Source organism: Salvia splendens, chromosome 7 (assembly GCF_004379255.2).
Source record: "Salvia splendens isolate huo1 chromosome 7, SspV2, whole genome shotgun sequence".
NCBI lineage: Eukaryota > Viridiplantae > Streptophyta > Magnoliopsida > Lamiales > Lamiaceae > Salvia > Salvia splendens.
Genome location: NC_056038.1, coordinates 14,375,413 through 14,505,141, shown reverse-complemented (window position 1 = coordinate 14,505,141; position 129,729 = coordinate 14,375,413). Strand labels below are relative to the sequence as shown.

The following is a 129,729-nucleotide window of genomic DNA, read 5'->3' as shown; positions in this document are numbered from 1 at the left end:
TGTTCGGAATGTTGCCAAGCATTCCGGAGAAACCGTGGCATTTTTCGTGAAGACGAAGCAATTGTTGGAAATCATTAGTGGTGGGTCTCTGAAGTATTCCGCACCGAAGGCTTCGTGAACTGTCATGCAAAAGTTTTTCAAGCATTCGCCTCCAGTAGTTTCCGCAACATGCAAGTACTCGTCGAACATATATGAGGTTTGCCCAGTAGCAAGTTGTCGGATTGTGGATGTACGCTTTTGCAATGTCGTAAGACCCTGTAGCGTCAACTCATTCTGGGAAGAACTCGTCACATGCCTTCAATGTATTTGCAATGCGCAGAAATAAGTATCAGCGCATGCGGAAACTGAGAGCTAAACTCAAATATATAAAAAGTCAACATTGTCATGCCAAGAGCCAACTAAGTGCCATCTATCAATTTTCTAGAAGCATGAAGGAAGAAGACAATTTTATTTTGAATTTGTATTGTAATATTCATAGTACGGTTTCTTGAAAAGTGGAACAAAACCTTATCTTTTGTTTTGCTACTTAAGTCGGTCAAGGTGAGTGAACCGACATAGTGAGTCTATAAATATGTACTGCCTATAGATATCTTAGTATGCATGAGAGAAAAGATTAAGCTTACAATATAGAAATTAAGTTCTCCACCACTTTGAGTGAATTCTCTATGCTCGTATTGCAATCTATAAGCAATTCCATCTCACTTTGTTTAACAAAGTGACATCAGAGCCGATGGCGAGCACTAGCATGGCGTCAGTGGGGCATATGTCACTGCCTCGTCTTACCAAGATGAACTATGACTATTGGAGCATTCAAATGCAAGCACTTCTTGGCGCGCAAGATGTGTGGGAGTTAGTCGTGACCGGTTACGAAGAACCGAGTCAAGCTGAAATCGAAGCCATGTCTGTGGCTCAGATAATGGCATGGAGGGAGAAGCGTATGAAAGACAAGACCACTTTGAAAAAATTGCCGGTGCCACGACATCCAAAGAGGCATGGGAGATATTGCAGAAAGTTTTCAAAGGCGCTGACCGAGTCAAACAAGTACTACTCCAAACCTTGCGAGGTGAATTGGAGGCCATGAAGATGAAAGAGACATAAGGAGTTTCTGATATATCACTCATGTCCAAACGGTGGTAAATCAACTCAAACACAACGGTGAAAATCTAACCGATGCCAGGGTCGTAGAAAAGATTCTACGATCATTAACCGAGGATTTTGAGAACGTGGTGTGTGAAATTGAAGAATAAAAAAATCTAGAGGAGATGACCGTTGATGATTTAGCTGGATCCCTGGAGGCACATGAACAAAGAAAGAAAAAGAAGAAACAAGAATCACTCGATGAGGCGTTGCAAGCCAAGGCGACAATCAATGAAGAAGCCATGTATGTGCAACACGATCACCAAGTAAAGGAAACTTTGGAGGTCGCGATGTTGGTTATGGAAAAGGCTATGAGAAAGAGAACAACCACGATGAAAGACGGCAACCAAATCAAGCTCAAAATTGGCGTGGTGGAGGAAGAGGTCGTGGTGGAAGAGGTGACCGAGGTCGTGGGAGAGGCAGCCGTTCATACCGTCCCAACGCTGATTGTTACATTTGCGGCAAACATGGACACTATGCAAGAGATTGTAGATCTCCGAGACAAGAATAAGAGAACATGAATCTCGTGGCTGAAGAGGGGGAAAAAGAAGATGGCGTCCTTATGATGGCATATGATGACACCGTTCCTGATATTGGTGCAGACACGGTGTGGTATCTTGACACCGGTGCCAGCAATCACATGTGTGGGCGCAAACATCTGTTCACGGAGACGGGAGAAATTAAAGATGGACATGTATCATTTGGTGATGCCTCAAAGATCGAAGTAAAAGGCTGAGGTAAAATCAATTTCTTGCATAATGGTGAAGAAAGTACTATTGAATATGTGTATTATGTGCCGAATATGAAAAGCAATATTTTGAGCATGGGACAATTAATGGAGAAGGGCTACTCAGTATTCATGAAAGATCAAGTGATGCAATTGAAGGATAAAAGAGGCTACTTAATTGCACGTGTCGAAATGGCCAAGAATCGAATGTACAAACTCAATTTGGGATCAGAAAACTTGCAAAAAATGGTATGGTCCATGGGCTACCTGATATAAATTACTCGAGATCATTCTGTGAAGGATGTGTACTCGGCAAACAAGCAAGAAGCTCGTTTCCTAAGAAGGCGGAATATCATGCGAAGAATATTCTCGAGATGATACATACAGACATATGTGGTCCAATCACACCCGAGTCATTTGGAGGAAAGAGGTATTTCATCACTTTTATCGACGACTGCACAAGGAAGACGTGGGTGTACTTTCTTAAAGGGAAATCTGAAGCATTCGAAACTTTCAAGAAGTACAAGATGATGGTTGAAAAGAGAACGGGCTACAATATTAAGGCGTTGCGGTCAGATAGAGGTGGTGAATACATGTCAACCGCCTTCACCAAATTCTGTGAAGAACAAGGAATAAAAAGATATCTAACAACTCCCTACTCACCTCAACAAAATGGTGTAGCAGAAAGGAAGAATCGAACCATTCTCGACATGGTTCGGTCAATGTTGAAAACCAAAAACATGCCAAAAGAATTCTGGGCGAAAGCAGTGCAATGTGCTGTGTATGTGCAGAATCGATGTCCTCATGCAAAGCTGATGGATCTGACACCTCAGGAAGCATGGAGCGGGATAAAACCGACAGTGTCACATCTCAAGATATTCGGTAGTATAGCCTATGCACATGTACCGAATCAAAGAAGAACCAAGTTAGATGATAAAAGCAAAAGTTATGTGTTCATTGGGTATGATGAAAAGACGAAGGGCTTCAGAATATTTGATCCAAATGAGAAGAAGGTAACTGTAAGCAGAGATGTGCATATAAATGAAAAAAGTATGTGCGATTGGAACAACAAAAATATGGTAGAAACAGAACCATCAACCTCTACACCAATGATCACGCGGACGAATCACTCAACAACAGAAGATGAAGAAGAGCCAAGGCAACCAAGAATGAGAAGTTTGCAAGATCTCTATGATACAATAGCTGAAGTACATCTAATATGTCTGCTAGCAGATTCTGAGGATATTATTTTTGAAGAAGCTGTGAGAAATAAAAGATGGCGAGCTGCAATGGATGAAGAAATTGTTGCTATTGAAAGAAATAACACTTGGGAACTGGTAGAATTATCGGAGAATCATCAACCGATAGGAGTTAAATGGGTATACAAAAAGAAAATGAATGCTGAAGGCAAGATTGAAAGATACAAGGCGAGACTCGTTGTAAAAGGGTATCGACAGAAGGCAGGGATCGATTATGATGAACTTTGCCCCAGTTGCAAGAATGGAGACAATAAGACTTCTCATATCACTTGCAGCTCAATACAAGTGGTCAATATATCAAATGGACGTGAAATCAGCATTTCTAAACGGAGTGCTTGAAAAGGAAGTATATGTGGAGCAACCACTCGGGTATATGAAAGTCGGAAAGGAGACAAAAGTGCTAAAATTAAAGAAGGCGCTCTACGAACTGAAACAAGCACCATGAGCATGGAATACCTGAATTGACACATATCTCAAGAAAAACAGGTTCGTCCAATGTCCATTTGAGCATGCACTTTATGTGAAAGAAAAAGAGGGTAACTTCTTATATGTTGCTTTATACGTTGATGATCTTATATTCATGGGGAATAATGAGACGATGGTAAAAGAATTCAAAGAAGTCATGGCTCGAGAATTCGAGATGACAGACTTGGGGTTGATGAAATACTTTCTTGGGCTGCAAGTTACACAAGATAAAACGGGAATATTTTTATCCCAAGAAGCATATGCGAAAAATATACTGAAGAAAAATAAGATGGGTGATTGCAACCCCGTATCAACACCAATGGAGCTCGGTGCAAAACTTTCCAAGTTTGAGGAAGGAGATCAGGTAGATGCCAACAAATACCAAAGCTTAGTTGGAAGCTTGAGATATCTGACATGTACAAGACCTGCCATTTTATATAGTGTCGGTGTAGTGAGTCGATTCATGGAAGAACCAAAGTACTCACATTGGAAGGCAATCAAGAGAATTCTGCGATACATCAAAGGAACAGAGACACACTGATTGTTTTATTCAGAGTCAAATGAGTACAAATTAATGGGCTACTCTGATAGTGATTGGTGCGGAGATGTAGATGACCGGAAAAGTACTTCAGGCTATGTGTTCTATCTGGGAGATACAACTTTTACTTGGGCCTCCAAGAAGCAACCAAGTGTGACATTGTCAACATGTGAAGCAGAGTATGTAGCAGCATCGTGGTGTGTTGGACATGCAATTTGGTTGAGAAATTTGTTACATGAGCTAAAACTCCAGCAACATGATGCAACAGAAATTCGAATCGATAATAAATCAGTAATTGAGTTAGCAAAGAATCCGGTGCATCACGAGAGAAGTAAACATATCGACGTTCGATTCCATTTTCTTTGAGAACATGTCAAGAATAAAGATATACGAATGAGTCATGTGGCGAGTCGTGATCAAGCAGCAGATATATTTACGAAGGCTTTACCAGCGGAATTGCTTATCAACAACAAGACGAAGATCGGGATGAAAGATGGAAGAGATTTGAGTTTAAGGGAGGAATTTGAGAGCTAAACTCAAATATATAAAAAGTCAACATTGTCATGCCAATAGCCAACTAAGTGCCATCTATCAATTTTCTAGAAGCATGAAGGAAGAAGACAATTTTATTTTGAATTTGTGTTGTAATAGTCATAGTATGGTTTCTTGAAAAGTGGAACAAAACCTCATCTTTTGTTTTGCTACTTAAGTCGGTCAAGGTGAGTGAACCGACATAGTGAGTCTATAAATATGTACTGCCTATAGATATCTTATTAAGTATGTATGAGAGAAAAGATTAAGATTACAATATAGAAATTAAGTTCTCCACCACTTTGAGTGAATTCTCTCTCTCCTCGTATTGCAATCTATAAGCAATTCCATCTCACTTTGTTTAACAGAAACGACGTTCAAAATATCCCCATCGTGGATGCTCGGAAAAATAATCCCAAACGAGCCTTTGGGCGACTTCCTCTAAATCATGATGGCGTAGCGTCAAGTTAGCAGCGACTAGGTTTCGTAATATTGTTGGTAATAATCTTGTTGTTTTCACTCCGCTTGCACAATCAACTTAGCAATTTTCTCAGGATCAACCATACTAGAATTAAGAACGCAAATGAGGAAATAGAGTTTTTTATGTAAAAAAATAAGTGATTAATGAGGTAATTGTAGGTGATATTGGGATGAAAACGGTAGCAATTGCGAAAATGGAAAACTATATATATATATTTTAAATTTTTTGAATTTTTGCTGAAATTTTTAAAAATATACTCTCACTCACTGGCCGGTGAGTGAGCGCCACGTGAGCGGGACACCCGATGAGACAAGCCATCCACAACGGTGACTCGACACCATCACGTACCGGCAAAACGAGCCAACACCACTTTTGACCAACTGTTATGAACACTTTTAGGGTATGTTTGAATTGACATTTATCAATACTTAAGAAAAAGAGTGTCATTTAACAACCCACTGTTTCTGGGCATGGACAATTCATATATTGTGTTTGGATTAGTTGTATATTATCTGCCATTAAGAATTTCTAGTGTTTGGTTTGTATTTTTCATCAACCTAATGTTACAAAGTTCCATTAATACCCTTTCTAACTTTGTTTATTCTCAATTTTGTCCTAACAAAACCCTAGCGATATAAGTTCTCCTTCCGTAAAAGTTACGTCCAGCGACGTGAATACTAGCAGTGGCGAATCTTCTATCACAATCGAGGATCAGTCAGGTATTCTCGTGTAGTATATGCTTCCATAGCATGGTTCTCATATCTGCTTCAGAATTGTTTTTCAGTAGCAAATTAATCCTTCCATTTTTTGTGATGTGTGTGGTTCTCAGATGGGTAAATGTGAGCTCATTTATTCAAAAATTCCCCCCTTTTAATGAGTTTCGATTAATATTGTTAATGCTAATATATGTCTTTGAAACTGTCTATTACGCTTTATACCTGGTATCAACTTGAAGGTTACTTTTTGTGAAGATTTTGTCATGATTTTATTGTTTTATTTTTTGTGGTGCAAAGTACTATGTCGACATCTTCAAAGCGGTTGAAGTTCAGCTTGGATGACACTAAGAACAAGCATAGTAAGTTCTCCCTTTTGTTTTGTTGTTTGCAAATCTGCCTTTTGTGCAATTTATTGTTGTTTCGAATGATGTCTTTTCGATTTTGTTGGCTGAAATTGTGACATGTGCAGTGATCAACCAGCACTGAGGACGGGAACGGAAGAACAAGACACACTGTACTAGGAGGAGTTGGTCTGACCGTGAGGAGCAGATTTTGTAGTAACTCTAAAAGATCTTGTGGTCTGCAGGTGGAAGTCGGACAACGGCTTTCGTACTGGATATCTTGGGAAGATTGAAGATGCCTTGAAAGCTCAATTTTCTTTAACCGACATAAAGGGCACAACCCTCATTTCGTTTCTAAAATGGCTGCAATGAGTGGAATAAGCTCTAACTCGAAAGGTGATTACAAAATCAAGTGTGACGACGAGCAGTGGGATCACATTGTCAAGGTTAATAATTCTCACTTTTGTTGTACACCCATTTACACATAAACTATTGCATGTATGTGAACCTCATCTTGCTGTTATTTGTGATAATAAGTTGGCTTGTTGTTGTCTTTCAGAATGATCCGATGGAATTACTACCCTCTGTGACAATTTATGGCGGAGTTTTGAGGCATTACGGATTAATGGAGAACAAATGGAATCACTACCCTCTGTGAATGCTAGCGGAAGCTCAAAGCGTTTGGGGGCCATGTTTTCTTCGTCAAGTGGAACGGTGGTATCAGAAATGACTAGGACTCCAAACGTCTCCTCCTTCTTCACTGACTGTGGATCGAACAACTGCGTCAATGGACGGAACTCTGAATCGCAGAAATAGTAGTAAGCTCCTGCGAGCTTGTTCTTCTACATACAACGAAATATGCAACATTATGAAATCAACAATATTATAATAATTTGGAATGAAAATTTATGTGTTTGTATGTTTATCTCCGTAAGTAAACATTACCTTAAAAAATTTACTTCAATAATTAAAGTATTGACCTCTAGGAGTTTCTTCCAACCGGGGCCAATCGTGTTGACAATGTTTGTGTTTGCATTCCACTGAACGCCTTTTGTGTCGAGCACCATACTGAAGGTCTGCTACCGTTGCTTGAAAGACTGAAATCTTTCATACAAATCACGCCAAGTGAATGGTACACCAACTTCCGACGATAGAACCCTTGCTACTTCCTCCAAAATATCGACAGGTATCACTATTCCAACCCATTTAGACCTCTTTTTTGGAGTCGCCTGTGATGGAAAGCATGAGCGGTCCACCTCGGCGCTCAAGTTTGATTTATAGAAGAAGGCCTCTTGACCCGGAATGTTGCTAGTCATGGCAGTAGTGAATGCAATGCTCACTCAGTTGATGCATGGTTCATGTATGTAGGCACTCTACTTTCGTTCATCTTTGCTCTAGCAATGCATCATTAAGTCAATTTTCCAATTTATTTTCCAAACCATTAACACACTAGTTGATCAGAGTAAAGCATTTTAGTAAAAAAAGTATCTCATACCTGAATTCAAGTATAAATATTGGAACAAAGTTTGACAGTACAACATATTAGAACGTCGCGATTTTAAAGTTCAACCAAGTAACCGTACTCATCAGAGAATGCACTTCAAGCCTCCACGTTCGTATGCTGCAATGAATACCCTTGAAGAGAAAGAGGTTAGGCACATTACCCATGAAGAGAAAGAGGTTAGGCACATACCCATACACATTGAGTTTGCCAATTGGTCTCTGAACATGTTCCAGTCCTCTGTCGCTTCCACGTAGTCAACGAATTCGACATTACCTGGATCGTGGTCCACACCTGTGGTGTCGACCATGGTCTCTAGAAGTTCGTCCAGAGGATCAACAATCATCTCACCGATTACATAGTTGTGCAGTAAGAAGCAAGCCATAACCAGACGTGTTTGGACCTTGATTGGGTAAAAGGATGCACTTCGGTGTATGCCCCATCTCATCTTCAAAACCGCGAAGGCACGTTCAATGACATTTCTGACCTTCGTGTGCCGCATATTAAACAACTCCACTGCATTACATGGTGTATCGGCTTGAGGTTCCCACTCTTTGAGATGGTGTATCAAACACCTCTGTACGGTGTGAGAAATCCTTCACTGTTGGCATAACCATTGTTGCAAAGATAGTAAGATCCTGTAAACAAAATTAAGAACAAATTTCATACAGCGTTAAAAAGTTATCAAAAAAACACTTTTAAGCAAATTACCTATGGACACGCGAAGTCCATTTGGGCGGTTGACAGCATCACGCAACACTCAAGCGTCTCCGGCTGAGCCTTCCCAACCAGGAAGCACGTACATGAAACGCATGTGTGATCACATGCAACTAGCATGTTTGTCGAAATTTGACCCTATCTATTTATAAATTTTGGTTTCTCAGAACTAGGAACAAGGACATTGATGTAAGTACCATCTAAGCCCCCAGGCAACCCTATAAAGAGGATATTAAAGAGTGAACATGTTACCTAGCAAATGATTTCATTGATGGAATAAGAAGATGAGAAACAAAAAAAGTATGCAGCTTAACATGTTATAAAAACATAATCACTACCTTAAAACTTTTCCACCTTCAATCGATACAGTCCTCTGGGCAAAAAAAAGTGTGTGCATTTTCAAGATTGCTCGGAGGACCTCATCTACGCAGTAGGAGACTGTTTGCCCTGCCCGCCAAAAGTCGAACCCCATGACACGGTTCTTTTTGTGATGGGCTAAGACTCCAAGGAAAATGGCAACCTGCTCTTCGACGTAGCCCGCATGTCACGAAGTGAACCAAGTTGCCAAATAAAATGCAAAGCCTCCCAAATGCATTTATATGTAGGAAAACGTGTGAAAATTGGAAAAGGCAAGGCCCTTTGGCCTTTCACTTTAAGTAACCCCCAAATTCTTTTATGTAGTGTCTTAATGCATGGATCTTTCATGTCTCCATCTCTAGCCTATATAAGGCATAGAGTTGTAGAGAGGAAGAACAAAAAAAAAACAAAACGTTCTATCTTCTCTCTAGCTCTCAAGCATTCTAGTTTGCTTTTTAGGAGCATTGTCTAACTCGGTTCTCGGAACTCCATCAAGTTCGCCGGTGCCTAGCGGGTTTGAGGTGCTTCTACACGCTAGGAGGAAGTCGTTTTATCTTTGGGGGCAATACGCCATTCCGTGAGCACTAGCCGGGGCGTAATTTATCTTGCGGAAAGAGGGCTTTCCTCGACTCGACTTATAAATTTGGTTTGCTTTATTTTCGTTGTAATTTTCATTCCTCTATTTGTTGCAAGTTTCCTTTCGATTGTAATAGTTAGAGTACCGCGTGTACACGGCTTGGGAATTTCTTCCCATTATTTCTAACAATCGCAAGACAAATTAGTATACTCTTCTAAGTCAGTATTATACCAATTGAAGTTGGAGGAAACATGAGCACCAAAGCTGGAATGAAGAAACGAACAGTCGCAATGTTCATTGGCTACGAAATGGTTAATTCCCTGAGATCAATTTTCTTGAGAATTGTGTTTATCATTTGTCAGTTGACAAGCAAGACCAATTTAGACTTGGTAGTAATAATTGGGATGCTTGTGGTGTTGAATATACCAATGCACATATGGTTCGATATAATTGTGTACTTATTGTTGGAGACGATATTGTGCAAATTATTTGAACGTGTTGTTATAAACAAAAAAGATCACGAGGTGGTCGCAATGGTCTCCGACGTGGACCATGGTAACAATCCAAATGAATGGTTTGTTGATACGGGTGCCACATGTCATGTGTGCTCCGAGAGAAGCGTTTTTTCTACCCACAAATCTGTTGGAGGTAGAAAAGTACGTATGGGAAACCAAGCCTCTTCTAAGGTGGTTGGTGTGGGTAATGTGTTCCTAAAATTAGGATCTGGAAAAGTTCTTACCCTTAGGGATGTACTGCATGTCCCAGACATCCGAAATAATTTGGTGTCAGGCTCACTTCTAGTAGATCATGGATTTTCACTAGAATTTGAGTGTGAAAAGGTTATATTGACCAAGTATGGAAAGTTTATAGGTGAAGGTCACCTAGTGAATGGGCTTTTTGAGCTGAATGTTACGGCCATTCACCGTGGAAAAGGATTAAGCAATAAGGAATATGACACATCCTCTTATTTGCTTGAGTGCTCTGATTTATGGCATTAAAGATTGGGACATGTAAATCTAAATGCTATAAAAAGATTAGTAAATCTTAATTTACTAAAAGTAGATAAGTTTAACTCACAAGAAAAATGTGAACTCTGTGTTGAAGCAAAAATGACCAAGCTGCCGTTCCATTCGGTAGAGCGAAGCACAAAACCTCTTGAATTGATCCATACAGACGTATGTGATTTGAAATTTGTGCAAACAAGAAGTGGTAAAAAGTACTTCATCACATTTATAGATGATTGCACAAGGTATTGTTACCTTTACTTATTAAGAAGTAAAGATTAGGCAATTGAAGCGTTTAAAGACTTCAAAAAAAAAGAAGCTGAAAATCAACTTAATTGTCGAATTAAATGTGTTCAAAGTGATAGAGGTGGTGAGTATGTAGCGCCATTTGCAGAATTATGCCATGCAAGTGGTATAATTCACCAAACCACAACTCCATATTCTCCTCAATCAAATGGTGTTGTTGAACGCAAAAATCGAACACTAAAAGAGATGATAAATGCTTTGTTGATTAATTCAGGATTACCCCAGAACATGTGGGGGAGGCTGTGTTAGCAACGAATCATATCCTGAACAAAATTCCACTAAAAAATAGGGATGTGACTCCTTATGAGTTGTGGAAAGGCAATAAACCTTCGTATTCATACCTCAAAGTGTGGGGGTGCTAAGCGAAGGTAGAAGTGCCTCCTCCGAAACAAGTTGCAATAGGCCCTAAAACAGTCGATTGCATCTTTATTGGCCATGCACTTAATAGTAGTGCATATCGTTTCCTAGTCCATAGGTCAGTTGTGCCTGGCGTGGATGAAGGAACAATAATTGAGTCAAGAAATGTTATATTCTTTGAGAATGTGTACCCTTGCAAGAAGCAGGAAGATCGTTCTAGTGAAAGAATGATGGATGAGTCCACTAGTTCTAATCCTCCAAAAAGGACGATGTCAAGTCCTGAGAATATAGAACCAAGACGTGGTAAAAGGGTTAAAGTTGCTAAGACATTTGGTCCCGACTTCATAACTTTTATGTTGGATGGCGAACCAAAGTCATTGGCGGAAGCTCTTTCTGGCCCAGACGCGGCGTGGTGGCAAGAAGCTATCAACAGTGAAATTGAATCCATCATGAGAAATAACACTTGGGTGTTAGTAGACTTGCCTGAAGGCTGTAAGCCTTTAGGGTGCAAGTGGATTCTGAAAAGGAAATATAAGCCCGATGGTACTATAGATAAGTACAAAGCTCGCCTAGTTGTCCAAGGCTTTAAGCAGGAAGAAGGGTATGACTTTTTTGATACCTATTCACCTGTTACAAGAATCACTTCCATTCGGGTGCTTCTAGCGATTGCTGTTTTGCACAATCTTGAGATTCACCAAATGGATGTAAAAATTGTGTTTCTGAATGGTGATCTGGAAGAAGAAATATATATGGAACAACCCGAAGGGTTTGTTGTGCCTGGGCAAGAGCGTAAAGTATGCAAACTGGTAAAGTCATTACATGGGTTGAAGCAAGCACCATTACAATGGCATTTAAAATTTGACAACGTGATGTTGGCAAATGGATTCACTATCAATGAGTGCGATAAGTGTGTTTACATTAAGAACACAGATAACGGTTTTGTTATTGTGTGTCTTTATGTAGATGATATGTTGATTACGGGCAGCAATAGTGCCATTATCAACGAAACAAAAAATATGTTGAAGAGAAATTTCGACATGAAAGATATGGGTTTAGCTGATGTGATTCTCGGAATCAAAATTAAAAGGAATCATGAGGGAATTGCTCTGATTCAATATTGAGAAAGTGCTAAAGAAATTTCACTCATTCGATTGTGAGCCAGCTAAGACTTCATTGGAACCCAACGTGCATTTGAGTAAGCACACGGGTGAGCCTATAGCTCAAGAAGAACATGCAAAGATCATAGGGAGTTTGATGTTTATCACAAACTGCACCCGACCAGATCTTGAGTGTACGGTGAATAAGCTGAGCCGATTTACGAGCAACCCAAGTAAGGAACATTGGAAAGCTCTGTGTAGGGTTTTGAGATACTTGAAGTATACTCTTAACTTTGGGCTGCAGTACACAAGATATCCCCAAGTACTTGAAGGGTACTGTGATGCAAATTGGATATCTGATTCAAAAGACTCGTTCTCGACGAGTGGTTATGTGTTCACTGTGGGGGTGGTGCTGTTTCGTGGAAGTCGACGAAACAAACGTGTATAGCTCGATCCACCATGGAATCTGAGTTTATCGCATTGGATAAAGCAGGGGAAGAAGCCGAGTGGCTCAGAAATTTCCTAGAATGTATTCCATGTTGGAAGAAGCCAGTGCCGACAGTAGTGATATACTGTGATAGCCAAGCAGCTATAGGGAGAGCACATAGTGGCTTATACAACGGTAAGTCTCGACATATTCGTCGGCGACATAATACCGTCAGACAATTGATCACAAGTGGTGTTATCACAGTTGACTATGTAAGGTCAGTTGATAACTTAGCGAATTCGTTAACAAAAGGTTTAAACCGTGATCAATTGCATAAATTGCTAAAAGGAATGGGACTGAAAACCACATCTTAAAAGATGATTATAGTGGTAACCCAACCATACGATTGGAGATCCCATGGGCTTGGTTCAATGGGAAAACGAAGCTATATGAATCTAGTTGTAACACTCGGAAGATTTTTTATCTTCGCCCATTCTTTAGAAAGCATTGAGTGTTGTAACCTGCATGTGGTAAGAGGCTAAGTTTTGACTTTTAATGATTCTTAGAAACCTCGAGGAGGTGGGTATTGCAGGATACCTAGAAAAGAATCACCTATGTAAGTAAAGAAGTGTGGGCCGCTTCAACATGTGAATCACTTATGAATCCAAAGTGGTGTTCCATGGCCAGTAAAGGACACAAACGTGAGAACTGATAAGTTTGTAAATAATATTGTGTCAATATTATTGTCTCGGTATACACCAAGGAGGAATGGTTCAAGGCATCACGTCCACCAGGCCGCCGGTATGCCCGATAGTGTTGACTATGGAAAGTTCAAAGCCCCAAGCTACTATTCCAAATGCAATATTGTTTCTCGAGAATTGAGCAAAGAGTCTGCATACATGCATACATGTCTAGTGTTGGTTTGAGCTTGCAGCGCTTTAACCAATGTGGGGGATTGTAGGAAAACGTGTGAAAATTGGAAAAGGCAAGGCCTTTGGCCTTTCACTTTGAGTAACCCCCAAATTCTTTTATGTAGTGTCTTAATGCATGGATCTTTCATGTCTCCATCTCTAGCCTATATAAGGCATATAGTTGTAGAGAGGAAGAACAAAAAAAAAACAAAACATTCTATCTTCTCTCTAGCTCTCAAGCATTCTAGTTTGCTTTTTAGGAGCATTGTCTAGCTCGGTTCTCGGAACTCCATCAAGTTCGCCGGTGCCTAGCGGGTTTGAGGTGCTTCTACACGCTAGGAGGAAGTCGTTTTATCTTTGCGGGCAATACGCCATTCCGTGAGCACTAGTCGGGGCGTAATTTGTCTTGCGGAAAGAGGGCTTTCCTCGACTCGACTTATAAATTTGGTTTGCTTTATTTTCGTTGTAATTTTCATTCCTCTATTTGTTGCAAGTTTCCTTTCGATTGTAATAGTTAGAGTACCGCCTGTACACGGCTTGGGAATTTCTTCCCATTATTTCTAACATTTGTATCCGTTCTTAGATTCAATAGGCAATCAGTGTCTGTGACGCCAACAATCTGTTCGTGTGACATACCTGCGAGGGTATCCAACCGAGAACACTATATGGAAGCACCAATTGAGTACGTTACCTAAACGACTAAGAATCGGTTGTATTATGCAAAGTCAGGCAATTAGATAATTTTTCATTATCTCCTCAAACATTTGCACAATAGTTGCATCCTTGTTGGCTGGCCTATCCATCTGCAATAACAACAATTCACGCCAAGGAAGCTGTAGAAAAAATATCAAGATATGTTTGAAACCCATTATTTTCATCAATGTAACTCCATGCTCAGAACATAAGCAAAGACTTCGACAAAGAGCAGTAGGAAGATTGAATCTAAATGCTCAAGAAAGAATATCAGGGTCCAAACATAAGCCAGTATTTCCATCGTATGACCAAAACATCAAGCAACTATGATAAATTGTATCCAATTATTTCAAAATTTACAGAAAAATTGAATAAAATATGATGAATATTAAGCATATTTCTTCTAAAGTAGAAAAAGTAAGATAGATAATAAAGTAGGAAAGATATAATAAAGTTAAAAAAATAAAGGTGTTGAAAATCAATCACTTCTGACGAAGCAACATAAAACAAAAAGTTGATCACTTCTAATGGGATGAAAGGATTATTTTTATTACTCACTCTATTTCAACTAAGATGACACACTTTCCGTTTTAGTTTGTCCCAACTAAGATGACACATTTCTATTTTTGGTAACTTTCTTTCTCTAATTAATACACCCAACCACTTTTTTCTCTTTCCAATTAAATATTTCACTTTCTTTCTCTCTCCATTTAATATTTTCACTCATTCTTGTTCTCTCCAATTAACCACATTAACAACAACTCCTAAAATCTCGTGACGACTAAGAAATGTGTCATCTTAGCCGGAACGGAGGGAGTACTATATACTCAAGAAAATAACATTATTTTATGATTATATTTACTAATTACAACATAGTTTATGGTATTTTATAGTATTTATTAGTATATGGAGTAATTACTTTAAATAAAAATATGATAGAAATAATTAATAAAAAAGTTTGGCACTAAAGGGGATCCCATGACCTTGTAAATTATAATGACCTTGTAAATTGTAAATGATAGCCACCCTAACAAGGTATATTATCAATTACTAACTCATCCCTTAATTGCTAACTACAACTAATTTAAGATTATATGATTTTAATATTAAAATGATAATAACAACTATCAATTTGGGGTTTAAGAACACAATATCAATATAGTGTATTAAATATATCAGAACGAAGACATGACAATGTCAATACAATTTCATATTGACATTGTACAAGCACTATATTGACATATTATGTACTCCCTCGGCTAAGATGACACATTTCTTGGTTGTCACGAGATTATATGAGTTATTGGTTAATGTGTTTAATTGGAGAGAGAAAAGGTGGGTACAAGTATTACTCCTCCGTCCCTTATAATTTGTCACCATTTGACCTGACACGGGTTTTAAGAACTGTAATAAAAAAGTGGGTTGAAAAAGTTAGTGGCATGTTGATCCTACTTTTATATATTAGTTTTATAATAAGATGTGAGAGGAAATGAGTTAGTGGAATGTGAGGTCCACTACAAAAAATGGTAAAAATTAAAGATGACAAATTTTTAGGGACAGACAAAAATGAAAATATTGACAAATTTTCAGGAACGGGATGAGTAAAATAGAGAGAGAAAGGAAGATGAATATTTTAATAGGAGTGAGAAAAAGTGGATGAGTGTATTAATTGGAGAGGGAAAGTTTCTAAAAAAAGAAATATGTCATCTTATTTGGGACAAACTAAAAAGGAAAAATGTGTCATCTTAAGTGAGACGGAAGGAGTAAGATGTATTGATATAAAGTTGCTTTATGAAATTTATGAACATTTACAAAAATTTTATCAAATTTTGATATCGAAACATATGCAAACTCGTTGGGATCCTTATAAAATTATCTTTAATTTGATATATGTTGCGCGATAAAATAATTTAAATCGAGGTAGTTATATGCATTTAAAGTTTTGATATATTTTTCAAAAAGTGAGTTATAGCTAATTTGATGTTAATTGATATTAATACTCTAATTAATATTTTTTGTGCATGATATTGATACTCGGGGTTGAATGATATTAACCCTTAACTTGAAGATCTAATGCCTATCATTTAATTATAGTTTGCAATTTAAAGATGAATTAGCAATATAACTCATCCCCATCGTAACAAACCTGATACGCTCGGATTTTGCACTATTTTAAGACCATTTTTTGGTTCGTTTTGAGTGTCATAGTTGCATATCATGTCCATTATTTGCATATTTTATCCATTTTGGTATTTTGACGTGTTTTGTGAGAAATGTGCAAAATTGAGTTGTAAAAGGGCAAAAAAAATGTCAAATCTGGAAGCTGGAACTGAAGCGCAACCCAGCGGCCCGCTGGACCCATGCCAGCGGTCACTGCAACGAGTCCAGAGAGTTCTGGAGCTGTCCAGCGGCCTGCTTGGCCTGGTCGCGCACAACATCCTGTGTTCAAACTCAATTTTCCAGTGATCCTGATGTCCGATCAGGGTGTTCTATATGTCATTCTCTTTGTCTTCAAAAAAGCTTCACGGTGGTACCTTGATCATCTCAATCGGAATTCTGTGGAGAAAGTTATGGTTGTTCTACCAAAGTCGCACAAAGCTGTCAAGTGCAGAATTTTAGGCGGAAAGAAGACGTTACATTGTGAAGCCAAATATTTTCCTTAACCTATGAGGCACGAAAATTCCATATTTACTATTGCATGGAGGACACTTTTTACCAAATTTAAATCCTCTTCAAGCCTATATATACCCCATAACCTAATTAATAATATTCACCCTTCCATAGCCTCCAAAAGGGGAGCCTTCATAGCTCTTCCTCCAACCCTAATACTTCATCTAGATCTTCTTTTTGCCAATTAATTCCATAGCATAAATTTGAAAGTTCTTCATAGTGCAAGGGGTTGAAGAAGGAAGCAAGAGATCATCAAAGAGCTACAAGGATTCAACCTTTGGGTTTTAGTTGCTTTAGCACTTATATTCATTTTGTTTTCCAAACAATCTATGTTTTTAGCTTATTCAATCATGTGTAATAAACTCATAGGATTCTAGGGATGTGTTAGTAACGACTTTGGTTATACAATTCCGTTTTCTATTTAATATCCGTTTTGTTTTTACTTCGTTTCTTCCCTAAGTTGTTGGATAATGCTTCATGTTTGAGTGACACATTCTGTGATGAATTAATATAACTTGCTACATAATCGTGAGAGGAGGTTGGCGAGTTAGATCCACTTAGTAGACACTACAATTAGCTTCCCTTAAAACGGCACTGTTAATTGAGAGTGATGACTTTTCAAGGGTCTTAGGAGCTTTAGGGAGTTACGGATCTAGGATTGACGCCCCTAGTGTTAGAAATCTACGCTTGTGCCGAATGGGCAAAACTTATGTGACTCGTTCTATCGAAGTAATAACTGTGGTAGGGTATTGTAGTAGGAATTTGTATAACCATAACTGTGAACGCACATCCTTGGAATTCCCTTATCTCTCATACTTTATCTTTGTGATTTAATTGCAATTATTTGTTTACTTGCTTTATTTATTTGTTTTATTTATTTTGTTTCAAATTCTTGAAAAAAAAACTTTCTGGAGCAAGGTCAGCGGTCCGCTGAGTTATTTTCAGCGGCCCGTCGAGAGAAGAACAGTGAGGACAGACCATCCACAGCGGTCCGCTGAACCGCAGTCAGCGACCGCTGAAGTGTGTCAGACGCGAGATTTTCACTTAAGGTATGTTTCCTCCTTCATTCTTTCATTCTTTTTCTTTCTAACCCTAGCATCCACTTCCTCTCTCTCTTTAAATTTTATTTCTCCACATTATTCACACACCCACACTTCATATTCACATCACTCTATTAAATTCTTTAGATTCTACCATGTTCTTGTGCTCAACTGTCGACCAACGCAAGGTATATTCTTTATGTAATTTCTGAGCTTTGATCTTGAACTCTGTCATTGAATGACTTTGTTGTTGGTAAGTATTTTGGTAGTTTAGATTGGAGTTTGATGGGGGATGATATACTTGTGATTTATTCGCGGTACAAAACCCGATTAGCCCGCACCTGATTAACCCGCAACCCGTTAGGGCCATACCCGAAAACCCGATAAAATTTCTATTATTCTATTTTTTACTCCTAATTCGACACTTCATTGATTAATTTTATAATATAGATAACTAAACAAAATAACTTTCAATTTTATATTAAATATACAAATTACATATAAATTAATATAATAGGAGTAATTGATAAATAAATTAAGAACTTCAAATTCACTAAAAGAATATTTAAATTTCTAAAACATGCATTAAAATTCCACAAAATATCACAAATATTAGCATTTGATCATGTTTAGGATTGAGTTTAAGCATATATCTCAAATATATCATAATTAAATGTTTTACATTGTATGAATATAACTAATTTTAATCATTATTTATTGGATTGATCGCATGTTAACATTATCAGCAACAACCCGATTAACCCGCTGGATTAGCCTGAAACCCGTGCTTTTAGGGTTAGGGTTGAACTTCTATAACCCGAAAGAAATCACAACCCGATTAGCCTATACCCAATTGACCCGCAACCCAAGTTGGGTTGGCCCAAAACCCGACGGGCCAGCCCTATTGGCATCCCTAAGGGCACCCGCAACGCGTGCCTTCGCGGTGCTGCGTTTCGTTCCGGAGGAACGAAACCGCGGAGACACGCGTTGCAGCCGCCCATTCCGTGCCCATGCCGTGCCGTGCGTCGTAGCCGCGAGACGCGGCACGACACGTCTCGCCACGCGCCGAGGCGACGTGGCGAGCTCCCAGCGCATGCGTGACGCCCACTCGCTGCCCCGCGAGTGGATTTCGTTACGGTAACGCAATAATTCATTTTTTTAAAAAAAATTCGAATTTAATTAACATTTTTTTAATTTTTTGCAACGGTAATGTTACCGTTTTTTTATCCGTTTTTAATTTTTTAAAATTTATTTACTCTATAAATACTCCTATTTCATACTCATTTCACTCACAACACACATCTATTCTTCTCAAATCCTCTCTATTTCCACCACAATTTTCATCTCAAATCAAATCTGTTTTTCTTCTCCCAAATTTAATCAAACGAATGGATCCTTTTGAACAAATGCGTCAAATAATGGAACAATCACTTGAAGAAGATCGACGACGGGAGGCGGAAGAAGCCTCACCGCCCCAACGACGCTCCCGTACGTACATCCATCAAAACCGGGAGGAAGCCGCCGCAAGGTTAGTACACGACTACTTCTGCGATAACCCGGTTTGGGGAGATACCTACTTCCGTCGCCGTTTCCGCATGGGGAAACCGCTATTTCTACACATCGCGAATACTTTGGCAGCCCGAGAAGAGTTCTTCCAGGAAGGGTTCGACGCGATCGGCCGTCCCAGCCACACGACGCTGCAGAAATGTACTGCAGCAATCCGCCAGCTTGCGATTGGACAAACGACGGATATGTTCGACGAATACCTCCACATCGGAGACACCACTGGGCGAATGTGCTTGCTCAAATTCTGCAAAGGCGTCCGGGCAGCCTTCACCGACGAATTTCTCCGGAGGCCAAGCACGACCGATTGTCAGTTTCTGCTCGACCTTCACGAAACAGTGCACGGATTCCCCGGGATGCTCGGCAGCGTCGATTGCATGCACTGGCAATGGAAGAATTGCCCAATGGCGTGGAAGGGATCCTACACGAGCGGCCACAAAGGCACCCACCCAACCGTTATACTCGAGGCCGTTGCTGACTACCGGCTTTGGATCTGGCACGCTTACTTCGGGGTCCCCGGGTCGAACAATGACGTAAACGTGCTCCATCAGTCCGACCTCTTTACCGAAGTTTTGGATGGTAAAGCGCCGGCCATCAACTTCGTCGCCAACAACCGGCTTTATAAAATGGGGTACTATCTCGCCGACGTCATCTACCCGAAATGGCCTACCTTCGTGAAGACGTGCAGTAGGCCTGCGAACCCAAAGCAGACTCTTTTTGCGCAGAAGCAGGAGGCTGCTCGCAAGGATGTTGAGAGGGCGTTCGGGGTTCTCCAAGCGCGCTTCAACATCATCAAAGCCCCGGCCCGTACGTGGTTCATGGAGAACATGGTCGACATCATGTATACGTGCATAATCTTGCCCAACATGATTGTCCAAGACGAAGGACCCGAGGCGGGAAATTGGTTCGACCCCGAATCCCCTGGAAGCTCAACCGCAAGTAGTCCGCCTTCGAAGTGGAGCGCATTCGTCTATACAAGAACGATTATCTATTCGTGCAAGGACACACGACTCTAACGCCCACACCCAACTCCAAGAGGATCTAATTGAGCACATTTGGACAAACTTTGGCGGATGAAATTATTAAATTGTGTACTTTTATTTTTTAGGAAATTATTAAATTATGTTTTTTTTACGAATTTTATGTTGTAAGTTTATTTTATTTAATGAAGTGTGTTTGTTTTAATTGAATTGGGTTGGAAATAAAAATAAAAAATGAAATTGAATGAATAGTAATTTAAGGAACGGATAAGAAACGGAGGGTTGCAGGTTCTGTTCCTTAGTTAAGGAATGAAGTAAAAAAGTACAATGGAGCCTGCAAATAGTAGTTTAAGGAACGATGGGGAAACAGCGTTGTGAGGCCATCCACAATAGGCGCCCAGCGACCGCCCAGCCGAGCGCCGGCGCTGGGCGGTTCGCTGGGCGGTCTATTGCAGTCGCCCAGCGGACGATTGGAGAGAGAAACCGCGCAGCGCTGGGCGGTTTCGTGGCGCTGGGCGGTGCGCTGGGCGATCCGCTCGGCGCTATTGCAGCGCCCGGATCGCCCAGCGCGATTTTTTTTTTAAATTCGAATTTTTGAAATTCGAATTTTTTAAAAAAAATCAAATATAAAAAAATATTATTTATTTATAAAAATTGTTTTCTATATATAAAAATCAATTTTTATAAATAAATTTATACTAGAAATTCGTAATAGCCCATATATATTTAATGGGCTTGCGAATTTATGAAACTCATTCTTGGTTGTCTCTCTTTTATAAAGACATCCTTGAATGTTTTATGTTCCACTTTCGATGGGGGACAAACTCATTCTTGGTTGCCTCTATTTTATAGAGACATCCTTGAATGTTTTATGTTCCACTTTCGATGTGGGACAAACTCATTCCAAGGATGTTTCTCTTTTATAGAGAGATATCCATGAATGTTTTATGTTCCACTTTCGATGTGAGACAAACTCATTCAAGGATGTTTCTCTTTTATAGAGAGATATCCTTGAATGTTTTATGTTCCACTTTCGATGTGGGACAATCTCATTCAAGGATGTTTCTCTTTTATAGAGAGATATCCTTGAATGTTTTATGTTCCACTTTCGATGTGGGACAAACTCATTCAAGGATGTTTCTCTTTTATAGAGAGATATCCTTGAATGTTTTATGTTCCACTTTCGATGTGGGACAAACTCATTCAAGGATGTTTCTCTTTTATAAAGAGATATCCTTGAATGTTTTATGTTCCACTTTCGATGTGGGACAATCTCATTCAAGGATGTTTCTCTTTTATAGAGAGATATCCTTGAATGTTTTATGTTCCACTTTCGATGTGGGACAATCTCATTCAAGGATTTTCTATAAATTTGTATTTTAAATTATGTCATTTTTATTTTTTTAAGATTTTAATTATGTCTTTTTTTATTTTTTAACTTTAAGTTGTAATGTTATTTTAAATTTTCATTTGTAAATTTAATTAATGTAATTTTTTTTAATTATGTAATTTTTTTTAATTATGTACTTTTTAAATTTTATTAATATTAGTGAATTTTCCCGTATATGTCTCGTAAATTAAATTTCGTATATTGCGTTATTGTTAATTATTGCATTTTGTATATATTTGTTAATAGTGATGTGGATAGTATGTGGCTAGGCTATGGCTGGGCTATTGCTGGGCTATTTGCTTATTTTGATGATGTGACAGGAGGATTTTTAGTGCTGATGATGTGACAGTGGCTAGGCTATGGCTGGGCTATTGCTGGGCTATTTCTATTGTGGATGGCCTGAATGGCCTTAAGTACGAGTAATGATTTACTTGCGGAATAGAGAGAAACTACAGGGAGATAGATCAGAGCGAATAACAAAAAACCTAAGGGGCGAAAGTATAAATACGAAAGATAGGCAGCGCTTGGAATGGGGATATGGAGTTGAGAGTCTGAGCACAGTGCTACTAGTTTCAGTTATGGCGGCTGCTGCAGCTCTCACTTCCGCCCCTTTCCTCCGCCGCTGCGGCTCATTTCTCCCAACCATCAGACTAATCAACAATCGCCACCGCATAATCCACACTGCTGCCAATAGGAGCCCTATCGCCAATGGCGAATCCGCACCATTATCACCATTGACACCATCATCTACCAGAAGAAAAATTGAACCTCAATTTTTGTGTTACTGCACGGGGACGGAAGCGGAGGCGGAGTCTGGGACGGGGACGGCGGAGGCCGAGAAAGACACCGTGAAGGAGGCGGCGAACACTCTGGATATACGGGTGGGGAGAATCATCAAGGCCTGGAGGCACGAGGAGGCGGATTCTCTGTTCGTGGAGGAGGTGGATGTCGGTGAGGCGGAACCAAGGACTATCTGCAGCGGCCTTGTCAAATACGTTCCTCTTGACCAGCTCCAGGTTTCCTTTATTTTTTCAATTCACAAAAAAATCAATTCGGAGAAATTGTGGTTGATTTATGTTATGTATGTGCAGGAGAGGAATGTAGTTGTTCTTGCTAACCTAAAGGCTAGAAATATGCGCGGTGTGAAGTCGTTTGGAATGCTGATGGCGGCTTCTGATGCGGCTCATGAAAATGTGGAGCTTCTTGTGCCTCCTGAGGGTGCAGTGCCCGGTGACCGAGTCTGGTTTGGTTCCATTGATGAAAAAGATAGCCTACCCGATGCTGCATCTCCTAACCAGGTACGCACCACCACTTTCTATGCAATATGATAGTTATGAGAAACAAATGAGTTTCTTGATTGTTCCATTGATTAGAGAGCATTTTGATGGGTGTATAGTAGTTATGATAATAATCTGATATCGTAGAATATGGATGCTAAACTATACTTGTGGTTTATTTAGGATATTTGGGACTTAATTTGGAAGTATAGAGAAGGAAAATGACTTATCAAACAAACTTAAGCTAGGGAGAGTAACTAAGGACTTACTCCTCCCTTTTGTTATCATGTTATGTTATGTTATGTTAAGTTAGACTCTCTCTCTTGTTGTTTGTCCTTTGAAGTGAAGTGAAGTGAAGTGAAGTGAAGTGAATTGGGTAGCTGTGTATTAATCTGGTTGGATGACTTGTTACTATGCAGATTCAAAAGAAAAAGATATGGGAAGAAATCCAGCCTCACCTAAAGACCGACGACTCCGGCTTTGCTATACTTGACACTAAACACTCTATGCGAACATCAGCTGGTCCTATCATCTCCCAATCTCTCAAGAATGCCAACATTTCATAGTCATCTTTGATCCCCCTGCCCGCGACCATTTGTTGTTCTTTTTTCTTCTTTTAGGATTTATGTCCTTAGTTATGTGTTCACATTTACTGAAATCTTCCGACAAGAGGTTGTATAATTTATGACTATAAATTTACTTTCTTGATTAATAATGCTAAAGTTGTCAAAATTTCATCTTAGTGTACTTTTTTGTTTGATATGCTATTGCTAACCACAAATTTTGTTGACCAATATAAAGAAGAAATGGATTAGTGTGGTGAAGCAAATCGCAAGATGAAGAATGGGCCACGTAGGCTACTGACTTTCTGGATAAGGTGAAAAGGTTGAATTGTCCCGCTTGTATAACCCTCCTCCGCCGCTGCTGCCATCGCCGCCGGGGATTCGCAAATGCACTGCAAGTTCACTACATATAGTGCTACAATTCATCAACATGGAGTATCATCTATATCAACATTGTCATCTCTTCTTCGGATTACATCTTATCCCTCCGCCAAAACTATCACCTTTTTCCATAAAAATTCTTTCCCTTTACACCGCCGGAGACTTGGCATAGTTCTTTGTAATACTATGGCGGTGGGGCGGAGGACGACCAAGCTCAACCCATCATCACCTCGTCACCTCCGGAAGTCAAACAACAAGATGATGGTGAGTTGCCAGAATTGCTGCAACTAGGCAATTCTGCCATTTTACCCCCCTGCTTTGTTGGGCTCTTCACCGGCGTCGCTATCATCCTTTTCAACTACACGGTAACTAATTCATCTTCTTCATTCAGCATTTTCTGTCTCAAAGAGTTATCTCATGACTGATTGTACCACAACCACAGTTTCCTCAATCACGAAAGTGGGGGTAGTTGTGTTATTAGTTTTAGACATGGCTGTGCAAGTTTTTCTTTGATGCTGTTTTCAAGATCATTCAAGTCCTGATAAGTAGAAACTCTTGCTTAGTAGGTACATGAAATACGCGACTTGAGCTAGGGCGAAATACCTGCTCAAGGTGCCACATGGTTAAGAGAGGAACCCATTGAAACCAAATGGGGACGAATAGTCTTAGTTCCTGCTGTTGGAGGTCTTATAGTTAGCTTATTGAACGTGATTCGAACTTCGTTAGAGGATTCCGCTGATGGAACTGCCACGTCGAACATCAAATCAGCACTGAAACCGATTCTGAAAACTGCAGCTGCTTGTGTTACCTTGGGAACGGGGAACTCGTTAGGACCGGAAGGCCCAAGTGTTGAGATTGGTGTCTCCATAGCCAAAGGAGTAGGCACTTTTTTGGATAGAGGAGCTAAAAGAAAACTTTCACTCAGAGCTGCAGGGTCAGCTGCCGGAATTGCTGCGGGTTTGTCCTCTTCCAGATTTATTGTCACTTATTTTTCCTTTGCTATTTGTTTATTCAATCATATAATTGTAATTGGTCTCATCAGACCTAAATCTGATTCTTTTATCACAAGTCCTACATCAACATTTTTTTTCTTTGAACTTATGAAAACTTCAAAGAAAAAAAATGTAGTTGTAGGATGCAAAATATGATGATAAAAATTGTGATTTCTGTGAAAGATTCTTTGGTTAATATATTGATTATGCAACTAACATTTACTGGTGGATAAAGGATTCAATGCTGCTGTTGGTGGTTGTTTTTTCGCGGTGGAATCAGTGTTGTGGCCTTCACCCGAAGAGTCATCCTTATCCTTAACAAACACAACTTCAATGGTCATTCTGAGTGCTGTTATAGCTTCTGTCATATCAGAAATCGGTTTGGGCTCTGAACCAGCTTTTGCTGTCCCACTCTACGACTTCCGTTCTCCAAGTGGTAATGTTAAGCTTCCTCATTTTACAAGAAAAGAAAGGCAAAAACTCTCTTTTCCAATTCTGTGGCTTAATCTATAACCTCCTCTTATTGTCAGTTCAGAACTGCCACTGTATCTTCTGTTGGGCGCATTATGTGGTGTGATTTCGGTTGGCTTATCAAAGTGCACATCTTTTATGCTGGATTTGTTTGATGAGATTGAAAGAGGTGTTGGGATACCCAGAGCATTGTTTCCCATACTTGGTGGTTTGACAGTTGGATTTATAGCCTTAGCATATCCGGAGATCCTTTACTGGGGATTCGAGAATGTTAACACGCTCTTAGAATCACAGCCATTCTCATTCAGCCTTTCTGCTCAACTCTTGGTGCAGTTGGTGGCTGTCAAAATAGTGACGACTTCCTTATGCAGAGCTTCTGGATTAGTAGGCGGTTACTATGCCCCCTCTCTATTCATCGGTGCAGCAACAGGAATGGCATATGGAAAAATTGTGGGTCATCTGGTTTCCATATCCAACCCAGTTTTTCATCTTTCAGTCCTGGAAGTCGCTTCTCCTCAAGCTTATGCACTGGTAATATTCACCATCCTCAGTAGCAAAATTCGTAATATGTATAATAATGATTATTTGTAATGCAGGTTGGCATGGCTGCTACTCTAGCCGGTGTTTGCCAGGTACCCCTTACTGCAGTTTTGCTTCTGTTTGAATTAACACAGGATTATCGTATTGTTCTGCCACTTTTGGGAGCTGTGGGATTCTCTGCATGGATTACATCCGACAAGACAAAGAAAAAGGTAACCGACAATTCCAGAGAATCAAAAGATGCTAAGGAGGTGAATGGGAATAGTATCTGCGAACTGGAGAGTTCGCTGTGTCTGAACAGTGACTCCGAAGAGGATGCAGGGAATTTAGCAGACGAAATCATGGTGTCGCAAGCCATGAGAAGGAGATATGTAACAACGATGATGAGCTCTTCTCTAACAGATGTAGTGTCACTGATGCTGGAAGAGAAGCAGTCTTGTGCATTTATAGTGGATAATGATGATTGTCTCCTTGGTCAGTTAACACTGATTGACATTCAACAATTCCTTGAATTATCTATGAAAAAAACCATCAGACCTCAGGTAAGCTAGCTCTTTCCGTTGATGAATCTGATTATATATGTATCTTAAGAAATGACACGGCAGGTTCCCAGAGTATCTGAAGTGTGTCTCTTACGGTGGAAGATGTGTGGTTTCGTGTACAACGACCCCAAACATGAGTGTCCTTACTGCTCTTAGCCTGATGAATAGGCAGGGAGTGAGCCAAGTGCCAGTTATCTTGGAGGATGGGGGTCGTCGTTTAGTCGGTGTGTTGGATAGAGAATCCATCAATCTTGCTTGCAGAGCATTTGCAATCCGGGATGGACTCAGCTGGTTTATGCTGGAGGACAAACTAAAGAATTGAGAGTGAGAATGTAGCTAATATTTTCTTGAGGTTTACTCAATCAAAGTAGGGATATTCATCATAGTTTAATTCAATCACCTCTTGAGTTTGTTCCCTTGATATTTGATATATAGTGCTGAATTTGACAAATAATGTAGAGCTCAATCCCAAATGGATTTGTAAGTAAAAAATGAGAAAATTACATTACTCAATTGAATTCTCTTCTACTGTGTGCACCAATGAGTAATTGTTTCAAGTATCTCTAAAGAGAGCAAATAAGCCTCCATGGACATAGTCATTATCAACCAAGCTGACCAAGTAGTGACTGTTCTTCACCTGCCAATGAATTGAACACAAAAAGGTTAACTAGTGTTGTTGAAGACACAATAAATCATCAAGTTGAGGTTACTGACCTCTTCAAGTAGTTTTCTAGAGGGATCAGATTCTGGGTAGAGATTGGCCCACCCTCTCGACCACAACTCAAAGGCTTCATCCTTCCACACCATAAAGGTTAGAGGATCGACAATGGTGGGTTGCACAATCTCCTTTGTAGGGAAAACTCCCCATGTGACTGCATTCACATCTGTGTTTTTCATATTTGAAATCCAGACACCTTCTCTGTTAACCGCCATGTAGCTGAGGCAGGAGAAGGCTTTGCATTTATTGATCAGCGCAGTCAAGCTTGCCGGAGAACAGAAAAACTCTAGGTATGCTTTCTGATACACATATCCACCTGCCTCTCCCCATCCTGTCCCAACAAACATCAACTTTGCCTAATAATGTCAACCATTGATAGACATTTCAACAAAATAAGAGCATGACATTACCAACATATGATGTTTCAGACTTTGCTCCATTAACAGCTGGTTGGCTGTTGATAGTGAGAAAGCCTTTCATGTTAATATTACCAAGCTGTTCGTTGATGATCTTGGTCTCCGGCTGAAGTCCATCTAGTTCTGACCACGGACTACTTCTGGTTTTCCCAAGGCAGAACTTTGCAAATTTCTGGTGCATTTTAATATCCATATATAAGGACTATAGTTTCATAACCATCAAACTTTTATGTAGAAATAAGGTACTATACCTCGTAAATATCTTCAAGATTTTTCAAAGGAACAACCCATTCTTCTAGAAATCTCTTCTCATGAGATCGTGGTCGCAAGAACTGTTAATCATAAATGCCGTATCCTCAGACAAAACAATGTGATATATTGAGATGTGATATAACAGTTGATGGTGCATGCCTGATAATCAGTCAGTGGTGCAAAAGATGGAGTTTGGAAATCTCCCCATCGACCATTTGGGTAGCGGTCCCAGGAAATTGACCTTCCGATGTAGCTTTTTGGACGATTAGCCCTACAATGTATACAGATTAGGTAACAATTAAGCTAGGGAAGAAACACAGGTGGCCAGGCTATTAAGGGAACCTTACGTACCAGAAAATAGGACGAACACTTTCTGTTGCACGAAAAACATTTGTTGGACGTCTCCAAGGCAAGGATCTCGGAAATTTGGACTCCTCAACCAGGCCAAGATTCTGGCAAGTGAAGCTTGTTGTCAAAAAAAAGATTATATGATAATATATAAATGATGAGATAAGGAAGGGGAGAGGCACCGTCAGTATTGCCAAAGCAGATTTCTCCATGTTTAAGGTGTAAAGATGTATAGCTCTCATCCCAGTAGCCAAAATCTTTCTGCACATATCAGTTGCAAGCTGAACACCATATGCCTTGACAGCTTCGTCATTGTCCTTGATCGGTTCCAATGCAGCCATAACCTCAGGGGGAATCTAGAGAGTAGCACAAGCATGTAAAGATAAGAAACAAGTATGTGTGTGTGTATACATATATAAATGGACCTTAGTTTTGCAGAAGCCGGTCATGCGGATGAAGGCCTTGTACGAGTTAATGGGCATGATCCCCGGTATAATAGGACACGTTATTCCAATCTGGCGACAGTCAGTCACGAACTTGAGGAAGATGTCAGTGTCATAGAAGAGCTGGGTTATGATGACTTCACCTCCAGCATCAATCTGTTAGATGAAATAGTCATGACATGATGAGTAGTGGGAAAGCGCTGTGTGTGTGTGTGTGTGTGTTTACCTTTTGCTTGAGATAAACAAGTTCATTCTGGTATGCCTCTGCTGTAACAAGTCCATTCTCCTGAATTACCTCAGGATGGCCCTCTGCGTATCATATTCATTTGATCATATCATTGATTATTGTTATTAATATGGCCATGTTTATTAGTACCTGGATAGCCAGCAACACAAATGCCAAAGTAATCCCCATACTTGGCACGGATATGCTTGACCTGAAGAGAGAGATGGAATGATTAGTATAGTAATATGACTATATGGAGATGAATTGAGGGAAATTGAAGGGAAGGGAAGGGAAGGTACGAGGTCGAGGGCGGAGGCGAAGCCGCCTTGGACCTGGACAAACTTGTCCTGGCCGTGAGGAGGGTCACCGCGGAGGGCGAGGACGTTGTGGATGCCATTGGAGTTGATGGTGGAGAGGGCGTGGTCGATGCTGCTGAGGGGCATGTTGGTGCAGGTGAGGTGCATCATGGTCTCGACGCAGACCATGTTCTGCATGCGGTTGGCGATCTCAAGGGAGAGATCGGCGGTGGTTCCTCCGGCGCCCCACGTGATGTCGCAGAAGGCCGGGCTGTAGGCAACCATCCGCTCAATGCGATCGAACAGATTGTCCACTCCATCCTCCGTCTTCGGGGGAAAGAACTCGAACGAGAACATCACGCCGCTTTCGCTCCGGATCTTGTCTATCACCTTCATCTTCACAGCCAAATTATTCACACAACCTACTGAGATTCATCAATTATGCATCCAAACAAACTTGTCTATTTTTAACACCCATGCACCTACTCTTACTCTTACAAACTAACTAACTAACTAACCGCTATAAATTTCACAAATTATATATAGACTTCAACGCAAATTTCACTAATTGTTAAATAAGAAACCACAAGAAAATATTTTTACACTTCTGAATTAACATTTCTACAAATTAATAAAGTTATTTAAAGTGATTTTTTAGGATGGGCTTGTAATTGTAAAATAATTTGATTATTTCGACCTCATTACTGTTGTTTTTATTGGTGATCAAAATTCATGTAGGCTTATGTCAGTGAAACTATATTCAGTTTTTTCCTTTCCTTAATTCATTGTATAAGTGTTTTATGCACCCACTTTTATTGTAACGCCTCACTTTTTGAACTCTAATTTGTGAACCCTAAAGTACTGGTTTTAATGCTATTGTTTTGCGAAGATCCGTGATTTAATTGTGGTGAATTAATTGGTGTTGGACTGAGATTTGTGAAATAAATGACTGCGCGAATCTAATTAATTCCTGCCCGTGAGGAATATTTATTGGACTCAATTCCGTGTTGGATCCGATAAATTAAATAATTAATATAAAAGTCCAGTCCGTGATTAATAAATTGTGTACTGCACAATTTAAAATAAAATACAATGAGCTGTGAATTAAGCTAAACTAATTAAAATAAAAAAAATCTTTAATTCTAATCTTAATTAAAGATTTTACACAGATATTTCCTGCTCCGTGATGAGATATTCATCCTTCGTGATCTGCAAATAAATATTAAATAAATTCAAATTTATCCAACATATATAAAAAAAAAAGAAAGCAGATTTTAAAATTCTCTCCTTCCCCAAGTTGGAGAAAAAAACCGTTCCCCTCTCTCCCCAAATCTCTCTCACATCCAAACTATCCATCCCTCTATTTTAAATCTCCAGTTTAGTTATTTCTTTCCATTCTACCCGTTCTCTGCAAGCAAGAAAAACCAAGAATCATCCTTCAACTTCTACTTAAGGTAAACTAAATCCTATCGATTGTATCTAAACTTTCTCCTGCTTCAAAATCTAACATCAAATTGTGCTATTGGCAGTAACCAAAATCCTCCAGCTTCAAGAACCATTTTTTTTCTTCCTCAACAACCGTCTGCAATTGAAGGTAAACACCTCTCCCATCCAAATTTCAATTTCATTCTACTGCATCCATACACATTACACCCTACAATTACCACAATCTGCAATATACCTTGAATCGAAGCAAAATAATCTAAAGAAACAAATTTTAATCAAATAAAGAACTTACCTTCGGGGAGGAAATCGGGGCTGCGCGGTATTGATTCGGGTCGATTCGGGGCTGTTCGGAGTTGTTCGGGGTTGCGCGGTATCCGTTCGGGGTAAGTAGGGATGGCCCCGATTGAATGACGGCGACGGTGGTTTGCGGCACAGGCGAACGGTGCTGCGCCTCCTGCTGCGGCCTGACCGTGCGACGGCGGCTTCCGGCGGGGAGCACAGCAGCGCCTCCCGGCGGGGAGCACAGCAGCGCCTCCCGGCAGCGACAGCAGCAGCAGCGACCTTCCGGCGTCGAGCTTCTGCAATTTTGGGCGAGTGAGAAAGAAGAGGAGAGAAAGAAGAAGAGGGAGAGAGAGAGAACCGAGAGTGTGAATGTGAGGGGGAAGTACATTTTGATTTTGGGCCTCATTAATTAGAAATAAATGGTATGGGCCTTTTGGTTTTTTTTTGTTTTAGGCCTTGTTAATTGATTGAGGAAAAATAAGAATTAGCTTTCGGCCTTTTTAATTTAAATGGTAGGATTTGGTTAGTTGGGCTCCAATTTAATTTGTTGGGGCTTCCTAATTTAATTGGAGACATAAAGTGGGGGAAATAATTAAGTTTTGGGGCTTTTAAATAAATCTTTGGGCAGATAATTAATTGTGTCGAATTATCTAATTAATTTCGGAATATTTCAACGAACGAATAATTATATCCTAAGTCCGAAATAAATATAGTTCGAGGGGAAAATGCTTGCGATAATTTAGTTACTTTTATTAATTTTGGAGATTTTAATTCGATATCAAGAGGGAAATTACGAGGAGCCATCGGAGTGATTTTTGGCGTAAGCGGCCGAATAAGCGAAAAATTGAGAGAACAAGATAAAAGACTTCAAGTAGAGCGCATGCATTTTATTGATTTAATTGGAAAGTATGTTGATATATGTATTATTTAAATTCTAAAGGTGAGACTTCGCAAGGGAATCGAGATACCAAAGGGAAGGAAGTGTAGAGAATTATTCAATTGAGGTGGGCTTTCTTTTAAATAAGGACAACGTCCTAAATATTTTATCGATGGAAATGAAACTGTATTTATCATGCTATGATTTGATTTTTACGTGCCTATCTGATGTGGCTTTATGCCATTATTATATAAATCGAATTCGGGTCCTTGTAGGGCCGCAAACCCTACTTGGGCTAGTGTACACCTATGGTAGATCGTGTGCTAGCGTACGGTCTGGCCGGTCTAGTGGCTTGGTTTGTGGCCAAATATGGTAAACGTCTATGGGAAAATGACTGATCAGTCGATGTTTGAAATGGAAATGATTTTGAGTGCCTCGGGCATTTCTAAAGCTAAACCCCGATGGTTACTTGTGAATGGCATGATAAATTACTCTTTACTGAAAATGTTTTCGGCATGAGCCCATTGAGTATTTTTATAGTACTCAGCCCTGCATGTGTTTTCCTTATGTGCATGTTGAGCGGCGACGAGAGTACGGTGGTGTTGAGCAAGTCAATTGGTAAATGAACTGTTGTTTTTTAATTATGGGTGTCGTTGTGTCTTCACACATGACGTCACCCTTACTCTTGGTCGTTTCCGCTGTGACTTTTCGTTCATTCATGTTTTATTTGGGCCGACAACTTTAATTGCTAGGATAATGGATTTTCCGAATTTCTTGTTGGATAATATTAAACTCTTGGTTATTTAATTGGATATTAATAGTTGGTCCAACTTGTGTTGAAATCCTAATCTTTTCCGTCTGTTTATTAAATTCTTTTAATCACGATCGCCCGTATTTATCAACCCTAAAGGGCGGTCGTGACAGTTTGGTATCAGAGCCTCAGTTTCTTTCCGCTCTGGACCCAAGAGTTTTTTTGGAGTCAAAATCTATCCTTGCATTAATTGACTAAAGTGTTAAACATCGAAGGCTCAACACCACAACTCGTCACGCCCAACCACGAAAGAAGGGGTAAGAATATTTTGGCGACTTTTAAATGAATCCCAAAATTTTTGAAATTCGATGGAAAAAATGGTTCCTTACGAAAATGGCAATTTTGGGCCTATTGGAAATTTAAAGTAAATACTATAGCTTTTCGAAATTGTTGTGGTCATACGAGACGTGAGACACTATGGGAGTATGTGATTGAAGGTGTTGAATGTTATGGATATTGAAGTGTGAATATGAATCGCATGCCTAAGGTGAGGACTTGTTATTACATGTTCGAATTGCAAATTCAATTTAAAGAACATATATGTTGATTACTTGAACGGCGAAAATTCTAATGCATATTTTGTTGAAATTTTATGATTTTGGAACTAGGAAACGCAAAGTATGACGCGTGTGTAGTTGCAATTATGTGATTGTGATGGACATGAATTGCATGATTTTTTATGAAATGTGATTCCATGAACGATGGATTGATTGAGTTACTATTTTAAATATTAATATACACGGGATGGAATGCTATGGGAAGCAAAATGGTTTATATGGATAAACATGTTTGACTGCGCAATATATAAATAACGTTTTATGTGATGATAATTCATTATTGATGAAGTACGAGGTATTGTATAGAATCATTGTGAAAGTGAAATGTGGAATTTTGAACTTCGTTGCAAATGTAGAATCTATATGAAGCTTGAATTAAACAATGATCGAATATATGTATAAGTATGAGACTATGAACTATGTCTGGAAAACATAGAGTGCCTAAGAAGTATGCTAGGCCGAACGTGCTCGAACACAGTTGTAAACTGATAACTACAATATCACTTTCCTGAGTGATGGGATAAACGAAAACATGTACTTCGAACTAGACGGATTATTGTAATTGCCTATTGTCTTCCCTGGATGATAAGAACAAAACGAAAGGAAGTTTCTAACGAGATCAAGACAAGAAGAAATGTTAGGTGATGTATCCTTACAACGACGAGATTTTGTGCATTCAATCAAATAAAGTGAATGCAATAGTGCATAACATGTTAATGCGACGACGCGTTACAAATATGACAACACTTATGACACGTTAAGGCCGGGAGGGTTATTACCATGTTTTAATGAGAATGACCGCTATGGCGTGCCAAAAACAATATGAAGGTGTGATCTTCAAGGACAGTTAATTGCTGTAACGACACCAAGAATCTTGACTTCGAATCTAGAGTTTTCGAGAACACATTTATTATCTTCGGGAAATGACGGAGTGCTACCTTTGTAGCTAGAATGGATGAATTTAATCGACAGTACTTACTTGGATTCTCATAAACTTTTTTCTGTGAAGCTCCTTGACAATGGTATTCTTTTCGTGCATTTAAAACCTTTGATTGACCTGCAATTTGCAAGTGATGCATCACTGTTTCCTTTTAATGAAAGTAGTGACTCATTCTTGTTCCTCTTGAGTCATTTTCGGAGCCATTCTAATCAAGGGCAATTTCAATAGTGCTCCCCATGTTGAAACTCGTTCTGATCCAAGTAAGACTGTTAAATAGATTTCTAAATTCTTGATACAAGACTCTCAAGGAAGACAATGGCTCGATCTCTGCAAACACAATATGAGGAATAAGTTTCAAGAGACACATACAAAATGATACCCTAATAACATGAGTAGTCGAATATTTATACATCTATGCTTAGTTGTAGCAAGCTGAGAGAAGCCGTGTACATCAAATGATCACGTTTTGCGGCTCAGAATTTATGTAAGTGGTTGATCAAGGGATATACGGATAACAACTGCGAGTCGGAGGGTTAAGGTCGTCGCATAAGATCATTGTCGTACGATAGTAATGGAATGAAAATACGAGCACCCTGATAGATTATGATATACGAACGAAGGTCGTAGACGAGAGAAAATCGTCCAGCAAGTGGCGAAATTGAATCAATTAAAATGGGAAACAATCGAAAGGAGAAACGCGTGCAAGCACCACCATCTTCACCTCCTCCACTTAAGCCAGAATGGCATATTGAATAGGTTTTGCTAAAGCAAAATCCTCCTATCTTCGATGGGGTAGGAGAGCCAACAAAGGCCGAGACTTAGATACGCGCATTGGAGACCATCTTCAAATTCTTCAGGTGGACTAAGGGAGAGCGTTTGATTTGTGTAACCTACCAATTCACGGATTCGACCGACTTTTGGTGGGACAAGCAAAGGACCATGACCACTGAGCAAGTGGATACAATGACATGGGGGGACATTAAGACGTAGATATACAACAAGTATATCCCAAAAGTTATCAAAAGGCGAAGACGACAGAGTCTTACAATATCAAACAAGGGATACCAATAAGAAGATGGCTGAGAAGTTCCGTCGGGCTTAAGGCATGAGATACAAATGGCATTAGCCAGTCGTGGGAGGCTTACATATGCGGAGGCGTTGGCTCTCGCGCTAGATGTTGAGGCAGCTATGCCCAAGGAGAGGGTGACGGAGAACATTACACTGGCACTGCCTCCACCACATTATTCTCGAGAGAAGAGAAAGTGAGATGGGAATACGACCCACTATGAAAACAAGAGGTACCAGCCCACCCAAAACCGACCAAAGTATGGGGTAGACAAAATTTCTCTAACCAGAGGGGTGACTTCCCACCCAAACCACCACAATGCAATGTGTGCTCCAAGTACCATTTCGGAGAGTGTAGAATGCAGAACACTACCAAGTGCTTTAACTGTGGGGAAATGACCACTTCTCTAGAGAGTGTCCGATAAAGAATGACGGGATGGGGTCAAGGCAGAACAATCAAGGATTCCTTCATCAGTCGAGGGCAGCACCGGCACAACTAAGGATGAATCGTGATCAATCTCCGCGACAACAACAACCTCACCGTCCAAGACTTCCCTCCCAGGCTAGAGCATATGCATTGAGTTCTAAATCACCCAAGACTTAACAAGGGAGTCACGAGAACGGGAACTTGGCAGGTATGGGCGAACTTCTCGATACACCTATTGTCGTGTTATTTGATACGGGCGCATCGCATTCTTTCATATCAGAACTATGTATGGACACATTAAGTTTGCCTGTTAATGAATCAGAACATAAGATGATGGTGACCTTACCAGTGAGAGAGGTAATAGAGATTTCTCGAACATGCTCGAAAGTAGAAATTTTTGGGGGAACTTAAGCTAGTCGTGCACAACTTACGAGTCATGGCAATGGGGGGTATCGATTTAATATTGGGAATGGATTGGTTAACTGCGAATCTTGCTACTATTCGTTGTAAGGAGAAACAAATATCATTACAAGCCCCTGGAAAGGAACCAATTGTGTATCATGGAATCACGATGAACTGGAAAACATCTATCATCTCCGCACTCCAAGCCACTACGATGTTAAGAAAATGGCATCCTGCCTATCTGGTCTATCTACAAGGAGATGAGAAGGAAGAAAGGAAACTGGAGGACGTTGTTGTGGTACGAGAATTTGCAGATGTTTTTCCTGAAGCTTTACCTGGCCCACCGCCAGATCGACAATTGGAGTTCACAATCGACCTAGAGCTAGGGTCGGCACCGGTGTCTAAGGCCCCATATCGAATGGCGCCTAAAGAGTTGGAAGAACTCAAGATACAACTACAACAACTTATGGACTTGGGTTTCATTAGACCCAGTGTTTCACCGTGGGGCGCGCTTGTGCTTTTCGTGAAGAAGAAGGATGGATCGATGAGAATGTGTATCGATTATAGAGAGTTGAACAAGATGACTCTCAAGAACAAATATCCACTGCCGAGGATAGATGACCTATTCGATCAACTCCGAGAAGCCGGTGTGATCTCAAAGATGGACTTAAGGTCCGGATACCATCAATTGAGGGTCCAAAGAGAAGACATACCGAAGACCGCTTTTCGCACAAGATATGGTCACTATGAGTTGGTGGTAATGTCGTTTGGATTGACCAATGCACCTGCGGTATTCATGGATTTGATGAATCGAGTATTTCATCCATAGTGGGATAAATTCGTTTTGGTCTTCATAGATGATGTACTCGTCTACTCGAAGAATGAGAAGGAACACGAGGAACACATGCGAATCACTTTGGAGCCGTTGAGGAGTGAGAAACTATATGCCAAATTCAGCAAGTGTAAGTTTTGGCTTAAGTAAGTGAACTTCCTTGGTCACATAGTGTCGGCAGAAGGAATACGAGTGGATCCCGCCAAGGTTGAGGCGGTACAACAATTGAAAGCACCTTCAACACCAAGCGAGATTCGGAGTTTCCTAGGTTTGGGAGGATACTACCGAAGGTTTATAGAGGGATTCTCCAAGATAGCGAGACCCATGACCCAACAACTCAAGAAGGGAGTAAAAGTCAATTGGACCCTGGAGTGTGAGACAAGTTTTCAACTCTTGAAGGAGAAGCTAACTAGTGCACCGATTCTGGCCGTGCCGGAGCCTGGAGTGAACTATGTGGTATACACTGACGCTTCGAAGGTGGGACTTGGATGTGTGTTGATGCAAAACAAAAAAGTGATTACTTACGCGTCACGACAATTGAGGCCACACGAGTTGAACTATCCAACCCACGACTTGGAGTTAGCAGCGGTAGTACACGCCTTAAAGATTTGGAGACATCATCTCTACGGAGTTCGATGTGAGATCTTTACGGATCACAAAAGCCTGAAGTATTTCTTCGAGCAGAAAGATTTGAACATGCGGCAACGAAAATGGCTCGAGTTGGTGAAGGACTACGATTATGGCATCAATTACCACCCCGGCAAAGCAAATGTAGTGGCAGATGCTTTGAGCCGGAAGGACCATTCCCAACTGGCCTCTTTTCTCACCAAAGAGGAAAGCCTGATTCGCGAGTTCAGCAAGATGCGTTTGGAAGTGGTAAAGACACCTGAAACAGTGGATGCACGAATCGCCACTTTAGTTGTTGAACCTGATCTAAGGTCGAGGATTATTGAAGCACAACAGATGGATGCGAAATTGAAGGAAATTCGTGTAGGAGTGCGAACTGGCGAATCTGAGAATTTTAGTGAAGAAGGTGACAATGCCCTTACTTTCGAAGGAAGACTATGCATGCCGGGTAACGAGGAGCTCAAAAATGAGGTTATGAGTGAAGCACATGAGACTCTTTACACCGCCCACCCAGGAAGTACGAAAATGTATCAAGATCTGAAGAAGTCCTTTTGGTAGAATGGTATGAAGAGGGGCATAGCGTAATTTGTCAAGAAATGTTTAGTCTGCCAGCAAGTGAAGACTCTACATCAACGACCGTATGGGAAGTTACAACCACTAGAGATTCCTGAGTGGAAATGGGAGCACATCGCTATGGATTTCGTGACGGGTTTGCCAAGGACTCCGAAAGGGAACACCGCCATTTGAGTAATTATAGACCGACTCACCAAGAGTGCACACTTCATACCGATTCCCATAACCTATGGATCAAACAAGCTAGCTCAAATTTATATAAGGGAAATAGTGCGACTGCATGGAGTCCCAGTGACGATCACGTCTGACCGTGACCAGAAGTTCACTTCAAGATTTTGGATCAGCCTACAACGTGAGCTAGGAACCCGATTGAATTTTAGCACAGCGTTTCACCCGCAGACAGATGGGCAGTCCGAAAGAACGATCCAAACTCTCGAGGATATGTTGAGAACCGTGGTACTCTACCGAGGAGGAAGTTGGGAGGCAGCACTACCACTGATCGAGTTCGCCTATAACAACAGTTTTCAGGCAACGATAAACATCGCTGCTCTACCGGGACGAAGTTGGCGAGAGAAGAATACTTGACCCGATGCAGTTGAAGAGATGGTGGGAATCGTGCGGCAAATTCGTGAAAGGATAAAAGAAGCTCAAGACGGACAAAAATCATACGCGGATGTCCGACAAACTAATTTACAATTCCAAGCTGGCGACAAAGTTTTTCTGAAAGTATCCCCGTCAAAAGGGATAACACGATTTGGCGTCAATGGCAAATTGAAGCCGCGATTTATTAGGCCTTACGAAATTCTTGAAGGAGTAGGCCCCGTCGCATATCGATTGGCGCTGCCACCAAGCCTTGGAAATGTGCACAACGTTTTCCATGTGTCACAGTTACGGAAATACATGTTCGACCCAAAGCACGTGATCCGTTTTGAGGAAGTCGCGTTGAATCCAGACTTGAGCTATGAGGAGAGACCCCAATCCATTTTAGACCGAAAGATCCAGAATGTGAGGAATAAACCTGTTGCTTGTGTGAAAGTGCTATGGGAAAATCATGGGCATGAAGAAGCCACGTGGGAGAATGAGGATAAAATGATGGAATTGTACCCAGAACTCTTTACTTGAGGGTAGCAAATTTCGGGACGAAATTTCTGTTAAGGGTGGTAGGATGTAACGCCCCACTTTTTGAACCCTAATTTGTGAACCCTAAAGTACTGGTTTTAATGCTATTGTTTTGCGAAGATCCGTGATTTAATTGTGGTGAATTAATTGGTGTTGGACTAAGATTTGTGAAATAAATGACTGCGCGAATCTAATTAATTCCTGCCCGTGAGGAATATTTATTGGACTCAATTCCGTGTTGGATCCGATAAATTAAATAATTAATATAAAAGTCCAGTCCGGGATTAATAAATTGTGTACTGCACAATTTAAAATAAAATACAATGGGCTGTAAATTAAGCTAAACTAATTAAAATAAAAAAATCTTTAATTCTAATCTTAATTAAAGATTTTACACAGATATTTCCTGCTCCGTGATGAGATATTCATCCTCCGTGATCTGCAAATAAATATTAAATAAATTCAAATTTATCCAACATATATAAAAAAAAGAAAGCAGATTTTAAAATTCTCTCCTTCCCCACGTTGGAGAAAAAAACCGTTCCCCTCTCTCCCCAAATCTCTCTCACATCCAAACTACCCATCCCTCTATTTTAAATCTCCAATTTAGTTATTTCTTTCCAAGCAAGAAAAACCAAGAATTATCCTTCAACTTCTACTCAAGGTAAACTAAATCCTATCGATTGTATCTAAACTTTCTCCTGCTTCAAAATCTAACATCAAATTGTGCTATTGGCAGTAACCAAAATCCTCCAGCTTCAAGAACCATTTTTTTCTTCCTCAACAACCGTCTGCAATTGAAGGTAAACACCTCTCCCATCCAAATTTCAATTTCATTCTACTGCATCCATGCACATTACACCCTACAATTACCACAATGTGCAATATACCTTGAATCGAAGCAAAATAATCTAAAGAAACAAATTTTAATCAAATAAAGAACTTAGCTTCGGGGAGGAAATCGGGGCAGCGCGGTATTGATTCGGGTCGATTCGGGGCTGTTTGGAGTTGTTCGGGGTTGCGCGGTATCCGTTTGGGGTAAGTAGGGACGACCCCGATTGAATGACGGCGACGGTGGTTTGCGGCACGGGCGAACGGCGCTACGCCTCCTGCTGCGGCCTGACCGTGCGACGGCGGCTTTTGGCAGGGAGCACAGCAGCGCCTCCCGACAGCGACGGCAGCACCAGCGACCTTCCGGCGTCGAGCTTCTGCAATTTTGGGCGAGAGAGAAAGAAGAAGAGAGAAAGAAGAAGAGGGAGAGAGGGAGAGAGAACCGAGAGTGTGAATGTGAGGGGGAAGTACATTTTGATTTTGGGCCTCATTAATTAGAAATAAATGGTATGGGCCTTTTGTTTTTTTTTGTTTTGGGCCTTGTTAATTGATTGAGGAAAAATAAGAATTAGCTTTGGGCCTTTTTAATTTAAATGGTAGGATTTGGTTAGTTGGGCTCCTATTTAATTTGTTGGGGCTTCCTAATTTAATTGGAGACATAAAGTGGGGGAAATAATTAAGTTTTGGGGCTTTTAAATAAATCTTTGGGCCGATAATTAATTGTGTCGAATTATCTAATTAATTTCGGAATATTTCAACGAACGAATAATTATATCCTAAGTTCGAAATAAATATAGTTCGAGGGGAAAATGCTTGCGATAATTTAATTACTTTTATTAATTTTGGGGATTTTAATTCGATATCAAGAGGGAAATTACGAGGAGCCATCGGAGCGATTTTTGGCGTAAGCGGCCGAATAAGCGAAAAATTGAGAGAACAAGATAAAAGACTTCAAGTAGAGCGCATGCATTTTATTTATTTAATTGGAAAGTATGTTGATATATGTATTATTTAAATTCTAAAGGTGAGACTTCGCAAGGGAATCGAGATACCAAAGGGAAGGAAGTGTAGAGAATTATTCAATTGAGGTGGGCTTTCTTTTAAATAAGGACAACGTCCTAAATATTTTATCGATGGAAATGAAACTGTATTTATCATGCTATGATTTGATTTTTACGTGCTTATCTGATGTGGCTTTATGCCATTATTATATAAATCGAATTCGGGTCCTTGTAGGGCCGCAAACCCTACTTGGGCTAGTGTACACCTATGGTAGATCGTGTGCTAGCGTACGGGCTGGCCGGTCTAGTGGCTTGGTTTGTGGCCACATTCCAAGTCATGTATTGACAGATATGGTAAACGTCTATGGGAAAATGACTGATCAGTCGATGTTTGAAATGGAAATGATTTTGAATGCCTCGGGCATTTCTAAAGCTAAACCCCGATGGTTACTTGTGAATGTCATGATAAATTACTCTTTATTGAAAATGTTTTCGGCATGAGCCCATTGAGTATTTTTATAGTACTCAGCCCTGCATGTGTTTTCCTTATGTGCAGGTTGAGCGGCGACGAGAGTACGGTGGTGTTGAGCAAGTCAATTGGTAAATGAACTGTTGTTTTTGAATTATGGGTGTCGTTGTGTCTTCACACATGACGTCACCCTTACTCTTGGTCGTTTCCGCTGTGACTTTTCGTTCATTCATGTTTTATTTGGGCCGACAACTTTAATTGCTAGGATAATGGATTTTCCGAATTTCTTGTTGGATAATATTAAACTCTTGGTTATTTAATTGGATATTAATAGTTGGTCCAACTTGTGTTGAAATCCTAATCTTTTCCGTCTGTTTATTAAATTCTTTTAATCACGATCGCCCGTATTTATCAACCCTAAAGGGCGGTCGTGACATTTATACTAGTGTATTCTTACAGATGGAGGCTCATGACAAATTGGATAAAGAACAATTTGGAATGTAAAAAGATCACCAAAGATCTGCGAGCATGTTATCGAAGAAATATAGCAAGACCAGAATCACATATGCTCACAAGAAGACAAATGATGCTTACACAAATCCACCCTAAAAAAATGTCATCAAGTTCTAATTTTGATGCTTCCAAATTCCTCGAAGATGATGAATGGGGACAAAAATCGTTGAACAAAATCGGCAAATTGATCCAATGACAAATGATGTAGCTATTTGTGAAACATCTCTATCTTTACAACATACATACCATATGGCTAGAGCTACAATACGATGCATTGAAAGAAAATGTGAGAAGGGTCCCGATAATGTTTACGAGCATGCCGTGTTTTCGAGCAGTACATTGCTGAAGATGTAATCCATCACCCACAATTTTTTTTGGAACAAGGTATCGCATGCAAAAACCTTTGTTCGAAAAAAATAATGAACAAGCTCGCACCTCTTTTGCAAAAGCGTGACACCACTAGTCAACTTGCTATGTCTGTGATTCAGAATATGCTACATCGATGAGGGTTTTGGCCTACGGGACAACAACATACATGCACGGCAAATACTTGAGAATGAATACACAAGTCATTTGTATCAGGTTTGTTGAAGGTGTTATTTCTAACTTCAGTGATGAGTATCTGAGAAAGCCCACTGAAGAAGACATGAAAAGACTTCTACATATTGGAGAACAATGAGGATTTCCAGGCATGTTGGATAATATTGATGTATGCACAATGAATTAAAGAATTATCCCACTTCATTGGTTGGGCAATACGCAGGAAGAGGCAGGAAGCTGACAATAATATTGAAAGTAGTAGCATCCAAGACCTGTGGATCTAACATGCTTTTTTGGAACTGCAAGTATAGTAGACAACTAGACATCATATCATATACTCCCTGCGTCCCATATAAATAGGTCATTTGGGTTTGACACGGATTTTAATGTATAATTGGTAAAATAAGAGAGAAGAAGAAAAAATGGTTAAAATTGTATAGTGGATGGTGAAGTCCATAAATGATAAAGTAAAAGAGAAGAAGAAAAAGGTTATCATAAATGGATATGGACTATTTTGTATGAGACGAACGAAAAAGAAAATGTGTCATATTTCTATGAGACGGAGGGAGTATAAGACTTACAGCTAATATAGTGAGACTTACAAATGTTAAAGCATGTAAAATTCATTTTATTTTTTCTATCTGACTTGATGTCTTTAGACATGTCTCGAGAGTCGAGAGAGAGTGATCTCGTGCCAAAAAGATAAGATCATTTGACACATGCAAGTTTCTGTAAAGTTAGTTCTTCATCGGTATCGAAAGCAACCATAAACCCAATACCTTTTTTCCTTTAAATTTTCATGAACATATTCAATCCACATCTTGCAACTACAAATTTAATACTTATTTGACTGGATACGAGTTCACCACCATCCATGAACTGAATGGCCTAAGTAAAGTAAATTAAAATGTGTTCCTAATTGAATAGCCCTTTCAAGCTTTCTTCTGCTTTGGGGGTGGAGGAGGACATAGAAAACGGAAAACCCAGGCGGCCAGTATCGATCCGACGAAGGGACTGATCCAATACACAAGGAAATGCTCCCAAGTATTGTGCGCATTATTTACATAAGCCCACCCAAATGCCTGCACACATCAACCATGCATACTTAGTTCAAACTAAAAACACACTATCATAAGCCAGGACGAACAATCTATATCCATTTGTTCTATACATGCAAACTAAAGCTGCCAATGAAGACGTACAAAAACACACCATTATTACATTCAAAATAACATATGTGACATGTCAAAACAGGTTGCAACGTCGCACAGAATTCCAAAACTTCACACAGAAATCCAATCCCAACATATATACCAATTAGAATTTTATCAGAGAACCAGATGTTGGGTCGATTCTTGCTTTCACTTTTTGTGTTCAGTGAAAATCAGCAGAATAACACATTAAAGGAGTAAAGGGATGGACTGAAACAACTTGAATACGACATATTGAGCTTATATTCACAAATAGACTGTTTTAAACCAGAATTATCACATCCTTTAGGGAAGAAAGTCATCTATGACTATATTGAGGTGCACAAGATTAACACATACAATCACCATCAATGTTGCTCTTTATCCTAGAGAACTCAGGTGATAAAATTATTCAACAGTAGTAATGGGATCACACACAATTTACAAAATCATATCATTATAATTTTAAAGCGACAAACTTAAGCATCAGGTTTTCCATATGGTCGCTTTCTAAAACTCAAAATAAATATTCCATGAGGCCCATTTATTTTCTTGGCTATGTAGCTATGCATGAAATGTTATCTCCCACGAGCAAAAAGATCAAAACATGAAAAAGTTAAACAGGAACCAGATAATCACTCCTAAAAAAGCTTTCTGAGCTGAAGTGAAGAAGCTAGGAAACAGCACATATTTCGCTGTCTTACTCTTGGAACTATGACTGTATATCATCTCTACTATGACTCACCATTAAGTTCTGTGAATAAAAAGCTACTGATCAATATGCAAGACAACAAAAAAAACAAGACTATTGCAACTTGTTAAAAACAAGCGAGAGAGAGAGATGGCTTACATTAGCAGGATTCATGGAAGGTCCTGTATAAGTGGTACCTGCAACTACGAGAGACACAGTTGACATAGCAAGCATCCAGTTCTTGACAATCACGCTTTTAGGACCCTTAAGGATGATGAAGAGGACAGCCAAGGTCATTATGAAGGTCAAAACCCCTTCAGCAGTTGCTCCGGTGTTGGTGTCAACCTTGAGAGAAGGACCCCCGAGCATGTGCTTGTACTTAACCGGCATCACTTCTATAATCGCCACCGCACCACCCACTGCACCAGCTGCCTGTCCACACACCCAGTTGATATAGTAATGGAACAATAAACTACTCCCATATCCCATTAGTACTAAGTCATACTCCCTTCATTCTATAGTAATAGGGTCATTTTTCCATTTTGAGTGTTCCATAGTAGCAGAGTCATTTCCTTTTTTAGTAGTAAAAAGTAACACATTTTCTCATTCTTACTTTTCCTCTTTCTTACTTTATTATCTCTACTTTTTTTTAAATCCTACTTTATTATCTTTTTGTTTAACACATTTAGACAATTTTCTTAATATCCGAAAAAAATGTCTCCACTACTATGGAACGGAAGGAGTATTTTTTTTGAGCTGTCCTATTTCAGTTGAGCGGTAGTCTTTCATTATTTGACAAAGTCTAACACACTAAACCAATCTTACTTACCCAATCCTACTTTATTCTCTCACTAATTATCTAATTTATTCATATCGTAATGGGATGTGGGATGGAGTGAGTACAATTTTTCATATATTCAACCAACACTATTCATTCGATCAGTATCTAGAAGTGTGGCTTTCATTCAAAGTCAAAGTTAAATTTCGTTATTATCAAGGCAAAACACAAAATTGAGAATCTTAATTAATCAGACCTGAGCGGGGAAGCGGACGGCGGCGGAAATGAGAGAGTCAGCGCCGAGGCCGGCGGCGTAGAAGGCCGCGGTATCGGTGGGATTGAAGGAGGCGCCGCCGAGGAGATCGGCAATGAAGCCAAAAATGAAGAGGAGGAGGAAGATGAGAAAAGTGGTGATGAGAAGGGAGGGGAGGCCAGGGGCGACGCCGAGAGCAGAGGCGAGGACGTAGGTGACAGCGCCGAGGGAGGAGGCGCAGAAAATCCACATGAAGGTCACAAAGGCATCGGCGACGGCGGCCTTGACGAGGGCAGCAACCATCGCGACGGATGAATGAATGATTCGAGGATTTGGTGTGGGCTACCTGCTTCTATCACTATCACTATCACTATCACTATCACGTATGGAATGAATTGCACACCAACTTTTACTTATGAGATTCGATATTAGGAGTAACTTATTAACATACCACTTCTTTTTTTTAACTAGGGGATTTAATATAGGCCAAAGAGACAAAATATATAAATTCAGTAAATTTTGGTATATCCCACAGTTTTACAAATAATGAATTATATTATAAATTTGATAGTATTTTTTTAATTATCTCATATATTTATTATATTTGGAGGAAATTTGTGTGTGACGTAGAAACCGAAATCCATGATTTCTTTTGCAGATGTGTATATTACTCATAAAAGCTAGTATTAAATTTAGTTTGAAAAATGTAGAATACAAGAGCATGCTAAAGTATTTGGCTTCCAAATCATATATAATTACTCCAAAATCTAAATTATTAAGATAATTGACAAAAATTTTAAAGTTATTATAATAATTGACTTTTTTTTAAATTGCGGGATTAATCCAAAATTTTTGTAAACTTTATGATTTTTAGTTTTTACAACAATTTGCCCTTTAATATATTAGATTGTTGGTGAGAATTACTTAGTAAATACTCCCTCCGTCCCATACAAATAGGAATTTTAAGGACGTCACAAGTTTTAATGCAAAATTGGTAAAGTAGAGAGCTGTAGAAAGAAAAAGTGATTGAAGTTTTGTTACTAAAGAATGTGGCCTACCTTATAAGAGAAAAAAGAATTGCCAAAAATAGAAAAGAGCTATTTTTTTGAAATGGATCAAAATGGAAAAAAGAACTATTTTTATAAGGGGGAATAGTTCGTTGGCTTTTATTAATTTAGAAAAAAAAAGAAAGATGATTTTTAAAGACAAACAAGAATACAAGATTGTGTGGCACATGGGCAATGCCTTTAGTGCTTTTGACCTATCTCAAACTAAAATGTTGATCATTTCTTGCATTCAACCACATTATGAACTTCATTACCAACCGGTAATGTTTTAGTTGGGAATTGAATGTTAGTAATAAGTTTATAGGTGAACTCTTAGGTTAACTATTTTGGTCATTCCAAATTTAAGTTCCATTAACTCATCGGCGATCGACATCTGTCAGTATGTCTCAGGGTAACATAAATGTATTCTTCTGGGGTACATCAAGGTTTAGTCTTGGGTTCATATTTCGTCGAACTTTAAATGAAAGAGTACACGTACTCGAAGCTGACACAAGTGGGTATGTAAAGAATACCTAGGGGCGCGAGACAACTTTCTCTAAGGAACTTGGCAAAATAGCCCCGTAACTTCAGCAGAATGGGTGCCTCCTTAAAAAAGGGGTCAAAAACCAACATTTAGTAGCCCCTAAGTATGAACATAACTCCTTGTATTGTTATTCGACCATGCCTGATGTGAATCAAATTGTACATTTTTATTCCCCTAACTTTACATGATTTATATAGTTTGATGCTTGCAAAAGTATGTTTTGTGGTGTAGGAAGATGAATGAATGGTGAAATAAGGAATGAAACTCGATGGTGAAAAAGTTGTGCGAAAATTCCAGCAAGTACAAGAAATTGGCCACCCGGCCGGATGATTTTGTAATTGTAAAATTCTACCCGGCCGGGTAGCAGTTTGGAAAAGGAGACAGTTTGTTTCATGATGAAAAGAAAAAGAAAAGGGGGTGGAGAAGAAAAAAAACAAAAAGGGGGAGAGGAGAGAAGTGTTGAGGTGACGTTTTTTAATAGGGAGAGGGAGTTGACGGCTGGAGAAGAAAAGAGGAGGAAGAGAAGGAAGAAAATCCGACGATCCATCTCCATATCTCCATTCCACTCAACAAGAGCAAGCTTCCTATGGTTTTAATTATTATTATTATTACCATGTGCTTAGGCTAAGCTCTTTATGTTGCTCCAAGTTGTGATTTAGACTTGTATGACCGTATCTGCACCTTTGAATTCACGTTTTGACATCGTTGATGTGTTTAATATCAGATTCTATCACTTTAGAGGCCTCTATCGTTATAGATTTTTAATCCTTGTTTATTGTCTCTTTAACATGAACTTGGATGGACTAATCAATTGATGTGTTGTTGAATTTGAATTGTTCAGAGGATAATTTGACAATGGATTAGGTAAGTTCTTATAGTAGATGATATTTTATTCCCGCGCTTCCGCAGGAATTTAATATCGTTGAAAGTTAATTTATGGAACAAGTGTTCAGCTGACTGTGAATTATACGTCGCAAACATGTTCAATGCACGCGATTAGGTTGATTAATTAATCCCAAATATGTGCTTTCGATATAGGCGTAGAATGATTCAAGTCTAATGAGCAACTTGGAGTGACATCTTTCTCCATTTTCGTACCTTAGTTTGTAAATTTAGTTTATTAATTTTGTCAATTCTTGTTAAATAACCTACGTCTCCCTGTGGTTCGACACTCGAAGTACTACAGTCGACTCTGTACTCTTGCAGATAGATTGTAATATTAGAGCTATTTTATTAAACTTGTGTGTTAATAATCCATTAATATAAAAGCTCGAAAATTACACATCAATGCCCTGTTGACTCGAGTTTTATGCATCGCACCCAATCAATAATATTGACCACTTTCTACTTAAAAAAGTGTGCACAATTCCTAAACTAATTGCAAATCCCAAATGTTGAACTAATTTGCTATGATGTTATAGACATGAACACGATTCAAAAAACTCAAACAAACATTGTGTACATTGAGAATATAATTGAAACAATCATTTCCGCAATATGTCACTAAGTGATCATATCTTTGGTAGAAAATGGAATTGTCGAGTGGGCGAGGTCGATCTAGTCCGGCCCAGGCTCGCCATGTGCCTGACAGCATGGGGCTCAGCACAGCCCAAGTCCACCGATGAAGTGGGTTGGGGGCTCGGTTGCATAGAAGATTGTTTTTATTAATTTTTTTTACGTATTTTTAAATTTTATATTAAATCTTATAAATAAAATAGCTAAATTTAGAGGATTAAACTATATATATATATATATATATATATATATATATATATATATATATATATAGAGTTGTGATCAATGTCGAACCAATTTTAAAGACCGAACTAGAGACCAAATCTGGGCCATTAGATCTAGTTTTTTTGATGAGATGTGCTGCTGTGTAAATTTTTCGGTCTTCATTACAAGCTCATTTTACTTCATTGTATAGGTTTATTACTTCATTCCGTACGTAATACCTTGAAACTACAACATATTTTTACTTTCTTCCAGTATGTTTTGAAATGATTCAACATATGTTTCATTTGAATTCATTGACTTGAGTTTTTACTTTATTTATATTAAAAAATGCAATTTATTCAAGTGTGTTTATTACTTCATTCAGAAACGTTATTACTTCATTGGATAAGGTTTTTACTTCATTCCAGTAGGATTTCAAATGCTTCTACAGATACTTCATTCCAATAATTTATTACATCATTCCATGTGTTTATTACACCATATCAGCGTTGTGGTGGTGGTGATAGATATTGTAGAGAGAAAGAACGACACGCGATGGCGAAACCGCATTTACGTACTGTAATGAAGTAATAATCCTACTGGAATGAAGTAAAAACCTACTGGAATGAAATTAAATCTTCGTAACATGTTAGTATGACTTATTTGCCTTCGGATGAATTAAAATAGGCTCGTGATGATGGCAAAAATAATTGATAAATTTGTGTCTCTCATCCATAAAAAACTAGATCTAAAAACCCTAATTTGGTATGGTTCGGTAGTTCGGTCTTTAAGAGTGGATTTGTGAATAATGAGACTCTATATATATATATATATATATATATATATATATATATATATATATATATATAGGGGAACATTAATCTCCTTTTCATCTATTAGATCCTATTTTCTTCTTAATATTATCCGTTAGATCTAATGCATTAACGGATCAGATTGATTCTACAAATCTATATCCGTGTTGCATTATAGATGGTGGTTATATGCATTACAGGGGTAATGTAGACATTTGACGGAAACATGAACCGCCATATTTTGGTATATGCGAATTTTACGGGATTTGAAAACATCCGCCTCTTCTTCTTTCCTCATTCATTACGCACACAACCAAAACCACTCCATCCACTCCCTCCACTGCCGTAAACCCTAGTTTTCACTCCCTGCCGCAACGTTCGAAGAAATAGCAGCAGTGCACATTTCTGCGACAACAAGCTACCGGCGTTAAGAGCTGCTCCTAAACACCGACTCCTGTCGACAAGGTATGTTTCAAAAGTTTCGCGCGCGCCGATTATTTAATTTTTAGTTTATTGCTGAGTTGTATTTGGTATATGTTCGATTTTTGCGATTGAAACCATACGGATTTTGTAGATGTTTCTGGAAATTGTCGATTTTGTGTTCAGTGTGTTGTCGATTCTGTCCATTAATGACGATTTGGTTGATTATTCAGTTATATCTATGTTTTTTGTCGATTTGGATGAAGGAATTTAACTGATTTCGTTGGTGTGTATGTGTGCATTATGTAGGCAAGACTGTGCAGTATGTACAATGATGTATGCATTATGTTGATTAAAACATAATTAGTGTTTGTATTGGGCTGTAGACTCAGATTATTACAGAGGATTCAGTTTGATGAATAGATTGATAAGGCTGTAATGTGATTTTATCATGATCATTATTTGCTTTGTCTTATGCATTATAGAGCAAGTTTTATGCATTACTTGTTCTGACCGGTGCATTATTTGTTGTGGTATATGTATTAATCCTCATTACTCTCAGTTCATGTTGTCTTTTGAATATGCAGTGCATTATGTAGCTGTATACTGTCATAATTTGCAGTATATCATGCATTTTAGGGTCATCTGTAGGGTATTGTTTGTTTTAGATACTAAACTCAAAAAACAATTTTATGTGCATTATTTAAACTGGACTGGGCATTATGTACAATGATGTATGCATTATGTTCAGTATATTAAGCATTATTCATGGTATTATTTGTGGTTATTAGAAGATACGTATGTGCATTATTTGGTTTAGGTAGTGCATTATGTAATTGTTAATTGTCATTATCTGATTATATTATGCATTATTAGAGGTATTGTGTGTATGGGTTAATCAACGCAGTGAAGATTACATATGTGCATTATTTGGTTTAGACATTGCATTATGTAGTATGTAATTGTCATTATGTGCAGTATATTATGCATTATGAGAGATATTGTGTATATGGGTTAATCAACTCAGTGAAGATTACATATGTGCATTATTTGGTTTAGACAGTGCATTATGTAGTATCTAATTGTCATTATGTGCAGTATATTATGCATTATAAGAGATTTTGTGTATATGGGTTAATCACCTCAGTGAAGGTTACATATGAGCATTATTTGGTTTAGGCAGTGCATTATGTAGTATCTAATTGTCATTATGTGCAATACATTATGCATTATGAGAGATATTGTGTATATGGGTTAATCAACTCAGTGAAGGTTACATATGTACATTATTTGGTTTAGGCAGTGCATTATGTATTATCTAATTGTCATTATGTGCAGTACATTATGCATTATGAGAGATATTGTGTATATGGGTTAATCAACTCAGTGAAGGTTACATATGTGCATTATTTGGTTTAGGCAGTGCATTATGTAGCAGGTTATTGTCATTATTTGGAGTATATTAGGCATTATGAGATGTATTTTGTATATGGGTTAATCAACTCAGTGAAGATTCAAAGTGTGCATATCATGTTGTATTCTGTTTTAATGATAATTTTCTGATGTTTTATGTTGTTTGTTCCATATCAGAGAAGCGGCTAAGACTCGATATCGACGAAGCGATCGCCAATGTAATTCCGGTAGCACTTGCGAAAAGATTCAGGGATAGATTGGCCGAGGAGGCCCAAGTACGGCTGGAGATCAGGGTGAGCCGAAGAGCCGTAGAGGAAGAAAGGGCCCTCGTCTCTTACATAATATGTACATTATGTAAATCAGTCAAAATGAGTGCATATCCGCAATTATAACTAAACACTAGTTTTATAAATCCAACTAATGGTCTTTGTTAACGTTGTTATTAATGTGTACATACTAGACCCTAGCCCCTGAGCTTGTTAAACCCTTAGGGAAAACAAGAAACGTGCGCCAAACATCTAAACACGGCCCAACTTAAATTAAACGGGGCAGGATAAATGTGAATTACATATCTCAAAACATGCATTACAGAAACTAAACTACGCATTATACTATACAATATGTACATTATGTGTATCAGTAAAAAAAAACCAACGCGCTATAAATGTGCAACCCCAGATGAATTACTGCAGCTCGTGTATTTGGACAACGTTTTTTAGACTTAGAACATACTACACCCTAGCCCCTAGGCTTGTTAAACCCTTAGGGAAAACAAGAAACGTGAGCCAAACATTGAAACACGGCATAACTTAAATTAAACGGGTCAGGATAAATGTTCATTACATATCACAAATAATGCATTACAGAAACTAAACTACGCATTATACTATACAATATGTACATTATGTGTATCAGTAAAAAAATATGTACATTATGTAAATCAGGTATGTTTACAGATTAATAAATGTAATCGGGGGCGGGTCCGTCGCGGCGCTGGCAGCGATGCTCTCCCTGTCCGACCCCGAGAAGCGGCGGCAGATGCAGGCGGAGGAGGTGGGCGGCGCCGACAAGGAGGTGGTGAGGGAGTATTTTAACAACGCCGGGTTCCAGCGGTGGCGGAGGATTTACGGAGACGGCGACGACGTGAACAAGGTGCAGAGGGATATCAGGCTCGGCCACTCCCTGACTGTGGAAAAAGTGCAGAGATGGAGTAGTACGTGAATCACGTCTAGAGCGTGTGACATTAACAAATAACCACCAAGATCTTCAAATGAGGAAATCATGGAAGTTTCCATAACCACCAATTTAGAAATTGCCTATTTTGTCCTTTTCAGATTTTAATTGAATTAAATTTAATGATTAAAGCCAATAATTTAGGCCATCGGATGGAGGAAATAAACGGCTGAGATCAAGAAGGAAATAGGAGAAAATATGGAAAAAAGAACTGAATACAACCCTATATATATATATATATATATATATATATATATATATATATATTTACTTATAATGGGGGATGTAATCAAATGCAAATTCTAAATATGGCACAAACTTCAAACTAGGAATGATTTTAGAATTATATGAAATATTACATTAATAATTATTTTATTTTACATTCAAATTGATCACCGGTGAAGTAGGTCGGGATGCACTGGTCCTTGTACGACATATCGTTATGCATGTTATACCGGAAAAAAAATCTATTATACCCAGAATATTCAAAAAAAATAATTTTAGTGTGCAACTAATTCAAAAAGTCGAAAACAATTAAACTTCACCACAATCAAATCTTGTTCATACAGTCATTCTTTTTAAATTTTAGTATAAATATAGCCTAAATATATATATGGGGAACGTTAAGGTCCTACTACCTCCTCAGTATTAAGCATCAAACATATCACAACCCTTGGATCATGGATTGGATGGTTGTGATAAGCTACATATTAGACTAAAATGCTATATTATTAGTCAAGCTACATTATTACACTAAAATACTACATTATTTTCCTAAAATGGTACATTATTAGTTAAGTCATATTATTAGATAAATAATCTACATTATTAGATGGCACGTGACATTAATCTAACTGTTAGATCACAAGATCCAATGGATAACAAGTGTTTTTATTTTGAATAATATTTGCATGTTGAAAATGAATACATCACCCCTATATATATGTTTATATATGTAATAATCAATCGGTATACCGGTATACCACGGTATACCAAAGCGTCGGTATATATCGACGATTCGATATGCCTGTATATACCTGTATACCGAAGATTCGGTATGCTACAGTATACCGCGGTATAGGAAATCTAATACCGTTACCGTACCGAATCTTTCGGTACGGTATCATACCGTACCAAAAACTACGGTATACCGAAAAATCGTTATTTTCGGTATTTTTTCGATTCGGTAAGTCCGATATTTCGGTATAATTCTCCACCTCTACTTATACTTGACATTTTCAAGATCGTGTCATCATACCAATTTCAACAACATGCTTTATGTCAGATGGGAAGGAACACAAATTGAGTATCGCGCAGACGACCTCTGTCACTGCCAAAGCATCTGTTATCTCCAACATGCCCATGAGGTACTCGATGACGCATATTTAGGATTGGAATACACAATCCACGTAACAAACACATTCCTTGGTTTTGTCAAGAGCAGACAATGTCTTTATGGTTGTGGCAACTGTTGTTTGAATCTTTATACCCCTAACATGCGTAGCTTCAGCAATACATTCAATTCGATAAAACTTGTTTATAACCATCATCTTGACAATATTATTGTGGATGGCTGCCAATTAGACTCTCTCGCAATTCATCATGCCAGATGTCGGTTCTAGAAGCCACAATGATTTTATAGAGGCTATCGAATAGCTTTGGCACGTAAACACTAACAGACTCAACAAATTGCTTCCACAATTACGATTATCCTTTGTTAAGCGACGCAACCTCTCAAAAAATTCTCTTTTGTCTTCCAATGTTTTTGCTGCTAAGATCATTTCCATTGTAGATTGGAAATCAGACTCTTGGAACATGTAGTTGGGATTATATTCGTGTAGCTCAAGTGAAAGATTTTCGTACCAACGGTATATCATGATTTTGAGCACATGGTCTTGGGATTAGTATAGCTTGTAACCTTATCCTCTTCCTAGTTTTAGGACATTTATCATTATCATCTTCAATCCACTTTTGAATGGAGGTAAGATCTTATGTCTGCCAATACAAAGTGACTCAACATTTCAAACTCGATTATCATAAAAAACAACATTTGACAAATTCCTTAACAATCCACCTTTAATATAATCACATAAAGAAATTACAAATTATATTATGAAGTCATTTTAATGATTGATATTTTTGCCAAAGTTGTATTTCGACGCACACGCCAATTTCAATATAGAGAATATTTAATTTCAAAGGAAAAAACATAAAAGACTAAAATTCGTATATTTAGACAAAATATGAAGTAGTTCAAAAGAAAACTAGAAATTGGTCAGAAAAATCATAAAAATTTTATAAAAATCTGGTGTTTCCCACCACCTTTAAAAGTGGTCTTAAAAATCAATAACTTTTCAAATTGTGCGGATTTCCCACACTAAAGTTTCGGGCATAAATTTTACCTACCTTGAATACCGACACTAATTCTAGAGCATCCATATCATCATCAATTTCATCTTCCCCACAAGATGGAATGTAACTATGACTATTACATGTAGGTTTTTTGGTATTCCACATGGGAAAAATTTATGCCGTAAACTTTAGTGAGAGAAATCCACACAGTTTGATAAGTTACTGACTTTTATGACCATTTTTAAAGGTTACGAGAAATATAAGATTTTTTGTGAAAGTTCATGATTTTTGTGACCAATTTCCCAAAGAAAATTCATAAAATCCTACAAGTTCACGTATTTATGTGTAAATAGGTTTAAAAGAACTAAAGCGATACTGTGTGTGTAAATTTCAATTGATTACAGTAATATTTGCAAGACACGGTTTCCTATCTAGGATAATTAAATGGAGTATTAAGGGATGCTATTGCAAAAGCATTAATTTTGTTTTCAATTTCAAATAAATATTTTTGTTTTCGTAAGGTAAAACATTGCATGCTATTCATCCCAAATTCTTTAAGAATCCACATTCAATAAACCTAACAATTTAATAAAACATGACAAGAAAAATTCAAATAGAACCCAAGAAATAAATGACGAAGCAAAGAAATTATAAAACCACATTAGGAAAACAGAACAAGTAGACAAATATGATATTCTGATTCATCTTAAAATTGAACCTAAAGCGAGTTAACACAACATGAAAAATGCAATTTTTTTTAGTGAAATGAATATTTTATTTACTATTGCACATACACACACAATATTTCAGAAAGAATTTTGTAGGTTTTCACTAAATCACTATTTCCTTCTTTTTAACATTTTAAGAAATAATTTTTGATATTTAATTACTACTACTACTATTTCACATGCATACATAATCAAAAAAAATTATTCACATGCACACATAATCAGAATTTTTTTAATACTACTATTTCACCAATTGAACCTGGCCTTTTCAATTTCTTGCTATTTTTCTCGAAAATGATCGAGAGAAGGCCAATTTCATAGCTCTTCGTCTCTGGCATGGACAATAGTTCTTTCCTAGGTGGCGATCTAAGAAGCGAAGAATAAATGTGGTTTATGGTATACTTCTTCATAAGATATAATTACCCAAACATCAGTTGTGATGATTTATACTGATTTTGGAATTGGGTCCATCTACATTTTCCTAAGCAGGTATACCATAAATTTTATGGATCGTAGATTGCAACAGGAAGAGGGCTACTTAACGATGGTTGCAGCTTGGGGGTGTTCGGGAATTTGCGGGTGGTCACCGTAAATAGAGGATGAGAGTGTCCACAATGGTGGCCCTTGAAGGCCACAAAATGTGGCCCGGCCACCATTCGTGGCTCTCTTGTGGCCTTCACAATGGTAAAGGCCACGAAATGTATAAAAACAGTAGGGCCACGAAATGTATAAAAACCAATAGGGCCACGAAATGTGGCCCTCTCCAAAAAATAAAATTAATTTGTTTGCTTTTGTAATAATATTTTTTAATTTATGTCTAATAAATTTTATTAGTCTTTAAATTTATGATATTTATAAATTTAATTAAAATAAAATAATTTGGATTGTAAACAAAAAAAATTCACAACCTAAAAAAAATGTAACAATAATTTCGTTGTATTATATTAAAATAGGAAAATTATACAACGAAAGTGATCTAGTTTAAAAACACTTGGGGAAACCCAAATCACTCTACGGAGCTACTTCTACGGTTCCAGACCTCTTCAATCATATCAGCCTGCAGTGATGAATGCGATATTTGGCTCCGCATCGGTGTACCGCTGGATCAAGTATTCATTACTACGTGGTACACCCATCTGCAGGGGATCCATGGCAGTACCCGAGCTCGAACTAGCACCATCTTCCGGTGTCCACCACTCTGCAGCAAATCCTTCGTCATCTATTATCATATTGTGCAATATGATACATGCAGTCATGATGTCTGCGACATCATTTTCGTGCCATTGTCGAGCCGGACACCGTATAATTGCCCATCGCGCTTGGAGTACACCAAAAGCTCGCTCCACATCCTTCCTAGCACCCTCTTGTTTTTTCGCGAAGTAGGTTTGCTTCGGTCCAACGGGTTGTCGGATCGTCTTCACAAACACGGGCCAGCGAGGGTATATCCCATCGGCCAAATAGTACCCCCTGTTGTACTGAGTGCCGTTGGCCATGAATCTAACTTGCGGACCCTCACCCCGGCTCTCGTCATTGAACAGGTGGGACGATCGTAAAACGTTGATGTCGTTGTTCGATCCAGCGACCCCAAAATACACGTGCCAGATTCGCAAGCGGTAATCAGCAATTGCTTCAAGAATCATCGTCGGATGTCGGCCTTTGAAACCAGAAGTGAATTGCCCCTTCCAAGCCATCGGGCAGTTCCTCCACTCCCAGTGCATGCAATTGATGCTCCCCAACATCCCTGGAAAATGATGTACAGTCCCGTGCATATCCATCAGACGTTGGCAATCATCAGCCGATGGCTTCCGTAGATACTCCCCTTTGAAGATATCCTTAATGCCCCTGCAAAACTGCCTCAACGTCTGTAGGGCAGTCGTTTCGCCCATCTGTAGGTATTCGTCGAACATGTCAGCGGGCCCGGCATATGCAAGCTGTCTAATTGCCATGGTACACTTCTGGTATGTCGACAAGCGGGGTCGGCCGGAGGCATCATATCGCAAGTTGAAGCACCTGAACCGCTGCGCCAAACACGTCGCTATATGGACGAAGAGACGTTGCGACATTCTGAATCGCCGACGGAAAATTTCTGCCGGATAACGGGCGTTCTCGTTGAAGTAGTCCTCCATCAACCGACGGTCAGCCCCGGTATGATCACGGTCGAAAAATCGCCGATGATAGAATGACCGAGGGACTGCCGCCTCCGCCGCCGCCGCCTCAGCCGCGGCCTCCACCGCATCTTCCGCCTCGTCGGCTTCACGTTGCACCGCTGCAACAAGGTTTTGGAACTCCAGATCTACCGCTTGTTGGAATTGTTCATCGTCGGAATCCATAGTTCCAAGGTTGTAGAAATTGGAAGGAAAGATTGGAGCAAAATGGAAATAAAATGGAGTTGGAAAAATGGAAATGGGAGTGTATATTTATAAAGTAATTTTCGAAACTTAAAAAAAAAAAAATCCCGCGGCCCGCTGCAGTGGAGGGCCGCGGCTCCCAGGCTCAGCCGCGTGAAGGCAGCGGCCGCGGCTCACCCTCGACTCCCGGCCCTGCGCCCCGGCTCTCGGCTCTCTGCAATGGGGGGCCGCGCACCGAGCCGCGGGCCGCGGCTCCCTCATTGTGGACACTCTGAAAGAGGCGTTGGATGTAGAAAAATAAACAATTTGTCCGCATTATGTTAAGTTCATAGAGGATATCCTTGAAGATACATACATTTCATGTTGGTGAATATGGAAACAAAAATTATTCATTGTTAGAAGGGACCAAGAATAGGTAACATACAATCTAAACATCAATACAAAATACTAATAATCGAGATAAAACTCCAAATTTAATCCTTTTATAAAGAGACCATAACAGGACAAAGGAACACACCCTTTTCATTTAGAGTGAACTACGTCAAAAGTCCCTAACGTTTCCAGAAGTTGCGTTGCAGGCCCCTAACAAAAAAAATATCGTCACACAACCCTAACCTTAAAGGTAACCACATATCATATATTTGTAGCCATTTTTCAGACCAAAATGCCCAAATACCTTCAGAGGCTTTTTAGTAAACTTACCTTTAAATCTGGGATATACACTGTAGCCATTTTGACATCTCTGACTTAAAGGTACTTTCTTTTTCTTTTTTTATTTCCTTCTTTCCCTAGTTTTCTTTTTTTATTTCCTTCTTTCCCTAGTTTTCTATTTTTCCTCAATCCTCTTGCTCACCTGCTGTACGATTTCTTTCCTCTTATCAGTCATCAGTTTCTCTTAATGTGGTTCTTCTCTTTTAATTCAAAATTTCCTCAAACCTATTGGAAAGAAGCTCAAGAAGAAGATTAAGATTGCCAGAGTTCCAAATTCCACAGCAAGGGCAAAATCAGAAGGAAAAACTTGTAATTTTGATGCTAGATTTCTCCCCTCTTTTGAAGCTTTTTGTTTTTTTTATCTAATAATGTTTTGATGCTACTTTGTTGAATTGATGTGAGGTACTGTGATAGACAATTTGTTGGGGAAGAATTGAATCTACTCATTCGTATAAAAAAATACATTTTTCCATTATTTTGATTAGTTCTTAGCTAGTATTATTTTTATTCAGCCATCATGCAAATCATGTAAATTTAGTGACATGAACTTAGTTATTTATAATAGTGACATGAATTAGTTATTTATAATAGGATTATCAAAAGCTAATCTGATTATTGCTATAAATTAATGTGAATAGTGTGAAACCAATCATCACTGTGTCAGGCACAGTAAAAGTGCCATCATGTAGGTCAGGCCAACGTCATATAATTCATGGAACTGACCGAAATGCCCTTTTAGGGCTAAAGGGCAATATAGTCACGAAAAATATGATATGTGATTACCTTTAAGGTTAGGGTTATGGTTATCTGGCGATATTTTTTTTTGTTAGGGACCTGCAACGCAACTTCTGGAAACGTTAGGGACTTTTGACGTAGTTCACTCTTTCATTTAAGTACTACTCCACATGCACACACAATATTTTTAGAATAAAATGCATTGGTTTTCAACTGAATGGTTTATTACATTTGAAGCACAACATACATAGAGTTGCTAAATACGTGAAGCTGTGTTCTTTCTATCAATTCGGACCAAGCCCAGCCTAGGACCACCGATGAAGTCGGTCGGGCTGGGGCGAGCTTGCTGGGATGCTATAAAATTATTTTTTCATACATTTTAATTTTTTTTTACATTTTTTAAAACTTTTATATCGGATATTATTAATTAACAAATAGTTACATTTATTAAAAAAAACACCATATAAGATTTTTTATATTTTCATTTATAATTCATACTCCCTCCGTCCACAAAAATAGTCTCATTTATGGACGACACGAGTTTTAATGAAAAATTGGCAAAGTAATAGAGAAGGAGAAAAAATAGGTAAAATAAAGAGAGATTGTGAGAAAAAGTGGGTAAAGTATGAGAGAGAAACTCTCCATATTAAGAAATGAGACTATTTTTTGTTGACATCCCAAAATGACAAATGAGACTATTTTTCGTGAATGGATGGAATATATGTTAATTGGATTTTTTAGAATTACATAGAATATTACATTAAATTTATTAAATAAAAATTTACATTCAAATTGACCTTATTTCAATTTATTTTTTGCTGAGCTTGAGTTTGAAAAATCACCCAATCGAAACCTATTTTAACCTATGAGCCTAGCCCATGCCCGCACTACTTTGCTGATGGGCCGGGCTTGGGCCAGGTTGAGCAACTCTAGTACGAAACTTGAGTTGTTAGGCATATTACAATTATTTACAAATTACATACATGGCATGCTCTTTTACAACGACATAATAAATGTATTGATTCCAGACATCCACCAAAATTTCAAAATGACTTGTATCCTGAAAGAGCAAGAACATGCCGCTGTTTTATGACATTTGTACTAGTTAATGTATGATGCACCAAAAGGACACTACTCTTCGAAAGAGCTAGAAACTAAGAAAAGATGAATATAATATAATTTGGAATGAAGGTGAAGGCACTATAAAGGTAAAAATGTCAAGTGTTTTTCATCGAACATTTCTCTTGTTATTGTATTTTCATTGTTGAATAATGTAAATTGTTGTGTGGGAATGTAGTTACTTAACTAGATGTGATGAGATTTATCCTTTGTTCTTTGTCGCTTTTCTTGATAAGTGTAAATCGACACGGACTGACCATTGTAAGTTGGGTGTTTTTCTTCGTTTGCACATTGTAAAATTTATTGCATTGATAAAATTTTGATGTAGTTGTACAAATTGTAACGTAGACAAAGACACAGGTCGTACTACATATAAATTGGGAAGTTCCATTTTATCTCTATATATTTAACAATGATATTATAAATTATATCATACTTTTTACTATATTACTAACTTTATTACATACTCCCTCCGTCTGCAAAATGTTGTCTTTGTTTGACTTGACACGGATTTTAAGAAATATGAAGAAAAATGAGTGGAAAATTAAGTTAGTGGAATGTAGGCCGCATATTTATATATTAGTTTTATAATAAAATGTGAGTGTAATGAGTTGGTAGAAAGTAGGGTTCATTTACCAAAAATAGAAAAAAAAAGCAAAGTGACCAACATTTCACGAACGGACCAAAATGGAAAAACTGGACAACATTTCACGGACAGATGAAGTATATAGTAGTAGTAGTAGTAGATTACTCTGTCCGTCTCTAATAATTCGTCACCATTTCACCTAACATGGGTTTTAAGAAATATAATAGAAACTGAGTTAAAAAAGTTAATGACATGTGAATCCTGCTTTTATATATTAGTTTTATAATAAAATGTGACTGAGAATGAATTGGTGGAACGTGGGATCCACCATAAAAAATAGTAAAAGTGGAAGGTGATAAATTTTTAGGGACGGACAAAAATAAAAATAAGTGACTAATTTTCAGGGACAGAGGAGTATTATTTATCATAGTAAATCAATTAAATATAATTATATTTTGATTATTTATAGCTAGATTTTGAGAGTTGATTATCCGGTTTGAATAAATCGGTGAATTAATGAATTTTCATTTATTTATTTTCTGTTTTGTGATTTTAATCCTTTAAAGTATATTTATCTGCATATAAATGCTTCATGTGATGATTAAACAAAACCAAAAATCTTTTAAATAATACCAAGCGATAATTATAAATGTGCTTTAAAATTTTATTTCGAAAGCTTGAGTCACATTTAGTTTTCAAAAATTAGTTATTGTAAGGTAATTTTCTTGGGATTATCCGAATAAATTAAAGAGAAAAAATTCTCTAGTCCATGTATACCACATGGCAATCTTATTTGGTATACCTCACTAATAAAATCTTGCCAAATGGAAATGTATAGCATACATGGCCAATTGATTATAATGACATAATATGATGTTTTAAGGAAATTTTTATAATTTCCATATATAAAATGATTATCATATTGGTTGCACTAAAATGATTATAATATTGCACCGCCAATTTATATCGAGACTGTTATTCTTTTATATTGATATATAAAATATAAATTTTATTTATTTAATGGGAACTTTTATCCTTTTTTATCGATATATACATAAATTTAATTATATTAGCATCGCACACAATAAGTTTAATATATGAATGACTACACAACCAGGTTCTAGTTTTTTATTTTATCATTACACATAAACTATATAATGATTATATGTTAAGTTAAAATATTAATTAAGATAGTTAATAATAATAAAATGATATGATGGATCTTATACAATAGACAATATGTGAATAAAATTTAATATGAATTTAAAGAAATTGAAATACTACAACTATTTATTAGGGTATTCAAATTAAGGATTACAATCTTCTATTATGTAATTAAAATAAGATTATCTTGATAAAGGAACATCAACTATAAATCTAAGAAGATGAGACTTTACTAGTCATAAATATGCCTGTTTTTAATTTATATTTACTTAACTGTAAAAAATAATTATAAAATAATGAAGATAAAAATTAAATATATATAAAGATATAATCAATAAATTATAAATATAGTCAATAATATATAACTACTTGACTAAAAAAAAACCAGATTTTGATACATACGATTCTAGAAAATTATGTGATGAAATATAAAAAATGAATAAAAATGTACTCAAGTGAAAAAAAATACAAAGGAAAAAAAAATTATACAAAAAGAATGTGCTTATCAAATCTCAAACGACTTTAATTCTTTACTTGAAATGAACAATTAATAATTTAACATATTGTGTGTATATATGATTGTATATATTATATATGGGAATTATAAAAATTTTCTTAAAATATCATATTATGCCATTATAATTATTTGGCCATGTATGCTATACATTTCCATTTGGCAAGATATTATTAGTGAGGCATACCAAATAAGATTGGGAAAATCGGGTTTATGGGGCACTTTACACTAAAGATTACGTAAATGTACCCATTTTGTTATCTATTCCAAAAATGGGAAAAACGCCAACCACATTGGCGTTTCTATTAGTAAAAACGCCAACCTCATTGGCGTTTATCTTCGCGTCGTATTGGAGGCGTATTTTCGCCAAATACAGCGACGGGAAAAAACGCCAATGAAGTTGGCGTGTATACCAGGTAAAACGCCAATGTAGTTGGCGTGTTTAATTAATAAAAACGCCACTGAGGTTGGCGTGTTATGCTTAAAAACGCCAATTTGAGCGGCGTGTTTCTGTTGAACCATATCCTTATCAGATCTCCCCCAACATCGCGACCCTAAACACTTTCCCTCCCCAAAACGCGAAAACCCTTCCCAAACGCATAAAAACCTTTCGCTCGGGTCGACCCGGTGGTGGATTTAAGCGTGGATATTTTGAATTTGGCTAATTCTTTCAACCATTAGTCCTTCTAATCGGTTAGTATATCAAATTTTAGACTCATTCTTCTAAACATTAGTCTTCCAATATTTGATTGATTGTTGTGATAATATATATTGTAGTGTAATTAATATAATAGTTTGACCAATTATTATGGGTACACTAATATTTTGATGGATTATTATGATAGTATATATTTTAATGGAAATATTTTGACCAATTGTTATGCTATTATATGTTATAGTATATTTTATGGATTGTTATGATAATACATATTGTAGTGTATTTAATAGAATTATTTTGTCAATTTTTTGGCTGACTCTACATAATGATGAATGTAAAAATAATACATATTTATTTGTGTTTTACATTATTGCAGATAGTATGACGTGGTGTGTCAATTTATATTGGGGTGGAAAGATAATTCCCGGAGCAGTTATTTCGTATGATCCTCCTTTTGCTAAAGGATTCATTATGTTGGATGAAACAATTTCGTACGATGACCTTGTGGAAAAAATTTGTGAAAGGATGGGGATAAGCATATATGAAAACAATATTCAAATAATATGGAAACGTACTATATGCTTTGGATCCGGAGTCACGTTTATAGGTGTTCAACTAGAAGAAGTATGCATGCAACTAATGTTTAGTGAGAGTATGGTTATTGGAGGTGTAATTGAATTATATGTTGAGTATTCGGCAATTACTCAACATCATAGTCATCATGTCATAAGTTATGATGCTGGTACGTCAACGAGAGCCCAAGAACCATATTTTGCTGCAACACAAGATTTTGATGTTGGTACGTCTACGAGAGCCGAAGAACCATATTTAGCTGCAACACAAGATTTTGAAGCTGGAGGCGTGCATTTAGGGGATCGTGACAATTGTGATGTGGTGGAGGACATAATAGGTCCTGATAAAGCCGACTTTCTTGATCCACAATCACCTTATAATTCTGAAGATTCCGACACGGTTAGTACAGACTCAGATGGTGATCCGTCGGATGATGAACAATTTGTTGCTTCAAGACCATCCATTCCACTTGGAGAAACAGCAGTTGGAGAAACATCAGTTGGTGGAAGGGCAGTTGGAGGAAGAGTAGTTCCACAGTTCCCACAGCCTGGAATCAACTACTTTCGCACCTTACCAGGTCCATATGATAGTTTTGATCCCAAAAACTTTGAGCGTGATGATCCCAGTGTGCATTATTGGAGTGAAAAGGATCCTACCAATGTCGGTTTGCATACTAAATTTAGAACGAAGTTGGAATTGAAGGCAGCTGTGACTCATTGGCATTTGGAAAAAATCCGACAATATACAGTTGTTGAAAGTAAAGGAAAGAGATGGCATGCAGTTTGTAAGTGGCCACAGGGAAATCCGAAAGATAAGTCCTTACCGCCATGTTTGTGGGAGTGCCGAGCAACACTGAGGAAGCATGATGAACACTGGCAAATTAGAGTGTTCAGCACTGCTCATACTTGCATGGGGGATCGTAACTATAATGGTCACGCTAATCTTTCGTCGGGTATGATAGCGTTGAGTGTTCGCCATCAGATAGAAAACGATCCTTGCTACAAGGTAAAAGCAATTGTGGCGGATATTGAAAATAGATTTCATGTCAAAGTTAGTTACAAGAAAGCATGGTATGCTCGGAGGACAGCGATTGAGCTTGTATACGGTGGATGGGAGTGGTCGTTAAAAGTTTTACCAGCTTATTTGAATGAAGTGCAAAGACAAAATCCTGGCACAATTGTGGAATGGATGCACGATGACATATTAAGCAATGGTATGAACAAGGTATTCAAGTACGTATTCTGGGCTTTTGGACCAGCTGTGGAGGCTTTTCAACTATGCAAACCAGTTTTAACGGTTGATGGAACTCATCTACGTGGACGATGTCGAGGTAAAATTCTTATTGCCGTTGGATTTGATGCTAATAAGAAATGTTTGCCTGTTGCATATGCCATTGTTGATGAGGAAACCAAAGAAAGTTGGAATTGGTTTATGGAACGCATTAGACTTCATGTAGCAAAGCATGAAATATGTGTCATATCTGATAGGCATGTGGGAATCATAGATGCAATGAATTCTCCCATATGGAAAGAAGAACCCAATGTGGGTCATCACAGATTTTGCTTGGTACATGTTAGAAAGAATGTTTTGCAGAATCACAAAGGTATCATGGTCAAAAGACTTGTTTGGAAAATTGGTATTGCTACCAAGAAGCGCAAGTTTAAGATCAGACGTCGTTTACTTCGAAACGTCAACAACGAGGCTTTGCAGTACCTTGATGCCGTGGAGTTAGAAAAATGGAATCTGGCGTATGACAAACACAAAAGATGGGGTGAGGTTTCCACTAATATGGTGGAATCTTACAACAATGTGTTGAGAGGCGCAAGACAACTCCCAATTAAAGCTTGCATTGATATGATATTCTGGAGGACAATAGAATGGTTCAATGACCGGTCAATTGCATCAACACAGTGTGCCACACCACTTACCCCGTGGGCGCATGAAAAGGTGTGCAAAAATGATGCAAAAGGTCAATTGCATAATGTGAGAGCACCCAACACAATTGCAGGGCATTATGTGGTTCGAACAAAGCGTCGAATTGGTGGAAAGGGCGCTAATAAGTGGAAGGTAAAGTACTTGGACTCGCACTGCAAATGTCAAAAGTGGCAGATGTGGAGACTTCCATGTTCACATGCAGCGGCAGTTGCGCGTTTTAGAAACGACAACATGCTGTCGCTTGTTGATCCCGTATACCGCACAAGTGTTTGGGTACACCAATATTCTACGGTGTTCAATCCACCCAGACACCAAGATTATTGGGCCGTGCCTGAATGGACTTTGCAATGTTCACGAGCTCAGTTAATGCCTAAAAGTCGCGGTCGATACCGTACTACTAGGATTCCTAATCAGATGGATGTCCGTGAAGCTGACCAGCCACGAGCCCGACGCCGATGTAAACATTGCCGTCAACCAGGTCACGACAGGCGCAACTGCCCGAATGATCATTCAAGGATGGATACTCAGTTGGTAGATGATGCCGCTGACGATTTTTTGCATCCACCTCCACCAAGGATGGATAATCAGTTGATAGATGATGCCGCTGACGATTCTTTGCCTCCACCTCCACCAAGATATGCAGTTCGAGGTCGTCATTCTGTCAGTCACACTGATGATGTCGATCACGATTTTATGCCTCCACCTCCACCAAGATCTGCAGTTCGAGGTCGTCACTCTGTCAGCCACACTGGTGGTACAGGCGAACACATCGGTCTCAGTGATGTCCCACATTCTCCACCTCGGTCTTCTGTGCGAGACGAATATTTTGGGGTTGATTTAGAGAATGTCGTTGTGCGAGAGACTCCTCCGTCTAGACTCTCAACCGCCAGAATCGGGAAGGGGATCCGTAGCTTTTTTACGCGGAAAAGGCGAGACAATTGAACGTATGCATTGTGTAATATTGGATTTCTGTATTTAGCAAGATTTGGACTAATGTATAGGGTAATATTTGTATGTACTTATATATTGAATAATGATGAAATGATTAAAAACTCTTAGCTGTGGGAGCGTTTTTTTATAGGACACGCCGATGTGAGTGGCGTGTTTGAAGAGACGCCTACTTAATTGGCGTCTTTTCACTTTAAAACGCCAACGTGAATGGCGTGTTATTACTGAAACACGCCAACGGGACTGGCGTGTTTGTTCAGAATGTCCGCTTTCGGCGTAGAAAAAACGAGCAACGAAAAAACTAACTTAAAAACGCCAATGGCGTTGGCGTTTTTAAATAACACGCCAACGGCAATGGCGTCTTATTAAAAACGCCTCAGCCGCCTGCTCGGCACCTCAGCCGCCTGCTCGGCACCTCGGCCGCTGGCTCGGCATCTCGGCCGCCTGCTCGGCACCTCGGCCGCTGGCTCGGCACCTCGGCAATGGCGTCTTATTAAAAACGCCAACGGGAATGGCGTGTTTGTTCAGAATGTCCGCATTCGTCGTAGACAAAACGGGCAAAATATAAACTAACTTAAAAACGCCAATAGCATTGGCGTTTTTCACAAAGACTTACATTCACAAAAACGCCAATATCTCTTTATTTGCCTGTTTTCATTTTCATTTCTACTAGGAAATAATAATTCAGACATCCAAATACTTAATCATAAAGACTTAAAATCAATGAGTTCAAATCAAATGAAAAAACATCAATATCAAATTACAGTAATATCAAGAGTTCAAATTAGTTCAATCGTCACGACGTTTCCGCATAAACAGACGCCGTATCCCCTTCCCAATAGTAGATGTAGATCTAGGGATCCTTGAGGGAGGAGTATCTTGAACAACAGCGTTCTCAAGATCCTCCTGCACAGACGACCGCGGTGGAGAAGCGGGGGACATCACTGAGGCCAATATCTTCTCCGGTACCACCGGTATGGCTAATAGAATGACGGCCTCGAAGTGCAGAGCTCGGTGGAGGTGGGTCCTCAAAATCGTCATCGGAGTCGTGTACGAACTGAGATGACGACTCTCCGCGGACGGTTTTCTGCTTGGTTCGTCGTTTTGCCTTTTGCCTTATGGGTACGTCCACGTCCATTGCAGAGCGCTGCGAAGGAGGGTAGTCCATCAGCTGAGGCTCCCCGGATATCTGCAGTCCTTCTTCAACCATCCTCGAAATGGTTTCCATATCCGGACAGAAATGTCCTGTCGCAGCTCGACCACTTAGATAGTGACGTATTTTGTGAAGCGTCTCCACCTACAATTTTTCAAAGTTAAGTACATATCATAATATGAATTTGAATAAGTAATCAGGGTTTAGTTAAGTATGAATAATGTACCGTAAAGTTATGAGAAGATGCGGTTTCGTGGAATCCCTCTTCAGCATGCACGCCGGGTTTGGTTAAATACACCACAGTGATCTGGCGAAACCAATTCATATATTCTTCCGTTGCAACAGGCTCAGTACTGTCCTCCAGATCAGTCCATATCGTAAAGTGTCTGTTGTCCCACTCCTGTATATAATTGGCGTGCCATTGAACCCAATTCCGACCAGCTTTTCCACGGCGATCCTGTTTCAAAAAATCAGAACCGTGGAACCGGGGGAGATCCGGGATATACGGTTGGACAATCCCGAATTGGCGCAACACTCGGTGTGGCAGGTGTGGCTCAGCCAGATTCCAACAAATAAGCGTTGTGATCGACATCCATATAGGACGACCGGCATCACAACTTTCCGGCAACTCCCGGTGGAGATAAGGCCTCCAAATAAACTACATGTGATACAAATTTTTCAAAATAATTTCCATAAAAACAAAAAACAAAAAACCAAAAACATTTTATAAATATATGAAGTACCTGATTAGGATGCATCATGGAGAACTGATCTCGGAAATTTTCAACACAATGTCCGGGTGCTTTTACATATGACGCCGGGCCATTCCATCTAAAAAATTTAAATTATGAGCGAAGAACACGAAAATTGATGAACATTAAGTTTAAAAACGCAATTAATGAACAACTTACGCGCTTGCACATGGTAGATAGTCTGTATGCACGGGATCTAGCATCCTCGGTCTAATATTTGGGATTCTCTCCCAAGCCCAAAGTTGTAATAGAGTTAAGGCTCCCCCTACATCCGTCCTCTGACCAACGGCCGCTTCACACAAATTGTGGTACAAGCAAGCAAGCGTCGCCCCACCCCAGCTATATGTAGAACACCGTTCTATATCCATGAAAAAGTGTAGGTAGAAGAACGGAATTTTATTTCCGGTGGCGTTGGGGATCATCAGACCACCAAGTAATAGCAGACAATAGATACGAGCCCGCTGAGCATATATGTAGTGTTCGTGGTCATTAGACAGCTCAATCCTCAATTGGCGCGATAAGCTCGTCTGCTTAAAAGCCATTTCCTTCAACTCGGATGCTTCCGGTATGAATCCTAGAAAATCCATACACCTGTCCGTCCAATATCCCGCGTCCGTCGGGGGGATGTAAGTTGTCAGAGCCTCTCCATCAACTTTCAGGCCCCATAAGACCTCCACGTCTTCCAGTGTCACAGTCGCTTCACCGACTGGAAAGTGAAACGTGTGAGTCTCTGGCCTCCAACGTTCAATCAGAGCTGTGATAAGATGGTGGTCAATTTCTTTTGGTTTACCACACCTTAACATACCCCCAAACCCCATCTGGTCCACTATTGTCAAGACATGTTGCTGGATGGGAACATCCCAAATTTTTCCTTCAAATCGTCGGCAGCGTACATCTTCGGATGGAACTCCTGCCCATATGTTGTTAGAGACGTGTTGTCTCTGAAAATATAATACAGATGGATCCGCAGGACCACATGCAAGCCGACGACGAGAGGTTGAAGATGATGCCATAATTTACCTACATAATTCAAATTCAACAATAACCAACCATAACATTTAATCCAATTTCATAAACCAAATTCAACAATAACCAACCATAAACCATTTCAATAATTAGATACAATTTAATCCAATATCACAAAATTGAACACCAACATCAAATAAGCAAGTTACACAACATTGCACATTCAAAATCATAAACCAATTCACCTACACAAAATTAACAATTTCAATTAACAATTCGCCCAACCTACCAATTTCAATTTTGCCTAACCTAAACAAATTTAACAATCTAAACTAATCAACCAAAACCCACATAAATCAAAACAATTTGCCCAATTTTTTAGCTATAAAAACCCTAGGGTTTAGGCTTATAATCAAATTTATACACAAATTAACTTAAACCCAACACAATCCAACATAATAATCAACAATAATATCATTCAACCAATCCAAAATGCATAATATTTCTACTCAATTCACAACCCATTACAAACCCTAGCTATCCACCAATTACTATAATTATGTAAAAGGTAAGCATACTAACCGAATAAAATAGATGAATTTGGGGGAAAATAGCACCGATTGATGAATGTAGGCCGAAATCACGGAGAGAAGGCGCGCAGCTGGAGAAATCGCGAAGGTTGTGTGTTGTGAGGTTTTCGCGATTTGGGGGAGGAACGCCTGGTATATCAGTCTGATTAAACACGCCACTCAGAATGGCGTTTTTCATGATTAAGTAAATACGCCACTCCGGTTGGCGTCTTTTACAAAACGTCAATATGTTCGGCGTTTCAACAAAGAAAACACGCCATTTACAAATGCGTTTTTTTATTTATACACGCCAACCAAGTTGGCGTGTTTAATCGTAATTACAATCCGAGAGCATACACCCAAAATACGGCACAAGTATAAAACGCCATCATCGTTGGCGTATTTACCTAAAAACACGCCAATGACGTTGGCGTATTTACTGATAAAAACGCCAATGTGGTTGGCGTTTTTCCCATTTGTGGAATAGATAACAAAATGGGTACATTTACGTAATATTTAGTGTAAACTCCCCCACAAACCCGATTTTCCCAAATAAGATTGCCATGTGGTGTTCATGGACTAGAGAATTTTTTCTCATAAATTCAAATGGATTAATTAAACTTCAACCTTGACAACTTTAATTAATGTGTTGTGTTGAGCACCTTAGTGGCATATAAATGTGCAGTAGTGTGACGAATAGTTTGTTTATTTATTTCTTTTTTAGTCTAATTCATTTTTCAAAACTAACCTGATGAACATAGCTATACAGCCTAAAAACTTAATTTTGATATCATACTTAGGGCTGGGGAAAAATACCAAAATGCCAAAATACAAGCCTTATCGTACCGAAAAAAATACCGAAAATATCAAATTTTCGGCACGGTATGATACCTTACTGAAATATTTCGGTAAGGTAAAGGTATGAATTTTTATATACCGCGGTATACCGCGACATACCGAAATTCGGTATATACCGTAATTTAAGGTATATACCGTAAAATATGAATATAATAATATATAAAGTATTTTATATATTTTAAAATTATAAAATTTATTGTGAAATATAATATAATATGAATAAAATATACTAGTATTTAATACCCCGTATATTATTTAAATTACTATAAAATATAAATAGTATTCTAAAAACTCAAATATTCAATTTTCATTGATATTGAAAGTAAGGTATACCACAAAAGTATGGTATACCGAACTTTGGTACGGCATACCGAAAATGAAGTATGATATCGGTATGAAAATTCTCCATACTGAAAATAAGGTATACCGAAGTTTGGTATACCGAAAATTTTGGTAAGATAAAGGTATGACTTTTTCGCATACCGAATTTACGGTAAGATATACGGTATGGTGGTTTAGGTAAGGTATACCGTACCTACCCACCCCTAAATTCATACTCCATTAGAATTTGAATTTGGGCATAAAACTGAGTTTAAGTTGTTGGAAATATATGTTGTATAGTTAATTAAAACAAAATTCAGTCTTCTAATCAGGAGACAAAAGTAGGAAGATATCGAATTGAATTGGAGAGGAAACAAAATTGAATAGAATATGCACATTTATACTCTCCAACGAGATAGGAAGTGAAGCAGTTGCGTCGGAATAACTGTTAGGTTGCCCACCCCAACCAATTTATTTATTTATTTATGTATTTATTTATGTATATTATTATTAGGAAGAGGATAATACGAAAATAATTAGACAGTCAAAGTGGTTACTACTTCAGTGTTGAAGCGTTGCGATTTCATTTTCAACTACTTTCAAACATGTCTGTGAATTCGTATTAAGCTGTACCGAATTAACCAATTTCAAGTTTCATTCATCCATTTAAATTCTATACCGACGCTCTCTTTCTCTCTCTATCTCGTGAAATTTGACTGCAGAAATTGCACGAGGAGGAATGAAGTCGAATCATAAGCTGTTGATAGCAGTTATTGCTGGTTCAACTGCGATTGTAGGTGCTGCAATCATTTTGTGCGTTTTCTATATCTACTACTACCGGAGGAAATCCCACCGCCAAAATGTGTATCGATTGAGGTACTTTCTTCCTTCGCAACTGCAGACACCTAGCTAATTTTGATGTAAATTGAATGCGCATGTGCAGTTGTTTGGATTCGGATAAGATGAGTGGTAGTTGCAGAGCTCTGATGATGGATTTTAAGAAGATAGAATCAGCCACTGATAATTTTAGAGAGACTAACATTTTGGGTGCCGGTGGCTTCGGATGCGTCTACCAAGGCCATCTCCAACCTGCAAACATTTCTATTGCTGTTAAGAAGCTTTCCAATGCAGATGCCATAACTCAATTTCAGGTATCTCTCACTCTCTCTCAGTGTTAATTGCTGATTAATTCTCTATATTAACTTGGAATTGCAGACTGAAGTGGAGTTGCTGAGTAAAATTGAGCATCCAAATATAATTACTTTATTGGGATACTGCATTCATGGTGAAACAAGGCTTCTTGTATATCAACTAATGCACAATGGATCTCTGGAAACTCAATTACATGGTACAAAATGATTATATAGCTTCTCTCTCACAAATAAAGCCCTTTCTGATTTATGCACATTTCTTTTCAGGACCTTCTAAGGGTTCAGCATTGACATGGCATTTACGCCTCAAGATCGCCCTTGACGTTGCAAGGTGTGCGTGTGTGTTGTGTGTCTATAGACTCTATACTATAAACACACTTAACATTTATTGAATCAACTTCTCTAGTTATATATAGTTATGACTATTGTTGAACAGAGGATTAGAGTATTTGCATAAGCACTGTCGTCCCCGAATAATTCATCGAGATCTCAAATCGTCTAATATTCTTCTGGATTCCAACTTCAACGCCAAGGTAAAGTTACAAGCTTGCTATTCAAGAATCTTGCTTGAGTTGTGGGGAAATTACACAGTTTTGTTTGATCAGCTTTCGGATTTCGGGCTTGCTATATTGGATGGTAGTCAGAAGAAAAGCCAACTCAAGCTTTCAGGAACGCTGGGTTATGTAGCTCCTGAATACCTATTAGATGGTGAGTTCTGTACCCAACAACTCATATATGTGTATATATTTCTTTCATTTGTTACAATCTATGAAAGAACAAGGCTGGGTTATGTTGATGGAAACAAACAGGTAAGCTAACAGATAAAAGTGATGTTTATGGGTTTGGAGTGGTGCTGCTTGAGCTTCTGCTGGGAAGAAAACCTATGGAGAAACCAGCACCGCCTCACACCCAGTCTACCGTCTCATGGGTAAACTTGGCTACCTTATTATATATATACATATATATAATAAGCTTCCAGCTAATTGGTCCTTTGCAACATTTGCATGCAGGCCATGCCTCAGCTCACAGACAGAACCAAACTTCCCAACATTGTGGATCCTGTGATTGCAAACTCAATGGATATGAAGCACTTGTACCAGGTTTGTGGCTAGATTTTCAAGAATTCTACATACATGCTTCATAGAGAAAAAATCAGATGCATAATTGAAGGTACTCTCTCCGTCCCATAGTAGATGTCACACTTGGGAAATGGCACGGGATTTTAGGAGATGTTATTTTGTGTGTTAAGTGGTGAGAGAAAATATAATTTTATAATTGATGTGAGAAGGAACTTTTTCCAAAAGAGGAAATGTGACATCTTTTGTGGGATAAACTAAAAAGGAAAGTGTGACATCTACTATGGGACGGAGGGATGGAGTAGCATATTAATCATATCTGTACATGGTAGGTTGCTGCGGTGGCATTGCTATGCATACAACCGGAACCAAGCTATCGGCCGTTGATTGCAGATATTTTGCTTTCTCTTGTGCCCCTTGTCCCTGTTGAGCTTGGTGGGACGCTCAGAGATGAAAAATCTCTTAAACCTGCTACATATGTACATACGTAGTTTTGGTGCACTCTTCCAGTCCAGTAGCTTTCCTATCCCCCCTTTCTTCAAACCCTTGTTCAGAATCCCCCTCCCATGTAATGACGTGGATGATTATGAAAAGCTTTTATAGTTGCATGCTGGCTATAGATTTCAGTTTGTGCATTCAACTGTTATATATCGAATCAAATGCCTAGCCAACACATAGAAACACAACAAAATGCTAAAATTCATCGTTTATTTTCAAAACTGCTGATAATCAAATCCAAGGAGTTGACACATTTAGCATTCAAAGGGAAAAAGTTTTAAAAAAGGCTGCTGCATTACTTGTTACTTAAACTCCCATTTAGAACAAGCTACAGGCCAATTTTTTCAAACCTTTGAGCAAGGAGATGGTGATTACTGCTCTCATACACTTTAATCAGTGACTCAATTGTTCTGTATATAACATCCCTCTTTTGGTCCACAGACGCATGCTTTGCCTCATCAAGTGAATTACTTGTATCCCCAACAGATGAGCACAGGTTCTCAATCCAAACCTCAAGGAATGATGCTTTCTGCACAAGACAAAAATGAAGCTCTTACACTTGACATCGATTGATCTATATTCAAAACAAAGGATACTTTTTACATAAAAACAACGTGCACTTAAGCAGGCGGTTCTATGAAACATGACCGTATCTGTGCATAAGAAAATGTCACTCATCTTACTTTGACATGTAAATCTTGTACAGCTCGTTGATCACATCTGGAAGCAAGAGCCAGAAGATGCAGCATAGTTGATGTCAACTGTAACAAACAAAGAGACATCAATATAAAGAGTAAACATAAACAACTTTAACATATCTGTGTATTTTAAAAAGCATACAAGTTACAAATGGAAAACTATGATCCATGGACAATCAAAATGATTTTTTAAAAATATTTCCCATTCAAAGGCAAAGGAGAAAGTAAAGAGTTTGTACTTTCATCAATAGAGAAATTTCCCAAGTTTCCTTTCATTTGGCGAATTTAAGTACGTTCATATAAATGAGTAATGACTCAGCCAAAAACAAAGTTTATGAGAATTTTCCATGCTGACCTGCTTTTACAGGGCAATCCGGTATTTGAAGTTAGAAGGTTCTGCAATCTGATCTGATTTAAAGTTCTCAACAACATGCTCCACACTTTTAACAACATCATAATATGATTTTCCATAATCTGCAAAATCAACATATCATAAGTAAAAACAGACAAAATGAAAATAAAACCAGATCAAGACAAGGATCTACCTAAAGAAGAGACTGAATCTCATGATAGAATGATAAAACATCAGTCAATATAGTATTTTTTTGAGTTGCTAGAAGGGGGAAAAAAAAGCAAAAAAGCTAGTGAGCTTCAAATCATTTGATGAATGGTTTAACAGGCCATCCATGCTGAGCCAGTCACACATTTAACCCAAAGAAAACCATAAAGAATAACTACGACCTCATTCCCTCTTTATGGTAAGATTCAGGAACCAAACAATTTTGTTTGTTTTTAGGTCCTAATTACAGGAAAACAATGCATCAATCAACCGAGTACAATTTTGTTTGTTTTTAGAGTAATGGAGTTGAAAAGAAGGAGAAATTGTTAAAGTGGAGTCCATATAGTTAATAATAGTATATAGCTACTAATACTTCACCATTTATAGTTTCTGGTGCAGCCAAGGCAGCAGTAGCTTGTATCCTTATCTTAAAATTTGAAGAATCCCGAAGTAGCAACAGAAGGATACTAAATACAGATGAGGTCCTGCAAAATATGTGATTACAGTCTTAGAATATGAAAGCTTTACATTAGAATGAATGGAGACCACCCACATATGCTTTTAAAGTTATTGCAAGCATCATGTTTTACCATAAATTAGTCATCGAAGAAAAGAGTCAGCTAAAACATGTTACCCTTGCTATATTCGGAAAGCAAGGCGAGGCTTTTTTTATTAGCAGTGTAATTATCAAGACAAGATCATGACATTAGATATGTGTCAGAAGAGATTAAAACAGGACAAATTCCAGATTATCTGCAATATTAGTATGACAAACAGAGAAAAGTGAATAGATTAAGTTGTTCAAAAACAATTCAGTTGTCGCGCTAGAGAATAGTTTTACAACAATAAGTTGTTCATAAACAATTCACAGATAGAAATAAAATCAGGATGACTGCATAACTTGCCAAAGTGTACATATCAAGAAAGTATGTGGCTAGAAAAACTAAAAAACAAATACCATACAGATTATTTTATAGTTCTTTCACTGAAAGGATACACACATTACTTGGTTGTGATAAACTTCCTAGACTAAGCAAGGTGGAAAACAGATGACTTTCCTGTCAGCATTCACTTCTAAATAGATCCAAAGCAACAATTTACTCACACTACATTCTTCATATCTACATGTTTGAGATTCATGATCTAGCATTTTTAACAACTATAGAATGCAATCAAACTTTAGTGTGTTCTCCGGAAATTACATTTAAAACCCCCAAACCACAGAAGTTGAATAATAGTAATATGATGCCTGCTCAATATATGGAAACAAACTGGAGCCCTTTCTCATGAACTAAAAGTTCCACCATTCATGCACAATATGTACACTGGCTAATTAAGTCTTCCCATATTCCAATAAAACAACTATAATAACAGATCACTAACCAATCCATGTCTTGCAGCTTTAAAGACTTGTTCAGAAATAAATTGCTCAATGCATGACACACGTTCCATTGAACCTGTTAGCAATGCTCAGTTCCAAGAACACTGGTATAAAAAATGCTTACAATAAAAGAACATAATAATAATTACAAATTTCGGGAAAATCGCATTTCTAGGCCAGTTGGCCTCAGAAATAACGGAAATGTACCCGTTTTGTTATCTGTTCCATATATGGGAAAAACGCCAACCGCATTGGCGTTTCTATAAGTAAAAACGCCAACAACAATTGCGGGTTTTAATTTAAAACGCCAACTACGTTGGCGTCTTTTAATTGCAACGTATTTTAGTCGTATTTTTTATAAATACAGTATTGAGTATAAAACGCCATTCGCATTGGCGTGTATAATAGAAAACGCCTTTTTCGTTGGCGTGTTTATTCAAGTAAAAACGCCGGGTAGAATGTCGTTTTGATAAAATACGCCAACGTGGTCGGCGTGTTTCAAAGAAAACGCCACTGTCATTGGCGGCTTTATACAGATCTGATATATCCCCTTCTCCTCCCCCAAATCGCGAAAAACTCAGCCCACACACTCTTATCCAAGGTAGACTGCTCCACGCGAATTCGCCCTCCATCCATCTATCGGTGCTATTTTCCCCCAAATTTGTATATTATTTTCGGTTAGTATGCTTATCTTTTACATTATTTGAGTAATTGTTGGATAGTTAGCTAGGGTTTGTAATTGGTTGTGAATTGAGTTGAAATATTGTGCAAAATTATTATTGTGTAGAATTATTATTGTGTAGAATTATTATTTAGCATATTTGGCTCACTCTACATAATGATGAATATAAAAATAATACATATTTATTTGTGTTTTACATTATTGCAGATAGTATGACGTGGTGTGTCAATTTATATTGGGGTGGAAAGATAATTCCCGGAGCAGTTATTTCGTATGATCCTCCTTTTGCTAAAGGATTCATTATGTTGGATGAAACAATTTCGTACGATGAGCTTGTGGAAAAAATTTGTGAAAGGATGGGGATAATCATATATGAAAACAACATTCAAATAATATGGAAACGTACAATATGCTTTGGAGCCGGAGTCACGTTTGTAGATGTTCTACTAGACGAAGTATGCATGCAACTAATGTTTAGTGAGAGTATGGTTATTGGAGGTCTAATTGAATTATATGTTGAGTATTCGGCAATTACTCAACATCATAGTCATCATGTCATAAGTTATGATGTTGGTACGTCTACGAGAGCCCAAGAACCATATTTTGCTGCAACACAAGATTTTGATGTTGGTACGTCTACGAGAGCCCAAGAACCATATTTTGCTGCAACACAAGATTTTGATGTTAGTACGTCTACGAGAGCCCAAGAACCATATTTTGCTGCAACACAAGATTTTGAAGCTGGAGGCGTGCATTTAGGGAAAAGTGACAATTGTGATGCGGTTGAGGACGTAATAGGTCCTGATAAAGCCGACTTTCTTGATCCACAATCACCTTATTATTCTGAAGATTCCGACCCGGTTAGTACAGACTCAGATGATGATCCGTCGGATGATGAACAATTTGTTGCTTCAAGACCATCCATTCCACTTGGAGAAACAACAGTTGGAGAAACATCAGTTGGTGGAAGGGCAGTTGGAGGAAGAGTAGTTCCACAGTTCCCACAGCGTGGAATCAACTATTTTCGCACCTTACCAGGTCCATATGATAGTTTTGATCACAAAAACTTTGAACGTGATGATCCCAGTGTGCATTATTGGAGTGAAAAAGATCCTAGCAATGTCGGTTTGCATACTAAATTTAGAACGAAGTTGGAATTGAAGGCAGCTGTGACTCATTGGCATTTGGAAAAAATCCGACAATATACAGTTGCTGAAAGTAAAGGAAAGAGATGGCATGCAGTTTGTAAGTGGCCACAAGGAAATCCGAAGGATACCTCATTACCTAAATGTTTGTGGGAGTGCCGAGCAGCACTGAGAAAGCATGATGAACACTGGCAAATTAGAGTGTTTAGCACTGCTCATACTTGCATGGGGGATCGTAACTATAATTGGCACGCTAATCTTTCGTCGGGTATGATAGCGTTGAGTGTTCGACATCAGATAGAAAACGATCCTTGCTACAAGGTAAAAGCAATTGTGGCGGATATTGAAAATAGATTTCATGTCAAAGTTAGTTACAAGAAAGCATGGTATGCTCGGAGGACAGCGATTGAGCTTGTATACGGTGGATGGGAGTGGTCGTTCAAAGTGTTACCAGCTTATTTGAATGAAATGCAAAGACAAAATCTTGGCACAATTGTGGAATGGTTGCACGATGACATATTAAGCAATGGTATGAACAAGGTATTCAAGTACGTATTCTGGGCTTTTGGACCAGCTGTGGAGGCTTTTCAACTATGCAAACCAGTTTTAACGGTTGATGGAACTCATCTACGTGGACGATGTCGAAGTAAAATTCTTATTGCCGTTGGATTTGATGCTAATAAGAAATGTTTGCCTGTTGCATATGCCATTGTTGATGAGGAAACCGAAGAAAGTTGGAATTGGTTTATGGAACGCATTAGACTTCATGTAGCAAAACATGAAATATGTGTCATATCTGATAGGCATGTGGGAATCATAGATGCAATGAATTCTCCCATATGGAAAGAAGAACCCAATGTGGGTCATCACAGATTTTGCTTGGTACATGTTAGAAAGAATGTTTTGTAGAATCACAAAGGTATCATGGTCAAAAGACTTGTTTGGAAAATTGGTATTGCTACCAAGAAGTGCAAGTTTAAGATCAGACGTCGTTTACTTCGAAACGTCAACACCGAGGCTTTGCAGTACCTTGATGCCGTGGAGTTAGAAAAATGGAATCTGGCGTATGACAAACACAAAAGATGGGGTGAGGTGACCACTAATATGGTGGAATCTTACAACAATGTGTTGAGAGGCGCACGACAACTCCCAATTAAAGCTTGCATTGATATGATATTCTGGAGGACAATAGAATGGTTCAATGACCGGTCAATTGCATCAACACAGTGTGCCACACCACTTACCCCGTGGGCGCATGAAAAGGTGTGCAAAAATGATGCAAAAGGTCAATTACATAATGTGAGAGTACCCAACACAATTGCAGGCCATTATGTGGTTCGAACAAAGCGTCGAATTGGTGGAAAGGGCGCTAATAAGTGGAAGGTAAAGTACTTGGAGTCGCACTGCAAATGTCAAAAGTGGCAGATGTGGAGACTTCCATGTTCACATGCAGCGGCAGTTGCGCGGTTTAGAAACGACAACATGTTGTCGCTTGTTGATCCCGTATACCGCACATGTGTTTGGGTACACCAATATTCTATGGTGTTCAATCCACCCAGACACCAAGATTATTGGGCCGTGCCTGAATGGACTTTGCAATGTTCACGTCGCGGTCGATACCGTACTACTAGGATTCCTAATCAGTCGGGAAGGGTATCCGTAGCTTTTTTACGCGGAAAAGGCGAGACAATTGAACGTTTAACAACAATTTAGTCGAATTGAACATTGTTTTGTTTATAATCCTCGGTCTTCTGTTTGGACTTATGTATTGTGTAATATTTGGACTTCAGAAAAAACGCCACTGCAGTTTGCGTGTTACAAAAAACGCTAATGACACCGACGAGTTTTTACAGAATGTCGACTTCATTCTACGAAGAAACTGTCTAAAATTTCTCCATCTTAGAGACGCCAATTAGATTGCCGTTTTTCAAAAAAAATGCCACTGCAGTTGGCGTGTTACAAAAAACGCCAATGAGATCGGCGAGTTTTTGCAGAATGTCGACTTCATTCTACGAAAAAATTGTCTAAAATTAAATTTCTCCATCTTAGAGACGCCAATAAGATTGGCGTTTTTCTACAAAAACGTCAATATAGTTGGCGTGTTATGAAACACGCCAATGTGGCTGGCGTGTTTTTACAGAATGTCCGATTCAAAAGGCCATTTCCTCTATCTCTTTATTCTCTTTTTTCATTTTAATTAGGGAGTACTAATTTCATTTATCCAAAACAATGAAAAAACACCAATATCAAGAGGATGTATCAAATTCCTAATATAAAAAGTTCAGACGTAAGGGAGAGTGTCGTTTTTAATAAACCATAACAATGTTCAACTGGAGAAATGAACACAAAAATTGTTATAAAGCTATAATGATCAATTCAACTAAATACTTGTTAAATGTTCAATCGTCTCGCCTTTTCCGCATAAACAAACCACGGATTCCCTTCCCGATTCTGGAGGTAGGGAGACGAGACGGAGGAGTATCTTGCACAACCATGTTCTGTAAATCAGCGCCAAAGAAGTCGTCTCGCACAGAAGAACGAGGTGGTGATTGGGGGACATCACTTAGACCGATATCTTCACCGGTTCCACCAGTGTGGCTAACTGAATGCCGTCCTCGAACGACGGAGCTTGGTGGAGGTGGAGGCATAAAGTCGTCATCGGAATCCACTACCATCCTTGCGGATGACGACTCTTCACCCGCTTTCTTCTTACCACGCCGCTTCCCTTTTTGCCTCACGGGCATGTCAATGTCCAGCTCAGACCGCTGGGAAGGACGCCAGTCCATCATCTCAGGTTCCCCAGATATGTACAGGCCGTCTTCAACCATCCTCGATAAAGTTAAATATATTTCATCATATGAAATAAAATAATGAATAGTTGTTTCAATTTACCGCGTAGTTATGAGAGGTTGCCGTTTGCTGGAAGCCCTCCTGAGCATGCACGTCAGGTTTTGTTATGTACACCACGGTTATCCGGCGAAACCAATCCATGTACTCATCAAGTGCAATAGGCTCCATTGAGTACTCCAAATCCACGTACACCGTGTCGTGCCTATTATCCCAAGCCTGTAAATGATTGGCGTGCCAGTCAATCCAATTCCGTCCAGCTTTGCCACGTCGATCCTGTTTCAAAAAATCAGCACCGTGGAACCTGTTGACAAGCGGGATATAGGGTTGGACAATCCCAAATTGTCGCAATACTCGCTCTGGCACGTATGGCTCAACCAGATTCCAACAGATAATGGTTGTGCTCGACGTCCATATAGGACGACCGACAACACAAACATCCGGCAGGTTTCGGTGGACATACGGCCTACAAATAAACTACATAAGACACAAATTTAGTCAAAACAAGTTCAACCAAAACGTCATACAAACACCAATTTAGGTTACGTAAATTACTTGGTCGGCATGCATTCTAGAGAACTGCTCTCTGAAAGTTTCAATGCAATGCCCGGGTGCTTTTACATAAAAGGCCGGACCAGTCCATCTACAAAAAATAAATTGTGAGCGAATAACACGACAATTATTAAAAAATATGCTTTAAAAATTAATTAGTTAACAACTTACGCGATTGCACATGGTAGGTAGTCTATAGGCACGGGATTTAGCATTGTCGGCCTAATAATTGGGATTCTCTCCCAAGCCCACAACTGTAACAATGTAAGAGCACCCCCAACATCGGTCCTCTTACCAAGTGCAGCTTCACATAAATTGTAGTACAAGCATGCAAGAGTCGCACCACCCCAGCTATAGGTACTACATCGTTCTATATCCATGAAAAATTGAATGTAGAAAAATGGAATTTTATTACCAGATGCGTTAGGGATCAACAGACCACCAAGTTACAATAGACAATACACACGAGCACGTTGCGCGTACATATACTCTTCGTGATCATCACTCAACTCAATCCTCAATTGAGCTGATAAGGCTGTCTGCTTCCAGTTCATTTCTTTCAAATCAACTTGATCTGGAATAAAGCCAAGAAAATCCAGACAAACCTCCTTCCAATGGTTTACATCCTTAGTGGGGATGTAACCCGTCATAGCTTCACCGTCAGTGTTGAGGCCCCACAAGACCTCCACGTCTTCTAATGTCACAGTCGCTTCACCGACTGGAAAGTAAAACGTGTGCGTCTCTGGCCTCCAGCGTTCAATCAAAGCGGTGATGAGATGGTGGTCAATATCTTTCGGTTTACCACACCTCAACATCCCGCCAAACCCCATCCTGTCTACAATCGCCAAGACACGAGGATGTATGTGAACATCCCAAATGATACCTTCGTACCTTCTGCAGCGTAGGTCTTGTGAGGGTTCTCCAACCCATATATTGTTAGAGACGTGTTGTCTCTGAAAATATAGTACAGATCGGTCCTCAGGACCACATAATAGTCTTCTGCGAGCACTAGAAGATGATGCCATAATTCGCCTACACAAAGTTACGCAAAATTAATAACAATTCGCCTACACAATATTACACAAAACAAACTAACCAATATACATCGACATAAACAATTTCAATAATTTGTCAATATTGAACCCAAATAATGCAATATACTTTAAAACTCATATAAATCATAACAAGTTGCCCAAATTTTAAGCAAGAACAACACTAGGGTTTAGGTTGTTAATCCATATTTATACCCTAACTCAACACCAATATCTCAACTATTAAGCAACAATAATGTCATCCAAACAATCAAATATGCTAAATAATAAATCTACACAATATTTCAACACAATATTTCAACTCAATTCACAACCAATTACAAACCCTAGCTAACTATCCAACAATTACTCAAATAATGTAAAAGATAAGCATATTAACCGAAAATAATATACAAATTTGGGGGAAAATAGCACCGATAGATGGATGGAGGGCGAATTCGCGTGGAGCAGATAAAATCGCGATTGTGTGTGTGTTGTGGCTGAGTTTTTCGCGATTTGGGGGAGGAGAAGGGGATATATCAGATCTGTATAAAGCCGCCACAGGTATTGGCGTCGTCTCTTAAACCCGCCGACCTCGTTGGCGTCTTTTATAAGTATAAACGCCAATCCCATTGGCGTGTTACACTCAAAACTGTATTTTTAAAAAATACGACTAAAATACGATGAAATTAAAAGACGCCAACTTTGTTGGCGTCTTTACGTTAAACACGCCACTGTTGTTGGCGTGTTTTACTTATAAAAACGCCTATGCGGTTGGCGTGTTTCCCATAAATGGAACAGATAACAAAACGGGTACATTTCCGTTATTTCTAAGGCCAACTGGCCTAGAAACCCGATTTTCCCACAAATTTCACCAACCTTAACGTTTCCAGTTGTGACACAAGAAAGAAAAGCCTGCACCATCTGATCAAGCCAATCGAAACTCCCAGGGGAACTTTGAACTGATTGTGACCTTTCTTTCACATGATCCTTGAATCCTTTTCCGCCGTGGTATTCAATTTTAGAATGCATGGAATACAGTGGATCACCATTACTAGGTAATTGTTTTATGAATTGGATGGATCTTGCAAGATTTCCTAAATCCCTAATAGCATTTGCTTTGACCTGTAGCACATATAAACTAAAACATGATTACAAAATAGGGCAGGAGATGCGCCATGAACAGGTGACTGGCCCAATTAATGCTTTGAGGTTTAAAACCACATTACGATTGCCACTAATGAGCATATTACAACAGCAAAAACAGTAATTATACACCTTTCGAAGATAAATTTTTTGATGAAATTCAAAACCAATAGCTCATGTTTGTGATCCGTAACGAACAGAGACATTAGTAAAGAGGGTTTGGAGAAACCAGTTATGGAGGCATAACCCAAGCTTGTGAACATAGATTTTGGAGCAATAAAGTTTAGGAGATCAAACTAGTATGAAATATTGCACTGAATAATCTAGAAATGTAATAGTACAAATGGTTAATGGAGTAAAATCCAAGAGACCAAGACATCTAGGAAAAAAAAAACATGAACTTTTTTTATAAGAGAAATGGTATAATATGACCCGGTAGATAACACCTTGAAACTATTCTAAGGTTGCTTGTGAATCAGAAAGGATCATGTTATAATTGAGAGGGAGGGATGTTTTCTGCAAGCAGAAGGTAAAAGGTGTGAATTCTTTTTGTATCTTACCAAACCTTCCAAGTGTGGAAGTACACATGGCCCAGAAGGTACTGGCTGGCTGCCTGATTTCTATTCTATGGGAATTTAATAGAAGGTACTAATTCTTTTTCTTTTCTTTTCTTTTGTTCCTATAGTGGGAAATTTTTGGCCAAACATTAACAATCAGTTAAATTTCATGTGGTCTGTTGCAACTTGCAATTTATTATGGAGGTTTGTCTGCCCTACAGAATAAAATTATGATATTTACATAGACCGAGAATATCCATAGTTTTGGTAAGGAGATCATAAACTAGCACTAGATGGGACATGCAAAAGGAGGAGCACACAAGTGACCAATTAGAATCAGTTCCATCACATGCACCGTATGGCCTACTAAGCAAATAAGGAAAAGAGAAAACTTGCAATTTCCCTCATTCAGCCATAAAAGTGCTTAAAGATTTCAGCCTCTTTGACAAATGTTGGACTTGGCTGTCTACCTTGTCATTGTCCCTGACCAGCCGCAATGCACTGTCTACTAGCAGTGTTGTGTATTCAAAACATTTTGTAGATCCTATCACAGGCAAGACATTAGAAAAAAAAAATCAATAATTGCAATAAAAAAATATAGAAATCCAACAATGGCCCACCAATTGAACTTCTTCCATCATATAGTTCATCCAAGCAACGGCTAAGAGAATCACATATGTTTGCCAATGCCCATGAAGCTGTAATACGAACCTGAAAGTTACATTGAAATGCATTAATTTAAGGTTAGAAAACATAAAGAAAGAATAGCAAACTCCCTCATTCAGATTATGTTATTTAATTCATGCAAAGAGTTTAGACAATCAAGATAATTTAACAACATTCATGAACTAAGGCATCAATTACCAAAGTCTAGAGGAAGTTAGGTTTTAAAAGCTCCTTAAAATATTTTATTAAGTTATTTGGCTAATAACATGATGTTCTACATTTGTTCTTACAATAATGATGCGCTAAATGAAACTACAGAACTCATAAAAATCTTTTTTAGAGATTATGTCAGTGTTTAGTCCAGGATTGCCATAACTGGACAAGCCATATTTTCCTACAATTATTCAAGTAAAGTTTCTCTCGAGATAGTGTACTGTAAGAAACCTAATCAAATTTTTTTTGTTTGGTGTATGAAATCAAGTAAACACTGAGAAAACATATGCAAAATATAAAAAGCATGTCAACCGAAGTGTTGGAGAGGTATGTGTTACACCTCAAGTTTATGCCAGAAGGGGAAAGGTGCAAGTGTGGCCATGCCTGATTCTTAGCTTTTTATTAATTTAGTTTATTAAGTTATTATTCTTTTACAAATTAGTATTTTAGTTATAGGCCATGGATTCCTTTTTCCAGTTACATAGATACTATAGATTAGGAGTCGGTATCTTAGTTCTCATATAAGAGAAGGATTATCTTTGAGGAGATCAGGAGAAGGATTATCTATGAGGAGATCAGGATTATCCATTTATCTTTGAGGTGAAGTTGTCAGTTAGAGCTTGGACATAAGAGACTTCTGATTAACACCACTTCCAGATCGGTTAACGCCAAAACTAGAAATGCCAGAGGAATGGAGTCAGACAACCGGTTTGGGGAGTCTGAGAGGGAAACGAAGGAATGTCAACTTGATTGATGAATTGTTTGGTAGACATAGACTGCAGGCAAGTTAGACTGTATGATGAAATTGTAGCTGCGTGAGAAGGGCTTGGCTGTTGGCAATGAGTGTCACATACAGAGGGCCATTCCATCGTAAAGAAGGGCACAAAGGCCCATCTGGTACCACGCCATGAGCCAACACTGGGCAGCTGTCAAGCGCAAAGACCAACTAACAAAAACTATATAAGGTAATAAAAATGTCATGATTTTTTCCTTCTTTTATTGAGTTGGGGAATGGGCCCCGGTCGTTCACCATAAAAAAGATGATGAAAAACATTTAGCTACAAGGTTTTTAGTGAAATGTCAATGTTTTAAGTCTATGATTCATATCAATGATGGTAAATTTCAATATATCATGCTTTGTTAAAGAGTCTAAGCGCCTTGGCCATGTTCTTTCCATTTTGTACTTAACCCCCAGAAAAAAATAGTACCTATGTTCTCTATGTGAAGACTAATAATGACTCTGGAGTTTGGACTCTGTGAGAGAGAAGATAAGATAAAACAAAAGAAACTAAACAAAACAAACCAAACCAAGAAAGGGAACTAGGACCAGAGGCCATAAAACTTACAGAAACCAGTGAATCATGGGCATTGCGCTCTGCCGCCAGGATGAACTTTTCCAGAACTTCGGCACTGCAAAAAGAATGAAAACTGGAGTATTACTCAGGTTAACAGCACATGAAATTGTGAGACTTGACAGATTTTATTTACCTATGATATATTTGTGGGAAACATCCAATAACACCAATGGCTCGGCAAGCAGCAGATCTAACTGAAGGAACCTCATCATATAGAGCAGCATTAATCTGCAAAGAATACATGACAATTGTAAATAAGTTTAATCAGCACTGTCCCTCACATAATAGAGCCGTCCTTATTTGCTATTAAGGTTCTTAAGTCAGTTGGTGGCTGAATTTTTTGTGGATATACTGCGATCAGACAAAAAAACAGGTTTGTACAATTTAATGGTTAGTCAACGTCAGAATTTGAAAATACTCCCTCAGTCCCACTCAAGATGGCCACATTTTTGAGTTGCACGGAGTTTTAGGTGGAACAGTTATTCATGCTAAAGTAGAGTGGAAAAAATGATTGAATATTTTAATGAGAGAGGAGAGAAGGATTTAATTCCAAATATAGAAAATGGACATCTTGAATGGGACGGAGGGAGTAACACATAAGAGGCAAAACATAATTTTTCTAGAGGAGAAGAGAAAGAACACACTGATATTTAAGCAAATGGAACAATTTGGGTAGATATTCAATCGAGAAAGTAGGAGGTCTCAAGTGCAGAAAGGGCAGGTAGCTACAACTGATCACTAACAAACAGAAGACCATAGAGTGTACAACAGACTTACTGAAGATACAGTTATGTATTCCTGTTTGTCCTCTGGAAGGGAAATGAAAACAGGAGAAGTCATTCCAGCAAAACAGGTCACTGATGCAGCTCTTACCTATCAAATAAAATTAAAAATAAGATCCACTTGCGCAACTTATAGAGATTGTGATACATATTAATGAGTTGCATACATCATAACATGCAGCTCAGCACAAGTACACTTATGCCTTCAGTGAATCGAACAGCTCACAAGAGTATATTTACCTCATATCGTAAGAACGGAAAACATGGACAAAAGGAGAAATGCAAAAGCCAACTAGAAACTATCAAAAAAAAGCTAACGAGGTGGAGTAGTTCTCAAATAAAAGAGGCTTGACATATCTAACAATTATTTCTTTCTTATACTCACTCAATTTACTTGTATATAATTGATTGGATTTGACAATATATTAGATGTTACAGATGCATCAATAACTTATTCCGTACTTTATGAGATCGAAATTATTGCATTTAATATTTATTTTGTTATTTTGAATTTCTTCCTATTTTGCTTATTAACAAACAAAAAGATATAATATCATCCATCCACAGAAATTTGTAAAAGAAAAATTATTTCTGAAACTGTTTAGTTTAATTTAACATTATGCATTCTACTATTCAGAAATAAATGTTTAGTAGCTCATTTTCTTATGAGGTCTTAATACCTTTATCTATTTCAGTTTAAGTTGAAAAACATGCCTTTTAAATAAAGACTTGAAGAAAATGAATCTTCTTTCAACTAACCATCGCAGAAGAATGATTAATAATAAGAGGCATATGCTTGATTGTTGCTTCCAACCACCTCTCACTTGCTAAGATGCATGTTTGAGAACCATCAATAGTTGAAACAGGGGTCTCTAAACTGTATGATGGTGCTGATGAGATTGCCTTTGTTTTCACATAGTCAGATGTAAACGGACTATCAAGAGATTTATCAGTTGAAAGATCTTCAGTTCCTTTAAAGCCAGAAATAGCCCGAAGACTTTCATCCAAAACCTGCATAAAGGTTCAGGTCAATAGAACAAGTTCATGATTCAGAGACTGTAGAAAGTTCGTTTTCATCAGAGAGGGGAAAAATACTAGCAAATTATGACATTACGTTTCATAACAACTCTCTCAGTCCCAAGGAAGATGACCCCTTCCTTGGGCGGCACGTGATTTTATGCACCTTTATTTTGTGTGTTAAGTGGAAAGAGTACAGTAAGAGAGAGGGAATATAATAAACGTGTTTCCATTTTTAGTAATGGGTCATCTTAGTTGGGACAAACCAAAAAGGAAAGTGGGTCATCTTCAGTGGGACGGAGGGAGCATTACATTTTCACAAACAAGCTCTAGTTAAAAACCTTGAATTAACGCTTCATGAACTATTTAAATTTTCCCGAAACACTCTGCATGTTAGAAATTGATTGAGAAATGACAACAAATGCTCATCATACATTATTTGGCTCAGTTGAGGCGTATAAATGGGAAACTGACAAAGGATGATACAGTTAAAGAGTGGAGAACGTATAAGAGGGGAGAAAGAGAAGTGATATGGCCGACTAAGTAGCAACAGCAAGAGAGAAGATTTCAAATTAATTTGCTAGCATCAATTTCTCAGGTTGTTAGGTTGTTAAGTTAGTTTCCTATTTTCTTGCATTTTGAATTTCAAGTAGCTGAGATAGAAGTCTATAAATAGAGAGAACGGGCAGAGAGAATGCATCTCTGGACGTGATCACAATTGGAAGACTTCTGTTGTAGGGCCTCCTCGCGAGGATTGTTTTAGTTCTTCCATATTTCCAGCAATAATAATCTCAGTTCCTTTTCCTTTATTCCAGTATATTCAGCACATCTCGTGCTTCTTTGTGTGGGTAGTCTTTACTCCGTAACAATTGGTGCGGTGAACGATGGTTAACTCTAGGGGCGATTCACGCCTAGACGGTGTGGAGAAGGCTATCGACAACCTCAACGCCCATGTCCAACAGACTGATGATAGGGTCTTGGCGTTGGAATCTAAACTCGATTCCATGATGACCGAGATGCGCGCGGGTTTTGCGTCCCTCACTCCAGGTTCCAAAATACCCCCGGAGGCCGACGCAGCCTCTGAAAATCTGGAGTCCAATTCAGTGGCTGTGGGGTACAAACCACAGTCACCCATGCCGACCTTCGACGGGACAGATGCCCTCGCATGGTTGGCCAAGGCAGAGCAGTACTTCCTAATCTCGGAAACACCAACCGAGAAACGGGTAGGCGTAGCAATGGTAGCCTTGGCAGGCCGGGCCCTGCCATGGTACCAGTTATTGCGTCAACGAGTTCCAAACCTCTCGTGGACTCGATTTGCGCGGGAGTTGATGAAGCGATTTGGTGGAAACAGGGCGTTGGATGAATATGAAGCGTTCGCTGCGGTTCGTCAGACCGGCTCTCTCGCTGACTACGTCGCGGCGTTCGAGGCACGCCTCGCGCAGGTTCCGGATATCGCTTCCCATCAGTATCTCGGGTTCTTTATGGCGGCCCTTCGCCCGGAGGTACGCCTCCAGATGAAAGCAGCAAAGATCACCACCTACGAGGACGCGGTTGAACTAGCCCTCGATATTGACCTGATGGCTACGACCCACTCCCCAAAACCACCAGCTGGTCACTCATTCACGCCGACGGCCATGTCGCCCGCCCAATCATCCCGGCCGGGTGCCAAGGGTCCTTCCACGGCGACCTCCCACTTATCATCGACAGGCTCTTCTCGACCGGGGAACCAACGCTTTCGAAGCATGTCACAAGAGGAGTATAGGAAACATATCGCGGCAGGTACATGTTTCAAATGCGGGCTGAAATTCGGGCCGACTCATCGGTGTCCGCCCAAAACTCTCAATGTGCTGGTCTGCGAGGATGACGATGAGGCTTTCGCGGAGGAGGAATTCGAGGGGGCTGCTGAGGACGTCGAGCTGCAGATCTCGGAATTATCGCTGAATGGTCTGGACACATCAAAAACGATGAAGCTATTTGGAGAAATTGATTCGCATAGGATCAAAGTCATGGTGAATAGTGGAGCTAGTCATTGCTTTATCTCAGAGCAATTGGCAAAACAACTACAGTTACCGATCACGCCAACCAAGCCCTACTCTGTAATATTGGGCGATGGAACGTCACGTCAAGCCGCGGGGCTCTGCCGGAGGGTGCCCTTGGTTTTGGACAGGGAGAGCTTTGCGGTATCATGCTATGTGTTTCCTCTCCGCAACATCGACGTCATCCTAGGGGTATCATGGCTCGAAACCCTTGGGTATGTCTTGGCAAATTGGCAGCACTCCTCGATGGATTTCTCGGTCGATGGTCGACCCGTGTCTATCAAAGGCGACCCGACCCTTATGCGGCGCACGTGCTCAACACAGGACCTACGCTCCCTGGAGGACGGGGACTGCTACTGGTTCCTTCGATCAGTGGAAAAGGAGTCAACTGCGGTCTCTTTTGTCATAGGCACGGACCTGTCACAGGCTGCACGATCCCAGCTACAACAACTCTTAACCGCTTTTCCAGCAGTCACCGATTCAGTCGGGGGTCTGCCATCGAGTCGCAGCATCGACCATCAAATTCCGCTCCTACAAGGTACAGAGCCGGTCTCGGTTCGACCTTACCGCTATAACCACGCACAGAAGGATGAAATGGAGAAGCTAGTAGCAGAAATGCTGGCTTCCGGAGTAATCCAGCCAAGTACCAGCCCCTACTGCAGCCTAGTCCTACTTGTGCGAAAGAAAGACGGTTCGTGGCGTTTCTGCGTCGATTACAGGGAATTGAACAAGCGGACGGTCCCCGATAATTACCCCATTCCGGTCATTCAGGAGCTCCTCGACGAATTACATGGCGCTAGATGGTTCAGCAAGATTGACTTGAAGGCAGGATACCACCAAATTCGAGTGGCTGCCAATGACGTTCACAAGACCGCATTTCGCACGCATTCAGGCCATTATGAGTTTTTGGTGATGCCGTTCGGCCTCACCAACGCCCCGGCCACATTTCAAGGCTTGATGAATGACATCTTCCGGCCAGCCTTGCGAAAGTTTGTCCTAGTTTTCTTTGACGATATCCTCATTTATAGCACATCATGGGAGGCACATCTGCAGCATCTTCAACACGTTTTTCAGGCCCTCCACGCCCACTCCCTCGTGGTCAATCCCAAGAAATGTTTGCTGGGACACCATAGTGTGGAATACCTTGGTCATATGGTGTCCTACGAAGGGGTTAAGATGGACCCGGCGAAGGTTTCAGCCGTGCTACGGTGGCCGACGCCCTCGAACTTGAAAGGTGTCAGGGGTTTCCTCGGCCTAACCGGCTACTACCACCGATCATTCGTGATTATGGCAAGATAGCAGCCCCCCTCACCGCCCTTCTAAAGAAGCCGGCAGACCCAACCGCCAAACGGGCCTGGACATGGCCAACCGACGCAGCCGCCGCATTCGAATCTCTTAAGGAAGCACTGACGTCGGCACCTCTACTCCGGACGCCAGATTTTACTAAAGATTTCGTTATCGAATGTGACGCCTCGGGTCGGGGACTGGGCGCGGTCCTAATGCAAGAGCGCCAACCGGTTGCCTACTTCAGCAAAACACTGTCCTCCCGATGGCTCGCAAAGTCGGCCTACGAGAAAGAGCTGATGGCTCTAGTTTTATCAATCCATCACTGGCGCCCCTACCTACTCGGCCGCCGCTTTGTCGTCCAGACGGATCAACGGAGCCTACGTCAACTCTTGGCCCACCCATTGGCTACTCCGGCTCAACAGAACTGGGCTGCGAAACTGTTGGGCTACGATTTTACGATCGTTTACAAGGAAGGCTGCCTCAATAAAGCTGCCGACGCACTCTCCCGTCGCGATGAAACAACACTACAACTCGCAGCTGTGTCGAGACCATCCTGGCCGGAATGGTCCACCGTCCAAGCCACCATTTCCGCCGACCCGACTCTGGCTAGAATCAAAGCTGACTTGGAGGCAGGGCGTCCTTCATCTCTCCACTACGAGCTGATGCACGGGAGTCTTTTCTACAAGGGTCGGATCGTGGTGCCTCCACAATCACCGTGGATTCAGAAGTTGATTGCCGAGTTTCACACCACACCGTCTAGGCCACTCCGGGGCCTATCGCACTTACCGCCGGCTCGCATCGAACGTGTATTTGCCTGGGATGATGCGGCAGGTCACTGCTTTTGTTGCGGCATGCGCAATCTGCCAGCGACACAAGTCCGACACCAAGGCGCCGGCGGGTCTCTTACAACCCTTGCCAATCCCGGAACGAGTTTGGGAGGATATAAGCATGGATTTCATCTCCGGACTACCTAAGGCGGGGGGGTTCGACTGCATCTTCGTCGTCGTCGACCGTTTATCCAAATATGCACACTTCATGGGCTTGAGGCACCCATTTTCGGCTCGACAAGTGGCTGATACATTCACAAGTGAAGTTGTACGCCTCCATGGCATCCCTTGTTCCATCGTGTCGGATCGAGATCCGCTTTTCTTAAGCTCATCTGGAGAGAGCTTTTCCGCGCGATGGGAACTAAGCTGAAGATGAGCTCGGCATACTACCCCGAAACGGATGGTCAAACGGAGGTACTAAATCGGTGCCTGCAAACTTACCTCCGTTGTTTCTCATCGGATAGACCGAGGCAATGGCACAAGTGGCTATCTTGGGCTGAATTCTGCTATAACACGAGTGCCCATTCCTCCGCGGGAACGACGCCTTTTGAGGTGGTTTACGGCCGACCGCCCCCGACCATCCATGATTTCCTACTCGGTGAAATCAGAGCTCAGGCGGTTGTCGACACACTCCAAGCTCGCAACAACGCCCTAGAGCTCCTGCGCCACCACCTTCAACGCGCTCAAAATCGGATGACTGTCGCGGCTAACAAGCGCCGTCGCGATGTTCACTTCAACATCGGCGACATGGTCTACCTGAAATTTCGACCGCACCGCCAGTCCACACTCTTTACTGTGCGAAATAGGAAGCTGGCACCACGCTACTTCGGCCCATTCCGGATCAGTGTACGCATTGGAGGCTCTGCGTACCGCTTGGAGCTCCCCACCTCCGCTCGAATTCACCCGGTTTTCCATGTCTCCTTGTTGAAACGAGCCATTGGGGAAGAAACAGCTGAACCAACGTTGCCGGAGGGACTGACCGATTACGAACCCCCAATCTTACCGGAGCGCGTCCTGGACAGACGGGTGTTGGACCAAGACGGAGAGCAGGTAAAGCAGGTCCTGCTAAAATGGGATGGGCTAGACATTGAGGAGGCGACTTGGATGGATGAAGCTGATGTTGGTGGGCAGTTTCCTTTTTTCAGCTTTGAGGACAAGGCAGTTTTGACGGATGGGCCAGTTGATACAGTTAAAGAGTGGAGAACGTATAAGAGGGGAGAAAGAGAAGTGATATGGCCAACTAAGTAGCAACAGCAAGAGAGAAGATTTCAAATTAATTTGTTAGCATCAATTTCTCAGGTTGTTAGGTTGTTAAGTTAGTTTCCTATTTTCTTGCATTTTGAATTTCAAGTAGCTGAGATAGAAGTTTATAAATAGAGAGAACGGGCAGAGAGAATGCATCTCTGGACGTGATCACAATTGGACGACTTCTGTCGTAGGGCCTCCTCGCGAGGATTGTTTTAGTTCTTCCATATTTCCAGCAATAATAATCTCAGTTCCTTTTCCTTTATTCCAGTATATTCAGCACATCTCGTGCTTCTTTGTGTGGGTAGTCTTTACTCCGTAACAAAGGAGGAAAAGCAATATTGTAAAACAAAAATAGAAAAAGTAGAAAGACACATTGTTATGTCACCCAACCAATCTAATTAAATAGCCAATTCTTATATAGTACTCCCTCCGTCCCATGCTACTTGCACATTTCATTTTCGGACTGTCCCAAACTATTTGCACTATTTTTATTTTAGATAAAAATTATGGTATTTAATTAAGATATTAGAGTTAGTTGTGTTTCCTTTAACAAGTGTTTCCTTATTGCACTTAAAATTTTAATTTTATTACACTAATTACTCATGTTCAAATTTACGCTGTCAAAGTGAAAAGTGTGAGTAGCATGGGACGGAGGGAGTACTTCATCTATGTGAATCTTATTGTGCTTTTGTCTTTTATAAGGATTTTGAAAAGGACAGTTGTATTTCCCTAATGGAAACAATTATCTTCTGTTCCTGATGTACAAGGCAGCTGTAAGATATGAACCTGAAAATTTTATTAACGGTAAAGGTAACCTGTTGCACAAGAGATGAGAAATACCAAATGAGCAACTACAATTGATTAATGCAGTGAAAGAAAGATCAGATCCTAAAATTGGTACACGTCTTTGACACATTGAGGAAATTGTTGAATAATGCAAAATGCGTTGATATAATTGATGATGCGAGAAAAGAAAATAGCAGGGTTTTTTCTTTTTTTGTTCTAGAATAGAACTTAGATTCCGTGTTTGTACTGAACTTTTTTTTTGTTCCGGGTTTGGGAGAGACGCATGACCCTCATGCGTCTCCTTTTAATGAAACGCATGACGGAGATGCTTCTTTTATAGAGACGCATGAGGGACATGCGTCGTTAAATTTTTATTTTTTTTCTTTATTTTTTTTGAAAGACGCATAAGCGTCATGCGTCACAGGCAAAGACGCATAAGCGTCATGCGTCTTTCATTTTTTATTTTTATTTTTATTTTACTATTAAAAATAAATAAAATAAAAAAATAAAATAAATAAAAAAATGAAAGACGCATGACACTTATGCGTCTTTGTCTGTGACGCATGACGCTTATGCGTCTTTCAAAAAAAATAAAGAAAAAAAATAAAAATTTAACGACGCATGTCCCTCACGCGTCTCTATAAAAGACGCATCTCCGTCATGCGTTTCATTAAAAGGTGACGCATGAGGGTCATGCGTCTCTCCCAAAGGTGGAATAAAAAAAAGTCCAGTACACTCGAAGAATGTTATTTGTAGTCTTGAACAAAAAAAGAAAAAACCCGAAAATAGCATCAAGTCAAAAGGAAATAAATCCACCTTGACAGCAGCAGTCATAACTACTCTCTCCTTTAATGATGCAGCAGTCTGTTCAACATTACCTCTCCATAATCTTGAAGACTCATCAGGGAATATGCTTAATACTCCATAAATGATAGAGGAAATTTGTTCCCAGCATAAGGTCATTACATTTGGATAATTATGGGACAAAGATTTAAGAGCCTGCAGCAACCAATTAAAACATTATAATTGTCTGAGAAAATCTGAACCAAAGAAACAGTGGATACTTCAGGATAGAACATGATAGAGCGTACTAATGGATGTCATGTGCACCTCCAAAAAATAGAGCTAGATGGTAGTTTATTCAGCAGAGAAAATGGCACCTGAAGTGCTTCTAAGCTTATTGACGGAGTTGATAACCGTTCAGAATATTGAAACAAGGTAAACAGTACTCCCGAACTCTGACCTTCAAGATATCCTGGTCAATAATATTATCATGCAAATAAATCAATTAACCTGAAAGTAACATTAGAATTTTTTAATCAAGAAATGTACAAAAGATAAAAGAAGATAATATCTAAATGATTAAGGTCCAAAATTAGTCCTTTACATTAGCCCAAAAAAACTTTTTGGTCCTACACATTAAGTGTGATAGTTCTGTAGTAGTTTTGCTCCATATTTAACAATTCCGTCAAAAACTAACGGTCAACTGCATTTTGACTAGATTAGTGGGTTAAATATCATTCTAATTAAAACTTAAGAAACACTTCAATTTGTTATAAAACCACAAACTATACAAAAAAATATAAGATCCATTCATCTCAAGTAAACAAAGAAAACCTCATTTACCCCTCTTTCCCCAATTTGTTTACATAAGTAAACAAAAGTGAGATTTCAGTCTTCTCCACCTAAAGTTTTCACCACTTTGTCTTCTCCAGGAGAATGCTGACATCTTCATCTTCACCAAGGGAACAACAACGACAACATGGAGACTTGGTTTTACCATGGCGGCACTGGCGGGGCGCGAAACTTTGTTCTCCCTCCGTCTGTAGCTGAGTCGTATTCTTTTTTGGGTTGTCCCACTATCATTTCCTTTTTTGGCAAAAAGTACTTTACTCTCTCTTCATCTCTCTACTTTTTTCCTTCTAACTTTATTCTCCTTTTACTGAACTCATTTAAAACATTTTTTCTTAAATCCCGTGCCGAAAAGAAATGTCTCTACTACAGAGGGACGGAGGGAGTATGACGTATGATAGACGAAAGAAGAGAGCTGGTAGTGTCGCACATCCTCCTCCGCAGCTGAACACCGGTTAGTACGATTTACTAGGGTTTAATCGATTTTGCATGCAGATTTTTTAGATTGGGAGTTTGACTTGGAGGATAAAAAAGTGGAAATTGATTTCATTATTTAGTAATCTGTTTTGGGAACTTTGAACAACTTGTATTTTAATCTTGCTTTCTTGTCTTTTGTGGGAAATTCCTAAAAAAACTGTCATTGAATGCTTTTGGAGCATATGGGTTTTTGGGGGAGGAGTCGAAAAGGACAGTGATCTACATAATGTTGTTGGGGAATCATTTATGTTGTCAATTCCTTGTTTCCAAAATGTGTTATTTGTTGGTTTTCTAGAAGCACATGAATATATATCAAACATTGTCCTCCCTCCGTCCCACAATAGGATTCACATTTGGTGTGGGTACGGGTTTTAAGAAATGTAAAGAGAAGTGGTTAAAAAAATTAGTGGAATATGAGGCCCACTTTTTAATATTGGTTTTATAATAAAATGTAAGTGATGTGGGTTAGTGGAATGTGGGACCAACTAACCATTTATGGTAAAAGTGAAATGTGACTCTTATTGTGGGACGGACCGAAATGGCAAAATGTGACTCTTATTGTGGGACGGAAGGAGTATTTATTTATCATAAATCGAATATTGTATATACTATATGTTTAGGTCTAAATTATACTATGAGTTTAATATTGTGCGAGACTAATTCAGTGCTTCATGCATATGCACCTGGGAGGAACTACATAGGTGGTCAAGTTGACAGTATAAGCAATTGTGACCCAGATATATGGTCTAAATTGGAAGTTGGCGACATGCTCGAAAAAAATGGTATAGATGTTAGTTGGTTGTCATCTTGGTCTAAATGGCCCAAGATGAAAGTTTTCTGATTTTGAATACAGAGGTACAAGTGCTGTCACAGCCAAAGTCTACTCAAGAAGAAAGTATGCACACAACTGTTAGTTAGGCAGTTACGCTGCAGGATCGATTCATGGTGTTTTCTTAGCCTGAGGAATGAAGAGGTTCCTTTCCATATTAGAGGAACTGTCTAGGACTTTGCAATTTTGCATTTTTATTATTGAGTGAAGACCTTAATTTTAAACATAGCATTGTTTGACTTTATGTTTTAACTATTGTTTTTTATTTGGGATATTATATTTTCTAAATTTTTGCATCTTATGTTATGTATTATATTTTATTTATTAATTTATCGACGGTCATTATACTGCCGTGCCGACCGCCATATCCCTATGGTGGTTTTTTGACCGATCGCCATAAACCGCCATATGCCATTATTAACACTGGTTATCATTCCAAGGTGTGCACCTGAGGACATAACCATATCCGAGGCACTTCAAACTCAGTTAGGCCACTATCAATTCTTAGTTACTCCCTCCGTCCCTTAAATATTGTCTCACTTTGCCAGGGCACAGGTTTTAAGAAATGTAATGAAAAGTGAGTTGAAAAAGTTAGTGGAATGTGAGTCCTACATTTATATATTAGTTTTATAATAAATATGTGACTATATGGGAAGGAATGAGTTAGTGGAATATGGGGTCAACTACCAAAAATGGTAAAAAGTGAAATGGGACAAATTTTGTGGGACAGACGAAAATAGAAAAATGGGATAAACTTTCACGGACGGAAGGAGTATTTCGTATGGGTTAAGTAATGCCCTATCAATATTTCGGCTCGCGGCATCCGCTGTGAACAGTGTTGTTAGGGTCGCGGGTCGGTCCGGGGCGATGAGGCAGGACCCCGGGTCGCGGGGCGATGGGGCGCCGGGGCGAGGGACCCACGAATCGGGGCGAATTGATAGTTTAAAAATTGATTTAACCCACATTTCTATTCTTTTTAATATGTAAGTGTCAGCTACTAATAGATACTAATGGGTAAAGAAATTTTACTATTCATAATAAAATGTACTCCGTATAATAATATGAATTGTACCTAAGTTATTATTTCTATAGCCTTCTTATAGTATATAGTGTAATATACATATACGGATAGTTTGCCTTTTGGAAGAAAGGGAAATAGAGAAAGAGAAATAGGGAGAGGGGCATATACATATACTAATAGTTTAGTAATTTAAAAAGATGGTAATTTAAAAAGGTGCATGTCGAGGAAGAGAGGACTCACATGCTTCCTTTAAAAAGCCAAAAAGGTTAAAGTTGTATTGGGTTTTTAAAAAGTGCACAATTGTCTAGGAAGAGGGAGAAATAGATTTCTTTAAGAAGCTAAAAAAGTAAAAACAATTCAAACCGACGATCTTCTTCTTCTTCCTCGCCCCAGCCGCTACAGCCGCTCGACCCAGCCGCCTCAGCCGCCCCAACGGCGACCCCTGAATCTCGTCCCACCCACCCACGCTTGGGTCGCGATTTTAACAACACTGGCTGTGAATGATATCTACATCTGCACCTATGTAATTGTGTTCCGGATTATCTTATAGTATTCTGGTCTATATTAGGGCTGCAACTTTTGACACAACATGAACATGCACAAAATAAATGGGTTAGTGTCGAGCCTTATCGTGTCAACACAATAATTTTATGTCAGGTTGTATAATCAGCTATAACTAATATTATTATTTTTACTAATTCATTATAATCCTATTGAACTATGGTTACATGCAGCAAACCTGATGAAATTTCTCCCAGCAGCATATTGTTGACACACATTGAGGCAGGCACAGAAAGAGCTCTGGTTAAGCAAATAATTGCTGCAGCCTGAAAATTGAAATCAAAGGTATCACAGAATTCATTTCAAGGAAACATTGATTACAGTTCAGGAAACTGCACATCAACTCTCCAGCATATATTAATATATAGAATCTTTGAGAAATTGATGGAGTTTGCACACGAGACTAATAAACAAACTCCACAACCCAAAAGAAACCAGAAAATGGGGCAAAATTCTCAAAATGGGTCAGTTTTTTTAACTTTTGAAAGCGGGTGTTACGTACACATTCTCAAAATGTGTGACACCAAGTTAAAGAAAACTGACCCACTTGCGGAATTTAGTTGCTGGTTTGACCCATTTTGAAAATTTAGCCCAGAAAAAGGAGCTTGATACTTACCAGCAAACTATTCCGATCATTATGATATGGAAACCCCTTTTCAATTGTTGACTGGAGTGAAGAGATAACCCTAGCGAGCAGCTCAGGAGGCATTCTTGAATATCTATAGATTAACGAACAATTAAACCCATTTAAACAGAAAATTGATGCATTTATGAATCACCATTAAATTCTAAATGCAAATGATTGGCTCCTACTGCTGTAAAGTCTCCATTTAGTGGCTTAGGACTCCCATATCTTCTATAATCTATCCAGAAAACTAAGAATCCAGAATAAAGAAACAAATTCTCTAACAAAATTGTGGTTTAGCAAGGATAAAAGCTAAAAACTAGTCAAGCACAACGAACTTAAGCCTTCTGAGTATATAATATACAAAACTCACAATTACTGAAAACCCAACAAGGCATGAAGAAAGAACAAGTTGTGATAGAACACATGCTTTAAAGCCTTCATTAAATGGTGGAGGCCTCCTAGGAACTAATAACCTCATTGTTTCTTGAAAGAATCAACCTAATATGGTTAATACTGACTAAAAAAGTGACAAAAACAACAGAAGTAGGTGGAAATTTTTAAAATAATTGTCAGTTCCAAAGCTAAAACTTACGGTGTAGATGCTATCAAAAGCATTAGGATTTAAATGACAATGCCAGCAATCTATTGCTTGTTTCGTGTTTGATTAAATACAATGTACCTGCTCAATAAAGACAATATTTCATCAATCATACTGCAGATCTTAGAGCATCATATTTGAAGAAAGGCTTAGTAAAAAAAAATAATTCACTCAAGAGTTTGAAATTTCTTTGTAAATTGTCCAATTAGTGAATTTGATCAGAACCAAATGATTAATCATGCCTTAATATGTACCCAGCCTTAACTCAACCATGATTTACTAAATTTGACTAAACTTCACTTTTACATAGCAAAAAGCTATGATGCGCCATCAGATCGCTGAATTTTAATGTTGGAATTAGCCAAAATTGCAACTACTTGCTAAACAAAAGTACAATTTTTTAAGATTAGAAAAAATATGCAAACAAGCAAAACGAACTTTAGATCCCAATACCTGAATGAAGTTGCATCAAGATATGCCCAAGAGAGCTAGAAAGTGTGGTAAACGACCCATGTTTTGAGTGCTCCTTAAATTCAGCTACCTGTAGGGAAACAGAAGCAGGCCCATCCAACATTGCCATAATAGTAGAAGCAGCTACAATCCGGACCTAAGAAAAAGTTTACAGTGTCTTAGTACTTAGTACAGAATTTCAAATAAGGAGAGAAGAACACAAATTTACATTATAGTACCAGAGTGTTCGGATGAATAAAAGACATAGATTGTTGCAGAGTATTTAGAAAATGTATATAAAAATTAAAAAAGGTAATGAAATGGTTCATTTGTCTATATGAATATATGACGAAACCTTAATGAAGGGTCGGAAAGAAAGCAACTCATATCGTAATTCCTACATAAAGAGAAAAAGTCAATAAATGTTACGAACATAACAAGAAATTGGGTAAAAGTTCTTTAGCCAATACAAACCCATGAATGAATCATTTACCACAGCATATAATAAACAAGAGGCGAAGGAGAGCATGCTTAACCTGTGTTGTAGCTCATCATTGGATGGCAAAAGCATTGTCCACTGAGTTGTAAACAATTTTGGATCAGCTCGGCAGAGATCCTTCAACCAAAATCGGGTTAGATGGTTAGAGGAAAGTGATGTTGCTAAATAATAGAAGAAAAAGGATGCTCTACATGAAGGCCTAAAATTTACTATGGACAACTAATAAACATAGGTTAAGAAAATTAAGAGAAAATGTACTAACCTGAACACAAATAATTGCAGCTAATCTCGCCTTAGCTAAACATGCTTTGCTGTTATCCATCACTGATCCATCATTATCACTGCAATCTGAATCTGATGAAATAAATTCATGTCCAGAAGAAACTAGACTTTCCTCATGTTTACGCTGTTGATTTCCTGCAACCTTTTTTCGTAAGTGTGGAGGCCTATATGGACCACTTTTTGGTTGATTTGATACTTCAAATGGCATGTTTTGGCTTGTCAATCCTACTCCCTTCAAGTGATCAGTTGGTTGATTCATAACTGATGGCTTATTTACAAGGCCATAGCGGAAAAAGATTCTCAATGATGCTACAAATCCAGTCACCTAAAATATTAAATAAAGATTGATTCATTGCAAAGAAACTTCTTAAACATGCAACCAATCTAAGATGTAGTTTCTTACATGTTCTGCAAGATATCCTCTTGGCTCTGCAGGAACTAAGTGCAAACATTGGAGAAGCTCAACATAAAACCTAATAAATATTTTCACACCGTTGATTTTTCATGAACAAATTCTTCAAACAAAAAGTCTGCCTAAAAAGGATGAGAAAATTACGTGGCAACGGTATTATCCTCCATCAAAAGACCCTTAGAAGCCAAGATGTCCATAACTTTTCTCAGGACCTACATATTACTCCTTTATTGCTATTTTTAGTTAGTGTTTTCAAGTGTAACACAAATTTAAACAATTGACACATACCACAATCGTTGACTTCCAGATTTCAACTGGCAAAGAAGCACCTACTCTGGAGTAAGCTTCACCAATCATGGCAAATGCAATTGTAAGGACTTCACACACTCCTCTAGATATTGAATAATTGTCACTAAAATATGTAGAATGCTTTGAGCCCCCTTGAAAACATGCAACCACTTCAAGAACAAAATTCAGCAGTTGCCCATTTTCAGATAGTGAAGCAGCTGTCTGATATAAACTAAAAAGTAACCTGAAAGTTGAATGATCAACTAGTGCATTAGTTATAGGTGATATATCTACTTATATAGTTGCAAATATTGCAGTAGATGCAAGCAAGCCCAACCCAGAAAATGGTTTAAAACTAAAGGAAGAAATAGGGTGAGGTTTAAGAGTTCATAAGAAAGTTAATGTAATAAACTTAAGGAGCTTTAAACTAATGCTAGGACAAAGCACTAGAAAGCAAGCATTCCCCCAAATGAAACACTGTACAAAGAAAACAAGCATCCTTTAACCTGACTATGCTGATAACATCATCTTAGCATGTGAAAGAAATATGGCTGGGAATATGTGAGAGGGATGAAATAGTACACCAGCGTTGGCCATTGGTTGTCCATCCATGTTAAAAGATGGATCAAGGAAAGGAATTGGTAAAGGAAGAGAAATAGGGAGAAGACATGACTCCCTGAAGTGAATGAAGGAGAGCAGATTAGTGGCAGCCTAAATTGGGCCCGATCGCATACCTATTTACAAAAATATGCCTAGCTACAAGATGGTATGCAGGAAGTAAATTTGTAGTCTGTTTTATTCATGTGCTAGGAGTAACTCTTCCTCTTGTGTGCTCTGAAACTACACCGGTATGGAAAGGAGTGGGAGGACATGGAGAGAGGAAGACAAGTTACCACACCTTAAACTTTCTAAGCAATTCTTGGTGGGTTTGATTAGAGCAACATTTCTGATGATTGGTCTCTCTGTTTCAACATTGCCAAAGAAAACCTGCACTATCCTCTTGAAAGAGTCAAGCACAAGGCCCCACATAGTTGAATTCATTTCCAGACAAGAGGAATGACTGATTTCATGGATCTGCAACAAATAAGGAAATATTCAGCTGCACAAGTCACAAACTTGTTTTAGAACCATGATGGACAATTATATTTTGTAATACAACCTCACATTATTTCCTCATATGATCATCACTGCAATTTTTTCGCCAATGAGAAACATTTGAACGAACTGACTCTACTTATCTACTAGTGTAATAAATTTACTTCTCAATCCAAAGCCAGTTAGAACGAGAAACGGGAAAAGGGACTGTAGTAAATTTTACTTCTCAATCCAAAGCCAAATACAGATTGGTCTTTTGTGTGGCTAATCAGAGTACTGTATCATTGTGCAAAGAAAAATAAATGAATCTGAGATTCTGAAAAGAAAAGGGTTTAATTAACTTCAAATTTGTGAACTTTGGTTAGTTTTGCATTTACAAAACGAACGTTAACTTGAATCTCGACAACACTAACTTTCAGTTTCCAAAGTTCAGCCTCAAGGACAAAGTTGTTCTGAACAGGGAGGAAATTGATAGCAACTCATTAAATGAGAGTTTACCAAAAATGGATGAAGAATGGGGAGCAGACTACGACCGAGTATGCACCGCATACGGTGGTTGGTTAGGATGTTTACTAGTAGTTGGTGACTTGGTGGTTGGTTAGTAGTTTAATTTCGCAAAACCGCCACTGAATAATTCATGGGACTACACATGCAAGGTGGTTGAGAATAGCTTATGTAGTTAACTAGAGTTATTTAGGTGACTGATTTACAACTGAATGAACTTAATTGTACTGCTTTAAACTGAGCAACTTGTACAAAGTGAGTTTAAATACTTAATTTGGTAGGCCGAGACTCGATCAGTCGAAAGAATTGCAAGTAGTTCATTATAGTCCTCACAATACCACCAAAACTGAAGCGTGATATGGAAATTCAATCAGCGAAAAAAAGGTATAATAGGACAGGTGCATAGATGTACCAATGCAGATAATTTAACGAAGGTCTGAGTAACATCTTCAATTCCATGTTGATAATAAGAGAGGTCGCGAGCCAACTCCAATAACAGAATCAAGTCGGATGTTAGCTGCGATTGCAAGTACATGTTATTAATCAGCAGCAACAATGTAGGATCGGATCGGATCAGATCAGATTTCGTGGGGTTGGGAGTTGAAGGGTACCTCGTGAGGTGGCAACTGCGGCGCAGCAGCAACGAGAGAGTCGGATGGGGACAAAATTAGTTTGTCAAGGAGGCAGACGATGGAGGCGCATGGTGGCGAAGCCGAGTTTTCATCCCTCAGGGTCAGAAACGCCGACTTCACCGCCGACGAAGACATCGAAACACTCAATAATTAAAAAAAATGCCAAATTTATTATAAAAATAAAATTTGCCGCCGCTCAGTATTCAATTTGAGCCCACTACAGAATATGGGCCAGTGAAGATATTTAAAGCCCATTCGATAAATTCGAATTCGAAAAAAATTGCAGGCGATAATCTTCCTGCTCCGAGAATTGAAGTCATCCTCCAGCTCCGGCCACCGCCCAATTTTAGGAGGAAACGGTGAACGAGATGAAGGCAAAGAACTTTCGTAAAAGAAGAATTGAGGTCGAAGACGATGATCAGGACCAAGACCAGGAAAAGAGGTGCGATGCTGTTCATCAATTAATTAATTGAATAATTTCGATAGATCTGTGTATGTATGTAGCTGAGATTCTAAGGAATTTCATTTAGTTTGGCTTTGTCGTTAGAGGAGGTCAAGTTTCTTCAGAAACAGAGGGAGAAGAAGTCGGGGATGCCCGCCCTACCGACTGTGCCGTCTGCGGCTGCCGCAACTAATAGTAGTGCGGCTGCTTTGACTCGCACTGTTAGTGATAAGAATGAAGGCGAGATCGAGAAGGATGACTTAGTTTTGCAAGACACATTTGCCCAAGAAACTGCTGTCATGGTGGAGGACCCTAATATGTATGTTATACAACCTTCTTCCTGTTACGTCCTAGCTAATGGCTTGCTCTTTATAATTGGATTGGAATTTCAATGACCTTGCTTCCATCCAAGTTGCATGAATGTCATAATTAGAATGCTTCAATCAGAAATGAGCTGAGGTTATAACCCTCCAGTGATTCAATATTGGCATGAATGCTAAATGTTTGACATAGGTTTTGCTTGAGATCTTAAAGGAGGAAAATCGTCTAATTTATGTACCAGACTGGAGTTAGTATTGACTATTGAGCTGTTACCTGTATGCTGTATTGCTGTTCATGTTATGAATTTATTGGTGAGCCAAACCTGTTACAACTAGAGAATACAACACTTTCACAAAGTCCATGTAATCTTATAGTAAAACCGTAATTTTAATGAAACACTCCCTTAATACTTTGATATAGTTATAATGTGTTGTTAAATTCAACTAAGTTGCCAGTTTTAGGGGAACGGTCGGAATACTAGAACTCTTATATGGCTTTTTAAGGGGTTGAAAATTGGATCGAGGTTTGCAATTATGTAGTATCGTGTCTTCAAAATCATGGTGTTTAGTTTGAAATATGAATTGCAGCAATAACTTCCATTTCCATGTTCCTTTTCATTTTCTAAATCATTATATAGAGTAGTGCTTTTATATTTGGGTAAGAGAATAATGTGCTTGGCACAAACAACATATGAGTTGAAATGGGGTGGAAGTCGTATAGTTTTAGTTGTTATAACCAAGCGGCATTGCTAATGATTCAACCATTATACGTTTGTTTTTATCTACTTTCTATAATTTTTTAATGTGATGTGCAGGTTGAGATATGTAGAACAAGAACTGGCAAAGAAAAGAGGCAAGAATATTGATGCAGAAAACCAAGTCGAGAATGCAGTTCAGCGTGCAGAGGATGAGCTGTATAAAATTCCTGAGCATCTGAAAGTGAGTGGTGAAAATCTTTTATTATAACTGGCTTCTAAATGAGATCGTCCCCATCAATGACAGCTAAATAATTTACCCACCAAGATTCTACTAACCCAAACGAAATTCCCACCCTAACAAATATTTCCCAAGTAGTTTATCTTCTTACTATTTTCGGCACTAAAATCGGAGCAATCAACTACTGGTCCTGGTCCTAAAAAGTGACTATGTGCCTTAGTCAAACCCAAGCTTCATTTTTGTTACTATTCACATGAATGCTTATATTGTCTGGTACAGAATCTCTTAGTTTATCTTTATTGTAGATGTACTATTTGCATTGCTTCTATAGAAAGTATTTTCCTACATCAGGGGTTATTGAAATAGAACAGCAGGCAGTTCTTTTCACCATTTGACTTGAAGGATGATGAAAAAAGTCAATGAGTGCTGCTTATTTAGGTTACAACTTTCACAAATTTCACAATTTTGTTCTGTATCTCTTCTCCCAGCATCCTCCACTAAATGCTTTATGGTATTCAAAGATTGAAAATCAATGTTACAAAGTCCCTGGTATTCTTTTATCAGGTGAAGAAGCTAAACTCAGAAGAGCAGTCTACTCAGTGGACAACAGGGATTGCCGAAATTCAGCTTCCCATAGAGTATGCCTTTTTCTTTTCTTTCGTGGTAGACATTTAAGCTTTTAATCAGTAGGGACTAGGGAGTATGGGAGAAACTTCATTGTCAATATCTATGGGAAGGTTGATAGATAAGAACAACCAATGAATGATTGACAATAGCAAGTAATAACTACCAAGCCCCATTACACTATAGAGTATGCCTTTTTCTTTTCTTTCGTGGTAGACATTTAAGCTTTTAATCAGTAGGGACTAGGGAGTATGGGAGAAACTTCATTGTCAATATCTATGGGCAGGTTGATAGATAAGAACAACCAATGAATGAATGACAATAGCAAGTAATAACTACCAAGCCCCATTACACTATGGGGGCATTTACTTTGAGTGACATGATAGATATAATAAAACATAGATTGATTATTTGAAGGAAAAAATGGTCTAACAAGCGCAAAATTTTATCAATCCATCATATCACTCAAAACGAATGCCTCCTTTGTGGATAGGCTATATTGTATTTTGCGATATAACTTGCTAAGAAAATGATCAGATGCATGGCCTTCAAAAAATGTTTCTAGTTTAGGAAGTGCTAATATCATTAAATTGTTACTCGGTGATTAACTGCAACTGAACTCTGTAGATACAAACTAAGAAATATTGAGGAAACAGAGGCTGCAAAAAAGCTCTTACAGGAGAGGAGGCATGTGGGTCGTACAAAAGCAGACTCCAGCATTCCTGCAAGTTTCAGTGCTGACTTTTTCCAGCGTGGCAAGGACTATGCGGAGAAACTTAGGAAAGGTGATTTCATTTTCTTTGCATTGTGAACCATATGAAGACAATCCAAGAATTATATTATATTTATGTCTTATCCTTGCATCAAATCATTCACTTTGAGACAGAATGATAATGGTCTTGCTATTTGACATTACCTCTGCCAATGTGTGATTTCAGTGTGATCTGTTTGGGAAATTTAATCCGCTGAAGTCTAATTCAAGCTGATGTTAATATTTTATCCATGTTTCATTCAACTGATGTTTTGTGTAAATTGATTAACCTGGATTACAGTAAAACTGGAAAAGTTAAATCTTTTGCTGTGACTACTAGTAGAAGTTATGCCAATGATGTTAAAATTCCTTGCCTAATGAACATGAGATGGATAACCTTGTGATTGGGTATTTCTGAGTCATGTTATGGTTTTTTTTACCACAGATACTCATACTCTGATGTTATAACCTTGTGGATTTGAGTGTATTGATCAATGCAATAAGCCTGGCTGATATATTAGTATTTGTCTTGATAATATATTTTCAGACCATCCAGAGGTTCACAAGGACAAGGGAGCACAGGAAACTGGTGTGGAGGCTAGAAATCAAGATTCAGTTGCAAATGGTGCTGGTCGAAGGCAAGCTGCCACAGATGAGCTCATGCTGGACCGCTTCCGCAAACGAGAAAGACAACGGATGACGCGAAGATAGCCTGAATAGTTGTTGGAGTCATATGGAAGACATTGTTCACTTGTATTTCTTGTATATGCTTCCATTGGGAGAATGCTAAGTGCAGCATTAGCCCTCAACACAGTTTTTTTCACCAATTATATTCTCTAGTGCAAACAGTTAAAAGATTTCTTTAGTGCCTCCTTGATTACGAGAATACAAAAAAGAAATAAAAAAAAATTAATCTTATCATAACAACTAGTACTAGATCTTTGCACTGGGCTTGACGAAGAAGAAATAGTATACCCTAGGTGAGTGAAGAGCAACAATTTTAGACGAGAACATATTTTGTAGGTTTTATTGTAAAGATTGCAGATACTATATTTTAGTTCAGTTGCACAAATTTAAAGGTAAATCTTAACTTGATTCCTCTACCTAAATATTTTAGTACTTATTTGATAATGACAATAGATAATGAAACTTTGCGAAATAGTATTCACGCAGTTAAAAGTGAAAAAAAAGATGAAAGAATGTATCATGTTTACTTGAAAACTGTCACAAACTACCATTCTCTCTTAAGCTGCTGTCTCCAGATAATATGTTAATTCCACTTTTTGAATGAGGAAAATAAGGATGAGTTCTGTCTCGATTCAGCACAATATAAAGTTCTTTAATGCTGGTTACAACAAGAACTTCTCCAAATGGAATCGCAGAATCGGACCAATTCTCTTGCAAATGAAATCTATCCTTTGGGAGGGTGGGGTTCTTGTTGATTTTTGGAATCTTCCTTCTTCTCCATAACTTGTTGTATACCCTCTTGATAACCTTCAATAAAACTTTTAAGTGCATCTCTATAAGCAGAAGCTCTGGTCATGTAAACTCGCTGCAGAGCAGGTCTTAATGTCTCCATTCCTCCTCTTGCAGCCACAGCTATATAGTGCAAACCAAACCAACCAAACCAAACCAAACCATACTCATTAATCATCAATAAACAGAGCACATAATGCTGGCATACAAGTATGATCTTGTTACTCTTATTAAACAACCATGCTAACAAACAACAACTATTTTAACGCATATCAATACTTGCAAGTTAATAAAATATCACTACTTATAATGAAGTGCAATTACACAAGGGCTTGGGCGCAGATTTCGCATCATTTTTAATAATTTATAGTCCAATTGCTTGTTTGGTAGCCTAGATAAGGCTAAGACATATGAGTTATATGGGTTATTTGGTGGATAAAATAAGGTCATGTTAGGCCATCAAAGCCCATCTCAGCCCGCTGAGGCCCGAAGGGAATTAGTTCAAAAAGGTGGATTATTTAACTACCCAAAAGAGTGAGATAGCATATCCTTTAACTTAAAGCCCATCTTAATTAATTATCTAGTGTTAATTTAACATATCTACCAAACATGCACTAAATATATTAAGCACTGGATGCCTGAAGTGATAATCTCTAATATTCTAACAAAGTTGGGAACGTGGAGCAATCTTTTTAAGTCTCTTCCATATGCGAATTCATCTTTCCTCTTCTGTTTCTAACTTTCAGATAAGAGTTGCACATTTTCCTGAAAATCATATGCAATAATACCCCTTACCAAGATCCTCTAGAGTTGACGGTTCCTTCTCTTTCGACATCCCTTTTTCACCATTGAGGTTATTTTCATTCTCCGCTTTCTGTTTGTATTCATTTGGCCTGAGTTCTGGACCTATATCCCTGACCCAGCTTGCAGCATACAGTCTAGATGCTTCCTTCAACACCTTAGCATCTCCACATATACAAGTATCAATAAAGATGGTAGGTTTCATCTTGTTTATGCAATCAAATAGGATTTTATTCCAATAAATGAGACGAAAAATCAACTGCACTACCACAATTATTTGAAACAGGAGTGCAAGAAGAGAATCGTGATTAAGATAACTAACAAGGTATCGCTCCTTCCAAGTAAGCTTTTGGCGCTTTTTGATGTGGGGCGGATCAGGCAACGACGAAGGAAATGCAATCTCCTTCAGATCTTTTCGAACGTAATCGTAAATCTTCCTGGAGACCACTCTCAGCTTCATTCTGGCTAGCTATAAACAATACACAAAGCAATCATAAAGTGAGTGTAAAATGCACTCTTTAGCACTCACAAACTCCTTTTTATGCAAATTGACGACTTCAATTTCGTTCACACATTTAATCGAGCATGTGGTAGACAATACAGAGTTGAACATATTGACAAACCAACTTAAAATGAAGAGTATTTGCGTGGAGGATGAAAACATAAATGGTGGATACATCCACTTCATCGCTCAAAATACAAGCAGATTGGGATTAAATGCAAGTGGAATGGGATTGGGAGTTGAACTGTTAGAATGGTGAAGGGCGAAACTGAAAAGAATTTTTCTACATAATCTGAAGAATCTACACTTCAGTGATAAAACCGAGAAAATGAGGCTTACCACGGCGGCAGCGTGAGGGCCGGCGATACAAACGGCGGTGAATACAGCAGCGACGTCGTGGAGGCGTAGGAGAGTTTCAAAGAATTGGTGTTAACAAATTTATTTAATTTGAAGTAGTATAATTTCAGCTATTTTATTTTTATTTATGAATAAACATTTTTAATAATTTGTCATCAATCTGCAACGTGGAGCTTTGGTTTTGCTCCGGAAGACAACATGAAATCGGGACGCATTGCAAGTGTTCCATCCTCGTTTGTTACTCGGCCAAGTGATGGCGGGGGTTGTCCCTCCAAAGTCCAAACACACGCCCCTCCTCGGCCAACCAGGTTTTGACATGGAGCCTACTCGCTGGCTTGCAGGGTAGCTTTATTTTTGGACCATATATATATATATATATATATATATATATATATATATATTAGTGATCAAGATATAACTAATTTTAAGTGTATAACTAGAGAACAAATCTCAGCCACTCATTATCTTAATCTAATGATAAAATTAAGTATTCATTTTCTATTAATAAAAATTGTATGAGGGTATTTTTGGGAAATACATTGTTCCATATTTTGCTACTAAACGAGAAGCCATGATCCAGAAGCGTCTCGCGACGAGAGATCCCTGGACACCACCGCGCTCAGGCTCCTGCCGATGACCGGATCGCGGCGACGGCGGGAGAGGGGGAGGAGGCGCGGCAAGTCGGAGTTGATGTGGATGCTCATCGATGTGATGCAGCAGAAATGATGCATAGCACACGGATTGACTTTATCATAATTTGGATCGATGCGTCATGGAAATTGAACCGATCGTTCCCCAGAATTCGCGGCGAGCGGCAAATCGGTGGTGGCGGAGAAGCGATTCAATATAGAGTGATTTTATTTTATTAGATTATTTTTTATAGTGTTTGATGCTCAGCTGTGTCTACATTTGCTAATTGAATGGAAAATTGAATGATTGGTATTCCGGAAACGCAGATCTGGTGGTTATCATTTTAATTGATTGATAGATTGATTTGGTTTTATCTTATTTTTTGATTTCATGCTCTTTGGGTCTGATTGTCTTAATTTTGATAGATCACGAATTCAGATTTGATGGTGATAAGGAGTGAAATCCTCCTTGAAGAAAGTATGTTTAGTGGTTTGAATTCTAGGGTTTAATTAAATTTGGAAAGTGCAGGATGATTTTAAGAAATGCTCTATTTCATTAAAATTTGTGCATTTAAAATAATATGAAAATTAATGTATAATTAATAAAATGATAGATCATGATTTCTGATATGGATTATGATTTTACTTCTTGTTTACAAAACACATCACTTTTAGCGTGATTTTACTTCACTCTTGTTTACAAAACACATCACTCTTAGTATGATTTTACTTCACTCTTGTTTACAAAACACATCACTCTTAGCATGATTTTACTCCACTCTTGTTTACAAAACACATCACTCTTATTATGATTTTACTTCACTGTTGTTTACAAAACACATCACTCTTAGCGTGATTTTACTTCACTATTGTTTACAAAACACATCACTCTTAGCATGACTTTACTTCACTCTTGTTTACAAAACACATCACTCTTATTATGATTTTACTTCACTCTTGTTTACAAAATACATCACTCTTAGCGTGATTTTACTTCACTCTTGTTTACAAAACACATCACTCTTAGTTTGATTGTACTTCACTCTTGTTTACAAAACACATCACTCTTAGCGTGATTTTACTTCACTCTTGTTTACAAAACACATCACTCTTAGCATGATTTTACTTCACTCTTGTTTACGAAACACATCACTCTTAGCATGATTTTACTTTACTCTTGTTTACGAAACACAGCACTCTTAGCATGATTTTACTTCACTCTTGTTTACAAAACACATCACTCTTAGCATGAATTTACTTCACTATAATTTACAAAATACATCACTCTTACATAATCTTTGGATGTAAATTGGCTTCAGATGACTAAATTTTAGTGGAATAGAGTTGATAATTATGAAAGTTTTCAGTTTTGAACCAACAACAATACAATGGGAACAGTATGATTAGTTGTTCTAGTTTTGCATGAGCCAAGTGGATCTTCAGTTCTCGTGCAAAATATATGTATATTCTTTTATATCAACTTTTGTATTTTTGTGACATGAAGATGCAGACAAGAAAAAGAAGAGTTTTGAGAAGTTGTTTATCAATTGCAGAGAACTCCAGCTACAAAATCAGGGAAACCAAATCTCAAGACAAAATTACTCTATTTATCCACTGATTTTTATTAATATACAAATTGACGGCGCCGCCGCTGCCGGAGAGCTCGATGTTGTGGCTCGGCGGCGGGGACAGGTCGGCGCCGCCGCGGAAGCGGGAGAAGGATCCGGAGAATAGATCGTTCATCTTGTGAGGATTGAGTGATTGGATTTGGAAATTGGAAGTATAAAAGGGGGAATTGGTTGGTGAAGAATGTTGGATGAGTGAAGGAGTGGTCAATGAAGTCTTGAGTCGTGCGTGCTGGTTCAACTACATAAAATTCTCAAATAGATGCTAAACAGAGGAGGAGAGAGATTAAGACGAGACGAATTTGATTTTGGATTTAATTCGATCTGCAATGACAATAATACCCCTGACTTGTTATTATGGAGTAAATTTGTGATTGAAGGAGCTAATATCTCATTAAATTTGAAAATTAACATTAGCCCTTGATTTTTTGATCTTGTGGCTATTATTTGTTCTCTAGTTATATGGTTAAGAGGTGTTTGCCATAGATCACTACCCTATATATATATATATATATATATATATATAGAGGGTAGTGATCAAGATATAACTAATCTTAAGTGTATAACTAGAGAACAAATCTCAGTCACACATCTTAATACTTCAAATTAATCTTATGGCTTAAATAATCTTGTAGATTTTTATAAAAAATAATAGCCAAAGGGCATTTTTGGAATTCAATATCTCAAATGTATCAACGTGAATTGTGTTCTGCGCATTTGTAGAATCTGAATCTGAATTGTCTCCGGCCACCGCCATGGCCGGCCTCTCCGCCGCCGCCGCAGCAGATGCGCCGGTTCTTCCCCTGAAGGCGTCCTCCGCCGGGCAGTTCGCGGCGATGACGGCTGCGGTGAACACCATTTTAGATGACGGCAATAACTTGATAATTACTTAGTTATTGCATTTGGATTGGGTGACTTCATTATTCCAGATAAAGAAATGAAAATAAAAGTTGAGATTAAGATTCTAAGTGATGACATGCCATCGCAATTTTTGAAATTCTCTTGACCCGAAAGTCGGGAATTCCATTTTGCATTATATATTTTCTAAGTGGAGATAACATTTTTTCTTTCCGCTTTCGCTCGGCTTTAGCTCGAAAATGATTTAAGTAAAAAAATTAATTAGTAATTTCTACCGAAATGGATTGGGATTGAAAATTATTCAAGGGTTCTAATATCAGTTTTAGGATTTTCTTCCTATGTACTAGTTGAATTAGGTATATGGCTGGTGTAATTCTCCAAAAATAATTATAACTTGATCAGAAATTGGATGCTTAGATGTATGTCTGAGTTGATGAATCCATAACCTTGATAAGAGAAGTGCATGCTAAAAGAGCCGTGGTGTTTCTCAATGGAGAAATTGTCAAATTGAAGTGGATTTTGAATACTTCACTCTTGTTTACAAAACAAATCACTCTTGTTTACAAAACACATCACTCTTACTCGGATTTTACTTCACTCTTGTTCACAAAACACATCACTCTTACTCAGATTTTACTTCACTCTTGTTCACAAAACACATCACTCTTACTCAGATTTTACTTCACTCTTGTTCACAAAACACATCACTCTTACTCATATTTTATTTCACTCTTGTTCACAAAACACATCACTCTTACTCAGATTTTACTTCACTCTTGTTCACAAAACACATCACTCTTACTCAGATTTTACTTCACTCTTGTTCACAAAACACATCACTCTTACTCAGATTTTACTTCACTCTTGTTCACAAAACACATCACTCTTACTCAGGTTTTACTTCACTCTTGTTCACAAAACACATCACTCTCACTCAGGTTTTACTTCACTCTTGTTCACAAAACACATCACTCTTACTCAGATTTTACTTCACTCTTGTTCACAAAACACATCACTCTTACTCAGATTTTACTTCACTCTTGTTTACAAAACACATCACTCTTACTCAGATTTTACTTCACTCTTATTCACAAAACACATCACTCTTACTCAGATTTTACTTCAATCTTGTTTACAAAACACATCACTCTTACTCAGATTTTACTTCACTCTTATTCACAAAACACATCACTCTTACTCAGATTTTACTTCACTCTTGTTCACAAAACACATCACTCGTAGCATGACTTTACTTCACTCTTGTTTACAAAACACATCACTCTTATTGTGATTTTACTTCACTCTTGTTTACAAAACACATCACTCTTAGCATGATTTTTCTTCACTCTTGTTTACAAAACGCAATTACTCTTATTGTGATTTACTCCACTCTTGTTTACAAAACACATCACTCTTATTGTGATTTTACTTCACTCTTGTTTACAAAACACATCACTCTTAGCATGATTTCTATTTATAATGGAGTAGAAAAGATCCACTGGAAATTAATCCATATTTACTGACAAATTTGATTACATTAAACTCAATTTCCTATGCTAAAGTAAAAGTTCCCCAATGGCTGCTGAGTTGACTGTTGAATTATGGGCATTATTTGTGGGTCACCGTTGCCCAACTAGGCACTAGATGATTTCCACCTTAGCGTAATCGAAGAAACTCAATGAATTTTGCTTCTAAGAAACTCAATTCCCAGCTGTATATTCTCTCTCCGAAAACAATTAAATCACAGCAAAGCTCAAAACATTGGGGAAAACATCGTGTGTACACATAAACGACTGATGCGTATCTAATCAAGCAAAAACCGCTCGAAATCGCAATTATTCGATACGATCGGAGAAAGTTAACACAGATTTCTGTTCGCCATGGTTGAACACCTTGAGCTCTTCTTCTTCTTCTTCTTCTTATTCAATGACGTAAATTGGCTGCAATGACAATTATACCCCCGCCTTATTATTGTGGAGTAAATTTGTGATTGAGAGAACTAATATCTCCTTAAATTCGAAAATTAATACTAGCCCTTGATTTTTTGATCTTGTGGCTATAATTTGTTCTCTAGTTATTTGGTTAAGGGGTGTTTGTCATAGATCACTACCATATATATATATATATATATATATATATATATATATATATATAGGGTCCTCTTATATGCACAACACCTCCTTAGTGTAGAACTAGAGAACAAAAATTAGCCATTAGATCTAATTTTTGATGGATGAGATTAGAAATGGTACATCTTATTTCCGTCATTCATCCTGTAAATAAATTACTTCAGCCCAAGGATAGAATAGTAAATTCCTAGTTTAGGTCAATGCTCTCTAAATGGTAACTGGCGCTTGCAAAAAAAAGGAATCAGAATTTACGGTAAATCTATTTTACCCATTCCTCTTCTCACTTCAACTTTTCACCTCTCCACTTTCTTCTCCCACTATTTCCTTCTTCAAACAAGGCAGACGATTTTCACAGATTCTTCCACCAAACAGTACTTCCGAGAAATCTGAGCCCTAGCTATCATACGATTCTCACCATGGTTGACACGAGGCAGACCAAAATCAAAGGTATTTGTTGTGTTGTACATTTTTTTCTTTCTTCGAAAACCCTGCATACTAATTTGTTAAACTATGGTTTTTAGATGAGTGGCAGTTGCATTTGAAAATGGTATCTGATGCCGGTAAGTTCTGATCGCACAAAGTTCAGTTCAGATTTAATAGATGTTAATTCATGTTTTTTTTATCAAATTAGTTCATCGCCATTTAATTGGAACCTCTGAAGTTGGACGTGCTCAGAAAGGAAAACCGAGATCAAAATATGCGCCAAATGAACCAGACATTTCTGGTGAGTTACCCGATTTGTCATTTTAATTTTGGGTCCCTGTGTTTGTAATTGAGAGAGTTATAGTTCTATTTTTTTCTTCATTTTATTACCGTATAGTTCTCACTTTAAGATTTCTTAGTGATATTCAAGATATCAGTTTTGATTTTTTCGATGGTTCAAATCTGATTCATTTTAACTGTATAAGGTGAATTGATTTCAATATAAGATGAAGAAATTATATCATATGATGAAGTTATTTATTTTGGATTGTTGAAATTTTTGATTAATTTTAATTGAAATGTTTCCACTTCCTGGGTGAAGTTATTACATTAAAAGATGAAGAAATTTAATGATAGGATGAAGTGATTTCATCTATAATTTTGAAATTTGATTCATTTTTTAGTGTATTTGTGGTGAGTCTTTTCTGTTCTTTTTTATTTATTTCTTTGTTTATTTCTGTTGTAAAGATGATTATGTAGTTGGAATTTAGTCTATGGTGAATTGTAGATATATGTTTTGTAATGAAATTGTTGAACAAGTGTAAAACAACTGCTGCTTGTGTAAAGAAAGGTTGGGGGTGCGCAATCCAGTAGGCCAGACCCGAGATTGCCACCTGTGATTGAGGAAACGACTGGTAAGATAAATCAATCGATGTCTTTAGATTACTGTCTAGGATGGTTCAATCGTTGTCTACATTTTTTTTACTATTTCGGTTATGATTTTTGGAGTTAATGAACACTATTCACGAAACAAGTGATTATAGTGAAGATGAAGTAGTTTAAGTGTAAGATGGAGTTTTTACATTGTTATATGAAGTGATTTGATTCAAATTTTGTTTGCTTCAAATTTGGATTATTTTTTTGGAAGGTTTAAATTAAAATATGAAGTTATTAAATACTCAGATGAAGTAATAAAAGTATAAGATGAAATTATTGTTACGTTCTGAAGTTACTTTTTTTGAAGGTTTAAATTAGAATATGAAGATATTAAATTATTATTTGGGATAAATTTTGGATATTTGATTAATATGTGTATTTTCAATTGTATTAGACCAGAAGTGGGATGCCAAGAAGCCTGTTGCGAAGAGGAATGTCAAGGCCAGGTGCACAGCTACATATGAAGGGGAAAATGGATGCGATGTTGGCGAAAGTTAAAACAAGAAGATTAATTCAAGCATACACTATCCATTTTCATTGTATATTAAACCAATCGAATAAGATTTTACATATGTATTTTGAAATCTTATTCGGTTCACACTGATTATCTATTTGATTCTACTAAACTTCCATTGGTTTCAATTGTTTGTGTATCATGGTGAACCAAATTATTAGTATTGTGGAACTAGTTCTCAATTTAGGATTTCTTGGTGCTCTTCAAGATATGAGTTTGGATTTTTTCAATGGTTCAGATCTGATTCATTTTAAATGTATAAGGGGAATTGATTACAATATAAGATGAATTGAATTCTTAATAAGATGAAGAAATAATGTCATAAGATGAAATTATTTATTTTGAATTGTTGAAATTTGTTTCATTATAACTAAAATGTGTCCACTTCTCGAGTGAAATTATTACATTAAAAGATGAAGAAATTTGATTATAAGATGAAGTTATATAACACAACAACCACTCCCCATAATCATCACGTTTTCTTTTTAAATGTATTATATAATGCTCTGATTTCTTTTTAAACTGAATAAATTTAATTTCGGATTCATTCTCTTCATCCTCTTGGTTGTCTAGTGTTGGAATAGAACCCAATGATCACTTGAAGACGCATGAATTGCGTGATATTACCAGCGTGACTTGACAATGGAGATGTGATTGTAAACGTAAATTGATGATGGAACTGTAATTGCAGGCGTAAATCAATAGAGATGAAATCTCAAGCTTGAGCTATGGGTGTGGCAGAAAATCTATGAATCTCGTTGATCTACCTTGTTGGTGTGGTGGTGATTGAATCCTCCATTAATATTGGTTGAGTGTATAAGAAAATAAAATAGTGATACTATCTATCTACAATAATTAACGTGGGATAATGGACAGATTATGACAATATAATCCATATATAATTGTGCATGATTTTAGGAAAGAATTAACTACTGAAAATATTCGTCTTCCAATACAACCCCTAAGCCGATTTTTAAGATTAAAAAATTAAAGATTTGACTGATTTATTAGATCCACTATATTATAAATTTGGATGGCTGAGATTTGGTCTCTGGTTCGGTCTTTAAAATTAGTTCGACATTGAATATAATATATATATATATATAGGATAGTGATCAAGATATAACTAATATTAAAGGTATAACTAGAGAACAAATCTCAGCCACACATCTTAATGGAACAAATATTGATTATTTTAATAATATAAAATATGCAAATGGTACTTTTGGAAATTACATTATCAAATTTAAATCAAATTATGCAGCCCTATCAGCAACGAGCAGGAGAAGTGCGACAAGGCCCAGGCCGCCAGCTCCTCCGCCGACCTCCTCGGCGCTGCCTCCGAGTACGGAAAGCTCGACTCCACCCAGGGCGTCGGCAAGTACGTCGACCAAGCTGAGGGCTACCCCCAAATCCACCCCGCCACCGCCGCTGAGGACAAACCCGTGGCCGAGACCGAAATTCCTTCGAGCGGCGACGTGAAGAAGGCGGAGGAGAGCTGCGAGGTTGGGGACTATGCGAAGAAGGCATGGGAGCTGCTCGGCGGAACCGGTGAGAAGAGCGGGGCAGAGGGTTTGTTGAAGGCTGCCGGCTAGATCAACCCAAATGTTATAAGGATATATAACATAAAATAATCTACAGATACAGTAAAGAAGAGAGATTAAGAGGAGAAGTGATGCTAGAGATTGCATGGTTGTTGGATTGTGTTGAAAGAGGTGATTTGAGTGAGATTGAAAGCAACCATAGACATGGAATCCCTTTTATAGTAGTCGGCTGAGTCGGTTATCATGTTTGAATTTTTCAGTTTGAATATTTCCCCGGAGAAATTTATGTTGTTTCGGATATTTCAAGAGCAATTCTATTTACTGTTGCATTAGCATATATTGACTGTTGAAAGTCAGATCCCCTCTGCCCATATCACAACGACGTGAAGAATCCGGAGGAGAGCGGCGAGGATGGAGACTACGCGAAGAAGGCGTAGGAGCTGCTCGGCGGAACCAGTGAGAAGAGCGGGGCGGAGGGTTTGTTGAAGGCTGACGGCTAGATCAACCCACGTGTGATGCGCATTTACCTTAATCAAATGAGTACATTGTACACACATGTATTATTAATAACAATTAGCGAATAATTTTAGTAGAATTTAAATTGATTTATTTGCTTGAAATAAAGTTACATCTCTACTTATTCTATTTTTACAAAAAATGATTATGTCATGTTTAATATAGCTAATTGTCACAAATATGGTACGTAGTCCTAATTTAAGTTGGCTGATATTATCCACAATCATAGTTATTTTCTCCCAAAAAATCCCAAATATAACGGATTAGTTACACATCACTCTTATTGTGATTTTACTTCACTCTTGTTTACAAAGTACATCACTCTTATTGTGATTTTACTTCACTCTTTTTACAAATCACATCACTCTTATTCGCATTTTACTTCACTCTTGTTTACAAAACACATCACTCTTATTCTCATTTTACTTCACTCTTGTTTACAAAACACATCACTCTTATTCTCATTTTACTTCACTCTTGTTTACAAAACACATCACTCTTATTCTGATTTTACTTCACTCTTGTTTACAAAACACATCACTCTTATTCTGATTTTACTTCACTCTTATTTACAAAACACATCACTCTTATTCTGATTTTACTTCACTCTTATTTACAAAACACATCACTCTTATTCTGATTTTACTTCACTCTTGTTTACAAAACACGTCACTCTTATTCTGATTTTACTTCACTCTTGTTTACAAAACACATCACTCTTATTGTGATTTTACTTCACTCTTGTTTACAAAGCACATCACTCTTATTCTGATTGTACTTCACTCTTGTTTACAAAGCACATCACTCTTAGCAAGATTTTACTTCATTGTTGTTTACAAAACACATCACTCTTAGCATGATTTTACTTCACTGGTGTTAACAAAACACATCACTCTTAGCATAATTTTACTTCACTGTTGTTTACAAAACACATCACTCTTATTATGATGTTACTTCACTGTTGTTTACAAAACACATCACTCTTAGTATGATTTTACTTCACTATTGTAATATTATGACCGTAGCTTCTCTCAAGGTTTGGTACTTGTATAATTGTATTCAAATCCATTGAACCATGCTTCATTATAATTTATTTGTCACTAATCAATAGTAGTATAATAAATTAAAGCCTATAAAAATACATCACTTACGTGTCAATAATCTGTATTAATCCAATTTCCAGAAAAGTCATAGCTTCTCTCAAGGTTTGGTACTTGTATAATTGTATTCAAATCCATTGAACCATGCTTCATTATAATTTATTTGTCACTAATCAATAGTAGTATAATAAATTAAAGCCTATAAAAATACATCACTTACGTGTCAATAATCTGTATTAATCCAATTTCCAGAAAGCATAAATAAGTAAACAAAATTTAGCAGCAGTTCCCCAGGTGAGGCGTACGGCGTAAAAAAATATTTTGACAAGGCAGCAACAATTTACAATTTGATAGAGCACAAGTGATGATGTCAAAAGGCTGTGAAAAGCGAATGCATAAGTAAGAGAGACTAGGCGGAGAGGGAATAGAGGGCGTTCCAGATGTTGGCGAAGGTGCGGACAATGGTGCAGTGATAGTAAGGGGGATTGAGGTGCATGAAGCAGTTAGGAGGTGCTTCAGCTCCTCTTTCGCGTAAATCTCCTTCTCCAGAATCATCTGCAGCATCGACTGCCGGAAATCCAGATACGGATTGTCCGATTCCTTCGCCCAACAGCGTGCTCCCCTCCTCCTTCTCTGGCGAGTGGCTGGAGATCTCCTCCGACCTTCACCTGGAGCTGAAACAGGTGAATTTCTAGAACAGAGAAGAGAGAATGTTCGGTTGAAGACGCTCGGTTGAAGACGCAGTTTGCAATTGAATTCAATTTTTCGAACTTACCCTGATTTTGGAGTTAATTCAATTGGTATGCAATGACCATAATACCCTGCATTTTTATTATAGAGTAAATTTGTGATTAAAGGAACTAATATCTCCTTAAATTTGAAAATTAATACTAGCCCTTTGATTTTTTGATCTTGTGGTTATGATTTGTTCTCTAGTTATTTGGTTAAGGGGTATTTGCCATAGATCACTACCATATATATATATATATATATATATATATATATATATATATAGGGGAGCATTATTCTCCTTTTCATACCTAAGCTCCTTTTCTCTTCTTAATATTAATCATTAGATCATATGAATCAACGGACCATATTGATGCTGAAATTCTCAGTCCGCGTTGCATTATAAAACCTAACCTTATGCATTATGGGGGTAATATAGTAAATGGGAGAAATTCGCAGCACCATATTTTTGGCAATCGCGAATTTTCAGCGATTTGAAAGTATCCGTCTCTTCAACCTCTCTCATTCATTACTCTCTCAACCTATTCCACTCTCCCCACTCCCTCCACTCTCTAAAACTCTAGCCGTTCATCGAGGGTGAATAATTGACAGCAGCGATCCAAGATTTCGGCGATTAAAGTCCACCGGTGGTAAAATATTACCCAAATCTACACTCCTTGACTCGTTTTGGGGCATTTAAATTAGGGTTCTGTCCATTATTTAATATTTTGGGTCAATTTTTTCCTCAAAAAATGAAATTGTAAACTTTTGATCTAGGGTTCTGTCCATTATTTAATTTTTTTAGTTTATTGCTGAGTTGTATTTGGTATATGTTCGATATTTCCAATTGAAACCATACGGATTTTGTAGATGTTTCTGGAAATTGTCGATTTTTTGTTCAGTGTGATGTCGATTCTGTTCAGTAATGACGATTTGGTTGATTATTGAGTTATATCTATGTTTTTTGTCGATTTGGATGAAGGAATTTAACTAATTTCGTTGGTGTGTATTACAGAGCATCAATGACGAAGAGAGGCAGACCCTTCAAGAGTCAACCAACACAAACTGAAGGTTACATAATTGTTTCCATTGTTCTGATGCAGTATTCGTTGGCTGTACTACATTATTGGTCAGTATTCTTGCATTATTTTGTATATGTAATGCATTATGTAGAAATGTATTGACATAACCTGCAGTATATGATGCAATTTATGGGTATTGCGTGTATTGTTTACGTAAATCATTGAAGCTTACTTTTATATATTATATGATTTGATTAGTGCATTATGTCTATACTGAAACCGTCATTATATGCAGAAAAGTATGCAATATGTATGGTGTTGTGTGTTTTAGTGACTACAATCAGTAAATAGTACATATGTGCATTTTTTTAGTTTGTACTGTGCATTATTGAACATGATTTATGCATTATGTTTACTAAATTATACATTACTAAGCGTATTGGGTGTGTACTAATATTTACTCAGTTAGGATGAAATATGTTTATTAATTTGTGCGGGTACTGCATTGAGAATCTGTAATAGTACATTTGTTGGAGTATATTGTGCATTATATGAGTGGTATTCATTATGTGCAGTAAATTATGCAATATGTAGGGTGTTGTGTGTTTTAGTGACTAAACTCAGGAAAGAGTACATATGTGCATTTTTTAGTATATACTGTGCATTATGGAACATAATTTATGCATTATGTTTACTAAATTATGCATTAGTAAGGGTATTGGGTGTGTTGTAATAGTTGCCCAGTTAGTATGAAAGTTTTTTATTATGTTGTGTGGGTACTGCATTGTGAATCTGTAATAGTGCATTTTTTTGTAATATTGTGTGCATTATATGAGTGGTATTATTTATATTGTTTAATACATTTTATGTGTAACACATGTGCATTTTTGTGTTTAGACAATGCATTATGAGTAATTTTTAATGCATTATGAGGTTGTGTTATGCATTATTTCATATGTTATATGCATTAATCTGCAAAAAGCTAGCAGCATTATGTATTTTGATTTATTGATAATGTTTTGATGTATTACTTTGTTTGTTCCATATCAGAGAAGCGGCTAAGATCAGAAATTGGCGATGCAGTTGACGATGTTATTCCAGTTGACGAGAATTATGGTTTGGAGTGAGTCTTGGTTCGGCTATAATGAGATCTTGGTTAATGGGTAAACTGATATTCGGATAGATGTTTCAATTTAAAATTGTACTTTTTCGCAACTTAATAAGTGCGTTTGGATATTAGCTAATGATTTTGAGACTGCGTAAATTGTCTGTATTCAGTATTAGAGATTGTGCATTGTGTTTTACAATCTGTGCATTACTCCTTTATCGACTGTCATTATTTGCAGTATAGTGTTTGTTACGATAATAATTGTGTATATGCAAAGTTTGAGCATTATGTGTAATTATATCGTCATTATTTACAGTTAATTATGCATTATAAAAAGTATGCATGGTAAATTTAAAGTGTATATAAACGTTGCGACAGAATTCAGGGGTGCATGGTATATTTCAACTGGATATAAATTCAACATTAGATAAATTAGTGCATTATTTGATTAAAACGTTGCATTATTTACCAAGAAATTATTATTATTTAAAATTTTGTATTGAATAAGACATATCAACGGGCGGCATTATTTATTCCAATAAGTGAATTTTTTAATTTAATCATTTCGTCAGAATTCAGGGGTCCATGGAATATTAAAATCGGATATCAATTCTGCAATAGACATTTTAGTGCATTATTTTACTAAAACGTTGCATTATGACCTAGAAAAAAAAATTGGGAACAAACAAAATAATTCATCAGAACACAACTGATACAAAGTTGACTTCTTTAAAAAAAACCAAACATTGCATTATGACAGATATAAAGTTCCAATAACAAAAACAAAAACATGACCTAGTGCAAGACACAAGAAGTTGCTATATGTACGTACTATACCCTAGCCCCTAGTCTTATTAAACCCTGGGAGGAAACAAGAAACGTGTGCCAAACATCGTATCACGGTACATTTTATTCGTATGCATTGCAGTTCACATAATTTGCATTATAAAGTCAATAATATGCATTACTCGCTACAATTTGGTGCATTATTCGAATTGTTTTACTATTTGTAATTAATGTGTACGTACTATACCCTAGCCCCTAATATTATTAAACCCTTGGGGGAAACAAGAACCGTGTGCCAAACAACGAAACACGGTAAATCTTATTCGTATGCATTGCAGTTCAGATTTTGATCATTATATAGTCAAATATATCCATTACTCAATACCATATGTTGTCAGACATAAACTGTTATTAAACCCTGGGGGGAAACAAGAAACATGTGTCAAACATCGTATCACAGTACATCTTATTCGTATGCATTGCAGTTCACATAATTTGCATTATACAGTCAATAATATGCATTACTCGCTACAATTTGGTGCATTATTCGATTTGTTTTACAATTTGTAATTAATGTGTACGTACTATACCCTAGCCCCTAATCTTATTAAACCCTTGGGGGAAACAAGAACCGTGTGCCAAACAACGAAACACGGTAAATCTTATTCGTATGCATTGCAGTTCAGATTTTGATCATTATATAGTCAAATATATCGATTACTCAATACCATATGTTGTCATACATAAACTGATATTATGATCATTATATAGTCAAATATATCCATTACTAAAATGTTGCATTATGACCTAGAAAAAAAAATTGGGAACAAACAAAATAATTCACCAGAACACAACTGATACAAAGTTGACTTCTTTAAATAAAAACCAAACGTTGCATTATGACAGATATAAAGTTCCAATAACAAAAACATGACCTAATGCAAGACACAAGAAGTTGCTATATGTACGTACTATACCCTAGTCCCTAGTCTTATTAAACCCTGGGGAGAAACAAGAAACGTGTGCCAAACATCGTATCACGGTACATCTTATTCGTATGCATTGCAGTTCACATAATTTGCATTATACAGTCAATAATATGCATTACTCGCTACAATTTGGTGCATTATTCGAATTGTTTTACAATTTGTAATTAATGTGTACGTACTATACCCTAGCCCCTAGTCTTAACCCTGGGGGGAAACAAGAAACGTGTGTCAAACATCGTATCACGGTACATCTTATTCGAATGCATTGCAGTTCACATAATTTGCATTAAACATTCAATAATATGCATTACTCGCTACAATTTGGTGCATTATTCGAATTGTTTTACAATTTATAATTAATGTGTACGTACTATACCCTAGCCCCTAGTCTTATTAAACCCTGGGGGAAACAAGAAACGTGTGCCAAACATCGTATCATGGTACATCTTATTCGTATGCATTGCAGTTCACATAATTTGCATTATACAGTCAATAATATGCATTACTCGCTACAATTTGGTGCATTATTCGAATTGTTTTACAATTTGTAATTAATGTGTACGTACTATACCCTAGCCCCTAATCTTATTAACCCTTGGGGGAAACAAGAACCTTGTGCCAAACAACGAAACACGGTAAATTCGTATGCATTATGACACAGGAAGGGCTGTGTCATACATAGGCAATTGCTGACTCCAGATCCCCACGATTTTTGTAGATAACGCCCATGTTGCAATATGCTTCAACATACATAGGTCGCTCTATTGCAGCTTTCTCGTAGCAATTAAGGGTTGTGTCATATTGCATAATTTCAGAATAGACGACACCGAGGTTATAATAAGCACGCTGCAGGCAATGAAGTTATACATCAAAATTCAAATACCAGAACAAAAAATCAAGTAACGAAAACTAATCATGGAAGTCAGGAAAATGTTGAATTACATCATAGTGTGGATCAATTTTGATAGCTTCGTAATACTTCTGAATTCCATCTTGAGTATTACCAACAAGCTTTAAGCTGGTTTCCAAGGTCCGTTAAAACAATGGCCAAGCATTCCGCTGCAAGCTTGTATGCAGGGTCAGCCTTAAGAGCTTTCTGATACATCTGCACCGAATTAAACACGCTGAAGATGGAAGGTGTAATCCCAAACAAGAGAAAAAAATACTAACGACGAGGACGCGTTAACGGATATCCGATAATTGCAAACAATGATGATCGAAAAAAATCAATTGCAGCGAGGGGAGTGTGGAGAATTTCACGTCTGGAGCGTGTTGCAGGGATGAATAACCGCCGAGATCTTCATAAGCGTGAATTATGGAATTTCCATAACCAACCCACATATTTCTTTCCTATTTAGCCCTTTTCGGGTATTGTAATCATTTAATTTAATGTTTTTTCAAACAAATTTAGGCCATAGGATTTCGAAAATCAACGGTTAAGATCAAGAAGGAAATAGGAGGAAATATGAGAAAAGGAAATGAATACATCCCTATATATATATATATATATATATATATATATATATATATGGTAGTGTTAATCTCTTTTTCCTCCCTTAGATTTAAGTTCCTTCTTAATTGGAACCGTTAGATTTGAGGGATGGACGATCCGGATGAGAAGCTTACTAATGATCCCGTCCTTGCATTATTAGGGCCCTTTTGTGCATTATATGGGTAAATTAGTAAATGTACAGTACCAAAACTGCCCAAAAATGGAATGTGCGAAATTTAAGAGGGATTCTGCTATCACCTTCCATCTACTCCATCAATTCATCACTGCAAATTGTCTCCCCACATTCCCACCACTCTATAAACCCTAGCCGCCACCTGAAGCAACCGGAAATCTACAGAGAGACCGCGATTTTGGAAGGTTTGCCGTCTAAACATTATTCCCGTAGTGCGCGACCATCTTGTTGAAGGCAACGAAAAGGTAGGGTTTCAAAAAGGTTAATTTTTCTGTAATACTCACCGTGAATCGGCAATATCCGCTACCTACTATCCCACCTTCTCGTCGATTCAATAATTTATCCCCAAAAAAGTCTTTGTTTTCAAACTCACCTTGGTCTCGATTTGCTGAAATAAAAAATCCGTTTTCCTTTTTTTGTTAGGGTTCTGCCTATTATTGGATGTGAAATTATTTTCTGGTTTACCATGCTTTAGTTGCAGATTTTGTCGACGAAATCTTAGTGGGTTTTGATATTTGTTTCGTCTCGCAGATACATTATGATGAAGAGAGGCCGACCTTTAAGATCTCAACCAACGGCGGTTGAAGGTGAGGGATCTATTTCATTTGCATGTAGAATTCCTGGTGTTGATGTACATCATTTAGTATTCCTTGGTGCATTCGTAGGCGGGTTTTTTGTAAATGGGGGGTAGGTGAATGTAATTTTCTGTTGTGCATTACTTGATTGATTGGGTACATTATTAGTCACTGTTTACACATTATTCGTCAAGTATTATCCATTATTTGACTGATTGTGTATACGGGTGATTGGGTGAATGCAAAATTCCTATGCGCATTATTTGATTGAATCAATACATTATTTAACTATTAGTATTCATTATTTATCAATTAATAGGTATTATTTAACTGCTTGTGTACATGGGTGAATGAGTGAATGCAATATTTCTGTGTGCATTATTTTATTGAATCTGTACATTATTTAGCTAGTAATTTACATTATTTGTCAAGTATTAAGCATTATGTGATTGCTTGTGTACATGAGCGAATAGGTGAATGCATTATTCATGTGTGCATTTTTTGATTGAATCTGTACATTAAGTAGCTAGAAGTTTACATTATTTATCAAGTATTAAACATTATTTGACTGCTTGTGTACTTGGGTGAATGACTGAATGCAATATTCTTGAGTGCATTATTTTATTGAATCTGTACATTATTTAGCTAATACTAGTTTACATTTTTTGTCATGTATTGGGTATTATGTGACTGCTTGTGTACATGGGTGAATAGGTGAATTATTTGAATGCCTTTGTACACTATTTATCTATTTTTATACATTATTTATCAAGTATTATGCATTATTTGACTGCTTGTTTATATGAATCTAGTTGGTGCAATGTAATATTCCGTTGTGCATTATCTAATTGCTTATGTACATTATTTAGCAAGTATTATACATCGACCATCAAGTATTATACATTCAATCATGTTCTGATATTGTATGTTGGACAGTAGCGAAGCAGCTTAGATTGGACATCGACGAAGCGGTCGATGATGTAATTCCAGCTGGAATTGCCCAAAAATTCCGGGAGAGGTTAGCAGAGGCCGGGACAAGTACAGCTCAGGAAGAGCCTGAGCATAGGAAACCAAGGGGGAGGAAGGTCGACCATCTATACAGCCTCAGATATGGCCACTAGTGGGGAAGTGCTGAGCAAACTAAACTGTTGTATACAATCATAACAAAAACATATCAGGAAAAGTTTTACATCATAGTACATACATTGTACATCACTGATTAGATACATTACATTTTACAGTATTATTTGCAC

The 129,729-nt window shown here is 38.2% G+C and overlaps 9 protein-coding genes, 3 long non-coding RNA genes and 1 pseudogene across 19 annotated transcripts; 6 read left to right on the top strand and 7 right to left on the bottom strand.

The window, feature by feature from the left end:
• Window positions 1–4,922: 4,922 nt before the first annotated feature.
• On the top strand, window positions 4,923–7,597 carry LOC121740923. 2 transcript variants are annotated; one of them, XR_006037700.1, is made up of 5 exons: window positions 4,923–5,857; window positions 6,152–6,213; window positions 6,324–6,641; window positions 6,755–7,013; window positions 7,182–7,597. It is a non-coding gene; the product is annotated as an uncharacterized LOC121740923 (long non-coding RNA). The 2 variants fall into 2 exon arrangements; XR_006037699.1 differs by lacking the exon at window positions 7,182–7,597 and having other exon boundaries at window positions 6,755–7,120.
• Window positions 7,598–7,795: 198 nt separating this feature from the next.
• LOC121810455 lies at window positions 7,796–8,198 on the bottom strand. Its single transcript, XM_042211221.1, has 2 exons — window positions 7,889–8,198; window positions 7,796–7,830 (listed from the first exon to the last, which is right to left on the bottom strand). The coding sequence occupies exons 1-2, from the start codon at window positions 8,196–8,198 to the stop codon at window positions 7,796–7,798; spliced, it is 345 nt and encodes a 114-aa protein (XP_042067155.1).
• Window positions 8,199–22,246: 14,048 nt separating this feature from the next.
• On the top strand, window positions 22,247–23,804 carry LOC121741663 (aminoacyl tRNA synthase complex-interacting multifunctional protein 1-like). Its single transcript, XM_042134517.1, has 3 exons — window positions 22,247–22,801; window positions 22,877–23,083; window positions 23,482–23,804. Exons 1-3 carry the CDS (start codon window positions 22,364–22,366, stop codon window positions 23,626–23,628), a joined length of 792 nt encoding a protein of 263 aa, XP_041990451.1. The 5' UTR covers window positions 22,247–22,363; the 3' UTR covers window positions 23,629–23,804.
• A 387-nt stretch (window positions 23,805–24,191) lies between these two features.
• LOC121810454 lies at window positions 24,192–27,111 on the top strand (annotated as a pseudogene).
• Window positions 27,088–29,679, bottom strand: LOC121741662 (methylenetetrahydrofolate reductase 2-like). The gene is made up of 11 exons (XM_042134516.1): window positions 29,254–29,679; window positions 29,105–29,165; window positions 28,955–29,037; window positions 28,711–28,884; window positions 28,468–28,641; window positions 28,289–28,389; window positions 28,097–28,208; window positions 27,937–28,017; window positions 27,680–27,857; window positions 27,266–27,600; window positions 27,088–27,188 (listed from the first exon to the last, which is right to left on the bottom strand). The coding sequence occupies exons 1-11, from the start codon at window positions 29,644–29,646 to the stop codon at window positions 27,105–27,107; spliced, it is 1,776 nt and encodes a 591-aa protein (XP_041990450.1). The 5' UTR covers window positions 29,647–29,679; the 3' UTR covers window positions 27,088–27,104.
• Window positions 29,680–30,279: 600 nt separating this feature from the next.
• LOC121741374 lies at window positions 30,280–31,343 on the bottom strand. The gene is made up of 2 exons (XR_006037847.1): window positions 30,989–31,343; window positions 30,280–30,459 (listed from the first exon to the last, which is right to left on the bottom strand). It is a non-coding gene; the product is annotated as an uncharacterized LOC121741374 (long non-coding RNA).
• LOC121741373 lies at window positions 30,482–41,864 on the top strand. The gene is made up of 6 exons (XR_006037846.1): window positions 30,482–30,704; window positions 30,780–30,844; window positions 31,919–31,982; window positions 39,948–40,011; window positions 41,064–41,127; window positions 41,597–41,864. It is a non-coding gene; the product is annotated as an uncharacterized LOC121741373 (long non-coding RNA).
• Window positions 41,865–43,329: 1,465 nt separating this feature from the next.
• Window positions 43,330–45,880, bottom strand: LOC121811205 (aquaporin SIP1-1-like). The gene is made up of 3 exons (XM_042212013.1): window positions 45,478–45,880; window positions 44,603–44,875; window positions 43,330–43,644 (listed from the first exon to the last, which is right to left on the bottom strand). The coding sequence occupies exons 1-3, from the start codon at window positions 45,775–45,777 to the stop codon at window positions 43,495–43,497; spliced, it is 723 nt and encodes a 240-aa protein (XP_042067947.1). The 5' UTR covers window positions 45,778–45,880; the 3' UTR covers window positions 43,330–43,494.
• Window positions 45,881–72,180: 26,300 nt separating this feature from the next.
• On the top strand, window positions 72,181–74,513 carry LOC121742101 (probable receptor-like protein kinase At1g80640). Its single transcript, XM_042135138.1, has 10 exons — window positions 72,181–72,258; window positions 72,374–72,527; window positions 72,595–72,802; window positions 72,867–72,999; window positions 73,070–73,133; window positions 73,239–73,335; window positions 73,408–73,510; window positions 73,612–73,730; window positions 73,813–73,902; window positions 74,211–74,513. Exons 2-10 carry the CDS (start codon window positions 72,391–72,393, stop codon window positions 74,367–74,369), a joined length of 1,110 nt encoding a protein of 369 aa, XP_041991072.1. The 5' UTR covers window positions 72,181–72,258; window positions 72,374–72,390; the 3' UTR covers window positions 74,370–74,513.
• Window positions 74,514–74,620: 107 nt separating this feature from the next.
• Window positions 74,621–102,210, bottom strand: LOC121742099 (putative uncharacterized protein DDB_G0272456). Of its 4 annotated transcripts, XM_042135134.1 has the most exons (20): window positions 102,149–102,210; window positions 101,924–102,003; window positions 101,391–101,544; window positions 100,932–100,941; window positions 100,328–100,430; window positions 99,890–99,977; window positions 96,352–96,446; window positions 96,008–96,190; window positions 88,750–89,001; window positions 87,986–88,081; window positions 87,342–87,436; window positions 87,200–87,263; window positions 85,595–85,685; window positions 85,445–85,518; window positions 84,151–84,396; window positions 77,017–77,090; window positions 76,012–76,118; window positions 75,430–75,548; window positions 75,060–75,137; window positions 74,621–74,905 (listed from the first exon to the last, which is right to left on the bottom strand). In XM_042135134.1, exons 3-18 carry the CDS (start codon window positions 101,515–101,517, stop codon window positions 75,436–75,438), a joined length of 1,818 nt encoding a protein of 605 aa, XP_041991068.1. In that variant the 5' UTR covers window positions 101,518–101,544; window positions 101,924–102,003; window positions 102,149–102,210; the 3' UTR covers window positions 74,621–74,905; window positions 75,060–75,137; window positions 75,430–75,435. The 4 variants fall into 4 exon arrangements, with proteins under 4 accessions (XP_041991068.1, XP_041991069.1, XP_041991070.1 ...); XM_042135137.1 differs by lacking the exons at window positions 74,621–74,905; window positions 75,060–75,137; window positions 75,430–75,548; window positions 76,012–76,118; window positions 77,017–77,090 and adding exons at window positions 81,077–81,659; window positions 81,734–82,165; window positions 82,244–82,331; window positions 82,412–83,272; XM_042135135.1 differs by lacking the exons at window positions 101,924–102,003; window positions 102,149–102,210 and having other exon boundaries at window positions 100,932–101,018; window positions 101,391–101,531.
• LOC121810453 lies at window positions 101,713–105,234 on the bottom strand. The gene is made up of 8 exons (XM_042211219.1): window positions 105,079–105,234; window positions 104,880–104,984; window positions 104,350–104,415; window positions 103,767–103,942; window positions 102,869–103,112; window positions 102,149–102,493; window positions 101,881–102,003; window positions 101,713–101,784 (listed from the first exon to the last, which is right to left on the bottom strand). Exons 1-8 carry the CDS (start codon window positions 105,232–105,234, stop codon window positions 101,713–101,715), a joined length of 1,287 nt encoding a protein of 428 aa, XP_042067153.1.
• Window positions 105,235–105,333: 99 nt separating this feature from the next.
• LOC121742102 (protein COP1 SUPPRESSOR 2-like) lies at window positions 105,334–109,037 on the top strand. Of its 2 annotated transcripts, none has more exons than XM_042135139.1 (6): window positions 105,334–105,541; window positions 105,630–105,860; window positions 106,677–106,800; window positions 107,362–107,435; window positions 108,049–108,206; window positions 108,720–109,037. In XM_042135139.1, exons 1-6 carry the CDS (start codon window positions 105,468–105,470, stop codon window positions 108,881–108,883), a joined length of 825 nt encoding a protein of 274 aa, XP_041991073.1. In that variant the 5' UTR covers window positions 105,334–105,467; the 3' UTR covers window positions 108,884–109,037. The 2 variants fall into 2 exon arrangements, with proteins under 2 accessions (XP_041991073.1, XP_041991074.1); XM_042135140.1 differs by having other exon boundaries at window positions 105,363–105,541; window positions 105,647–105,860.
• A 344-nt stretch (window positions 109,038–109,381) lies between these two features.
• On the bottom strand, window positions 109,382–111,604 carry LOC121742502. Of its 3 annotated transcripts, none has more exons than XM_042135657.1 (4): window positions 111,291–111,604; window positions 110,718–110,918; window positions 110,444–110,606; window positions 109,382–109,771 (listed from the first exon to the last, which is right to left on the bottom strand). In XM_042135657.1, exons 2-4 carry the CDS (start codon window positions 110,907–110,909, stop codon window positions 109,584–109,586), a joined length of 543 nt encoding a protein of 180 aa, XP_041991591.1. In that variant the 5' UTR covers window positions 110,910–110,918; window positions 111,291–111,604; the 3' UTR covers window positions 109,382–109,583. The 3 variants fall into 3 exon arrangements, with proteins under 3 accessions (XP_041991591.1, XP_041991592.1, XP_041991590.1); XM_042135658.1 differs by having other exon boundaries at window positions 110,772–110,918; window positions 111,291–111,597; XM_042135656.1 differs by having other exon boundaries at window positions 110,444–110,918; window positions 111,291–111,603.
• Window positions 111,605–129,729: the final 18,125 nt, after the last annotated feature.

What these genes read in the sequence shown, in the direction of transcription:
- LOC121810455 (XM_042211221.1), bottom strand. Translation starts at nt 8,198, where the DNA reads ATGCGGCACACGAAGGTCAGAAATGTCATTGAACGTGCCTTCGCGGTT. An exon ending in GGCAAACTCAATGTGTATGG is followed by an intron (nt 7,831 to 7,888) that starts GTATGTGCCTAA and finishes TTTCTCTTCAAG; the next exon opens with GGTATTCATTGCAGCATACG.
- LOC121741663 (XM_042134517.1), top strand. Translation starts at nt 22,364, where the DNA reads ATGGCGGCTGCTGCAGCTCTCACTTCCGCCCCTTTCCTCCGCCGCTGC. An exon ending in TTCCTCTTGACCAGCTCCAG is followed by an intron (nt 22,802 to 22,876) that starts GTTTCCTTTATT and finishes ATGTATGTGCAG; the next exon opens with GAGAGGAATGTAGTTGTTCT. An exon ending in ATGCTGCATCTCCTAACCAG is followed by an intron (nt 23,084 to 23,481) that starts GTACGCACCACC and finishes GTTACTATGCAG; the next exon opens with ATTCAAAAGAAAAAGATATG.
- LOC121741662 (XM_042134516.1), bottom strand. Translation starts at nt 29,646, where the DNA reads ATGAAGGTGATAGACAAGATCCGGAGCGAAAGCGGCGTGATGTTCTCG. An exon ending in CCGGCTTCTGCAAAACTAAG is followed by an intron (nt 28,642 to 28,710) that starts GTCCATTTATAT and finishes GCTACTCTCTAG; the next exon opens with ATTCCCCCTGAGGTTATGGC. An exon ending in CTAGAAAACTACTTGAAGAG is followed by an intron (nt 27,189 to 27,265) that starts GTCAGTAACCTC and finishes ATTCATTGGCAG; the next exon opens with GTGAAGAACAGTCACTACTT.
- LOC121811205 (XM_042212013.1), bottom strand. Translation starts at nt 45,777, where the DNA reads ATGGTTGCTGCCCTCGTCAAGGCCGCCGTCGCCGATGCCTTTGTGACC. An exon ending in CCGTCCGCTTCCCCGCTCAG is followed by an intron (nt 44,876 to 45,477) that starts GTCTGATTAATT and finishes GTGTGTGGACAG; the next exon opens with GCAGCTGGTGCAGTGGGTGG. An exon ending in CTTCCATGAATCCTGCTAAT is followed by an intron (nt 43,645 to 44,602) that starts GTAAGCCATCTC and finishes TGATGTGTGCAG; the next exon opens with GCATTTGGGTGGGCTTATGT.
- LOC121742101 (XM_042135138.1), top strand. Translation starts at nt 72,391, where the DNA reads ATGAAGTCGAATCATAAGCTGTTGATAGCAGTTATTGCTGGTTCAACT. An exon ending in TCTGGAAACTCAATTACATG is followed by an intron (nt 73,000 to 73,069) that starts GTACAAAATGAT and finishes ATTTCTTTTCAG; the next exon opens with GACCTTCTAAGGGTTCAGCA. An exon ending in ATATGAAGCACTTGTACCAG is followed by an intron (nt 73,903 to 74,210) that starts GTTTGTGGCTAG and finishes TGTACATGGTAG; the next exon opens with GTTGCTGCGGTGGCATTGCT.
- LOC121742099 (XM_042135134.1), bottom strand. Translation starts at nt 101,517, where the DNA reads ATGGCAATGTTGGATGGGCCTGCTTCTGTTTCCCTACAGGTAGCTGAA. An exon ending in AATACATAACTGTATCTTCA is followed by an intron (nt 87,437 to 87,985) that starts GTAAGTCTGTTG and finishes TATTCTTTGCAG; the next exon opens with ATTAATGCTGCTCTATATGA. An exon ending in TGGTCAGGGACAATGACAAG is followed by an intron (nt 84,397 to 85,444) that starts GTAGACAGCCAA and finishes TATGTGCTACAG; the next exon opens with GTCAAAGCAAATGCTATTAG.
- LOC121810453 (XM_042211219.1), bottom strand. Translation starts at nt 105,234, where the DNA reads ATGTCTTCGTCGGCGGTGAAGTCGGCGTTTCTGACCCTGAGGGATGAA. An exon ending in CGCAGTTGCCACCTCACGAG is followed by an intron (nt 104,985 to 105,078) that starts GTACCCTTCAAC and finishes TTGCAATCGCAG; the next exon opens with CTAACATCCGACTTGATTCT. An exon ending in TTGTCGAGATTCAAGTTAAC is followed by an intron (nt 103,943 to 104,349) that starts GTTCGTTTTGTA and finishes TATTTGTTGCAG; the next exon opens with ATCCATGAAATCAGTCATTC.
- LOC121742102 (XM_042135139.1), top strand. Translation starts at nt 105,468, where the DNA reads ATGAAGGCAAAGAACTTTCGTAAAAGAAGAATTGAGGTCGAAGACGAT. An exon ending in ATGGTGGAGGACCCTAATAT is followed by an intron (nt 105,861 to 106,676) that starts GTATGTTATACA and finishes TGTGATGTGCAG; the next exon opens with GTTGAGATATGTAGAACAAG. An exon ending in GAAATTCAGCTTCCCATAGA is followed by an intron (nt 107,436 to 108,048) that starts GTATGCCTTTTT and finishes TGAACTCTGTAG; the next exon opens with ATACAAACTAAGAAATATTG.
- LOC121742502 (XM_042135656.1), bottom strand. Translation starts at nt 110,909, where the DNA reads ATGAAGCTGAGAGTGGTCTCCAGGAAGATTTACGATTACGTTCGAAAA. An exon ending in GTCAACTCTAGAGGATCTTG is followed by an intron (nt 109,772 to 110,443) that starts GTAAGGGGTATT and finishes TGCACTATATAG; the next exon opens with CTGTGGCTGCAAGAGGAGGA.